The sequence below is a fragment of the Onychomys torridus genome, chromosome 10 (assembly GCF_903995425.1).
Source record: "Onychomys torridus chromosome 10, mOncTor1.1, whole genome shotgun sequence".
Lineage (NCBI taxonomy): Eukaryota > Metazoa > Chordata > Mammalia > Rodentia > Cricetidae > Onychomys > Onychomys torridus.
The window spans coordinates 73,524,204-73,668,382 of NC_050452.1; the positions used below are offsets into that span (position 1 = coordinate 73,524,204).

Consider the following 144,179-nt stretch of genomic DNA (forward strand, 5'->3'; position numbering starts at 1 on the left):
TCCTCAACATAAAAAATTAAAAAACAAAACAACAAACCCCAGCAAACCACTAGTAAACTGGTTCCTTCCCAATTACAGTCATAAACATCCCTGATGGTCAAGCCAGAAGGGAGACGGGTCTCCTTGTGTTCACTGGCCTTCAGCTCTTGCTCCAGCCTGTCCCAGCCTCCAGCAGGTACCACTCACTCTCTAGGAGAGCCACAGCTGGCCAGGACCAGACAGGGCCACTCTGTGTGGCAGTCCTAAGTCAGAGGACATTGGGAAACTTGTTTCCAGGGGTTCATTCCCTTTTCCCTTCTTTTCATGAAAGGGGCTTTTGGTTTGCTCAGCTTTTGTCTGGCGAGTTCAGCTAATAAAGGGGCCATTTTACTGCAATGAATTACTGACGAAAGCAGGCCGGGATCAGCAGGAGGGGCAGTCCTCTGGCTTTTCTTCAGGAAGGTAAATGGAAACCAGGGCTGGGCGCTGGAGTCAAGGGCACTTCAGAGTTCGCTGCCGTCAGCAACTTGAAGGGTCTGGTTATTGGTTAATGTGGAAACCAGGGGAGGTAGTTACAGAAAGCACCAAAGAGACTTACAATAGAAAGCTTCCCTACATGAAAAGCATGAACACGTGAGGGCCTGCTGGCTACAAGTCCGAAACAGTGACATCTTTCTACCTATTAAATTACGAAATCTCTATTACTAAAAATGGGGCCTCTGTAATGAGTTTAAGCTCACCTTTCTAAGCAGAGAGAGCAACGCTTGTGTCAAGCCAACCAAATGTTGGGGCAGTCACAAGAAAATCATATCCTCTAAGGCTTTGTAGGCTTCATTTCAACATGGAATACTTAAACACACTTTCGGGGCTGGAAGGGTAGGCAGAGCCCTTACCTAACATGCACGAAGTCTGGGTTCATCCCCAGCACTGAGTATACAGGGTGTGCTAGTGTACATGTGTAGTCTCAGTACTTAGGGTACAGGATGTTTCCAAGGTCATTCTTGGCTACGTGAGTTAGAAGGCAGCTCCAGCCAAGTAGACCTTGTCAGTGGCTGAGGGCTTAGCTCCATGGAGGACTGCTTACTAAGAGTGTACAGGCTCTGGGTTCTATTCCTAGATGGGAGAAAGCTCAAGGGACTTTGGAGAAAGACAAAATACTCTTAAGCCAAAACATGTCTGACTTGGTTTCTCTATGTCTAATGTGCATGACATGAACAGATTCGTGAGGACTTATGGGTTCACAGAGCACGTAGGCCCACTGTTTGCTCATGTTTTACTGAGACTCCACAGCCTAGTGCAATTCAAGTCTTTAGATGAATCAGCATTTTGCAGTTAGCCTCTTTCAGAACGTTGCTGTTTGCAAACAGTGCTATGGAATGTGGCATTTAAACCAATTGGCCGTGAACTCTTGAGCATTCAAGGGCATTATTAAGGGCTGATAAAGTTAGTAGAAACTGGGCAAGAGAAAGACATACTGTTTGAGGGCATCCAATGCCCATCAGTTCCAAGTGACTAGGCAGCAAGTGCCTGTGGGCAGAGAGGCCAGTGCCCAGCTCCGGGTGTAGTACTGAATACAGTCTATAGACCGGCTCTCCACTGAAAAGCAGGTGAGCCATGGCATCCTGCCACTTCTACCGTTTTCTATCAGCATGGAGAGCTGGGCAGTCCGCTCAGTCATTAAAGTGCTTGTTATGTAGCCATGAGGACCACAGTCCAGATCCACATCACCCACAGAAGCATGATGGCACACATGCACCTGTAAGTCTGGCACTGGGGGGTGGCTGGGAGGTTGGGCAGTGACAAGGGAGTTCACTGGCCAACTAACACAAGTTACATGTTCAGCATGAGGCCATGTCTCAAAAACTACTAAGCCTAGTGAGCTGGTTCATCCAGTAAAGGCACTTGCCATGTAGACCTGGTGGCCTGAGTTCTATCCTGAGACTCCACATAAAGATGGAAGGAAGAATAGATTCCATAAAGTTGGGTCTCTGACCTCCACGTGCATGCTGCAACAGATATGTCGCCCACCTCCCACCATGCACACATACACAGTAAAAAACAATTAAAAAAAAAAGATACTCCATGCCAACATGTGGCCTACACACACACACCAAAAACCTAGCATAAATGTGTCCTTCATTGTGATTAATGTTTTCAATACTTAAAAGCAAAATAAAACAGGGTCTCATCATGTAGCTGGACATGGCCTGGAACTTGGTATATTGACCTCACAGATGTCTGCCAGCCTCTGCCTCCCAGGTACCGGGATTAAAGACATGCATGGTCACGTCTGGCTATAGATGTAATGTTTATAACAGAGTGACTTAAAAGGGGCCAGCAGATAACAATGCTTGCTGCATAAGTGCTAAGAAGCTCAATCTCCAAAATTCAGAGTCGAAGGAAGCTCCCCCCCCCCCCCCCCCCGCTCTGAAAGCTGTCCACTACCTCCTTACATTCACCACTATAAGTGTGAACTCACACTCACACACATCATGGTAAAATTATCATTAGAAAAAAAGAGATAAGTTTTCTAGTTTGTGAAGCTAATATCCTAAGGCCCGCCTTGCTGATCTCACCATTAGGATTATGTGGCATCCTTTTCGAAATACCAAACCCAAAGAAAACAATACAACGAATGCTCCACCAACTTCAGACGCTTACTAAGCCAGAGAACAGTTGCAGGAGGGGATGCCGGGAGTGCAGGGCAGTGAGCACACACTTTCCAGAAGGTCCTCTTTAGCACATTCACTGTACTCTAGCTTTGCTCCTTCACAGAGGTCCTGTGCATCCTCCAGGGAGCAGCTGCAGTCCAGCATTAGCACTGTCTGCACATTCCCATTTCCTCCTACCTGGCTCCAGGGAAGCAGGGCCCATGTTCCCTGTCTCAGCTAAGCACAAGCAGGCACAGCAACACCAGGAAAGAACTGGAAGACAAATGGTTTGTACCACTGTCCTGTCTGATTTTTCCAAGCTTGGGCATTCATAAGATCCGTACTTCAAGTCTTTATGAAGAGAATGAAGAGCCAGGGTGCAGCCATTTCCTAACTCAGTGACAGCAGCGTCTGCCTTTTCTACCGGGGGCAGGCAGTGTTTTTCATAGGATTTCTAAGTTCTCCAATGTGCAGACACTTTCCCCTACTGGCCATACGTAAGAACGCCAGAATGCCATTTTGTGGAGGAAAACATCAGTGTGAGCCCTTCTTTTCCCAACTGTCAGACTCTTCCAAGTTCCCGGAAACAGTCAGGGAGAAGCCCAGTATCGCTGTTGAGAACCCAGCCTGACAGAAATGGACAGTGTGCCAAGCAGTTCTCTTCTCTTGCCAAGTGTAGTGACCGTATCTGTAATCCAGCACCAAGGGGGGCAGATGCAAGGCTGGAGGCAGGCCTAGGTAACCTAACCAGTTCCAGGTGAGCCAGGCTTCAGAGAGTGCTGGGAATGGAGTTCAGTGGATAGAGTGCTTACCTAGCATGCATGGAACCCTAGATTCAATCCTCAGTGCAGCATAAACTGGTGCACACTTGGATTCCAGCACTCAGGAGGTAGTTAAAGAGTTTGCGGCCAACTTGTGGTACCTGACACACTGTCTAAAAGGAAGGAGAGAGGAAGAAGGGGAGAATAAGAGACCCTTTCAAGAAAGGAAGGAAAGAAGGAAGGACATGAGGAAGAGGAGGGAAAAAGGCCACCCTTGTAGGTCTGTGAACTATCCAACTAATATCTACTAGGAGAAGAGGCTGCCTCCCACAGGCCGATTCAGACATCCCGTAACCTACAGTAAACTCTCCACACTCTCCTGGACAACACCCTTCCTCCTCCTCATTGGCAAACACAGGAAATACAGCTTGCCACTAAGCCACGAAAGCCAGGCCCAGGCATCTTCCAGCTCAATGAATCGCAAGGCCTTTCTTTCACACACCATCTCCACCAGCCACCCCCACCCCCACTGACATCACCCCGAAAAGATAGGTAACTGAATCTGTTTATATTCCAAAAGATGATACCAAAAGCTTGTGAATCACTACAACTTAGATAAACTTACTTTATTGTTATTAAATTTATTTTTAAAACACATTTTCTATTTATTGGCAACCCTATCATAGCGGCACAAAAGTGTACTATAAAATAGCCAAAACTCCAGCCCATGGGCATAAAGTGACGGTCAAGGGATGTATTATTTTATTTTTAGTATTTGCTCTTAAGAAAAAAATCAAAGAGCCTTGACCCTCCACAGGCGACCAAGACAGCAAGGTCTGGAGTGGGATTCTCAGAGGTACAGCACGACCAAATGTTCCAGGGAGCACTGGACTCACCTGCTTTAAATTAAAACAGTAAAGACGACATTATTCTAGCAAACCTAAATTTATGATTCTGGCCCCTTGTGTCTTCAGCGATCCAAGGTTGAGCAGTATTGCACCACTTAAGCAAGAATAAATCATGACGTCTCAAGAAAGGCTGTGTAGTAAGAAGAAAGTCAATTTAATCATTTACTTTAGCAGGCAAGCGATGTGTAAACATTCAGCCAGCAGCCGCATCCAACTTACAATTTAAAAAGAACTGAGATCAGTGATTATAATTTTTCCTTCCCTTTCCCCAGAAGAAGAAAAACAAAAATTAAAAAAAAGAAAAGAAAGAAAAGATTTGGAAATGAATGACTGAAAACATTACAGACAGTGAACATTCAGTTTTGTCTGCTCCTCAGCCTCTGTGCATCCCCGACGTGTTTTGTTGAAAGGGCATATCTACTCCTAAAATGCATTATCTGGTAGTAACTTGCACGTGACCATCGGCCATCCAGGAAGTTGTCCTTGCACGTGGGTGTGCCCGAGTTCACTTAGTCTAGATCCCATTTGCAAAGGGGACATTGACGTCTTGATTCAACGCCTCTCTGACTTCTAGTGGCAGCGTGTCAAACAGTTGGTCCTCCACCACAAGCCCGCTTTTCTTGAGCATGCGGCACTGGCCCAGCTGGGCTGGCAGACGGTCTAGGCAGTTCCCCTTCAGCTCCAGCTGAGTGAGCTGGGAGAGCTGACCGATTTTCTCGGGGAGGGAGGCGATACAGTTCTGCCCCAGGTTCAAAGTCCTCAGCTTCACGCATTTAAACAACTGTTTTGGCAGAGTGTCCACTTTGTTCCCTGTGATATGCAAGTGCTGCAGGTTCTGGAGCAAACCTATCTCTATAGGGATCATGGAAATGTTGTTATAGCTGACATCTAGGCATCTGAGTTTCTGTAAACTAAACACTGCCACCGGCAAGGACTCAAGCTTGTTGTTGGAGAAATAGAGAGACTCTAAGTTCTTGACGTGGGTAATGGAGGGCGGGATGGTCACAATCTTATTGTGCCACAATTTTAAGCAAGTCAGTCGCTTCAAATGTTGGAAGCTGATGATCTCCTCGATTGTGCGGATGTTGTTTGACTTTAGGTCCAGTTCCTGTAAATTAGAGAGGCTGAAAATAGCATGTGGGATTCTCTCCAGCTCACAGTTCTGCAGCTCCAGCTCGGCGACATTCATCATCTTCTTCAGGCTGTTCAGGACCAAGAGCTTGGTGCCGTCGTTGTGAATGACGAGCTTCGTGAGGTGTGGGGCCACATCCGTGATGTTCGAGGGGACTTTGGTCAGGTTGCTTTTCACGTGGAGGATCTTGAGGTGCCGTAACTCCCGCAGGGATTCAAGTCCAATCATCTTATTGTTTTCTGAGTTCAAATTGCCTATTAAATACAACTCCCGAAGGTTTTTGAGCAAATACACCCAGGCGGGAATTTCAGCCACATCAGTGAACTTCACGTGAAGGCATCTTAAGTGATCGCGCAGAAAGCTAAAAGCAGTCTGTTCGACCTTGGCGGGGCAGTGGCAGAGGTGGAGCTCCTGAAGGTTAGTCATCTGAGAGATCTTGGCGGGAATTTTTGCTTCTGGAATCAGTTCGAGTTTTAGCACATCCAGGTCTGTGAGGTCAAAGACAGCATCGGGCACCCCCGACAGCATGAACAGGTGCAGTTCCTGCTTGTCCTGGGCATTGCGGGACACATGCTGCCTGAGCTTCTCAAAAGTCCACTCGTGGTTCAAACTGATTTCCCTCAGTTTGTTTTCGCTGACCTCTGATAAGAACACACCAAACCGCTTGGAGTAGAGCTGGTCATATTGGTCGACCATGTGCAGAAGGAACGCAAAGTCGTTCTTGACGTCCGGGATGTCGCTGAAGCTGCTTTCTTCCCGGACTTTTTCAAAAGAATATTCCTTCAGAGGGATCCTGAATAGCCAGAAGAGAGTGTAGAGGCAGATGAAGCCGTAGACACAGATGATGGAGATATAGCTGATGAGAAGCTTCTTCAACATGTAGGCCATATTGTGTGTGCACTCGAACACCTCGTACCCCGTCAGGTGCTCTACTTTTGGCTTGCAGACATGCTCAAAGCTGATGGCGTTGACAAAGTTTGCAGTATAGCAGAGGATAAAAATGAACTTGGCGGTTTTGATAAGGGTTTGGACCACATAGAGTTTGTAGATCAAGTCACTGTCTTCTACATGGGCACGGAATTTCCTCACTTTCTCAAACAGGGCTTTGGCCTGTTCCCCGTCCTTCTTGTCCAGGATCGTCATGCTGGGAACTTCGATCACTGGTTTCTCTGCTGAGAACTTGAAGCCAGTTTTGTTGATCATGGGGGTGCTGGCGCTGGGGCTGCCCTCATCACTGCTGGTGGACACGTGCTTTGGTAGGGTCTGGGCACCTGTTATCCTCTGTTTGTTCTCCTCAGAGTCCTCGCAGGCCGTCTCAGACAATGCTTTAGTGGTCCAAGGAGACTCAAAACACTTCCCTAATATTGAAACAAAATGCTCAACCTTGGAGCACGTTTTAGGATATTTGAACCAAAAGTTGCTACTGACCATAAGGATGATGGTGTGTATAAGAGCAAGGTATGGAAAGTACTTGGAATACCAAGGAAGGGCCAGATGGTAACACATTTGATTGATAAATACATACTGCTGGAAATCCAAGTTGGTTTTCCGGCCCGTTGGGTCTCTCTTCTCCTTCTTGGCCTCCTGATTTGGAAAGGTGGACTCTGAGTGAGGATGGGTGGCTTGGAGAGGTATGTCAGGCGTCACAGCAGATGTGCCAAAGGAAATGTCACTTGTCGTCTGCCCGTTTTGGTCTTGAGGCGTGGCTGTTTCCATCTTCGGGACTTCGGTGGTGACATCAGCATTTCCGGGTGGTGTGTGTGCCTTTGAATTTGCAGGCGATGGCAACACTGGCAAACAGACCACCTGATCTTTGGTAAGTTGCATGGTCCCTGCGAAGATGGCTACCATCAGCATAACAACCGCCAGGTAATCCATAAACACGTCCCACCATGGCTTCAGGATCCGGTAAGTTGGCTGGATGTCATTCAGTGAAGCAACTTCTGCAAGGGTAAACATTCCTGAAAAACACGAAGAGAACAGAAGGCACCATTACAGAGTGGCAAGAGGGGACGTCTTCTCACCCAGACTTTATGTTTGCATCCAAGACAGCTGTAGCAGAAAATAAACTAAAGGAAGGAAGGACTGGGTTCTGGGTGAGGTGTGATGGAGGTCTACACAAAGCCTCTTGTTGGCCTAGGACCTGAGAAGTGGTGGCATTTATATATTGGACCGACAAGATTAGGACTCAAGGATTAAGATGGGGATTGAGGCCACAGCTGTTTGCAGAGATCTAAAATGCTTTGCTACCTTCCATCTCTACACAGCTGTGTGTTCCGGATGGAGACCTGCCACTTCTCAGAGGTGTGAGTCTCAAGACTGTTTCCCATCTGTGCATACAGGGGTGATAAGGGATGCAGTTAAACGGAATGAAAAGCTCTTAGCAAAGCTTGGACCACAAGTATTTGTTAGCAGTTTATGTTAGTGCCTACCGCCCTTGTAGACGGATTCCACTGACAGCCGAAATTAAGGGTCTAGAATTCAGGCAGAGTTCAGGTGGAGATACAGTTCACTTCATCAACTGCTTGCCTAGCGTGGCCTTGAACTCACAACCTTCCTGCCTCCAGCTCCTTTCTGAACCCTCGATGGCATGCATATGCCACCACGTGTGGTTTATGCTGTTAGGGATTGAACCCAGGGCTTTGTGAATGTCAGGCAAGCACTACACCACAGATCCTGTTTGCTTCTCTCCCCAGGTGAGGGGATTGTCAATGGTTCTAAGTGATACAGCTTTTATACAATTACGTCAACACAAACCAGAGAATGTGAAACACCTAAACCACTGAGCTACACTTATGCTCTGTGAAAAAATATACACCTAAACTTCAAGGATCGAGTCTGAAATGCATTCTAGTTTTCATTGCGCGCGCGCACACACACACACACATACACACACACACACACACACATACACACACACACACACACACACACACACACACACACACACACATACACACACACACAGGTGGGGTGGGGTGGTAACATGGGTGATGTCATGCCCATTTAGACCCCTTTTATTCTGAACTTCCTGCGACTATCTTGTGTGTGTTTGTTTTTACCGTTCACGACTTAGGAATCCAAGTAGGAAGAAGGGTTCCTGGAACCACAGTAAGCCAGAGTAAAAGGAAAACAGCTCATGCTTGGGTCTGGGGACGGAGTGAGGGATGAGTTCTGATGGCTGTGGTGGGTACTGTGTTCCCTGAAATATTGTGTGTTCCCCAAAATAAACATATCTGGGGGCAGAGAACCGACAGCCACTAGAACAAAGCCAAAAATGGTGGCTAGAAAATGTGTCAGAGCAAGCCATAACAGAAGTTGGGCGGTGATGGTACACACCTTTAATCCCAGCACTTGGGAGGCAGAGCCAGGTGGATCTCTGAGTTCAAGGCCACTTTAGAATCAGCTAAGCAGGGTGACCCACGCCTTTAATCCCAGAAACCCAACCTTTAATCCCAGGGAGTGGGGGCAGGAAGAGAAAAGTATATAAGGCGTGAGGACCAGGAATTAAAGAAAGAAAAAGGCATGTAGTTAGTTAAGCGTTTAACTGGAGAAGTATTCAGGCTTTGGAGCAGCACAGTTCAGCTGAAAGCCATTGGGATGAGGACTCAGAAGCTTCCAGTCTGAGGAAACAGGATCACCTGAGGAACTAGCAAGGTGAGATAGCTGTGGCTTGTTCTGTGTCTCTGATCTTCCAGCATTCACCCCAATAATTGGCCTCGGGTTTGATTTCATTAATAAGAACTTTTAAGATTCCTACTACAGATGGCCACTGTCCCAAGCGAGAACACTGGTTGGTGACTTGCCTTTTCCACCTCCATCACTGCCTTGACACCCCCCAGTTTCGCCCTCCACCCTGAGGCGGGTCCTTTAGTTAGACTTCTCTCCCACAGCTGGGTAGTTTCCAGTGAGTTACTTCCTCCCTCCAGGTTTCTCTTCCTGGAACTCTTCCTCCACAGTCTGTTCAGCTGCTGGGTTCCTGTCTTCTTGCCCTCTCTTGTTCACCCCGCGGTTGTGCCCCCACAAGCCGCGGTACCCCTGTCCAACATGCCCTCTCCACAGCTGGCTTGTCTGACTCCACATTACCATTCCATTGAGGGCAGGGACCGTGGCCATTTCCTTTCCTTGTTCTGTGTGCAGCACCTGACACAGCAGGTGCTCGGCCAATGAAATAACACGTGAGGTTTTAACCATCGTCTTCAAAGGACGACGATTCGGAGAACATCTGCTAACTGCACCTATGTAGTGTAGGGCAGGGGAACAGCTAGTAAACTGAATTGCCCCTGCAAAGCAACTTGTGACTGTGCAAGAATAAAAACTCCAGGACAGGCCTTAGCATGAAAGAAACAAACAGCCACGCGAGAAAAGCCGTGGGGTTCTAGGGTGCTCTTCCGCAGCTGTCAAGCAAGCCTTCAGGACTGTTTCAAGCGTCTCGTCCTAGGACCCGGCATCGATGCCAGGGGAGACAGGAGCCTGGCCTTTCTCAGTAGATGGAGAAAGCAGAAAGCAGGAGGAGGCAGTAGCAGGGAACACGCCAAGTGCTCACTTCACACCGGCTTCCTGCCTCTCTGGCAAGAGTGACAAGGCCAAATCAAGACCAGCATCAACCCCACGCTCAACATGACCTCCAGCAGTGTCTGCTCTGCCACCACCGGAGGGTCTGTGCCCAACATTTCCCCATCTTTCTGCTGAACTTACTCACTACTCCCAGCTGCAGCCGCAGCCTTGCCCTCCTCCCTGCTCCTAGCATGCTGACTGGTATCCGCCACGGTCCACCCTGACCCCCCCGAAAGAACGCAGGGCCACTTAGGAACAGTGACCGTAGCCAACCCTTGCCATCTTCCTTCTCCATCCCAAGCACTGTCTTATCAGTTACACAGGGTTTGGCCCCCTGCTTTTGTACTGAATTGGGGTTCTGGAAAAAAAAATCAACCTATGATGAGAAGTTTAGAGTTTTATGTTTTGTGGGCTGTGTCAGTGACTTTTCTAATGCTGTGACAGAAAACACCACGACCAAGGCACCTTGTAATAGAAAGCATTTAATAGAGGGCTTGCTTACAGTTTCAGAGTGTCAGTCCATGACAGTCATGGCCAGGAGCACGGTAGGAGGCAGGCAGGCAGGCACGGTGCTGGAGCAGTAGCTGAGAGCTCACCTCGGACCCACAAGCGTGCAGTGGAGGGATAGAGGGAGGGGTCTCACTGGCAAAGGCATGGGGCTTTTGACAACTCCAAGGCCACCCCCAGTGGCACACCTCCTCCCACAAGGCCACACTTCCTAATCCTTCTTCCCGAGCAGTCTGAGCACTCAAACATGAGCCTAGGAGTCATTCAAACCACACAGGCTTCGACATCACTCTGGGCTGCTCAAGTGTTTCGGCTTACTCTGGATAGAAGAAACAAGCTCACAGAGTTGAAGTCGTGGAAGTCTAAGGATCGATACTGGAGTGTAAGGCCAAAGCAATGTTCTTTCTACCAGACCATATGGCTTCTCATGTGTGCAAACGGCTTTTCCACACAAGCTCAGTCGTTCTCACAATAACCCATTGATTCAGGCATGATTACTGCCTAATACTACAGGAAAACACGAGGCGCAGAAAGCTTCAGTGACCTACCTCCCTGTGCTAATTAGATGAACGCAACAGAATCTTTCAACTCCAGATCTCCCTTTCTTTTGCCAGTGTCAACCCTTGTTAGCAATGGTTGACTGCTGTAGGGGGGACTCCTCACTGTTGCCCTTGGCTTTGGGGACAAAGAACACTGAAATGAGGTAATCACGGTGGCCACTAGGGTAATCTTTTTATGACCTTCACTCAGGATGCAAGGAACTCACTAGCCACGAGCCAGGTACCACGGGCCAGAGCTGGTAGAGAGGGGTACAGAAGACGCAAGGCCATGGTCCTCTTGAGGAACCTCCAGCTTAATTGGGGTGTGGTGGGGGTGATAAGAAATAATAAGGGGAGAAATTGCTCTGAATGGATTAATACAAAGCACAAGAGAGGCCCAGGACAAGGCAGGTTCAAGTACACATGCAGGACTTTGGAGCACTCCCCAAGGGGTGGCTTTTAAGGTAACAAAGAAAAGAGGGGAAGACATAGGGTGATGGGCTGCAGTAGAAGACACAGTAGAAAGGCCCAGAAGTCTCTCCACAGATGATCACTGAGTCCTGTTTATCACGCAGGACAGTGGACTTACAAATGCTTTAGTCTTCATGGGCTCCACACAAGGTAACACTCCACCAGAAACTTCATTCCCCATGTACTGATTGTTTACCATGTGCCAGATACAGGTTTGGGTGGATTAAACAGGGCAATCATGTTAAATTAACTTACACTCAAGCTGTATGTGGTGATACATGCCTTAACCCAAACACTCTGGAGGCTGAGGCAGGAGGATAGCAACTCTGAGCTAAGGTGAGTTATATATTAGTGAGAATTTGTCTCCCATATGCACACACAAAGGCAGGGGGAAAAAAAGTTGTCTGGAGAGATGGGTCTATGGTTAAGAGCACTGGCTGCTCTTTTGGAAGAACCAGGTTTGATTCCCAGCATCCTTATGGTGGCTCACTGTCATCTGTAACTCCAGTTCCAGGGGATCTAATGCTCTCTTTTGACCTGAGGGTCCTAGGCGCGCGCACACACACGCACACACACACACACACACACACACACACACAAGCAAAAAAAAATCGTACACATTAAAAAAAAAAAAAAAGAGGTCTTCATACTGGGAAAAATCCTAGGGGAAATATATAGATCAGGGATCTTACCTCAACAAAGGTTACAGAGAAGGATGTCATTAACGTAAAGCTAAGAGGTTGGTTAAGCCTTTATAATTTTAACTTTATCCAGTTCACAGTGCAATCCATCCTTCCTTCCTCCCTTCCTTCCTTCCTTCCTTCCTTCCCTCCCTTTCAGCAAGGGTTGTTAGACCAGTTCTCATACAGTCCAGATGGCCTTGAGCTCCTTACCCTCTTGCTCCCCCTCTTCCCCACCCCCATAAACGCTGGGATGACAGGTGTGCACCACCACGACCAACACACATTTCTAAGGGGCTTTGTTAGGGGAGCTTGGCTTACACTTCTCATCCTGTCCATCCATTTGTAAACCAGACACTCCAGACCCCATCTGCTGGCTTCCCCTCACGTTCCTCACTTTTGAGTGTGCTCCTAGGGTAAACACGGTTTCCTGAAGCTGGACTAGAAAAAAAAACGAGACCACACAACACCCTGCAGCTTTCCACAGTCCCAGAAACTCACAATGTTCCCTTCCAGGCATCTTTGAGACAGGAAGCCTCTCTGTTCACACGTCCAAGGATATCTGCTTGGATACCGACCCTTGGGTCTGCAGATCCTTATCTAGGTGTGGGAGACTGCTAGAAAGCAATGCCTGGGTTTTTCAGCCAGATGCTTGTCCTGCTGGCCCTGAAAAACTTTTCAAAGGCAGGCTAGAGAAAGGCAGGTGGGGATACAAATTCTACTCCATCCATAGGGAATTCAAGTTAAAAAGGCTCCTGGGTGGTGTGTTTGGAAACCTTAGACCCTGGGACCGAGTTCAATGCAGACCGCACACTGGCTGCTGTGACATCTGCACAGCCCTCAGCAGTGTCCTGTGGTCTCCCTCCAGGTGTAGGAGTTCCTCTCCTAGCAGGTAGTTCTTACATCTGCATGTCCCCAGGGCACAGCCCAGGCTGGTGGCAATAACGAACCACAGACATCCAACCGTAAGCCAGGAGCAGGCTCATTATTAGATACTGAACGCAAGCCCAACGCTGCCATCAAGAAAAGGTCACTAGTAATTACACCGAGATGAAACCTATCGGCGCTGACAGGCATTTTTCATCGTCCAAATGGACGACACATTATAGATCTCTGTAACAGGCTGTTCTGAAGTTAACTCATTGCAGCCAGCCACCTGCAGGCAGCTTGAGAAACAATGACAGCGGTCATGGCAGGTATGGCTTCAACAGGAGGAAAGACCGAGTCCTGGCTGCTAATAGAGTGATAAGCCCATGATCTCCGGGACAGAAGCCAATGGACTTAGCACATCAGAGGTGACACTACCCCAAAGGCCAGAAAGACACACTGCAGAAGGCAGCCTCCTGGAACTATGAATGAGGGGAGCCCCCGGGATAGCAGTACACGTCTCTCATTGTGTTCATATTTTACTGCAGTCAATAAAGCAGAATACTGTCAAAGTACTACTGTACACGCGCCTGGAAGATCTTAAGCACTCAGCAAAACTAACACAGACACTGTGTTAGTCTCTGCCACGCAGAAGAACACGTGTTATTTGAAGATTCCTATAAAACTTGGAACTAAGTTTTTTTTTCCTCGATGAACTAATATAAAGAGCAGTAGAACCCGGATGTTCTCCACTTGGCTTTGGCATCTATCTACCAAGTTTATTTAAATGTCACATAGGCAACATCAGCAGCGAGAATCCATCCAATCATCCATTTACTCATTTCCCTGCCCCATCCAAGAAATATATATATACTGTGCATTTAAGTGTAAATACCTGGAGATTCCTGGGGGGAACTTGGGGGGCAAATTCAGATCTCTCTCCCCCTACAGTGTGCAGCAGGGGAAGAAAACACACATTTGGTTGGATATAGACACTGTCACCATTTTTCAAAGAGCCACTAAGAGGAACGGCAGTGGCCGATGACCCGGACAGTGGCGCAGGCTTTCCTGTCCGCTCTGCTGCCTCTGCACAGGCCCCACACCACTTTTGTATCTACTTGTGTTGTTCTTTTCCTTAAAGAGAGCTCCCCACATCGCAGAAATTCCGATCCTAGGGGACTCTGGCCTTTTCCCTGGCTGCAAGGCAGTGTGAAGGGATAAAGAGTGAAGTGAGATGTGAAGAATGTAGAGTAGGCTGGCTCAGAGCACAGGGGAAGGCCTGTCGAGAGAGGGGGCATAGGACACCCAAGGAGCTGAAAGGTTTGGCTTGGCCTTTAAGAGTGAGCACTCGGTGAGACATGCTGGGGGACGGGGACTCTAAGACTTCATTGGATGTCATCAAACTAAGGACGGGGGAAACCACTGAAGGGTGGATTGAGGTGGAGGTGGTCTGTGTCTGTGAGATTGTTTTGGGCCTAGCGGACAGTAAGGGGAGGCGGCTATTGCATTACTTCAGGTGGAAGATACAAGTGGCACTTTAGACTTGAGCAGTAGGAGGTGGATGAGTCAAGTAGATGGCTTCTGAGAGGAGAGGGCTAAAGAGAGCAGAAAGGATCCGTGATGGACTGTCTGGGGAAGCGAGGGAGGATGAGGAGCAGCGCTCACCCAGATCGCTTCCCATCCTCATTTACTGCCCTACCCCTTGCACATTTACTCTGACCTACATGGTTTTATAGTAACTGAATTATTTTCAGGAGCCTTCAAATCTCTTCAGAAAGTGCGTAGGTTATACATCAGTTCAAAGAAATGTATGCCAAATGCATAGTCACGCAATTTACCACCACCACCCGGCTGGTTTGATTCTTTCGAAGGCAATGTAAAAAATGAGTTTACTTCCAGAAAATAGTCAACAGTGAAGAGGGGGTTGGAGGGGAGAAGAGAAGAGGGTAAGGGTATGAAGTCTGTGTAGCATCCTAAGGGGATGGCGTGACTGAGTCTAACTGCCCGCAGTCTGTAGCCGAGTGTGGTAGCTTGAATGTCACTGCCCCAGTAAGCTCATGGTGAGTGGCACTGTTAGATGTGGCCTTGTTGAAGGAGGTGTGGCCTCGCTGGAGGACATGTGTCACTGTGGGGGCGGGCTTTAAGGTCTCCTATGCTCAAACTATGCCTAGGCTAGTTCATTTCCCGTTACCTTCAGATCAAGATGGAGAAGTCTCAGCTCCTTCTTACTCACACACATACAAATAAATAGATGTAATTTTTAAAAAGAGGCGGGCAGTGAGGGTCATGAAAACTGAGAGGGAGGAAAATAAATCAACGAAGGAAAAAAATAGAAAAAAAAATCAAGAACACCAATAGATAAGAAGATTTTAAGAAAGATATAAAATAATCAAATAATGCAGCAATTACAGGTGGCAGACTCTTGAAAATCAATAATGACCTTGGATCTCTCTCATAATGGAACCCCTTCTGACACCTGGAAACATCTCTGTGACAACTCACTATCCCTCCAATGGCTAGCCCTTTAACACCTTATTTTAGAAACAATGGTAAATTGGTAAATTTGGCTGAATGATACTTTTGTCCTATTTCAAAGGGTTTTAATAAAACAAAGGTGTTTCATTCTTTTTGCTTCCGAAGCATCTGTCTACACAAGCAGCTCTCTTGAAATGACTCACCGTCTTTAAAAGTGAGACTTGAGGGCATTTCACCTCAGTCCCTTCACAGGTTAAGGCATGCTTGGAATGAGTGGCCACCTCCCTGTCCCCACAGTACAGACGCTAGTAGACCAATCTTAGAGAGGTGTGGTTGAGTTAGAACTCAAGCATTTCCCTCAGCTCTCACCTAGTAGTGGAGATTAATACCAAAGCCCCACCAGGCACATGTGTTTACAAAAACTAACCCTAGTGATGGGACAGCACAAAGTATACATGCCCATAGCGTCTGCTCAGCATGCGTGTTATAGAGAGGCTGCTTCCCAGAGGACTACTTAGAGGTTTCTGACGTGGATAATTCTGAACAGTTGCTTTCTGATAAATATAATATTTCCTTCTGAAAGAATAGTCCTCAAGAACATGTTTTAAAGAACGTTTTTGTATGATGATTTTATCGCATTTTAATTTACTGTTTTGTATATGCAGGTTGTGTGTGTGGGGGGGGGTGTGTGCCCACAAGCGCCACAGCTCCGATGTGGAAGTCAGAGACAATTTGTGGGAGTCTATTCTCCCCTCCACCATGAGGACCTGAAAGGTCCAACTCTGGTCTTCAGGCTCGGCAGGCATCAGGCACCCTTAGCCACTGAGCCTCTCATGGGCCCTTGACGACACCGTTTTAAAACTGTTTCATCTGTGCATGTCAATGGGGTCAGTGGATTTGTTTAAGCGTCAATTATGTTCACTGTAGAGGTCGTAACAAACTGTCCCCACTCCTTTTAGAGTAAACTCCCACAGAGGAAAGAACGGTGTTATTTATATTCTGGGATAGACTGAGGGAGGCGTCCACAATTAAACTCCACGAGAGAGCTTGAGGCCAGCCAGTTACACCATCTCAAAACAAATGACCACAGACCGGCACAAGTCGTCCCTTTGCATAACTTTATACACGACATATTAGAACTACGTGTTAATGTCCTACAGGACAACGGACCAATATTTGGGGTTGCCAATGCCAAGAAATATGTAAGGTTAGTTAGAGGCCCCTTCACTCTTTAGTCTCAAACATCACGTACTGGGTCCAGGACCTGGAGTTGTTATTATCTTGGTCATCACAGATTTCACAAAACCCTTCTGTCATTAAGCTATCAGCTCATAAACAGCCACATTTTCCTCTCTTTCTTTTCTTTTGTTTTCTTTTCTTTTGAGACAGGCTTTCTCTGTGTAACTCTAGCTGTCTTGGAACTCACTCTGTAGACCAGGTTGGATTCGAATTCAGAGATCTGCCTGTTTCTGCCTCTCAAGTGCTGGAATTAGCACATGCCTGACTAACATTCACATTTTCAGGAAATGTTTGTGTAGGACATGTGTTTGGCATTGGGCTTATATAGATATCAAGACAGACAGTCTCTGCCCTCCTACAGCTTAAAGATCTGCCCATGTTTACTTTATATATTCTGGACCACCACAGTCCAGTCCAGCACTGGTTAAAGGTTCTGAACCTATTTTGGGAAGCAGGTCATTCTGTTACAGCGGGACTGAACATACACCACTCAAGAGGTTAACTAAAATCACACAGCACACTGGCATCCCTTCCGAAAGGACAGACATGTGCAGTGAGGAACGAGCACTGATTCTTGGACTTAACGGTGGAATGACTGAGAAGACACCCGATGTAGACCTCTTGCCCTACACATACATATGCACAGACACACAAAGAGAATAGTTAATATTATCTTCTAGAAAATATTTTGATAAACACCAAAAGTGGCCAGGTGATGGTGGTGCATATCTTTAATCCCAGCACTTGGGAGGCAGAGACAGCTGGATCTCAGTGAGTTCCAGGACAGCCAGAGCTACAGAGAAGCCCTGTCTTGAAAAACCAAAACCAAACAAACAAAAAACAACAAACGTGGCTGGGGATATAGCTCAGTGGTAGCATAATTCCTCAGCGAGTACAAGGCCCTGAATTCAAAGCTCAGCACAGAAGCGCGCACACACACACACACACACACACACACACACACACACACACACACACACACACACAAAGTTGCACTGAATGTAGAAATACAGAAATGTGAGTGGTGGTGAGGCACCAATCTTCACCACAAACCCATGGGCTAGAAACAGGAGCTGAGATCTCGCTGAGGCTCTGGACTACGACCTGTATGCAGCAGCATCTGAAACCTACTGGGCAGGCCTAGATGGGTGTGAAACAAAACACAGAGACCCTCATTTCCCCCAGGTTTGACCTTTTAATCAAATCAGTTCTTCCTTCTTGTGATAAAGACCAGAAAACTGGGCTAAGGGTTTAGCTCAGTGGCACAGCACTTGCCCAGCATGCCCTAGGTCCTGGGTTTAATCCTTAGATTTGCAGATAATAAAATACAGACACCAAATTCCACTGTAAAACCATTCTCCCGTCTACTGTTCTGGTAAGAGGCACCTGCCACCACCACCGTGCACTTTGGCTGGGTGCATTGGTGCCATGTGAACATAACATTTCCCATCCAACATGGTGAAGCAGGGCCCATGGGATGTGAGAAGTTCAAGTTCAACTCCCTGGCTCCCTCTCTAAAGACAGGCCTACTTGATGTGACCTTCCTTTCCCCTGTTCAGCTGGCTGGAAATGAGGAGAGTGGGGCAACTTCAGAAACCATGTGTGAAGCCTGCTAGAATTATCTTCCCAGCCCCCAGCTACTCACATCTGCCCTGCCCTGAGGAGAGAAAAATAAGGTAAATGTACTCAAACCATTCTATGTGGAGTCTCTTACAGTCTAGCAACTCCTGTAATTAATAAAAAAAAAAATCTGTGACTATTAAAAAAAGTGATTCTTAAGATAAAGCATTTAGAAATGGATTTGGGCAGACCTGTATCCTTATCTACAAAGCAAGTATTTTCAGTAATATTACCAAAGGCCTTAGAGAGTGAAAGATTCAAAATAATCAATAACTGACAAATTATAAAAATAAACTAATATACTATAAAATCACACTAAAACAGCAAAATATGATAATAACTCTAACAAAGTTAATAAACTTGTGAGAGGAAAAATACACTGGATGGTTAAGAAGATGATTTAACCCAGGCTCGTGTGATAAAACCCTCACTAATGAGGGTTAGCCGAAAGAAAAGCGGTGTCTGGACCCATACTGACTTGTGGAAACCTGAGTCTCCTGGGGACCTAGAGGCAGGAGAGACAGGTCTCATCTCAGAACATCCAAGAGCAGAGTAGTCTGCTGTGGTTTCTCAGATCCCCAGAGTGAGGGGGGAAAGGTCTGGAAAGTGAAAGGATGTGGGGACATTTTCCAGGAGTTCGGTTTAGGACAACAACTGTCAGACTGAATTTAGGAGACAGCAAGCGTGTGAAAGGCTGGAGACAGGAGAATGACTAGCTTTACCTTTTCAGTATGGATGGCCTGGATTGGTTAACACACAAACTTAAGTAGAGATAAATTTGGGTGGGGCTAAGAACGTCAAAATGAAGTCCAGGGGTAGACCTAAGAGCATGCAAGATGGGTCTGCTCAAGGAGACAGAAGCCAAGGGCGGAATCCAGAATCACCAACACCCAGGGGCAGAGAGGAAGACAGGAGCCAGGAAGAGGTCAGCACAGGGACTTGCTCCAGGCAGAGTCCCAAGCTGCAGCCCATGTGTCACACAGCAGTCACGGAGAGGCTTGTGTAAAGGCTGCAGCTGCATCTGCAGGTGAGAGCCTGCGGAGGGCAAGCTGGGACCGACAGGTCTCTGCAATGAGGACACCTGCCTGGCTCGAGTGGGCCGGGTGGACCAGGCCCAAGCAGCAACTTGAATGTTTGATTCTTTCAACTTGCCTGGACCAAAAAAAAAACAAAACAAAAAACCCAAGGAGTGAGGGCAATCGGCAAAGGGTGCGCTTTGAGGCCAGGGAAGAAGCTGACAATGGCTGGGTGAGAATGGGCAGAAGCGTCAAATTATATACCACAGACACGCTCTGACTTAGGAAATACAACGTGTACACACACACACACACAGAGCCACGTGCACATGGCTTGTTCCATTTTTACACCTTCATGAAGGAATAAAGAGGAAAGAATTCCCATCCTGTGAAAGTTCTCTTTATAGCGTGTTTTCCCCTTCACTAGACTGACTGGTAAACATTAACTTTGTCAATCACCATTTTACCCAATTGTAAAACTTTAAAGGGTCCTTCTTTTCCCCAAGTCTGAAGAGGAGAGGGTGCATTGTAATTCTGTGTATAATAACACTCCTACCCCAACACACACACACACACACACACACACACACACACACACACACACACACACACCCACTGTGAGTGAACAGTTCTGTGGATATCTCATAATGCAAACAAGGTCAGAGTTTCCCACCAGCCCAAACTCCCTGGGAAGGCTAAACATCCAAAGAACTCAAGTAGATTTCACTGAAAGGAAGAAAGCATGAAAAGAAATAGTTATTCTTCCTAAGGAGAGTGTCAGTGACCTAGCTTAATTTACTCTGCATTTCTTTGGCCACAGTACTGGGGGTGGGGGGAAGGGTTGGGAAGGGAGGGGGAAGGTATGCAGGGCATCTTCACAGGGCAATCTTAGGTTTTTATGTCCACACCTCCTCTACCTAGAGAGGCTTAAATCAGAGCCAAGGTCGTCACTTAGAACTTGGTATACTTAAGACCTTCTTTTCAGTTCACGCTATAAAACATTCCCTAAATTAGTGTTTCTGCAAGGATGAACCACTAGGGCCCACACACATTCTCTGTTGCTCAGCGAACGGAAAAGAAAATGAGGAATTAGAGAAAATATTTCTACCTTTTGCTTTTAGTTACGGAGCCACTGGTTACACAAGCAGTCCTATACCGAGCTGCATCTAGTCACCTCTGCCTGGATGGCTCCTTTCTGTCCACAATGCTATGCCAGGAGCCAGTGCTGCTTAAATGACTCAGGTCGATAATTCACTGAAGTCACAATCACAGGCAGCAGAAAAAGCAGGCCTGGGCTGTACAGTCGGAGCCAGAGAAAGTAAGCCATAGATGTCTTCCCCCAAATGCTGTCCTCAACCCCCAGGAGCATCCTGCCCCATCAGATCTGTCTTAATTGCTTTTCATTCTGCTGTCGAAAAGCAGAAATCCAGCAGGCTCCTGCCACCCCGGGGTGGCATCATGGGAGTTTCTCTCACATATCCCTTTAAGCTCAAACAAGTACACCCAGTTTTTAAGGAAATGCCAAGAAGGAGCAGGTTGACGGTATTTTCCATTGGTTTAAAAATAAAGCATTCTACTCTTTAAAAAAAAAAAAGTGTCTCGGAATTATAGGAACAGGAAGCAGCCGCTGGACGCGGCAGCAGCCTTCATTTCCTGAGGGTCACAGCGAGGAACTCCCCATTAAGACAAATGCAATGCAGAGGTTAGCCCCTGCTGCCAGGCCTGCCCACTCCACACGCAGCTGCCAGAGCTGGTGGCCACAGCAGAGGGTAGTTAGTTACGTCAAAAATGACGACATGTTTCTATCCCACAGCTTCAGTGGCCAAGCATGACACTGGCCCTAGAACAGACCTCAGACCAGTCTTAAACAGTCTACAGTGCTGGCTCACTCTGGAGGCGTCAGGAGCCAGGGCGGCAGACAGTACCCCGAAGCACGGAAGAAATGAAGGAGTTGGATGGGTTCCAGGCTTCCTGCAGCCACCTGGTTATAGCTGAATTCCTCAGTCAGACTATGCCTCAGTTTTCCCATCTGTAAAGTGGCAACAAGGTCACCCACTTCATAGAGTAATGAAAAGTTAATGAGACAATGACCATGATACAACAGACCAGATAAACAAGCAATATATACTCTTAATATTACAGGGGCTTCCTAGTTCCAGTACTTCCACAAATAATATACCATTTCATTTGAGCCTTAAACTGACACACGGGATAGGAGGTAATTATGTTGCCTTATCAATGTCGTCATCACCACCACCACCACCACCACCACCACCACCACCACCACCACCACCATCTTCGTGTTCACTATGGTGGGAAAACCGTGTCCTGGCTTCTCAAGCCAGGGACTAGGGAAATGATTTGGTGATTAAAACTGCTTGCTGAGTTAGTAAAAGGATCTCTGTTCAAATTCCCCAGAACCCATGTAAAAAGTTGGTTCTGATGGCAACCATGCCTGGAATCCCAGTGGGATAAAGACAGGTGCTTCCTTGGGGCTTTAGAGCTGCTAACCTGGATGGAGATTCAATGAGAGACCCTAATTCAAGAAAATAAGGTAGAGAATGATAGCGCGCAGAGTACTCAGCGTTATCCTCTGGCTTCACTCACACACACACACACACACACACACACACACACACACATACACACACACACGCACACTTCAACTCACTTGAAGCACATCTGGCAGTATGTGGCTGCCAAGCATGAGGTGGAGAATGATGGAAGTCCCTTGTATTTCAGGTCTGTTGTCACTCTGGGCAAATCCCTTCACCTCTTGAGCAACGTGATTCACCCACTTGTCACCAGCACCGGGCTGGTGTCAGACAGAAATAGATGAGACCTGGTTCCAGCTCTTGAAGAACTCGCTCGGAGGCCAGGGTGGGGGATGGGAAGGAGTGACATATAAACCAATTAATTACAAAACAGTGGGCCCAGGACAGGAAATGACTAACTCCGTCTGGTGAACTTAGGGAAGAATTACTTTAATTTGTGAACTGGGAAAAGAGGGGAACCAGACTACAGATTCCATCTACATTTGTTTTAGGCTGAACCTCTGAAAAAAATCAGGCTTACAGAGGTGGTCCACATTCCACACACTCCGCATGATCCTTATTGCTCACCTGCTTGTAAACAAGGAATACACCCAACACAGACGCCACCAGTGATTTAAAAAAACCAATACCGCGAGAGTCTAAAAAAAAGAACAGTTTCAGAGTATTTCTCAGATATGCATTATGCTTTTAAGTTACAGACTGCTGTGGAAGCTGGACCAGGTCTACTCGAACACACCACAGTTATGGTAGAAACACCAGAACCCACATGGGTGACTTTACAAGTAACTAGCTGAGTGAATATGGGCACTTGGTCTCTCTGCTGCTGTTTCCACACTCATAACACTGTACGAGCCTCGGCTGTAACAATCACAGTAGTAATGGCCGCCTGCCTCAAAGGGTCGCTATGAGGATGAAACAGAGACGCACACAGATCATTTCTTGACACAGAGTAGGGATGACCTGAGCTGGCTGCTACTGTAAACTGCAGAAACGAAACAATGATAGTGTTAATTTTCTGACTGGGGCTGTAGGACAGTTGGGAGACTGTTAGTCTAGCATATACAATACCTGGTCTGGTTCTTGGCGCCAGAAAAAAACTGGTGTGGTGACCCAAGCCTGTAATGTCTCAGGAGGCAGAGATGACAGGACCAAGTGGTCAAGGCTATCTTCAACTATACCAAGGGTTCAAGACTACATGAGATCCTTTTTAAGAAGGAAACAAATGAAAAAATATAAAATTTAAAAATAATGGATTTTTTTTGCTTGCTATTCACAAATGTTCCCTGAAGGTTTAGAGTTTTAGATTTTGTCTAAACCTCCATATTTCATCTTTTAGAAACAGACAGATGGTTCATTTAGTTGATAATGACATCATGTCATATGCTTCATACAGGCCTACACAATTTTAAGGGATTTATCCCAACATGATAACTTACTTCCAGTTGCAGATAGGAAGTGCATGTGAATATAGGCTTAAGGTGATAGGATTTAAAAATTCTATTTTAGAAAATAATATACTTTTAAAGTGATTCTGCTGGAATTCTGAGTATTTTAGAATTACAAAAAAAGCAAAAACAAAGGGGGAAATGTTTTTACATTTTCACGGAAACTTTTCTCCACGGTTTCAGAGTATCTTTCAAATATGGTTTACCATCCTTCAAAATTAAAAGAACTCATTATACTACTGAGGTTGCAGGCAGTTCAGGAAAGTTATTTTCATTACATTTTTTTCATCTTTCTGTGTATGAGAGTTTTTCCTGCCTGCATGTGTAACATGCGTGTGCAATGCTGACAGGAGCCAGAAGAGGTCCTCCGAGTTACAGGCAGTTGTGAGCCATCATATGTGTGCTGGGATCCGAACCCTGGTCCTCTGCAAGAGCAGCCACTGAGTGTTCCGAACCACTGAGCCACCCCTCTTGACCCAATCATTTTCATTTTCCCTCATTGTACTCATAAAGAAATTCAGGGAATTATTTGGACTGTTGTCAAGATTTTGTCATTATTATATGGTAATGGTCAGATGAAAAGGTTGCATCCAGACCAAATTAAACTTCTATAAATCAAACTGGATGTTTCAATTGGCACCATGAGCTGCACTCAACACACCAAAAGAGTCTGTTTTTAATATTTAATATATTAAACATCACTCACCCATTGGCTTTAAGCCAAAATCAACACTTCCTCACTCTAGGGGCCTGTGGTTTTATCTTAGTCAATACTACATAGACCTCAAAAATCCATCAGTAAAACCTGCTGCTGAGAAAGGAGTTACCAGAACTTTAAAAGAATAAAGAGAGTTGTGTGTTGGGTGGGTGGGGCATTTATCATACTCTTACTGTATTTTAGAAAGAATATATTCTTTTTTTAATAGACAAAAAAAATTTTATTCTTTGTTTTGTTTTATTTTCTAGTCTGTCCTGGAATTCACTCTGTAGGGCCTCGAACTCACAGAGATCCACCTGCCTCTGCTTCCTGAGTGCTGGGGTGAAAGGAGTGTGCCACCACTGCCCAGCTTGGTTACTCTTCTTAACGCTTTATAAATATGTCCATGGGAAATGAAGCAAATTAATTCAAGCCATGATTTATCACAATTCCAGTATGTGCTGAGCGTAGTGGGGGGAGGATTTTGTAAGATCAACTCATTTAATTGGTTTAAATCCCCTTCATTCCTTCCTTATTTCCTTCCTTATTTCCTTCCTTATTTCCTTCCTTATTTCCTTCCTTCCTTCCTTCCTTCCTTCCTTCCTTCCTTCCTTCCTTCCTTCCTTCCTTCCTTCCTTCAAGACAGGGTTTCTCTGTGTAGCTTTGGTGCCTATCCTGGAAGATCTCACTCTGTACACCAGGTTGGCCTTGAACTCACACAGACCCGCCTGGCTCTGCCTCCCAAGTGCTGGGATTAAAGGCGTGTGCCACCACCGCCTGGCATGGTTTAAACCCTTTAGGCAAGTTATTTCCCCAATTTTTCATGCAAAGAATAATGAAGTATAGAAATATTAAGTTGTGGCTCCTCAGTCACGTGGTTGAGATCAAGTAAAATGTTAAACGATGTCTTCATTAAGTGAGGGCTAATGCCTTAGTCCAGAAAGCAAAATGAAATGAGAAAGAGAAAATGACAATTTTTGGCGGTGCTGGAAATTGGACCTGGGACCTTGCACACATTAGACTAGTAAGTGTTCTACGGTTAAACCACACCCCAGCACAATTGTGGATGAATAAATGATGCCAGAAGAGCTGGCATGAGTTCCAGAATGGCCCTAACCTACTTAGGTTCTAAAGACAGTCACATGCAAGGTGATATAACTGTATCACAGCCCAAATCCTAACCTGCTTTGCATATCTCATCCAGCCTGAGATAGCTGCGCTTGGCGTTGCACACCTGTAATCCCAGCACTCAGCAAGCGGATGCAGGAGGAGAGTGATTTCAAGAGCAACCTTGGCCACACAGGGAGAATCTATTTCAAAACCAAAACAAAACCATACTATAAAAGATGGACACCCCGGCACAAGCTTGTGATTTTAGAACTAGACGATCACTCACGAGTTCCTGGCCAGCCTGGGGTACATAGTCAGATTCTATATAAAAAAAAAATAAAAAACAAAAAAAACAAAAAAACCCCCAAAACAAAAAAAACAAAAAAACAATGAAACAACAGCAAAAACATAAGTAAACAAATTCATAAATGTTTAGTGGATAAACTTCTTAGAATACACGTCCTGTGTAAGGTCAAAAGGCCACGCTGGCTCACTTTTAATCACAGAGTGATAATGCAATTATGTATAGAGGATTAGGCTAGTGCTCAACATTGGAACAGTCCAATGCAAATTGTCTGTACTGAGCATGTCTCTGTTTAGCAAAACGGATGAAAATGATTCCTTCAGTCTTTCTATCATGTGCTTAATCATGTCGCCTGACAGTTTAGTGTACATGGTGCCCTTATTAGACATTGCAGGTAGTCTATTTTTGAGAGAGTTTTAAAAGCCAACAGATAACTAACAACCCTTGTAAGTCAGCTTCGGGTAACATGGGTCATTCAGGAGAAGCCATACTCAAAAGTCGATCCTGTCTCTCCAAAACTCTTACAGGATGAACCCACCCATGGCCCCAGCTCAGTTTCCAGCAGAAAAAGAGCCCTGTAGCATTCCTGTCCTTATTCCATACTGCTGCTGGGTCCAGGCAAGGTCACCTACCGTCTTCAAGTCTCAGATTCCTTATGTTCGGGAACTCAAGTCTGCTTCCATGGATCTGCAGGGTACCTTCAGGAGCTTGAACTGTGGAGTTTAGCCGCTACTTAAAAATCCAAACTTCACTGTGTCCTACCAGCAAAGTCTCCCCTCCCGCTCCAAGGCTAAGTTAACGGGGCCGCCTCTGAGTTTCCAGACCACGTTATCCACAGTTCACTAGTGTCAACACTAAGATACAACTGTTGTTCACCCAATGAACAGTGCCGTTTCAGAGAAGGGACTGTGTCTCACTCACCTCCGGGTATCTGTCATCTGTTTCTGGCTGCCTTGGACATAAGACACATGACAAATGGCTATGAAATAAATTCTCTGGATCACACTGTCATGAATTCATTTGGCGGGGCTGGAGAGATGGCTCCCAGGTTAAAAGTACTGGCTGCTCTTCCAGAGGTCCTGAGTTCAATTCCCAGCAACCACGTGGTGGCTCACAACCATCAGTAGTGAAATCTGGTGCCCTCTTCTGGTGTGCAGGCATACATCCAGAGAGAGCACTCGCATACAGTAAATAAATAAATAAATAAATAAATAAATCTTTAAAAAAGAATTCATTTGGCATTTCCCTTTGTTGGGGGTCCTACTACTATGTTCTAGAGATTTACCAACATTCTCATTCACAAAACATTTTCAATTAAAAAAAACAGGGGGCTCCTGTGGACATTAAATGTTAATCAAAATTCAGTACATTGAAGTACTAAGTTCAAACGAGTGACAGACAACAAGGTTTCCCCAGCGTGTAAGATCTCCAGGACTTCTGATGTGTACAACTACTTCCTGATTCACCCTGAAGAGCTGTTGGTCTCTTCTCAGCCCCTCTTTCCCTGGACAGGAGGGCAGGAATCCCACCATGCTCATTTAAGACAACTCAACTGTTCAGAAGGCGGAGTGAGTTCCTTGGGGGCAGAACCCGGGAAAACTAAAACACTTGGAGGGAGGGAAAAGAAAAAAAAAGTCAGAGAAGATTAGAAAAAAATGTTTTAACAAAGTGGTGTAATTTAAGAACGAGGTTACATCAGGCCCAGGCAAACGGGAAAGGAGTAAGGGACGTATGTATGTTTTTTGGCCTGAACATGTTTAGTTTGCAAGTTCTGAAACAAAGGCTTATGCAGTACTGGGCCGCTCTTTTGTATTTATTTTTCATGTTCACGGTCATCCCTGGCAAATAGGAACAGAAGTGGTCAAAAGGCTGTGGGCTCTCTGGCTGCCTTTGTGTTCTCAGTGACAAGTCACAATGGCCTACTTGCATGAATAAATGCTGACAGGTTTGTCTGGAGGGGCGTGGGTTACCCACTGGGTGTTTCTTGTAACACGACACCTGAATTCAGAGGAGCAGGGCTTCCCTCAGACCTGTTCCCTTGTCTGCTTGAGCCCCCACAGACTTGCACAAGAGAGTTGCTGGCAGGCTGGAATGCATGGACAGGAAAGGCAAACTGAATTCGGCTTGGAAGTCCTAGCCAGCAAGGCAGAACTGATGTGACTCAGCAGATTGGGGCTGTGACCCTTACCTGGTGAGGTTCTTACCCAGGGCCTGCTATGGATGCTTGTGCACGGACTGGTCTAAACCCAGAGCCCACCCGAGGAGAGCATGCAGCACAAGCCGGCACAGCACACAGACGGAATCAGCCCTTGGTCCTGGCTGGCAAGCAGCTCCCACAGGTTTGGCTGAGAGTACCAGAAGAAAAGCCAGCCGAGCAGACACCCAGCCAGTGGCTGCCTTGTTAAACTGTGGTCCTGAGACAGGGCTCACATGCAGAGAATGGTGAGGGGTGGGGGGGTGGTCTATGTGGTTCTGTTGGTTAAACACAGTCAACTTCCGAAGCAGACCTGTCAGAAATGCCAACAGTCGATGGCTGCCATACAATCTACTCTGCTTGTAGTTAGGATAAAATTCACCTCTGGGCTCTGTTGTGTTCACCTATGGATGCCTGGCAGGCATACCTGCCTAAGTGCCTTATGAAGAAGAATCATCAAATATGGATTAATTATTAGAAGGAGCGTGAAACATGGCAGTGGAAACAGCAGGGAAGGTGGTGGCTGTGACTGTATGCATGTTTGTGCTCCCTGCCATCTGTGAGCAACATGGCTCTTCTTTCCCTTGGAAACCTGAGGCAGCAGCTGCATTGAAAGGACCTTTAGTCACACTCCTGGTATCTCCCTGGAGGGAATGCCCAAGGAGTCCACATGGCCACTTCTCTGCCCCACCCTCCTCACTATCTCTTCCATCAACCTCTTGCATCTTGGGTGGGCCAGGCTACAGAGGCAACAAATTCTGGACTCCTAGCCTGCAGTGCGTAGGTGGCTTTCCCCTGCCAGCTTCCTGCTGAGGCAGGGAAAGGGTAGGTAAGTCCACACAGTCCAGGGATGAGCTCAAGAGGCTACTACAGAAAGTGTCATCGGCGGTTGAAATGGCGAGCTGCTAACAGCCAGCCTGACCCTAAATTTACCGTCTTCACTGGTCCTGAATGTGGGAGAGGAGTCCTAACATTTTATAGTGGGCAGTGAATGTTCAAGATAGATGTGCAAAACTATCATGAAATGGAAGCGAAAAAATTTGCTTGGTCTTTTTTTCGTTGTTTTATTGTTGTTATTGTTGTTGTTTGGTTTGGTTTGGTTTTTCAAGACAGGGTTTCTCTGTGTAGCTTTGCGCCTTTTCCTGGAACTCACTCTATAGACCAGGCTGACCTCAAACTCACAGAGATCCGCCTGCCTCTGCCTCCCAAGTGCTGGGATTAAAGGCGTTCGCCACCACTGGCCCGGCTACTTGGTCTTATTTGAGAGTGGATAAGTTAACCAAATCTCTATCAATTTCCTGGGAAGATAGTCCAAAGGCATCCAGAAATTTCTGAGCAAAAAAAAATTTGGCCTTAAAAATTTTATCCATCCATCCACCTTTCCATCTACTATCTAATGTGTATGAGTGTTTTGTCTGCATGTATGTCTGTGTACCATGTGCATGACTGTCACCTGCAGGAGAGGAGAGGCCATCCACTTGCCTGGAACTGGAGCTATAGACAGTTGTGAGCTGTCACGTGGGTGCTGAGAATTGAACCTAGATCCTCCAGAAAAGCAGCCAGTGCTCCTAATGGCTGCAACATCTCTCCAGCCCTGTAAGCAATGAATCTAACAACCCAATCATGTGACAGAGGAGGATTCGAGGTAGAAGCGCTATTTCCCGGAGTGGAGATAAACTACCATTTTCTTCAAATGAGTTATCTTAAAACTTCAATAAACAAAAAGGGCAGCTACAGGTAGAAGCCAAACTTCGAGCTGACCACCGTCATTGCAGTCCGCCACCACCATCTACCTTTAACCCCACAAGGTCCCTGTGAAATCAGTGTGAAGGGAGAACTCAGCGTTTAGCAGAGTGGTCCTGAGATGCAAACCCGGGTCTTCCGATAATAAAAGTGAGTGCTCTCCACTTAAGTCATGATTCTTAAGTGTGCACATCTGTCCCTACAGTTCTGCCATGCCAGGTGCCCAGACCTGGTCACTGAAGCAGTGACAGAGAGGAGCCAGGAAGCACGTCAGCAAGAACCAAATGAAATCACCTGGAGCCAGCATAAAGTCTAGATGATTCCTGGGTTAGGGGTGATTGAAAAATGCCTCTTAGCGCTATCCAAGCTTCCACTCCCAATTTCACTTCCTCTTCTCTGAGGTCAGTAGTCAGGGAACAAATACACTGTCTAAGGAAGAACCCCGGATCTGCCATTTATAAGCTGTGTAGCTTCAGTTAGGTTACTTACCAACTCTGTCCCTGTCTTTTCATGTCAATAAAGTAGACAATAGTGAGTGTAAAGATTTACTAAGTCCAGACGTGCACAAGAAGCTCGGTGCCAGTACATAAGCACCACATGACTTTGACAATGGCAACATACACTTAACTACAGTGTGGAAATATGGACTTGGGGCTACTAAATGTTATGATTTATTACCCCCAGGGTATCCAGTGTGTGCAGGGAAACATGCTGGCATGCTGGGCAGATGCAGCAGTGGGCTGGTGGGTGACCTACTCCATGTGGGCATGGTGGTGGGTAGACATTTACAACCCAGAGGCCGCATCTGCATGGAAATGGTTTATTATAATAGAGAGACAAAGAGAAGATAGGAAGAAGAGAGAAAGAGGGGGGGTCGAGGGGTGCACACCTCCTGGAAGTGGAGGGAGAGAGGGAGAAAGAGGTGGAGTTTCTCCTTAAGAAGAGGCTTCTAGTCAGGAGGCAGGGCAGCCCCAAGGGGTGGGATCAGAATATTAACACTAAGGACTTAGGCTAACTGTTCCCCTAGACAGCCGCAACAAAGCTCTAGAAAAAGTCCTTTTATTCTGCACCCCATGGACCACAACCTAGTCATTCCTTAGCAGCCATCGTAGCTTATCAAGGGAGCCAGCCATACTGCCAAGACCCACACCAGGACTGGAGAGATACGAAGACACAAAGAGAATGCCTGAGCTTGGGCTAAACTGGTTTGGGGCAACTCTGAGAATGAGTAGCAGCCAACAGTACACAGTTGTGGGATTCCAAGCTTAGAAATCAAGTACCCAAGCGATCGGCTCTGCACACTTTGTTAATAATATATAAGTTTCCTACCACCGACACTCTGTGGGCCGCTTCCACAGAATGCTCTTCCTTGGAAACCTGCAGCACACTTTGAATGCTTTTAATTACTGTAGAGAAAACTTGGGCCTCAACTCATTTATGAGAGCAGAGGAAGATTTCAGGCTATACAGCTGCCACCTCTCTCCTGTTCTGCCCCAGCATGGTACTCAAATGGTGAAGGTCTCTAATACACCAGCTAGGAGACAGAGACGCCTGTGACCATGATGGTTTGTACCAAAGTCTGTGTGGCCTTGGTGAGAGAATCAAGTCCAAGACACTGAGAGAAAGAAAATGGAGGCCCAAGTGCCAACAAGATCATATTGTATTCCTCCAAACAGGAACTCAATGACCCAATGAGCCACAGAATAAGCCTAAGACGACAGCCGCGATGTTTTGTTCTAAGCAAGGAGTATCGAATTCTTTTATAAACATTTTCTGGTGGTGGCTGGGCTTTCCAGGTGACCTTAAGCCATGTTTACTCTATCTATCTGGTAACCCAGCTTGGCACCAAGGAGTCCCTCCAGACCCACAGGGGCTTGGCATGAAAGAAAAGGGCGGGCTAAGTGCAAAGGGAAGCAGTGGGAACCAGGGGGTGGATGGGGCAGTGGCCAAAGCAGCTGGGGTCAGCAGTGACGCGGGCTAAGAAGTCATCCAGAGGCACTGGAAGGCTTCACATGGGACCTGAACTGGATCTTCCTTTATAGGAAACCATGGTCCAGTGATGAGGGCTGATGCAAGGCCCAGCGGCCAGTTAAGCGGCAAGAAGGAACTGAAACTGGCCTTCCTGGTTCCCCGGGTGGAGCTCTTTCCACTGAGCACACCTCCTCACATGCAAGGGGTGGGGGACGACACGACACGGACAGAGGTGGGGGAGACGGGGGACGGACACAGCCATCCAACACTGGGACCACCGTGTAACCAGAAGGCAGTCATAACATGCTGGCGATCACATTGTTTCCCTGTGCATGTGGTGTGTGTGTGTGTGTGTGTGTGTGTGTGTGTGTGTGTGTCTGTGTGTCTGTGTGTGTGTGTGTGTCGCGCACGCGCCTGCCTGACTTCCCCAACAGCCTAAGGACAGTTCCCCACCAGCACTGTGGTTTTGCTGGTGCAGAATCAGGACCTTCACAAAACATGAACATGAGGCTCCACAGAAGACATATATATAATATATAATCATTCACCTCATTCCTCTTCTTTGTCCAGACACCCACATAGAATTAGGCAAACAAAACAGGTGACCGTGTAGCACACATTTGCTTTTCTGATCCACCGAGTTCTACCCAATCCAAAAATAAACACACTTCTCCCAAGTGAAAGAAGGGGCAGAACAAAGGGTCCAAGTGTCGCTACCAGGTCCTCCTCTACGTCTGCCTGTCTGTTCCTCTTGCTGCCATTCCTGCACCCCAATCTCTAGACCAGCACCTCTGACCTTCTTTGATGTTCCCAGACCACTAAGAGCACGTCCACACCCTTCTTCACTTGTTTTTACCATTACTTGGTTTTTACTAAACTTAGCTTCTTCAGGGTCATGACATTCATGTCTGCTTCCCCAGGGTCTAGTACATTGTCTAGCACATAGAATAAATATGTAATGGTAAGGCATTATCACACATACACATTAGTTAGCTGGATTTAATTTAATAATTTAATTTTTTGGTTTTCCGAGACAGGGTTTCTCTGTGTAGCTTTGCGCTTTTCCTGGAACTCACTTGGCAGCCCAGGCTGGCCTGGAAATCACAAAGATCCACCTGCCTCTGCCTCCTGAGTGCTGAGACTAACCGCCCGACTGTTAGCTGGATTTAATTTAAAGACAGGGTCTTATATATCTCAGGCTTGCCTGGAACTCACTGTGTATCCAAGAATGACTCTGAACTTCTGATCCTCCTGCCTCCACTTCCTAAATGCCAGGATTACAGGGTGCACTACCACCCCAGGCTTACACGGAACTAGGGATTGAACCCAGGGCCTAGTGTATGCTGAGCAAACACTCCACCAACTGAACCACATCCTCAGCCCTTTCTTGTTGTCTTGGTTGAATTTCTACAGTGACACTGTAAGGTAGAAATTGGTTTCATTTTATGGAGTAAGAAACTCAGAGGGGTTTTGCAGGTCCCCCAGGCTATCAGTTCTGACACCAGATTTTTTACTGGATGGCGATATCATCGGCTGTCTCTAGCAGTGTACACAGAGGTAAGAGAGAGGGCACTGATACTCTGATACAGACATATAGAGACTTGCACCAGAAAAACAAGCATGAGGGACTTTCTGACACTGGTGGGCTTGCTGTTCTACAAGCAGAGCGCTGATGAGGACGGAGATGGAGTTTACATTCATTCTTTTCCCAGGGGCCTTTCAGCCCTAAAGCTCAGTAGAAATGTCTGGTAGAAACGAACTGAATCCAAACAGAGTTTATCTGGTTATAAGGTCATGAAACAAACTTTCTGGTTAGCTGCCAACACTGCATGGGACATCTTGAAAGAGCTGGACATGGGACACCCACAGCAGCTGCCAGACTAGACGGAACTTAGATGTGGCTGATTCCCCACGAGGGCCCACAGAAATGGCAAAGGGTTCAGCTGACAGAACAGGGCTAGTTTGCATCTTTGACCTTCCACAACCCTCCAGATTATCTGAACTTTTCAGCTTAGGAAAGTAGCTTTGGGGGAAGCTGCACCCCCAAGACCACCCAGCTCTAGGCCTCACCCAAGAGGCGCTCGCTGCCTGTTTAGACTAGGGTGTGTTGGTGCATGGGCACAGAAGTTGTTCAACAGCTCCCCCACAATTCTACGCAGCCACAAGTGAAGCCTCAGATGAACACACACACACACACACACACACACACACACACACACACACACAATATGCACGGGCGCGCATTCACCTGGCTGATTAAAAGTTAATCCGAGAAGTGCAGCTCTAAGCCCCTGACGCCTTATGTGTGTTAGGTTTAAGACACTTAAGCAAAGACCTCAGAAATGGAAGCCCCTAGAGATAAGTCACATGATGTGCTGCAGTCCGTTCTTCTGTCTGGGAGATGGTCCAGCTTCTACAGACATTTTCAACCACAGGAAGCTGGCTTCCTTAAAGGCTTTTAGGAGCTGTGTGCTTAGAACAGGTGGTCATGATGGCATAAAAAAAAAATCTTATCTCAGGATAGTTATTTATTGAAAGTAATTTATTTCATTTAAGGAATGATAAAGTGCCCCGGGGTCATTAATCTCTGTACACTATGTTCTGATGGGTTCCTGGAGCCAGAGACTGAATTTGATTGTCTTCTGCTGGACTCTGGGTTCGGGGTGCCCAGGTCTGAATACATTTACTGCCTGTGTACCCACAGCAAATGAGCTGCCAGATTCAGCTTCACTCTCGCCTCCTGGCCCACAGGAAGTGAGTCTGTTTTCTTTGCAGTTTGTGAGAACTGGGAAATATTTAGAATACTCCCAGAAGCTTTTAATGAATAAGGCTTAGCTCCCTCCTCTTTAGTGGGCATAATCCTACCCCCAGATTCATAGTCTTGCTTCCTCCCTCCCCACCCATCCCTCCAGAGTTCCCTATGCAGCCAATGAAGATTCCCCCTGCCTTTGACACCTGAGGGAATGCTGGGATTACAGGTGTGTACCACCAGTCTGATGCATATGGTACCGGAAATGGAACCTGAGGCTTCTTGTATGCTGGGCAAGCACACTACCCTAGACCCCCAATTCTCCTCCTTCGGCTATGCTTTCTTCCAGTGAACTACTTCAGATTTAGTATATGTTTGGAATGGTCTCACTTTCAGAGTGTCAGTGGATTCTGCTACAGTGACTGTTTTATACCAAGGCCACTTGCTGGCTCAGGTTAAAATTTTAAAGGTTTTTAGGAGCCCAGGATTTTCCCTGCCAGTATCAGTTGCCCATAGGCCCTGAACCAAGAATCGGAGTACAGCCACATTTGAGAGACATCTTGATGTTCCTCGGGGACAGCTACGGAAATTGGTGGGAAATCCTTTTGTTGTTGACCGTGCCAGGAGAGGCAGCCTGATCAGGACATGGTGGCAGGGCTTGTCCTCTGCTGCACCTGACAAACACTGGCTGCCTCGTCCCAGTCCCCACCTCTGCTGTTTGCACAGCCCGAGGACTGCCTGTGATTTGGGCTTGACAATACAACACCACAGAAACCCAGAGAGAGACAGCTAAGGCGGACAGAGGCAAACCAGGTGACTCTGAGCAAATCCCTTAACCCTGATTAGCACCCTCTTCTGAAAAACAAAACAAAAAACCCACAAAACAGAAGCAGCACATCTCCCTCAGAGCCTCTGTAGAAATGACATGGTACAGTAAAGTACCCAGCCCACCTTCTAGTTTACAGCAAGTATTCATTCAGTGGTGGTGGTAATCCCCATCATTAGCATGGTAGGCAATTTCCTGCTTGTGCAGGTCCTTCGGGGCTGGGAAATTTGATTCCCCTCTCCCTGGCCTGGGCATCCTCACACCTTGAGTCTCCTACCTTCTCTTTCGAAGCCCCAGGGTGTGTACTAATAAATGCGTCAAAAGTCCCCACCCTACATTCTAGATCCTGCTCAGTGACAAGCTCATGCATGGCCTTGGGACAGACAGGAAACAGGTGGCCAGACACACACCAGTGTGGATCTCTGCCCCCTCTCTATAAGGCGATGCATTACATGACATGATTTCTTTCTAAAACAAACAAAACCTCTTTAATATGTTTAGTGTGTGTGTGTGTGTGTGTGTGTGTGTGTGTGTGTGTGTGTGTGTGTATGCATGCATTTACAGGTGTGCAGGATACAGGTGCTGGTCAGGGGACAACTAGAGGGAGCTAATTCATCCCTTTCACCAGGAAGCTCCTAGAGACTGAACTCAGGTCCTAAAGCTTGGGCACAACTGCTCCTAACAGCTGAACCATCTCAGTAGCTCTAGACCGCAGGATTTCTCTGGTCTCTTTCTGACCCCATCTTCACGGCTATCTTGTATCTCCCAAGCCGTCCTCCCCGCCTTCCCCTCGCCTACAGGGGAGCTGTCTTCTACTAACTTATTCCCACATCTCAACAACTCTCTTAGGCCCTGAAAATTTACCATTTCTGTTAGAAATGGCCACTCATTTCTAACAGACCACTTGAGACATGGACTTGGGGCTAGGCAGAGCAGGTAGTCTGGAAATCTAAAACTCAGTCTTTTAATTTAGATCTAAATGCACCCCCCCACCCCAAGACCCATGTGTCCTGAGCTGTACTGATGGAGGGAGGCTGACCTTTAGGGGCTGAGCCTAGCGGAAGGAAATGAGGTCCCTCGAGGCACTCCCGTAAAGGAATTACGGAGGCTTCTGCTTTTGCTTCCTCTCTTTTGCTGTCACAGCAGAGGCAAACGGGCATCTCTGCGCATGTGCATGCATGTACATGTACATGTAAACTGCCACCGGTCCAACGCAACCAGGTCAAACAGCAGTCGTCGGCAACCTCTGAAGCCACTTTTCTCCAAAAGTTGACCATGTGGTGTCTTTCATCAGTCATACAAAGCTGACTAGCACTCATGCAAGGCCAGCCCTGTCAGAGCAAGGTATTTGTAAACTACAGTGAGATTACATTAGTAAGAACACGGTAGATAGTAATGTTTTCAACACGCAATTGGAGATCTAATGTCTACACTATGAAATATGTTTAATATACATCTGCCAATACATCATCTGGTGTTTCCCATGGGCAAGTGACATCCATAAAGCTGAGTGAGTGATAGTCTAGAGTACCAGACTTGAAGACATTCTGTCCTGAGCTTTACAAATTATACACAGACACATACTGCTTTAAAAGAAAAAAAAAAAAAGCACAATAAAGAGATTGCTAGAACCAGAAAGAATAAGGTGTGATTATTCACTTATGGAGTGCTCTTTCGAGATATCTAAAAATAATTTAGCTACAAAAGTTCAAGGTCTCACCAGCTTTTCCGAAGCCCAACTGCTACGTAAAACAAATTGTGTCATCTATAAATAGGAATTCGTAGATACACAAACTTTACAGTTAAAATTATAGAAGTAAAATCTGTTCACATAGAAAACTAGAAACTAAAATTAAGCTGAAAAGGAATGAGTAGGGACAATCTTGATGCACAATTCCATCACACCTACATTTATACCCTCTTCAGAGCCACTTGCCTTAAATGTAGGCAGATGCTGGGGGTGGGGATGGGTGTGGGTGAGGGGCTCAGGGCATCTAACAAATCATGGGAAGTCATTTGCTTACACGATCAGTTGAAGAAAATGACTCTGCCAGGTCTTAAAATAAGAAAAACAAATTGCACTTAAACACCAGCTCAGAGGTCACAGTACAGTCTATTAATATTAATATTAATCCTTCCTTTCTTTTGGCTGTAATATAAAAGCTCACTATGTCTTCTAAGCATATTGTTATACTTTTAAAATATATAATAATCATTTCTCAAACACAATCACTCTAGGATCAGTCAGTCATGTTATTTCTTAGTTACCCAGCACACCTCTGTGCCCAGGCAAGCACACAGACTCTGAAACTGTTTGCTCACTAAGAGCTGAGTGCATGGACGGGCAGGGGGTGGGGGCCACAGACAAGCTCAGATACTTTAATCTATAGGCACACCTGGGTGCCAGGGCTGACAACCTGTTGCTGGGAATACAATGTTTCCCTTTTCTGGCCTTGACAGGACCTCCCACACCATTTAAGTGAATAGCTTACCTCATCTATAAGATATATATACTGGTACCCAGAGGGAGGCAAGATGCAATCATTTGAGTGATTATTTAGATTGCTTTTATTTTACAGCTCACACACAAATTGTAAATATATAATACCATTAATTTTTATATAATTCCATTTACTTAATACTATGCTGGAAACACACAATAACATTATCTCCTTGATTTACTTTGTTCTCAATTTATTTTTAGCCAATTCCTTTTCTTGCTGTTGTTACTAACTGGTTTGGTTCCATTAAGACAGTGTCTTAATCTGTAGCCCAGGCTGTCCTAGGATTTACACAGTAGCCCAGGCTGGCACTGACCTCATGACACTCTTGCCTTAGTTTCTCGAGTGTGAGGATTATAGGTGTGAACCAGTCATCCTTGGCTCAGCCATGTCACAAGCAATGACTCTATTAATTTTTCTAAATCCAATAGGATATGGGTTTGTCTAAAGTTCCTAAAGAATTCAAAGTTAGCTCACCTGTCTAGAAATAATGCTTAGAGAAAGGGTGCGCTGAACTTCCTGTGTTCTGAAAGTTGACACTCAGGAGATAAACAAGAACTGAGCATCCCCTGTTCATCCTAGACGCCTTCCAAGCTTTTCCTCTCATCCCTCCTGCCTCTGCTGGTGCCAAGATTGCACTTGGCTCCCTCTGAGACAACAGAAAAGTGAATGATGACAAGGAGATAGGAGCTACAGCAGCAAATTATATAGTCTGGGTAGCCTAACCCAACAAACATCTGCCCCTCACAGTCGTAAAGGCCAAAGTCGGAGGTCAGGATGATGGGGGGTTGGACTGTGGTGAGGGGCTCTTCCTGGCTGTACCCCTCCCTGCATGGCAGTAAAGGGCAGGAGCTCTTTGGGCATCTGTCCCACCTGTGAGGGTGGAGCCCCTTCTCCTAATACCAGGGCATTGGGCTTTAGACTTCAACAAAGGCATTTTATGTAGGACATAAACAGGAACAGAAGCCCTCTGTTTCTAGAATGTATTATCCCAACAAGAGGTTGAGCTTATTCAGAAACTCGTCAACAACTCACAACACTAATTCTTTGCAAGTACCAAAGCAGAAGGATCCAAACTGTTAGTGACATTACTTCATAAATACACCTCCTGAATGGTTACTTTCTATCATCTCCCACTAAGTCTGCAACAACAAAGTCTTAAGTCCAAAGACCAAGAGCAGACCCAGGGCAACATTTCATATCAGATGTTACAGCATCTAAAATGGTAATGCATGAACTATTACAGCGCAGATGATGTGTTTGCTACTGCAGAGCATCCTCGAATCTACTCCAGGGAAAGACACGCTTCGAGGGACAGGGTGGCTCACCAACCCTGGGGACAGCATTTCCAGTGTCTTCCTTCTCTTTGTTAGCAGGTTGATACTTTGTTCCTAGGGGAATGTGCTAATTCCTCCCCCTTCTCCCCACTCAGTTCTGGCTCTGTCTTTTTTTCCCAGCTATCTAAGAAAACTAGGTCAAATCTGAAGCATAAAATTAGACATTTTCTGGAGTCAAAAGCTTTGTGTGTATTTGTACAAGTACCTGGATGTTACAACCACACTCTAGGCCACAGAAAGCCCTTCTGTTCCTTAAGTGAGTAAAAGCCCATGTGCCTTGGGACCTCAATAAAGGTTCCCTCTACCGAACTTCACCCCCAGATCCCCTTACCCTTTGACCACAGTCTCCGTCGATGGCCATCTTCCCACAGAGGCCTTTCCCAACTGGTCTCCACCCTAGTGCAATGTTTGAGACTCTTTCTATTTTGTCCATAGTATATGTTAGCATCTATGACAATGCCTAAGTCTCTAGGTAATTCATCTTTAAAAACAAAATGAGACAAAACAACAGAGTCTCTACATGGCCCTGGAACTTGCAATTTAGACCAGGCAGGCCTCCAGTGCAGTGATCCTCCTGCCTCTACCTTCCAAGTGGTAGGAGTAAAGGTACAGTGTGCCATCACACCCTGCTGGCCTGTGTGTAAAGAGATGGAGTACAGGCTGCCTGGCTTAACCAGTGAGAAGCACTCAGTGCTCTTAGCATCATGGCCTAGGACCACGTGACTAATTCTGGGCTGGAGATGATAAGCCAGGATGGTCAAGACCCGAACAAGAAGTTATTTTGTGCAAGGGTAATCTTGGCATACTTCTTAGATACAGGGAGATGCAGGCGAAGAGACCAAAGGTCAAAGGTCCACTGTAGGAGTGAGAACACAGGCCAGGGAAGACTAAGCAGAAGGGCAAACTATGTTCCAGGAACAGGGTTCTGCAAGCCGTGAGGACAGGCTAGAATGCCTGTCCAGAAATAGCTGATTCAGAGGATTTGATTAGCGGCAGGGTATTAGCTCAGCATTAGACACATTGCAAGAATAATGTTGGGTACTATGATAATTATAATCGATAGTACTGCTATTATGACTATTAACAAGAGATTTCTCCATCAGCTGTTTCCTGGCAAAGACTTCCAATTAACACATGAAAATAGAATGGTGAAAATACAAAATTCACCATCAGGCAAACAGTGCTGAGGTAATTGCAGAAGGCAGGCTTCATGGCTGGATGCTAAAAATCAGTCAGCAGGAGGAGGATGATGGAGAAGACACTAGCATAGACTCACAGTACTTCTCCACCACGTTATTGTGGAAGAAAACCAGCAATTGTATAGTGGGCTGGCAGACCCTACCGTGGGCACAGACAGACACTGTTATTTGCCATCCCCGGTGACAAGATGCACTACAGCTATCTATGGATCTTAACATGAGAGACAGAGAAGAGAATGTCATTTCTGTGGTCTCCTAGATAAAGATGCATGGCCTCAATCCCATCACAGGAAAACACGAGAATGCCAAGCTGATATGGTACAAAGTAACCTGCTGGCCAGGTTAAGGGCTCCATGTAATCTGCACAGAACAACAACAAAAAAAAAAATCGATGGAATTTGAGGTGAAAGGTCTCCCGATGGGTCAATACTGGCTACAAACACTACTTTCCATTTCCTCCACCGTGGGACACACATGACCTTAACCTGAGGAGCAGCCGGGTAAAGAGCCTCTGAGAATTCCATGTGTTGTTTGTGTGACTTCTCCTTAAGTCTAGAAATAGTGCAAAACTAAACATTAAAATAATGGATGCACCTGAGCCAGGCCTGGAGATTCTGAACAGAGATCCAGGAGATGAGGAGGCTGACTCAGACCTCCATTTGGCTTCTGGGATTCCAGGCCAAAGGATGTAAGGAAAAGATGAGAGTACAGAGCCTGGGGCTATAAATACCAAAGCCTTGGCTCTTCACAGAAAAAGAGAACTGTCCTGAGTTGAACGGTTGGCTCTAGGGTGGAGTTGATCCAGCTCTTGGTGACTCAGCTATAGAGTTAAGGGCATTCATCAACACAAGCCCTTGCAACACTGAAGGCCCCAGGCCTGGTGACGAGGGTGTGGCGAACCTCCTCCTACAATGTCCTTGGAGCATCTGGGGTGAAGGTAGTTGAGAAAGGGATCCAAGGAGATGGAGGAAAGGTCTCACTACATAGACAAGGCTGGCCTTAAATGCATAATTCTCCTGCTTCAGTTTCTTCCCTTGTGCTGTGAGCCACTACACCCAGCTTCTAAAGCCTCTTGATTAAAATAAACATTTATGAAAATATAATGTAGTTTTAGGTCTATAGGAAAGTTATGAGTATCACCAAGGATTACAATTTACCTCATAACCAGTTCCCCCTAGTATTAAGGTCTTAGATCATTGTGGCATGTTTGTCAAAATGCATTCAAGACTAACAGCCACGGCACACTAACATCCATGCTCTGAAGATATCCTGGGGGTAACTTTCTATTCAGGACCCATGCAAGGATCCTTACATTCACTAGTGCCTTCTCCTGAGCTTCCTCTTGAGTCCCACAGTTCTCAGATTTCCTTGTTGACGACCTTCACAGTTTTGAGGAGTCTGATGTTTTGTCTAGATTTGCGATTTGTCTAGAATTATGGGGTTGGGGGATAGAAAGATTATCCTACTTTCTGCTATGAATAAATGAGTAGTTTTGTTTACAATAAAAGTTGTGCCATTTATACTTATTAGTATTTGACCTGGTCAATCTTAAACATATTTCCCTTTTGCTAAGGAGGCTGCATACATGTCATTTTATGGGCTGTGAATACACCATGTTTCAAAATAAGAGCCACAAAGGACTAGGGATGGAGGTATTGGTACCGAGTGCTTGCCTAGCATGCACGAGGCCCTAGGTTGGGTCTTAACTCTGCTGAGTAAATAAAGCAGGCATGGTGGCACATGTCTGTAATCCTGAAACTCTGCAGACACCGACAGGGGATTAGATGTTCAGGGCTAATATTGGTTACATATTAGGTCCATGAGATACACAACAAAACAAGGGCCTGTCTGTATGTAAGCTGGCTCCATGGGTAAGGGAGCTTGCTATCAACCCTGCTAACCCGAGTGTGATCGCCAGAAAGAAGCCACATGATGGAGCTATCCTCTGACCTTACACTCATGTCATGGCATGTAGGTGTGTACACCCACCCCCATGTACGTGTACACACACACACACACACACACACACACACACACACACACACACACTGAACGGATGAAAAGGTTTAAAAACAAAACAAAGCCAAAGAAAACACTTTTACTCACTTATTGCTAAATGCTTTTGATGCTTTTTTTGTCTGCTTGATTGATGTCTTACCCTTACAAATGAAGGCTGAAGAAAGCAGGCATCCTCTTCATTGCTACTGTGGCTTAAGAGGCAATTAGTATATAAGGAGACATTTCCTGGGGAAGCTAGCTGACTAGGGCCACCTAACCCTCCTCCTGTGCTTCTGAGACTTGAAGGACAAAGAAAGCCAAGTGTGACCTCCTACCTGGAGGCAAGGTAGAGAAGACCACCAAGACTTCTGGGAGAAGGGTACTTCCTGCCCTAAGAGAGATGATCTGGCGCAGGAGTCCAGCAAGTGCTGTGGATGCCATGTTCTGTTGTTAGCTCATCCTTTCCCTCTTCTTGTCTCCCCCACTCCCCCCAGACAAGGTTTCTCTGTGTACACCTGGCTGTCCTAGAACTTGCTTTGTAGACCAGGCTGGCCTTGAAGTCATAGAGATCCGCCTGCCTCTGCCTCCCAAGTGCTGGGATTGAAGGCGTGTGCCACCTTGAGTTCTCTTGAGGAGGGATAATCCACGTCACCGAGGCAGAGCATCTCAACACACTAGGTTCCACTGTGAAGACCAAGTAAAACAGAATTCGTCTAAATGTCCCAGAAACACCTGGTTACACTTCAAGAAAACCCATGTAGCTGGGTGGTGGTGGCACACACCTTTGATCCCAGCACTCGGGAGGCAGAGGCAGGCAGATCTCTGAGTTCGAGGCCAGCCTGGTCTACAGAGTGAGTTCCAGGACAGGCAAGGCTACACAGAGAAACCCTGTCTCAGAAAAACGGGGAGCGGGGAGAGGGGGGAGGAAAGAAAGAAAACAAGAAACCCCATATAAAAGACACCACACAGACACAACGACTCTTTGAAGACGGTGGGGGTTCTGGAGAGATGAAGGTTTTCACACTCCAGGTCCTCTTGGGAGCACAATGAGTTCACCCCATTTAAGTGAACAGAGAAGTCCAGACAGCACAGACCAGTGACAGCAGAAGCAGGGTCCTCCGACACAGAAAAGCACTTGGCGCTGCTACTGACTGTCACCTTCCTGTCCTTCCCCAGGGGCCACGACACAGTGTCACCTTCCCAAAAGACAGTCTGCTGCCAGCCCCACTAGAACACACGGAGGCAATGACCAGTTTACTGAGTCCTAACAGAGGAGACCAGAGCTGGGGAGCAGAGGACTAGCTAGCGAGGTCCAGGTCCTCGGTTCAATTCCCCGCCCAACAGTAAGAGCAAAGGAAGGAAGAGGGGGCGTGCCAAGGCCTGAACTTTCTTGGTCATTCTTCAGAAGGAGGCGTAGCTCCCAGCTCTCACCACCAATACTGCACGCTCCTGTCTGTGTGCATCTCTAGACAGAATCAACGCTACGTACAGAGCTGGGCAGGAAGGCCCATGTGAGTGAATTTCAGAGGTAATCCCGACGGCCTTTTGTGTCTTCAGTCAAGATGCCCAGTGCCTGGTGTGAGTGAGGGAAGTCATGGGAAATGAAATAAAGGGAAGGGTTTATTTAGCCAGAGGTCAAAGAGCACAGAAACCCAAAGGGAGTTTGGTTTTATTTAGGAGGCAAGGAAGAGTACAGATTCACTCTGACATCAAAGACCTCTTTAGAAAGTGAAATCACTGGCTTCAGGAAAGCCACAGTGGTGACCAGACTGTCACCCCAACCATGGGGGAAGCCAAGCCGGGTCTTGAGTTCAAGGCCAGTAGAGGCTGAAGAGCAAGACACTGTCTCAAAACAGCAGGCAGGAGAATGAAGGAGGGCATGGGGCGGACGGAGAGGGTGGCAGCTAGAATTCTGCTGCCATCAGTGGGGCCGAGGCGGAAGCGGCAAGTGCTAGGTTTAAACAGAGCAGCCTAGGTAAGAACTGCGAGCTCCTTATGGAAACAAAGTCGGAGGCTGACGGACATCTGACAGAGAGCAACACCAGGATGTGAGGGCGCTATGCAGCCATTCATCCAAGGACTCTGCACGTCTCTGGGTCAGGCTGTGTGTGAGGGTTTCACCAGCTCCCCCAACTTGGGGAGTAATTATCATTCTGGTTCCTGAGAGCTGTTTGCAGGAGCTGCTCTATGTAGGACCAGAACTCACGCTTGTCAGACTCATGGCTCCCCTGTGTCAAGCATGAAAAAGCAGCAACAGCTCATCACTACAAGCTGTTCCCTAAATAAAGGCACCCCCCCTTCCTCGTGGCTGACCCCTACCCCTATTTCCACTAGTGTATAGCATCGTAGATTTGGCTTCTGACATTTGGATATGAATAAACACAGCACTTAAGAGTGCTAAGCAGGTGTTCAGTATTATTTTTAATTATTAAGTGGGAGTTTTCCTTCAATGACTAATATCAGGAAATAGAAAGGGCCCCACCTCACCCAGACTACATCTTCTGCAGCCCACCCGCAGGTGAACCTATTAAGACTTACTATAAGAACATTTCCTTTAAAGCAAGATTTAAAAAACAAATTGAAGCGAAGACTCTGTGTTCACACCTCTGGGATCTGGTAGAAATCCCTTCTGTAGTTTTAGGGGTAGGCTGTGGCCTGGCAGAAGTTCCTCCAACACCATGACCTACTTTCCCAGCAGCAAGAAAAGAAGAGAAGGTTAACACAGACACTCAGCTAGTGGCTTTGTCTCCCTGAAACCCACACCTGGAGAATATGAGCAATAATGACTAAACACGAAAAGGCTGAGGTCTCTACCCTCTGCTGGGCGGGGCATCTGTTCTGAGCTGGAAGCTAGCTAACAGGAGGTGGATAGTCAGGCTTTCACAAAGCACTTAGCTTTTCCAAAGTCCTTCTGTCTTCACTGACAGCCACATACTGCCAGCAGGACAGGAACTGAAGAATTATTTTACAAAGGAAGTAATTAAGGTCCCTAGAGACCTGCATCTTCGACATGATCACCATGCCAACCATACCACTTGGACTCCATGTAAGATGCTGTGGAGCTGCCATTAGTCCCCTCTGATTTCCTACATCCCTTCCAGCCAAACCCCACAGACAAAATTCACAGCAGAGGCCAGCACTCCAAGGCTTCTCTCTAGCAAAGACTTGGCCAAGGGGATTCTACAACTCCCGCTCAGCATCTCAGATGACCAAGAGCCCCCGGCCTCTTTCCCATCTTGACTGCTGTTTGGCTTTCTTTTCATTCTAAAAGCTGAACCCCTACTTTGATCGCACAACTTCTCCAATTTGAGTGTCACACTACCATCAGGAGCAGTTTCTGGAAGTGTGCTCTGGGGTGGCCCTTTACAAACTCCATCCAGTACTCTCTAAGGAAAGTCTAACCCTCATCACCCGCAGCCATAACCCAACCCACTTCTGTTTCAGCCTCCTCTGTCACGCTACACTTCTCCATGTGCCTTCAGGGCATCTACAGACAGAAGCCCAGGGCGTTTCTTAGGCTTCATCAGTAACTTGTGACATGCCTGGCCTACCTCCACCTTGCTCCTGTGGACTACTTTTCCAGACCTGGATCAAATGTCACTCTTTATACAAGAAGCATACACTGATTTCTGTATTGCAATCAATAGTTATTGGTCCATTAACTCGACCAACATTTATGAAGCTGCTGATACCAATATTCTGCCGAGAATACACAGACAGGGGATATTTTACTGAAATGAAAATTATCATATAGGGAAAAGTTTACATCACAGAAGATTCATTTGCCACGAATGTCTCCTGAGGACACGAAATGACCATGCATGTGTGCGTGCGTACGCACATGCACTTGCTCCTGTGGGTGTGCAGACATGTGTGCAGGTGTGTATGCATCTGTGGATAGAGTCCGGAGTCAAATGTCCCCCTTAATTACTCTCCACCTTATTTTTTGAGCTGGGGTCTCTCACTGAACATGGGGCTCATCCATTTGGCTAGGCTGGCTGGCAGTGAGCTGCAGGGATCCACTGGTTTCCACCCCCCCTCAACACTGGGATTACAGATGCACTGCCACTGCACCCAGCTTTTAAGTGGGTGCTGGGGGTCTGAACTCCAGTCCTCACGTTTCTGCAGTAGGCACTTTACTACAAATCTGTCCCACATGACGCATGGGGACTTTCAGAACTTTGAAGACATCTCAGTTAAACACCAGGCACAGATATACTTGTGATGCTGCTGCTGATTGTTGGTTGGATTAAGAAACACCTAATGGATTACTGAAGCACACTTCATGCCTGTCTGTGAGGAGATCTCAGACGCTCTAAGGGCTCTGAACTGACCCATGAATCAGCCCCTTGATGGATCCATGTGATGGCATTATTGGGAAGTGTGTAACGGCAGGGTGCTGTGGGATGTCTTTCTATACGTTGAGAATATGTGTTGCTCTGATTGGTTGATAAATGAAGCTATTTGACCAATGGCGAGGCAGAATAAGATGAGGCATTCGAACTGGAGAGAGAGGAGAAGAAAAGGAGAGTGAGAGAGACGCCAGCCCACCACCTAAGGAACAACGAGATGCCAGCAGACCCGTAACACCATGGTCACTTGGCAACATATAGATTAATAGAAATGGGTTGAGTTAAGTTATAAGAGCAAGAAATGGTGGAAACTAGTGGTTTTCTGTCTGTAACTTTCTCAGATGCCACCGTTATACCTCCCTAAAAGAACAGCTGTGGGGTACTTCCCACAGCCAGTGACCCCACAGCTTTACCAGGTGGGCCCCCCACATCAGGGAGGTATACATCTGGTGGGTCAACTTGTCAAAACACTAGTTGTCACCTGCTGTATACTCCCACAGCCCTTAGCAAATGAATATAAACAATAATCCACCATGAACTCAGGGAAGTCTCCTCCTCCGCTCCTTCATGTCTATGAGCCCTACACCGACCTCATACACAATGGGATACAACACACATCTGCCAACAGTCCCAGCCACTGCTCTGGATGAACCTGTCTCTCAACTGTGGGGTTTCGTCTCTGGTTCCAGTGTGGGCTGAAAAGCCCTGTGAAGTGGCTTATAACAACACACAGTGGTCCTGGATCCGGCTCCAATATGAGTAAGGCCCGTCTCTACCCTTCCTGGCAACCGCTCCTCCACAAAGGACTTGACTTTCCAACCCCTCCCAACAGGCTACCCCAATCACCCAGGCCCAGGGTGAACCGCTTCCTGAATAAGACTCAACAATAGTTCACAGAAAGGCTTAAGACAAGCAAGGCCAACGGCCCCTCAGAGTGGCCTTGCTGCCCTGCCACAGCTGATAAAACCAGCGGTCACTTCGCTCAGCCTTTCACTGGGAAGGAAAAAAAGCACAGCGATCTCAGGGTAGCTGCACTTCTGACTTCCCTCATGACCTTTCCCAGGATTCCCTGGGGCCTGGGGCCTGGACAGATGACTCAGCGCCTGCCTTCGAACTCTCCTTCTGTCTGTCACTGGCTTGCCTGCCCATCTGTCTGTATGTGCACACGTGAAGATCTGTACCCATAATCTGACAGAACTAGAATTTCCCAGGGGAACAACTTTCTGGGTGTGCCTGGGAGGCACTGTCCCCTGGGCTGGAATAAAAAGGAGAAAGTCAGCTGACCCCTCCTTTCCAGTACAGATATCATGCTTCAAGTTCCAGCCCCCACGATGGACGGCACCCCTCGATCTGTGAGCCCAAAGCACCCCTCCTTTATACTGCTTCTGTCAAGTGTGCTGTGGCAGCTGTCGACCCCCCCCATGTCGTCCCTTCCTCCCACCCACCCACATTGCCTCTCCCCTTCTGCCCACGGCTTCCCTCAACACCTCTCTTCATCTTACCGCTATAGTCTGGACCTGGGGTGTCTCCCAAAGGCTCATATATTAAGGCTGGGTCCCCTGCTTGGCACACAGATGTTGAAAACTTGTAACCGTGGGTCCTACTATTAAGCCTTCCAGTCTTTGATGCATGTACTTACTGAGAACATAGGGGACCCTTTCCCCTCTTCCCCCCCCCATCTCATTTCCAGCTGAGGCAAGTGGGCATCCCCCACTATTCACCCAAAGCAACGGGACCAAAACCTCCAAAACCATGAGCGGAAATAAACCTCCATTTAAGTTTTTTTATATTAGGTATTTTGTTGCGTTAACAAAAACTGGCATATTTGCTCATCTGGCAAGCTACATTTTTGTTGTTGTTATTCAATTCTTTCTTTAAAAACTTTACCCATCTTTAGCCCCAAATCCCTTGCATTTATATTTTCCCTTTAAAAAAAATGGAAATAATGGAGGATTTCTATACCTCACTTCATTCTACCAATGTCCCTTCTTCATTGATACCTAGTCTTCTCTTCCTGTGGACAACCGCCCTGCCCAATCTAAAGAAACTCATGCTAAGTCCCAGCCTTACTGCCAGACACACATCATTTCTCCAGCAACTGCCTCTCCTAAATCACCAACATCCCCCGCTCTCCCTACCAATCACTTCTCACCTGGCAAGCCCTCCTTTCACGACATTTCTTTCTTCAGGGTCAACATCAGGCCTCTGTTCCCTTCTTAGGAAAATTCCTCCAAAGAGAGGCTACACACGTTAACACTGCTGAGAACGTAGTCTACGCAGGACCGCACCGCCTCTAACACACAACCAGAACACCCCACTCCAGCTACCCAAGGTCCTTGCTAGTCTTCCAACATACTAGCCTCCTCCTCCCTAGAGGCCACGTGGAGGCTGTGCTATTCCCTGGGCCACGGCCACATAGCTGACGCCACTGCTCTCCAATACAGTTGGACACCCCCAGGCCTCTCCTCTTCCTGCATTTACTTCTCCCCACTGCAAGCTCTGCTGTGACATATCAGAAATACACTGATACCCATCTTGCCCTCCCTCACTGAGAGTTTAATTAGTGAAGTTTTAATGTCATTATTGCGGAAGGCATTTATTTCGTAGGATTTACGGATCTTCTTAGGGTCACAGGATACTTCAGGATTGTGATGAAACTGAGAACTGAAAAATATATAACCTGGGCCAGTGAGTCGGCTCAGTGGGTAGAAGCGCTCGTTGAATGAGCCAGGTGACCTGAGTTTGATCCACGGAACCCACATAAAAAAGCCAGATGTGGCAGCACACACCCAGCACTCTTACAGAGGTGGGAGATAGGAACATGCCTGGGAGCTTGAGGGTCAACTACCTGAAGTATGCAGCAGAACAGAACAGTAAGAGAGACTCTGCCTCAAAACAAGGCGAAGGTCAGACCACAGTCCTCAAAGTTGTCCTCTGACTTCCAGACACATTGTGGAATGAGTCTAACAACACACACACACACACACACACACACACACACACACACACACACACACGCATGCACACACTACACACATATACATACCACACCCACACAATTATATACATTTTTAAACACACACACACTTATAATTTACACCTGTTTATAATCTCCTTTCTGAAGGAGTCACAGCTGTAGTTGGGAAAGCTATGAAGCCTTTCAATCACATCACTCCAAGGTAGTGAATACCACCTGCATACAGTCCACACATGTGATGCAAACTTGCTGAAGGCCATATCCACTGCTGCACAGAACACTCTGGTCAAATGTGCCAGTTGTCTTCGATCCTTCTCATGCTACAGTCATCTGAACAGCTTGAATTCTTTTCTTCCCCGAGTCACCCAAGCAGCAGTATATTCAAAGAACTGTCTGGGTAACTTGAAGCATCCTTCCCCATGAAGTGTCTGGGGCAGAGGCAAACTGGAAGAAAAGTATCATATTCTGAAAATAACCTGTGCCACCCACTGGTTTTGCTGATATACTGCAAGGAGACCAGTCAACCTGCAAATCTTACCTAAGAAAATACTTAGAAGCCAGGCAGTGCTGCAGGCACAGTGACCACACTGCAGGTCACAGAGCATCCTGCAGGTCAGGGCAGCACTGACAACCTGGCTTCTTGGTACAGTAAAGCAATGTCACCTGCTGACTGGCATAGTCTGCAGTCATGCAGCAGTGTGGTTATGCAGTAATGCAACAATTTAAATGCTCGGCACACGGCAGAGCTACCGAAATCATAGAAACGGAAGGAAAGAGATAAAGACATTAGTAGTGGCTGGGATGGGATTTTAAATTTTACATTGCAAAACCTACCATAATGATCCTATAATTTAAATGTGCAGATAAACTTCAAATTCAAGAAACATAGACTTAACATCACATTAACACTAAAATGCTCAACTGCATACTCGCACCTTGTAAACTATTTGAGATCTGAGGTTATCTCCTGATCTTAAATCCCTACTCTCTCTCTCTCTCCCAGCTTGCTTTTTAGATAATCTGAAACAATATTCTGTTGGTGACTATGCTTTCATTTCTAAGCAGGTTAAACATCTACAACAAAAGCTAATGACTTAAATATACACAGAAAATAACAGGTGCCTTCAAACGTCATTTCTTTTAACACAGCAGATTATCAACCACTTATTTATATATCACAGATGCAAAGTATCTGATGTGCCGTAGAATGGTATAAGTATGTAATTCTCGTCCTCAAAAGCTTATGGTCTAGCCGTGAGAAGACACGCACACCTGTAACTCTAGGTGGGTAAATGGGAGCATGCATCCAGCACAGGGAATGCCATTTGAGTGTGGGGCAAAGGGAGAAAAGGATAAAGAATGTCAAGGATGTAAGGAGCAACAAAGGAAGGGGTCTGACTGGACTAGGGTCAGGGGTAGAGAGGGCTGGAGTTAGGAGGTTAGACTCTGTCACCCCATGGGATGACTTCAGATGGCCACTGAAGGTCTTCTGGAAATAGCAAACTGCACACTATATGTGAAAAGAACTAACCTGATGTTCTGCAGTCAGAACAGTCACACATAAACACACCGGGAGACTAAGAACCCACAAAAGGAGAAAGAAACAAGATAATGAACTCAGACTGGTGGGCACAGGAAAGAAGTGTACATACATTAGGGCACCTGGCCAGCTAGGCAAGAGCCGATGCTCCGCTTTCCGACTTACTAAGCCCTTCCTGGATGCACATAAGACATCAAGCCTGAAACCTTCACATACTCAGTGCAAGTTAGAGCCCTTCATGTCGTGGATGGGAGATCAAGTCTCCATCAAACAGTCAAAATACAGGAAGAAAATCAAACCTGGGTCTCTTCACATTTGACTGGTTTATGACAAACGTCTGACCTGCTGAGACTTACCCACAACCTAGCAGAGGGATTTATAGTGTATCAGTCTAACAAAGTACTTGGCATTGAACATTTTGCCTCTGAAGGGTCCTGGAAGTAACGCTGTGAGGTCAACTTTTCAATTTGAATTAGAGAATTTGACCCAAACTCGCTTTTCTATTTTCATTTTTATCCAATTCCATCCCTACAAACCCTACACCTAGCCATGCCAGGCTACAACATCCCCGTTCTTACACACCCTAACTAAACTCGCTCCTTAGTCTCGATCCACTTCTTCAATTGCAAAATGAAAATAAGAACACTCAACTCCTTTGCAGACATGAAAGTATTATGCAGGTATGGTGGTGCACGGAAGGCAGGGAGGAGGATCACCCACAAGTGTGAGGCTAGCCTGGTCTCAAGTTCCAGGTCATCCAGGGCTACATGATGTGACCTTAAAACAAACAGGGGCTAGAGAGATGGCTCAGCAGTGAAAAGCACTGACTGCTCTTCCAGAGGTCCTGGTTCAATCCTCAGCATCTACATGGCAGCTCACAACTGTCTATTACTTCTCTCCCCGGGGATCTAATACCCTTTCTGGTATTGGATTCTGTAGATAGTGCACACACAAGATGCACAGACATACACACAGGCAAAATTCAGAGAAACCAGCAGAGCAACAAAAAACATTCAAAACAGAAGCTTGCATACGGTAAATTAAAGGCGCAAAGATACACAGAGAAACCCTGTCTCGAAAAACCAAAAAAAAAGATCTAGAGCCTGGTGGTGGTGGCAAATGCCTTTAATCCCAGCACTCCAGGGACAAAGGCAGGTGGATCTCTATGAGTTTGAGGCCAGTCTGGTCTACAGATTGAGTTCCAGGACAGCCAGCGTGGTTACAAAGAGAAAACCAAACAACAAAACCAAACAAACCATCAAACATCTGTCCACACCACCTCTGGATTCTCTGGGAAATATACTGCTTGTTATTCAGCAGTTTTGTAGTTGGATTTTAATACTTGGAACCGTCTCATTTCAATGCAGGCTCTTGTGCATGTGTCTGCTCCTCCAGGAAGAGGCAACACCGCCTTATATTCGATCCCAATCCTGATGAGGCCAGCAGAGTAATGGACTCTAAGGACCAGATACAACTCACTGCCGAAGACAGTAAGGTCCATCATAACCAGCAGGTCTTTGACTTTAAAGTGAGTTTAATGCGATCAATCAACACCCACCATTAGATCAGCGACAGCTAATATACTAGAGTGCCACACTGGATGCCTCACCTGTGATTAAGAAAAAGGGAACGGCTAAGACAGCCTCACAGATTTAACAAGGATGTATTTACTGTCATTACGGTCCTCTCGGGTGATCGAAGCCACAGCCTACAGGAAGACCATCGTGACAGCCTCCTCCACGACCCCATGCTAGCAGAGCCTCCCCACTGCACACGCACAAAGTCCTCCTCCAGCAGGCCACTGGCCAGCTCTAATTCTTAGCAAATGTCTCCTTACATTCGGCACCAGCCAGTCTTCTCAGAATGTCTAATGATTAATCCAAGCTCTGCAGTTTATAAGCTTTACACCCCCAGGAAACTGATAATTGGAACCACAGATTTCTCAACTGTAAGCTGCAAAAGCCCCTTCGAACAAAGAGAAAAGGAAAAAATACACACACACACACACACACACACACACACACACACACACACACACACACCAAAATTACAGCAGGAGAAATGTTTCTGTTCTTGACTCTCCTTCAGCTGAAGTGGTCAGAGGGTTGTCGGTGGTTTTAGACAAGAGCACTCTAGAGAAGAAGCGGGTGAGTCTAGCAGGCAATGGAACTGAGATGCCAGGCAGGAAGCTGTGCTGGTGAACAGGGAGAAACCAGGCACACAGCTGTGCTTACCGACATTCCAATCGGCCAGAGCGCTGGAGGGCACGGAGCACCAGACTCACCCTCCCTCCAGGAGACCCAAGTTTCTGGTTCTTCGTGCTTTTAAACCAGGGGGCATAAAGAGCTAGCCATTTTCTCATTCTTTCAGCTTTATGTAAAATGAATTCATAAAACTCTCAGCAGGTTTAATAATCAAATATACTATAAGCAGTTTAAGCCCTTAATTATAAAATGAATTTAAAGCAGTCACACCCATCATTGGAACAAAGACAGCAACACACCAGAGTGCTTATTTGATGTCTCAATCACCCACAAGCCAGGAAGAAAAGAAGGAAATAGTCTCAGATACATCTCAGAACTATAAGATAGGAAAGAAACGGAGCACTATGGCTAAAAGACAGGGCTTGTGGTAATCAAGAGCCCAACCATTCAGGCCAGGCTTTTTCTTTCCTTTTTTTTTTTTTTTTTTTTTGTGGGGTGGGGGGAGGATTTCGAGACAGGGTTTCTCTGTGTAGTCTTGGCTGTTCTGGAATTCGCTCTGTAGACCAGGCTGGCCAAGAACTCACAGAGATCCACCTGCCTCTGCCTCCCAAGTGCTGGGATTAAAGGCGTGCGCCACCACCGCCAGGCTGCAAAACTTTTTCTTAATATTATTTGCTTATCAGTGGGTCTTACAGATAAAAAAAAAAAAATGAAGTTTTGGAGCTGGGGTAGCAGCACATATGGCAATTCCAGCACTTGGGAGAGAAGCAAAAGGACGATGGGGGAAGCAGGGTTGTTCAGGGCCAGCAACTATCATGTTCAAGACCCGCCTAGGCCTATGCCAAAGACAAAACAGCAACACCACTCCTCCCAAAAGGTACATTGGAGCAACTGTCAGGTACAGAGTGTCCATGACTCCATAGTGATCCAACCTCAGAGACCAGATGTGACACCTACAAGTCTTATCACTGCAGTATCAGAAAGCCAGTAAGTAGATTTTTAAAAAGATTTCATTTACTCGTGTGTGTGTGTGTGTGTGTGTGTGTGTGTGTGTGTGTGTGTGTGTAGTATGTGTGAGGATGTATACACTTTTATAGGCTAGCTGGAAGTTAGCAAGCTCCAGAAACCATCCCTCTCTGCCATCCTTTGAACTGGGTAACAGGCATGGATGACTAAGCAGTAAGCACTCCAGCCCTGCAAAGGTGGACTTTTAGGAGCTGCATTCATGGGCTGTGTCTTTAGGTGATGCTCCTCTTCTGTGGTAAGGGTACAGTGCTGGGTGATCAGTACTCACTGCCGGTGAGGAAAAGTCAGGGGACCCTTTACTACAAAACCCAGTAAGACAGTTGAACGCCTTTCACTTTTCATTTTTCATTGTAAGCATTTGCACAAATAATTGAGCTAGCGTATCTCGGCATTCCCAGCCAGTCCTGCTCACCTTCTAGAGGGGAAGACATGAGGCTTCCTTGGTGAGGAGTTCAAGGCAAGTCTCAGATGAAACAAGAGCCTGTTTGCTTTTAGATATTATTAGGATTCTCATGCCTGGGAATCAGTACTTAACACTAAGTTCTGCTTCTAACTAAATATGTCTATTTTATTTCTGAAGCATTCTTACAGAATAATTTATCCATCGACCAGGACATGCCGTAACTATCCAGTAAAAACCAAACATGTGCCACGACACCTATGTCATATGCTGGACCCAAGAGGAGCAATTGTTAAGAGCCTACACAGGAGGTATACATGACACTAGCCAGATCCATGTACAAATCACCCTGGAATGCAGAGTCCCTTCCCATAACACAGGGGGAAAGGAGTGGGGTAAGTATACAAGGATTACCAGACCACACGCAAACCTCTTGAAGACCAGGGTAAATGTTTACAAAGCTTTAACTATGTGCAAAGCAAAATTGAAGTATTCATACATAGAGTGCCTAGCAATCTTAGCAGGTAGATACTATAAAGACCCTTGTTTGACACAGGTCAACTTGACTGACATTGAGGTGACCAATATAAAAAACTGAAGCAACAAAGCCCGGGTCTAGCACTGGGAACTCTTCATCACCAAAAGAATTCTCACCCAGGTATGGTAGTACACACCTTTAAACCCAGCAGATGAGGCAGAAGCAGGCAGTTATCTTATAAATTGCTAAATAACAAAATTTCAATGGCTCAGTCACAATACCCGTATTTCAAGTATTCAGCAGTCAAACTTCAAGATCAGGGGCTACCATACTGGAGAGAGCTTGAGGCCAGCCTGGTCTATAGTGTGAATTCCAGGATGGCCCAGGGCCCAGGGCCAGGGCTGAAACCCTGTCTAAAATAAAATAGAAGAAGAGATGAAGTATGAGTGAGTGAAGAACACTTGGCTCCCTTTTACGGCATCTGTGAAGGCCAGGCAGTGAAATATTTTGTGGCTCTCACTTTCTAACCATGTGCACATTTAAACACTTGTGATCTAGTACACTCCTATATTTAAAAAAAAATCAAAGGGCATCTCCAAAACTGGCATATCTGAATCAAGTCCAAAGATTCCAACAAGATACCTGACCTACATAAAACTAGATGATAGCTTCATTTTCATATCCTCTTTGTCTGGAAGATAACCTTTCTTTTCTTTTTTCTCCAGACAGAGTTTCTCTGTGTAACAGCCCTGGCTGTCCTGGAACTCCCTCTGCCAATCCCCCTAAGTGAAGTGTCTGTGGATTACTGCAGAAGGCACTCCTCATGTTTTATCTACGAACAGGACCTTTTGCCTATAATCAAACTCAGCATCTTCAGTTCACACTACTGCACCCTTCACCACAGAGATGATACTGGCAGGAGGAGCCGAAGGGCAAAGACTCCAATCTTCACTGAGCTGTGAGGTGTTTTACTTTTATTAAAGGAGTGAAGTCAATGAAGGAGCAATAAATATATCCTCATCACTCCTGTTACAGGCTATAGCCACGCTATACCTCTCAATACATACACAGTTTCTGGGCTGGCAAGATGGCTAGTGGGTAAAGGCATTCCTGATGACCTGAGTTTGACCCTCAGAACCCACAAGCTGGAAGGAGAGACAACTCCTAGGTTGTCTTCTGGCTTACGCAAGCTTACTGTGGCATGCACATACACACAACAGACAAATTAATGAAATAGTTCCTCTGCTTCCGAATCAGGGGTCAACACTGACAGACTCCACACTGGAAGCAAACTGGCACTTCTTTTTCCCAGCTCTTCCTCGTTAATGATGGGCTTGGCTTTGTGTAAGTGAAATGTAGTCATTAAACAAATCGCCACAGAGGAACAGATGGTAAGTGCCCTGTAACGAGTGAGTGAGCCCCAAGTGAACAAAACCAAAGCGAAATTCTACTTGTCCCCCTAAGAAGCAGAATGCTTAACACTTAAGATGATCCTCTTGTGATTCCTGGTTTCCATGGTGATAAATAACATTTGCTGCTACGTGTGGTCTGGCTTACATCTATGAACAAGCATTTCCTGATGAATGGCAATTCCCACAAGATAGAACTGCCCAAATACTTTAGGCAGATGATGAGGAAAAAACATTCTACACAGAACAGATTAATAACTGGTTAGGTCACCAGGCAACAAGAGCTATGACAAAACTGACACTTTGGCCCTACAACTCATTTTAGCAACATAATCTCCTCTGGCTGGCAGTTTAGCATTTCTATAAGAACTACACTCAGTAAAACAATCAAGGTGTATTTGTCATGAAACGCACAAGGAGAACCTACGGATTTCTACATTAAGAACACTCAGCCTGGGAGTGGTAGCCACAACTTTAATCCAGGCAAGAAGGCAAAGTACAAGAGCTCTGAGTTCCAGGCCAGTCATGGCTACCTAGTGAGACCCTGTCTCAGAAAAACAAAACAAAACAGAATGAAGAAGAAGAGGAGTAGAAGGAGAAGAAGAGGAGGAGGAGGAGGAGGAGGGGGGAGGAGGAGGAGGAGGAGGGAGAGGAGGAGGAGGAGGAGGGAGAGGAGGGAAAGGAGGAGGAGGAAGAGGAGGAGGGAGAGGAGGAGGAGGAGGGAGAGGAGGAGGAGGGAGAGGAGGAGGAGGGAGAGGAGGAGGAGGAAGAGGAAGAGGAGGAGGAGGAGGAGAGGAGGAGGAGGAGGGAGAGGAGGGAAAGGAGGAGGAGGAAGGAGGAGGAGGAGGAGGAGGAGGAGAGAGGAGGAGGAGGAAGAGGAGGAGGAGGGAGGAGGAGGAAGAGGAGGAGGAGGAGAAGTGGAGGAGAAGGAAGAGGAGGGAAAGGAGGAGGAGGAAGAGGAGGGAGAGGAGGAGGAGGAAGAGGAGGGGAGGAGGAGGAAGGGGGAAGGAGGGAAAGTGGAGGAGGAGGAAGAGGAGGAGGAGGAGGAAGAAGTGGAAGATGAAGAAGAGGAGGTTCTAGAAGGAAAAGAAGACGATGGCTACTCAGGCTTTGTGAGCAAACGTAACAGAATTATACACCTCGAGATTTTGGAGGACTGTGCCAAAATTTTTATCAATTGCTTAAATCATGAGAACTTTAAACCATGTGTTATAGCAAGGGCATATTTCATATTTTAATTCTTCAGCTATAATTTTCAGCTTTTCAAGAAGCCTTATTTGTAAAATAGAGGAAAGCTGACCATTAGGTTCTGTGCCATAGCCTTCTTTCTGGGAAGACTAGTCGAGGTCCCTACCATAGATGGGCTCTCACAGGGAAGGAACTCACCCCACACTCACTCACTCCCCTCCCGAACCCCACACTGCAATCTCAGGTCCCAGTCCCAGTACTGGGTAGTAGCATATGATGGCAGCATTCCATGGATGCTGCTTCCAGAGGCTATTTGGAAGCTATCCACACTGTCAGCCCATCGTGGACACACACGGAGCCTAGTACATGCAGACCAGCGCTGGGAGGAAGCGACAGACTTTAAACCCAGCTTGACCTGCGCTTCTTCCATCTGGCTTTGCCAGCCAGCAGTTGGGTGTTCCATATCCAAGGCACTTGGTCATAAGATATCCAAGAAGCACATTTATAAGCATATATGAAAACAGCTCCCACTTCCACCCTCTTCCCATGAGGCAACGATGCAGAACCTGAGTGTGAACTCCCTCTCTGTGTGCAGTCTGCACAGTTCTGTGGAGCTGTGGCATTTGAAGAGAGCAGCAAGGAGTTTCCAATGAGGATGGGTTGAGACAGTATCTTCATGTTCCTTGAGCCTTGGCCTGTCCTCACTGCAAAAGCCTGTACACACTGTTTCTAAGAACATTTCAACACTGTTGCCTTTAGTGAGAACAAGACAACTGTTCACAGTCTGGACAGAGGAAGTAAATCTTTTGAATTGGTAGTCCAAAAATTGGTTTTTAAAAAATATTCTTATTCTTTTTGGGTCATGATTAATCTCATCTACAATTCCCAATATTCAACCCCAATTCAACTTGGCACAAATCTGTCCCCAAGCAAATGGAAAAGAGACAAATGTATTTAAATTACTTAAAAGTATTCCCAGAAGCTCTGCGTACAGCTTACTATTTACTATCTGCATGGCCCAGTACAGGAGGCTTAAGGTGCGAGGCATAAGCCTGGATGGATGTTCGGGGTCATCTAAAAGGCGGGAAAGGGACAAAATGGGACGAGATAACCAAAGCACAACCTTCTTCTACAGAATTCAGGGCATCAACTTTCATGGAAATGAAGTTGCATTAAGTAAAGGCAGCCCATAGGCAAGACAAACAGCCAAGTACAGATGTATATTGGACACATCTCTGACATTCCTTTATCCTCAGGGACACTGTCTTAGAGATGTGGGTATAGAAACAGACACTGGAAAAAGCAGGGCAAGTGACAAAGAGGGGATGAGGGTACTGTGGGCTGGGGCGTCTGCAGGTCATGACCCTAGGTCACGACCACAGGAATCCCAGCAAGAGTAAAGCGGCTACCATGCAGCATGCAGATCCCAGCACTGATGTCAAAAAAGCCGGCATGGTAGTGCTGGGGGAGCAGATGGAAAGGCAGACAGGAAGATGCTTGAAGCTTGTGGGCCAGTCAGTATGACCAAAACATGGGCTCCAGCTTCAGTGAGACCAGGTCTTAATCTTAAAAATAAAATGGAAAAGCCAACAGAGAGAGACATCCAGTATCAGCTCTGGCCTTCACACACACACACGCACACACACACACACGCACGCACGCACGCACGCACGCACGCACGCACGCACGCACACTGCCATATGAATGCACACACAGCAAACAACACACACAAATAAATACAAACTTTAAAACATAGTAAAGGGGTCAGGCCTACTTGGTTAGAGGCTGACAGAGATCTGTTAGTTCGAGGCCAGTCAAGGTTATACAATGAGACCTTGACCCCCAGAGAGAGAGAGAGAGAGACAGAGACAGAGAGACAGACAGACAGACAGACAGAGACAGAGAGAAGGCAGGCAGCAGGCAGGCAGGCACCAAAAGTAAAGAACATGTCACTAGCTCACTAGCTCACTGATGGCCAGTGTCGACCACACCCACACCCCCGTCATGGCAATTTTAGAACTCACATCTCAGCACTGGGCAGTGTGGCCTGGAAGGATCTGGAACTTCTCAAACAACAGCTGGCAGGTCAGTCTATGTATGCTCCTCTTCCAGATCATGAGCACAGGAGGGAAGTGCAAATCACCGAGCATGTTCTGAGTAAGCACTCATGGTTGGTACCACACTGGCAGGGGTCAGTGGAGAGCTGCTGTTTACACTGTGGCCCTTGTACACTTTCAGACATGTGGTGTCTCAATTTATAATGCCCAGATTTCAAATTCTGCCAGAGATTCCTGATGCTATGCAAGAGAGTTCAGTCATGCCCCCTAGTAATATTAGGTCAGCAGGAACCTATCAGTCCAATGCCAAAGAAGGCAAAAGTTCCAAGTGTTCATGGCAAAACCAAAGAGACAAAAAGCAGAGTATGAAATCAAACAGACCAAAACGATGGCAGAAAAAGTATTAAAAAACACTTCCTAGAATGTTCAATGGAATTTTACCACCGAAGAGAGACAAGGTTTTAAAGTACTTTTCAAAGTTGTGTTTATTTTATGTATATAGGTGGTTTGCCCACACTTAGTATCTATGCCTCGTATGTGTGGTTGGTGCTCTGGGATGTGAGAAGAGCACTGGATCCCCTGAGACTGGAGTCACAGACGCTGTGAGCTTTCACGCAGGCATGGGGAAACTGCCTCTGGATGAGCAGCCAGTGCTCTTAACAGCTAAGCCATCTCTCCAGTCCTGGTATTAAAATACATGTATCTATCATCTGTGCCAAGCCACAGGATGAGGGTTAATCCTGACTGTCACTTTGGTAGGATTCAGAGCTGCCTAGGAGACACCTCTGGATGTGTCTGTGAACGCGCTGGCTGGGGTTCCAGGCGGAATCCACTTTCTGACTGCAGACACATGTGACCGGCCAACTCAGGGTCCTGTCACCAAGTCTTCCACACCACATCCCCCCTCAAACCACAAGCCACGCCATTCCCTCTCCAAGTGGCTTTGGCAAGTAATTTGTACCAGCATCAGGAAGAGAAACTCACACACAGGTAAAAATGTTCAAAGACTGTCAACACTTTTGGACTGTGAATCAAGTTTAGGAATTTAGTTTAGTCACGTCAACTATTCTAAGATGATAGTTAAAGCCAGCTGGTAAATAAGCCTCTAAGTAGCAGAAACAAGGCTTTGCTGGGAAAAAAAAAAAACCCAAACTATTGTCATCAGAAATCTAAGAGTAATTATGCCCTCTGTAAATTAAACTAAATACAAACACTAATTCATAAGCTTTGTGTTCTGTTAAATTTTAAGCTTTAAATATATACATATACACATATACACATACACACATGCATGTACACACACACACATTCACACACACACACACACACACACACACACACACACACACACACAAGTATATACATAGAGAAAGTAGTATATGGCAGTATTCTCCTAGGTATTCAAATCACAAAAGTCCACCACGGTTGTGATACAGTGGCACATGCCAGTAACTGCAGCACTTGGGAGGCTGAGGCAGGAGGATCCAGAGTTCAAAGTCATCCTCATATACATAGCAAATCTGATGCCAGTGTGAGCTACTTAAAACAAAAAGAAAAAGAAAAAGAAAGAAAGAAAAAGAGAAAAGAAAATCTGAAACCTAAATGAAGACTGCTCTATACAGGCCCTTAGCAAGAAAAGTGTTTCTGTGTTTTCAATTAATGATTAATGAAGGTCCAGACAGCAGCCAAACCCCAGGTAATCATCTACTCACTTTCTTCAACAAAGCACGAAAGACAAACTCTGTTGCATGACATTACCCAGGAGCCTGTGACACTTAACCCTAGATGGACCTGAGATCATTTCACTTGGTAAACATCAGACATCTGCAAGAAAAGGTCAGAGATAGGCATCATACCAGATGCTTGGGGGTCCGTCCCTCCCAGTGGCTATGAACTTGCCTTCACTAGTGCCTTGCTGTAAACAGCTTACATAACTCTGAGACCTCCAGGCATGAACCTAACAGGATAGGAATCGGCTTCATCAGCCCTTCTATAATATATCACTAAGCCTTTCATTCCAGAAGCAGCTTTGGAAGTTCAGTTCAGTTGAAGTTGCATTTTATGCCTAAGGTGGAGGTCTAGAGTGTCCTATAGAAATTACTCAGTTTTAAATGATCCAAGAATAAAATGCTCCGAATACTACTTGTTTCCTTTAAAAATTACCAAGGTGAACATATGCTCCTGATCTGAATTGAGAGTGGTACCTTGGTTGTGGGCTGCCTCCAGTTCTGACATGGTCCATTTTGCTTACAATGAAGTCATGTAGTGAGGGAGGAATCTCATGGCCAAGGTTAGGACCAGACATGTGTGAACCGACCTGGATACTCAGGCTAAGTCCCTTGGGCATAAGGGTGAGGGCGTGTAATGACTCTCGCTACCTGAGTGACAGAATGCTTTTTTGTTTCTCTTCTAAATATACCTAAAGAGAAAACTTGTCAAAAACAAAGAAAACTGTTGTAAAATCTCTCATGGTTTAATGAAACCTGCTTCCTGACTTTGACAATTACCTGAGGCCAACAGACACTTTGGTGTCCATTAATTTTCAAGAAAGCCTCAAGGCATGCAGGTGCAATGAGATGCATCCTCCGGAGGAAGCCGACAAAGCAGTGACGGTGAAGAGCCAAGCTCTGAAGCCTACCACCGCGGCTCCTGCTTGTTCCTCTCTTCTCCTACCCCACAACTCCAATCAAAGACTGCATCTTCCACAGTGCCCAAGCCACAACGCCTGAAGGCATCCTCAAGTCCTTGTCAACACGTTACCAAGTCCTTATAACATCCCCCTGGAAACCTTTCATCATGGTTCTCTCCTACCCACTGCCTAGATCTAGATTTGAACTCCAAAGCGAGTTAGTTCCCTGTCACCCACCTCCACCCGCTCCCATCCAACCTCCACAGCGCCGCCACATGTTGTACACTGTTAGAGAAAAAGAAAACTCTAGTCCTGACTCAAAAACCTGTGCTGAGTCTAGGACTAAGTCCAGCTTTCCAAGGCATGGGCAAGACTGCCACCATGACTTCCGGGACAGCTACCTATCCTGGGGAGGGCCCTGCCACAGCCCCTGCATTTCTGGAAGCAGGCCATGGTGGCACCTACGAAGCCTCAAACAACCCAGCATCAGTATGAAGGCCAGTTTCCTTCGACAGCAACTCACTCCCCAATGCAAAGACTAAGCAGGGCATAGGGGACATGTGTACTGAGTCCAATGGCTCAACACACTGGAAGCCTAGAGGCTCAAATCTGTGGAGTATACCATGTGAGGTAAACGACTCAGGGTAATTAGACTCCATTTCTCTTCCAGGAATATGGCTCTCACATAGGAACAGCTTCTCTGTATTATAAATTAGTACCAATTAAATAGCCACGCAAAATGGCTTAGCACAGGCATAGTGCATGACCAGAAGGAGACAACTAGTTCCTAGTTACTACTACAGTGATGGAGATGGGTGATGACTCCAAGGACACAGTGTTTTCTAGACACCACAGGACTGGTACACATATGAATTCAGAGACTGTGGCAGCATGCACAGGGCCTGCACAGGTTCAAGCCAGACAGGGTCCCAGCACTGAGAAGGGCAAGTAGACATGGGGTCTCCCCCCATTGATAGCTGCTGGCAAAGGTAAAGTAACTTTTCTCCCGTGGAGTGTCAGCAGGTGTATCAACCACACTCCAGGGTTACAATGGAGTGGGCTCTGAAAGGTGAGATTATCAAACTGCTTCTACTCAACTCCTGGCCTGCCGATGGACAGCTCCCACACCCATGGTGGCCGTGTGGCGGCCTTTCCCTCTCCATCTTCCACGTTTGTTTTTTGGGTTTTGTTTTTTTGTTTGTTTTTTGGAGACAGGGCTTCTCTGTGTAGCCCTGGCTGTCCTGGAACTCGCCCTATAGACCAGGCTGGCCTACAGAGATCCGCCTGCCTCTGCCTCTGCCTCCCAAGGGCTAGGATTAAAGGTGTGCGTCGTTGCCACCACCTGGCTCCATCTTCCAATTCTTATAAACTGACTTTATCTCCTTTAAGAATCCCCAGAGGATTTCTTTATCTTGAGTTGTAATTGGAGATTCTAGGAGAATTTCAATTCAAGAAGAAAAAATAAATTTTAACTAAATTTGTCTCCCCGTGAATGGCTGCTTTGCCACCTCAGTCATTAGAGAAATATACATCAAACCCACAGTGAGGCACTAGTGCATACCTGCGGATGTGCCTCTATGGTCAAAAGCGTTGACAAGAATGAATGAAACCAGAAGCGTCGCACATTGCTAGTGGCAATGAAAATGGTCTCAGAGGTCCTCAAAATGGTCAACGACAAAGATCTGACCTATCAATCATACCCCTAGGACACACCATGAAAAGTGAAAACCACATTGCCTCCAAGCTTGTTCATAAGGTATTACAGGGACCAGCCAGAACAGGAGACACCCTGCGAACACCTGCTAACCAGTCACTATGGACAAAATGTGGTGTATCTAGTCTCAGTTTTACAAAACAAAACAACCCCAAGAGCTATCTCATGACAATTTGGATTACTGAACACTACTGAATACCGTATTTAAAAACAACACATATTTATACAGTGGAATGTTCTGCGGCAATGAAGGGACAATGTACTGAGCCAGGTAGGCATTGTCAACTGTAAGAGTGTCGTATTCAGGGAACAAAGCCAGGCACAGAAGACCTTCATGAATCCATGTACTGGCAATATCCATAATTGGCAAGCTGACAAAGATTGATATTTGCCAGTGGCCAGTGGATTGACAGGGGAGAATAATTTCTAGTGAACAGTCTCTTTTAAGTGACAAAATGTATAAAAAACATGGTAATGGTTGTGCAACTCCACAAACATACCGATACTGGATCATACACTTCCAATGGCCAATAGTCTGGTGTGAGAATTATCAATAAAGTGATTCATGTATATAAAAAGTAACCTTCTGTGACTGCTTGCTGTAGGCCCACAGGTTAAAACCATGGTTGTGTTTAGGTTGACAATGTGCCTTCAGCTCTGAGATCCACATCAGTCCCCGCTACACTTGACATGGCCACTCTCTCCCTTAACTGGCTTTGGCTGCTCTGCTGGGCTCGGAGTCCCCTCCTTCAGCAGGTGTTTCCTGGCTACTGTGGGAGAAGAGCTGCAGGGTTACTTAGGGAACCAGAAATAGCCCACGAGAGACATTCGCCGAGAACTGTGTGGTCTCAGTGATACCGGGAAGCGAAGCTTCATCATTTCTCTCACTAAGAGGGGGCTTTGTAAAATACAAGGACAGCCAAGGCTGCAGGGTAGAGAAGACACATAAAACAGAACATTTCCAGGAACACAAGGATCCGGCTGCTCTGAGTTCCGGCACCAAGTGTTCTCAAGCAGGGAATAAGGATTTGTTAAGAGACTCATTTAGTGATTTCGTGTGTGTATTTCTATGCATCTGTGTACATTTCTGTGCACCACGTGTGGTGGTCTGAAGAAGAATGGCCCTCATAGGCTCACATATTTGAATGCTTACTCACTAGGGAGTGGCACTATTTGAGAAGGATTAGGAGGTGTGGCTTTGCTGGAGGAAGTGTGTCTCTTGGGGTGGGCTTTGAGGTTTCAAAACCCCACACTAGTTCCAGTGTTGATCTCTCTGCCTAGAGATTAGGATGCAGACCTCAGCTACTGCTCCAACACCATGTCTGCCTGCATGCTGCCCATGCTCCCCACCATGAGGACAATGGACCAAACCTCTGAAGTAAGCCCCCAATCATTAAATGCTCTCTTTCATAAGAGTTGCCTAGGGCATGGTGTCTCTTCACAGCTATAGAACACTGACTGGAGTACCATGTTAAGCGCAGGTGTCCAAGGAGATCCTCTGGAATTGGAATTACAGAAGGCTGTGAGCTACCTGATGTGGGTGCCAGGAACCAAACCCTGGTCCTCTGCGATGGCAGTAAACACCCTGGGCTATCTCTCCAGCCAAGCAGAAAGTGCTCTTAACCCCTAAGCCATCTCTCCAGCCCCAGGAACAAGGACCTTCCAGACATACTCAAGAGTCTATGACTTCTCCACAGTCGCCCTTCAAATACATGGTTTCATTTCAACGGTAACTCCAAAGAATCTGGTCTAAATGCACACTGGGCCATGAAAACAAGTGGTTCTTTTCCCTTTGTTACAGACAGGGTATCATGTAGCCCAGGCTGACCTTGAACTCACTGTAGCTGCGGATGGCTTTGAACTTCTGATCCTCCGTCTCTAGCATGCTGGGATTACAGGCATGTGCCATCACAACTCATTTATGGGATGCCGGGGATGGACCTGGGCCTCACAGCTGCTAGGGAAACACTCTGCCAACTGAGCCACATCCCCAGCCCTGGCAGTTCTTATCAATATGGTCTCCAGATTTGTGTTTATGACAGCAAACATGCCAGGGCTCTTTGTCCTCAACGGCACGCACGCTATGGCGAGGCCTGACAATAACAGTAAAGTGCTGCTCACGTACGACACTTTCCCCAAGCAAGTAAACTGAGGCACAGTACAGACAATATGGAAAAGACACTCAGAAATACACCCAATCACACAGCCACCTTCAACGAAGTCCAAAGGAGAAGAAATTTCCAACACTCGATTTTAGCAGTTCGATGCTTCAGAAGAGGCAACGGCAGGAAAAAAGAGAATGTTTGAGCTGTTTTTAAAGCAGCGTGGGTACATTCTCTGACCTGCGGACTTCCGCCAACACTCTGATGCTGGTTACAGGCTGAAACCTGTAGTGTGCGTCTATACTCGTAAGAATAAAGACTAACAAATTATTACATTTCTGTTCCTAGTTCTAACAATAACTGAATTTTATATCTTGGATCAGTGTTTTGTTTTGCTTTTGAGAGACAAGGTTTTATTACGCAGCCCAAGCTGTCCTCAAATTCACCATTCCCCTGCGTGATGGGATTGCAAATGTGTGCCACCTCACCCGGCTTTATTGCTACCTTGGAATGAACATAACCACTGGATCACCATCCAGGAAGTCATCAGCCGTTCAACTCATCAGAACTGTCAAGTCAAGAACATTCACAGGCAGCGCTGTGGTCTGATGGGGTCAAGCAGTCCTCACGGAGGAAGCAGCCTTCCAGACTATAGTGTCTCACTCTGAATTTATGAAAACAAGCATTAGCCATAGTTCTATTATCAAGGGCAAAGGACTCACATGTACCAAGTGTGTACTGGAGATCAAGGAAACATTCTGTTTAAAAAAAAAAAAAACCAACCAGGGTGACTCTGCCTGGCAAAATTTGCCACATTAACATTTGCTTTAATTTTAGTGGTTTAAGTTGTTTGAGCTTCTTTTGGTTTTTCATATGTTTTCAAATACATTAAGATCTCATTTATTCTTTTTTATGACATTCACTTATTCTATGTGCATGTGCACGCATGGGCATGCCCACTTGCCTGTGACAACATGGGTGATGTAGGGGTAAGAGGTCATCTTACAGTTGGAGGGTCTCCCCTTTCCAACACACACACACACACACACACACACACACACACACACACACACACACACTCTGAGGGAAGTGGAACTCCTCAGGCTTCTCAGCAGGAACTTTTTAATCTGTCGAGCCCTTTTTGGGGGGGCAGGAGGCAGGGTCTTATTATGTAGCCCAGGCTGGCCTTGAACTCATTATCTTCCTCCTACCGCAGTCTCCCAAGGGCTGAAATACAGGTGTATGCCACATGCCCGGCTTCAAATATTTTAACCACTGCACAGGCTACGAGCACATATCCGTACACATTTAGTACAATAAACAAATTAAAGTCAACAGAAGAAGCTGGCTGAATATATCTATTTTTTTAAAACTCCTTTTAGAGGGAAGTTGTTCCTAGGCCATTATGATAAGTACCTACTACACAAAATTGGGGAAGGGTTTGGATCATGTTCATTCACTCCAAGAACAGCCGAGAACCTACTGTGTGCTCAACTTCAGAACACAACGTGGGCACAAGACAAACATAGTTAAGCTCTCATGGAGCTTGAAGTCTATTAGAAAGGATGAACAGAACACACGTAATATGGAGATATTGTCTAGTTTAGGAGTTAAGGAAGGTTTGTTGAACAAGAGGAAGACATTCAAGTTCAGACAAAAGGAAGATACAGGTGAAAGCTAGATGAGAAGCAGCAGAGGGAGGCACAAGCCTGTCACGTGGGAGGTACTGTAAGGTTTTGGATGAGTATGTGTGGAGGGAAGGGGGCGGGGCACCGGCTTTGGACTAGAGAAGCAGGCAGGGCCTTCCTCAGACAAGGCCTTAAGGACACTGTTTTCTTAAGAAACCTGAGAACAAAGAAAAGCACAGAGGGTCTCAGCAGGTGGCAGGCAGATTGGCTTCAGTGTGTAGAGAGCCCGGAGGTCAGAGGTCAGGGGCAGGGAGGCTGTAGACAAGGCAGCTGTGGGAGGACTTGAAGGTGGCTTTCAATGGAGTTAGCACACAGGGAACATCCAAGGGTATTTAAAATTTCCAGGACTGGGGAGACAGCTTCATCAGAGTGCTTCAGACTTGATCCCAGAGCAACATAAAAAGCTGGCCTTGGTTAGTCCCAGTGCCGGGGAGGCCGAGACAACAGATCCCTGGCATTCATTGGCCATCTGAAAGCCAGTGAAAGACCCTGTCTCAAAAACCAAGGTGGATTCCACTTGAAAAATAACACCTGAAAATTACCTCTGACCTCCATTCCCATGTATTATCCACATACAAGTGTACACACGTGTAGCATGAGTCTTAAATGGTCTTATTAATAAAATCAAACCCATAGCCAGGTATTGGGGTGAATGCTGGATGATCAGAGAAGCAGAACAAGCCACAGCTATCTCACCTCGCCAGTTCCTCAGCTGATCCTGTTTCCTCAGACTGGAAGCCTCTGTGTCCTCATCCGAATGGGTCTCAGCTGAACTGCTGCTCAAAAGCCTAAAAGTTTAACCAGCTAAAAGCTTCTAGTTTCTGGTCTTCATGCCTTATATATCTTTCTGCTTTCTGCCATCACTCCCTGGGATTAAAGGCTCACTTTCTGGGATTAAAGGCGTGAGTCACCATGCTTGGCTGTATCCTTGAACAGATCTCTGCCTCTGGAATGCTAGGATTAAAGGTGTGTGTTACCACTGCCTATCCTCTATGTTTAATATTGTGGCTGTTCTGTTCTCTGACCCCAGATAAATTTATTAGCGTGCACAATATTTTGAGGAACACAATACCACCACACATACACATGCCTGCGTGCCCTCCCCCAAAACAAACACACAGGGTATGCTCATACACTCAGTTAAAAAGAGGTTTGGGCAGGCTTAAGTAGACTGAAATTCATTGCAGGTAGGATGTAAATGAGAAAAAACTGTTAGGGAAGCATCTTCCATGGTGAAGAATTACAGATCCCTGTCAACCAAAGACCATCTGCACTCAAAGACTGCCTTGTACAAATTGTTTGGGGGGAGGGGAGGTGCTTTTGTTTTCCTTGCAATTTCATACCTCTGCAACTATTATGAAAGGGAGTTTTAAAAATCCAAAATACTACTGACTTGCATAATCGCACCCAGAGGCGGCAATATTCAAAACAAGTCTGTGTTCTTTCTGGAAAGTCCTGGTTCAAAGACAAAAAAACAGAGAACAGAAGACTCTTTTGATCCTCATTTATTGACATGTGGCTCCAACACAAACCTGGGCTTTCCTTCAGACCTTCCTTTGATGGGACAATGGGAAGGACTGAAGGCAGTTACTGGAAAAGGCTCTGTCCCCTACTTTATACCCTGAAAACAGAATAAATACCAAACAAGTTCAAGTAGCCGTGCACCTGGCAGACTTGAACACTGCCTAAAACCTCTCCATGCAAATTTACAGTTTTCTAAGAACAAACAACCCTGGGAAACTTTTCCCATGACCCACCCCCTCAACAACATTTTTAATATTTAAAAAATGCGCAAAATACAGAACAAAGCAATTTTAAAATCTCAAAGGGTCAGAGCCCACTGGGGTTAGTTTAAGAATTCATTATACTTGAAAGACACCAAGGCTTTCTTTATAAACACGACATCCTCACACCAAAGTGCAGAAAAACAAAGGCAGACACAGAAAATACCAGAGGAACGGAGATTCATGTCTGGCCTGGTCTGTAACAGGAAAAAAACTCTCAAATTTAGTCTTCGTGGGCTAAAAAGCAAGAAGAAAAGGGAAAAGCAGGGCCATTTCAATACCACGGAAGGGCGAGATGGGAGGGGAGGGCTCTAGCAATGTTCCGGGTGTTAAGATTACGAATTAGGCAAACGGGCGAGGGTTCGAGGCCATTCCCCCACCTACTTCCACACAGCTTAGCCATCCACAGCCCACTACACTGCCTGTCCACCCACCACCCACTACAATGCCTGTCCACCCACAGCCCACCACACTGCCTGGGTGTGCACCCACAGCCCACTGCACTGCCTGTCCATCCACAGCCCACTGCACCTCCTGAGCATCCTTAGCTCACTGCACCACCTGTCCATCCACAGCCCACTGCACAGCCTGATATCCACAGCCCACTGCACCACCTGTCCATCCACAGCCCACTGCACTGCCTGAGCACCCATAGCTCACTGCACCACCTGTCCATCCACAGCCCACTGCACTGCCTGAGCACCCACAGCCCACTGCACCACCTGTCCATCCACAGCCCACTGCACTGCCTGAGCATCCATAGCTCACTGCACCACCTGTCCATCCACAGCCCACTGCACTGCCTGAGCATCCACAGCCCACTGCACTGCCTGGGTGTGCACCCACAGCCCACTGCACCGCCTGTCCATCCACAGCCCACTGCACTGCCTGAGCATCCACAGTCCACTGCACTGCCTGGGTGTGCACCCACAGCCCACTGCACTGCCTGTCCATCCACAGCCCACTGCACTGCCTGAGCACCCACAGCCCACTGCACCACCTGTCCATCCACAGCCCACTGCACAGCCTGAGCACCCACAGCCCACTGCACCACCTGTCCATCCACAGCCCACTGCACTACCTATGCAATAACAACCCACTGCACTTCCTTGCACATGGTGAGCACAGAATGAGCATTAAGAGACATGGTCTACTTAACACTCTGTTGCATTCATGTAGTATGAACATAGTTCCCAAAGGTCTCCAGGTGAGCCACGTGAGGCCACCACTGCTGGTGCTCTAGTTTTACATTCAAGGAACAGACTGCAGAGAGATGTGCAGCTGCCACATGAAACAGTCAGGAAGCAATGCAGAGACCCGAATCCAGTCTATATCAGCTGAAGGGTGCCTGCGAAGGCATATTTCAATTGTCCCTTTATTTCCTATATTTTCATTAAATGAGGATTTATTATCTTACCATAACAAAGAACCAGATGAAAGTTTTTACTTCTAAACAGCCAACTTCTATAAAAAAAACAAATAGGAATAAGATCTCAAATATATCTATCACCCATGAAATCATAGGAAAAAACTGCTTACCCAGTGGCAGGCAAGGGCAGGACCGTTGGCTCAAAAGCTCAAGCCTGCACCGGAGGGTTTCCCCATGACAAGCAGCAAGGGCACAGAGACCAAGAAGAGGAGCAGAGATTACAGCTGAGCTGAAGCTCCGGAAGTCTCTCGGGAATCTCCTTTAGTTTCCAAGTCGATCTTCAGCAACAACTTGCTACAATGTACACATTTGTGTTTCTCCTTACACAGCTTCTAAAACTGAGTTCACCCCCACCGAGGGGTCACATACGTAAACGTAGGGGCTCACAAGAAATTTAGCATGAACAATGACAGAAAATTAATTCAAAATCAAAAATACGTCGAATCCAGGGTACTTCAAGCGGGCTGACTGTGCTGGAGCCTTGGCTCTGAACACACAACACACACACACACACTTTGTATGACGTTTGTAATTCCTGTGCTGTCACACTGTGTGATATCAGCAAACACTTCCTGGAAGACCTCCCCTCACAGACGATCATGTATGAACTGCAGAGTTCCTACTGTGCATACATGAAGTTGTCTGCCCTTAGAGAAACGATGGCTTAACCACAGAGAAACGTGTCTTCCCCAGTCCTCAGCGGGTCTCCTTTGTCCATCTTTGAATAGTACTCTGTTAGAATGTTTGGTTTTAAAAATTGCTATCTGAGCTGCAGGCTTTTGTTTCACCAAAAACTGTCACATGAAGCTTTGTTTGGGGTTAGGACAGAGTCTCCAACAGTTCTTGAAATGTCCTTAAGCACACTTAAATGTCCTTCTGCCTCTGGGCTACACAGCCACAAGGAGTGCACAGTAATCTCAAAATAGTAATAGATTCTGAAAAACAATCGAGGAGAGGGGTGTAGAATGAGAAACTTCAGAAGCACAAAGCCGTGAGGAAGGAGGAACTGGATGGAGCTTCACAAATGTGTAAAAAGTCACATGTCACTGTATCCCTCTTTTAAAGAGAAATAAGAAGAATCAGCCTGACTTTCTGATGGAGACACAGCTGGTGCCAGAGGGGTGCTTTCCTGGGCTGTTCCAGCTTGTGACAGCCAGTGGTCTATACATACTCCATGACATGGAGTCCCAGGTGGACACCCTTGATCCTGAAGTTTCGATTCTCTCTACTGTCCGGGCAGAATGGGCCCCTAGCAGCAATGCTCTGAAGCCCAGCTTTGGAGATCCATCCGATCCTTGTCAGAAGCTAGTGTTCCTGTCCATACTTCATCTGCCTTATCCCAGAAGATCATCTCTGGCAAATGAGGTTTCCCAAAGTAACTTCAAAATGGAAAATGAGGAATGTTGGAGGAATTTCAAAAAAAAATCTAAACAAACAAACAAACCACTGGGGGTAGGGAAAGGCAGACACTTCAATCCTGCACTCAGGAGGCAGAGGCAGGTGGATTCCTAAATTTGAGGCTAGCCTGGTCTACATAGTAAGACCCTGTCTCAAAAATAGAAGCCAAATAATTGGACTTGTCCAGAAAAGTAAAGAGCTCTGGGGACAGAGAATTCACAGAAGAAAAAGAGAGAAAGATGAAGTCAGGCAAGTCTATCTTGTTAATCATTTCACGAGGGAGCAGCTATGGCCAAATTTGTGTTAATCTTTTAAGTTTTACCATAAAAGGCTTAATCCATAATGTTACTGATTAAAGAGAAATTAGAGAGGGCAGAGGGTTTGACTTCGGCTACAAAAGTTTAATCTGCACATTTTCTGTACCTTGGAATGGTGAAGGGGACATCTTCCTGGAGTAGGACATCTGTAGGAGTACCTGCCCAACACTGTGCCCACATGGAAACTTCACCTATGAGCATCATTCAACTCAAACTCTTGGGCTCCATCCATAAAGTAAGAATAAAACTTGGGTGACTATACTTTGAAATTGTAAAATGTTCTGCTCTCCCAAATACACAAATTACCTACAAATTGACACTGAAAATGAAAAAGAATTTTAATCCAGAAAATATCTAAAATAGCTTATTTTATTACACTGGATGTAAATAAAGGCTTATAATGAGTACATTAAGCTTACAATTGTGAATATGATTTTGAGGATCCTGCCAAAGTCAAAGTCATTTTTGTCATTTTAAAAATTTCCCTCTGGTTCTCATAATGCACTATTTTAGTATCTGGAGACCACACTGGGCCTCTGTGGCAACACAGACCACAAGATCTCCTCCTTCAAAGAGTGAATGATTAGAGCAGGCAGGGGAGCCACAGTGAAATAATGGATGAAAAAGCAAGCAGAGACAGTGGCCCCAACCTTTCCCTAAGGGCGGTCATTAAAGCATTACACTTCACACACAAGAGCAAAGGTGGAACCTGTCCCAGGCAGCTGCTCTCTGCGGGTGAGAGCACAGCCTACAGATTGCCCTCCTCCTCTGCACTGAACACAACAACAGGTTATTTCTCTCCCTCTCCAGTCCTTAGCCCCAGCCTGGGTCTCACTGATTTTCACAGCTGCAAGCAGCAGGTTGAAGACAAGGGAGAAAGCAATGGGAGCAAGGTCCCACGGCCCCATGGGTAAAGCAGGGCAGAGAACCTGCACCCATGTTCCTCTGCCAATGCGACCCTCCGACTATCACATCGCTGTTCAAAAATGAGTACGAAGTCAAATTCGCTACTCACTCCCAGCTACTGAATAGTGTGATAGGATTTTATTATAAATAATAAAAACCTCATTCACATTTCAATATTCTCTTAAAGTACCCCAGGAACTCACTCACTTGTAAAATATCTACTCTGAAATTATTATAAAGAAAAATTGCTGCATTCTGTTCATAATCCCTTAAATAGCAATTATTCATACATGTGAGCCCAAGCAATAGCTGTGGCACATGCTTGTCTGTCATACATGAGGCCTGAGTCAATCTGGAATCCTTCAAAAGTAGTAACAATAACAATAGACAGTCACCATTTATCTGTTTGCATTAAGCGATGCTATTTTTCCTAAACCTTAGTTGGATCTGCTTTATATCAGAAACCCAAATAAATTCAGAAAATATAAGGAATAATAAATATCAGAACAACAGTAATCACAATTTTCTCAGACATTTCCTCTTCCTGATCTCTGGACAGCCTCACATCAGTCATTACTATGCCCACACCATTCACAAGTGATCCCCCCACACCTGACTCCCTCACCAGATTCATGCCAGCAAACCACCAGCTGCATGTTTATAAACAAAACCAAACAGCTGAAAGCTGTATTTGAAAAGCTATGCTTTCCCAGGAGGCGGTGACGCACGCCTTTAATCCCAGCACTCGGGAGGCAGAGGCAGGCGGATCTCTGTGAGTTCGAGGCCAGCCTGGGCTACAGAGCGAGATCCAGGACAGGCACCAAACTACACCGAGAAACCCTGTCTCGATGCGTCTCCCCCCCCACCCCCAGGCAGTGTTTTCAGGTAGCTTTGGAACATTCTCATTCAGCTCATTATTTTTCAAAAGAGGCACAAAGTAGTTCTGTACAAGGGGAAAAAAAATCTCAATTATGGAGAAAGAGAGAACCAGTGAAGTCAGTTAAGAAACCTTCTCCTGATGCCTTGGAGCAGACTGATTCCCAAGACATGCTTAAGGTCCTTCTTGCTGTACAGGCTGAGAAGGAGCAGGACAGATAAAACAAAAAGCAGCCAACTCCATCTTCTTCTTGCCCAGAAAGTGGAGGTGATGTGAGACTGTGTGCTCAAACTGTGTGCCCAAACTCCAAACAGGCTGGGTGCAAATTTAGAATGCAGGTGACTCTTCTCCCTTTGCTTCCTCGTGGTTACCTCTTCTCTTCAAGATGGAAAGAACTGGGGTCATTTTGATAATAAATGTAACAGCTGAGTATTTTTAAAGCTCAGAAAATACAGAAAGCTATATTTTTTAAAAAAGCAAAAATGATCCATAGGGCTAGAGAGAAGACTGAGCTCTTAAGAGAGCATATTGCTCTGGCCAAGGAACAGGGCTCAGTTCCCAGCACTCATTTGGGGAGGCTCACAATTACCTATGACTTCAGCTCCTAAGGATCCGACACCTCTGTCCTCCTGGGGCACCAGCACTCATATGCACGCGCACAAACACACACACACAATTAAAAGCAAGTCTTTCTAAAAATCATCTATAATTTTACCAGAGCAATGACTGACTACTCTTAATGTATTCATGGATATCCCTTCCAAACTCTATTCTGTGCATATCACATACGGATAATTATCTTTCCTTTTAAAATGCAGAAGTTGGTGGCCAGCAAGATGGTTCAGTGGCGGATCTCTGTGAGTTCGAGGCCAGCCTGGGCTACAGAGCGAGATCCAGGACAGGCACCAAACTACACCGAGAAACCCTGTCTTGAAAAAACAAAAAAAGGAAGAGAAAAAAGAAAAAAAAAGAAGAAGAATCAACGTTCACAACATGAGTATGGCCATGTCAAAGACCCTAAGGCCTCAAACTATGGGAACAAGCTCTTCCCTTAATCAGCCTCGGCGGAGTTGCAGGCCTTCCCCTGGTCCAACTATGGATGCTGACAGTGTGTGTAGAAAACATCAGCTACAGCCTCCTCCTCCAGCATGACTGCACCTTACAATGGCTCCCTACAGGGACCCTACTGTGATGAGCTAAGCGATCCTCCATCAGCTTATTTTATAAAACTGCTGAGCTTCCAGGGTGCTGGTATGTCTCCATCAGAATGCCCGGCCCACCGGATCCCAGCTTTTCTGTATAATGAGTCCATTATTTCCCTTGCTCCAGTCAGGTCAACCCTATAGCTGTGCAAGTCAATAATAATAATAATAATAATAATAATAATAATAATAATAAAATTGAGGTGGGGGGGTCAACCAAAAACTGTAAGGCCACCACTCAACACTTTCAAAAGAAAGTATGGCAATACGTGTTTGTAATCCCAGAGGCAGAGAGAACGAAGGGCTGGGAGTGAGCTGGAGGCCTGTCTGAACAATATAGTGAGAAACAACAAAACTGATAAACGAACAAACAAAAAACACATAAGGCCGAAAAGGGAAGCCAAAATCAAATGCAACGGCTAGAGAGCAATTGCAAACACTGTAAACAGTAACCCTTCACCACTGATCCCGCTAGATGTGAATGACTTGAATATACTTAAATATACACGGTACTGGTAAAGTAGGGAAAAAAAACCTGTCCACAAGAAACATACTAAATATAAAGACTTGGGTCAAAAAGAAAGAGATTAAGAAATGGACGATAGCCCTAGCTGGTTTGATCCCAGGCTAGGGATGGACCAGAGCCTCACGCATGCCACCCACGTGCTGAGCTGCATCCTGCTCCCTCTATCCTCTCTTCAAAGACAATGCAAGGGGGGAATTTAGTCTCTTGAGAGCATAATAATCCTACCTACAAAGGTGCCAATTACATGTAATATTCCCAATATAAACTGTCTGACCTGTTATACACCACGGACAGAACAGAGCACCACGCATTACAAGATGAATGATAATGATCATGAAATCTTGTCTCTGGAAGTAAGTATTAATAAACACCCTATTCTTATCCAAAGATAAATAAATATACATACAGACTCATATATAATTACTGTCACCAACTCCATTTTTTGGTGGAGCTGAGGGCTTAAGCTGCTAACCGTTTCCTACTAGAACAGTTATGAGACAGTTTACCGGGCTAAATGGAGTGTCAGTTCAAAGAGAGCTGTGTCTTGTTGGCTGTTCTGTTCCTATGGAGAGACACCATGACCGAAGCAACCCTTGTAAAAGAGTATTTAATTAGGGGCTTGCTGATAGTTTCAGATTATCATCATGGCAGGGAGCACAACAGCAGGCATGTTGCTGAAGAAGGAGCTGAGAGCTGCATTCTCATCCCTGAGACAGTCAGAGACAGAAAGAGAGAGAGGGAGGGAGGGACTGGGCCTACCATGGGCTTTTGAAACCTCCAAGTCCACCCCAGTGAACTACTTCTTCCAACAACACCATACCTCCTAATCCTTCTAATCCTATCAAAGGTTTCTACAACCTGGGGACCAAGCATTCAAATGACCCAATGGGGACCGTTCTTAGTCAAACCACGCAGAAAGTCAGATGGTGGTCTGTTCTTAAATGCGATGGCTAAGAAGGACATTTCCCCACTGAGGTATGCCACCCTAATCAACTCAGAAACAGATTCTAGGATGGCGACAACCAATGATCCCAAGCACACTCAAGGCATGCTCCCAAGTTATACATATATTCTCATACTTCATGCCAAACCAATATATAAACAACAACACTAGTATTAGACTTGTCTTTCTGAGGTTATAGAAATGACTGGAAACTTCCCATTGGGTGACCACGCTGGAATCTCTGATCCCCACTGCCCCGAGTTCACACTCAGGCTGCTTAGTTTATTTAGAGAAAGCATCTCCTTCCTGCTGTTTCTCAGGAAATGGGAGAACACATTTAGAGAAGACGATTTAAGTTCAAGATGAAATGGTTTTCATTTTTAGACTATGCCTCACTTTGAAGAATATTTAATTATGGGGAAAAAGTAAGAGTTTCAGACTCTAGATAACTGGAGTAGAGACAGAGTAGTATTCCCAGCCTTAAAAGAGTGAATTTTGGAAAAACATTTCACTGAGTCTGTTACACCCTGTTTCTTCCGGTGAAGAATTTTCCAGGCACTCGGTTGTCTAACAGCGGAACGTGGGGGAAGGAAGTGCCCAGGATTCTGGGATCTCTGACAGCCTAAAGATTAGAGGCTTAATTGTAAAGAGAGTGTCCTGTCACCTTTGTAGCTTGTTAAGTTATTACAGTAATCTCCACAGCCACTTACCTGACCTGGACTCACCCCCTAATGCCAGCCCCACCCCTGGGGTTAGCTCCATTCTTAAAAGGTGGCTGCACAGTGACCCACGTCACACAAAATGGGCACAGAACAGCCACAGCTTTACCTCCTGTCTGTCTCCTTTCCCGGCCGTGACCTCTCCCCAGCTGATGTCCAGGGCCACAAATTATCCCACAGCTGACCCTATCTTAAGCTGCCAACCCCCTAAGGACAGGGGCCTAAGAGCTACTGTGAGCAGGGGCTTGGTTTGCTCTGATCCATTAGTTTGTTTTCTAATGGTGTGCAAGTCTCCCCAGACTCCTGAGAGCTATAGGAGATGAGAAGACATAAAATCTAACTTCTTCCACCACCAGACAGGAAAACTGAAGCCTCACAAGGTGAGTGATTTCCCTACAGCGCTCAAATTCCTTAACATTCGGTCTTCAGCTCCCCATCTTCTTGGTCCACCTTAGGTTCTTCCACATCCATCAATAAACTCGACTCTCAGGCAAGGCCATGGTGTTCTGTTCAGAAGTTCACATGCTGTCATAACATGCTGTCATCAAGGAAAGCCAACCTCACAGAACTGACAGGAACTTAAAGAATGGGCAACGGGGGTGGGCAAGATGGCTCCGTGGGTAGAGGCAATTACCACTGAGTCTGAAGACCTCAACCGGACAGACACGTGAGGATGGGGAGAACCGGCTCCCTCAAGTTGTGCCCTGACCTCCACAAGTGCTCCACAACACATACATAATAAATAAATACAATAAAACAAATGCACAACTCTTGATCCTCCCTGACCCAGCGGCTCCTTTTCCTGAGGTAACTTCTGAATGTCTGTCTCAAGGCCCCTGGCAGCAGACTTCATCTGTTCCCTTGCTAATACTCTCCCAGCCACAGGAGTGGATTTCTTAGCTTCCTTCCCCACCCACCTGCACATTCACCTACATTCACATGGAGCCCTTGTCCTCTCTCCAGAGAATGGCTGTCCTGACTTCCTTCTAGGATAACCCCACCATATGCTACTGAGCATGACCCCAGTATACCTCAAACTTTTTCTGTAAATCATCCCCTCTCCTACCCTTAATCACATTTCTCAATCAATGAATCAACCATAAATGTTAACCACCCATGCTTTTAATCCCAGCTCTCAGGAGGCAGAGGCAAGCACATCTCTGTGAGTTAGACCTAGCCTGGCCTACAGAGTGAGTTCTAGGCCATCCAGAAATACATACTGAGCTCCTGCCTCAAAAAACCAAAAGGGGAGAAAAGTAGCAGTGATCATCATGTGCTTCACAAACAAGGATGGCCTTGTACACACACAATCAACCACCTGCTCTCTCGACCCTGCTTCTCATCTCCTATTTTCTTCACCTGAGTTAACTTTACAGGTAACTAACTGTTCTAACTACCAACTAAATACGTGACCAAATCTAGTCACCCCTGTTCTCTTCGCCAGTGACATTGCCGTGTCCCCTGATGACCCAGCAGCTAGCTAGCTGCTCCCTGTTCACAACCTGGCTGACCTGGCTGCTTACTGAGCTTCAGACACCATGTACGGACAGGATGGTAAGTAATTCTCTCACGGAGGTTACTGCAAGGATTATATGACTAAGTGCTCGCTCTTCACTAACTCTTTGATCCTTTGGCCATGCCTGGAGGATGTCAATTACGTCTGTGGCTATGCAGGTCTGTGCCAGCAGCCATGTGTACCTGGCCTGTCTTCACATTCTTCCCAGGCCCGCACTTCTCAAAGCCCGACGGACACCCCAGCTTCACATCAAACAGGCCCAGGGAGGTGATGCCTCTGTAGGAAAGACCACATGCTGCCAAGTCGGATAACCTGAGTGCAGGGGGGGGCCCCTGGCACACAGAAGATGGAAGAGAACTGAAACCTGCAAGCTGTCCCTTGACCTCCACATACACGCTGTGGAACACGAGACCCCTACCTCCCACCCACTCAATAAATACATGTAAAAAGGGGTTTTAAACAAACTCACTGTGCTCCCCAAACTTGTCCTTCTTTGGTTTTCTGTCCTCACTAATGACATCTCAGTGACAGTTTCCAATCAGAAAAACTCTTTGCTCTTCTCTTCCTTCCTCCTCTCCCATTTTCTGCCTAACCAGAAATCAATTCTTCCTCCTAAGTATTTCTCTGGTCCACCCTCTCCTTTCTGTTCCCATCACTTCGGCTGAAGACCACATTACCTCTGCTGCATCACCTTGGACCACTGCAGCACCCCGGACCTCTGCTTCGGTCCCACACCTTAAAAACATAAACTGAGCATTTCTCTAAGGTCTGAGATTCCCCAAGGCTGTTGGGATGAAGCCCACACTTCCAGAACAGCATGGAGGACCCTAGGTGTGAGCTGAACAAGCACCAGAGCAGAGCCTCTCTGCTCTCCTCAGCACGCCCGTCTCATTCCAGTCACTGCTGTGTCACACGGGGTCTGCATCTCTAACCTACGGCTGCTCCATCAGGACAGCTCTGTCCTGCTCAGCCTGGGAACTAATGGAGCACTGAACACGAAATTGCCTTTTAGGGATTCTCTTCCTCACAAACGGGAACGCACAAAATCAGTTTCTTTGTGTCCTGCCCCCTGTCATGGTGTCCTGTCCCCCGTCACTCATCACGGCGTCATGCTCCATCACCTGTCGCTGTGTCCTGTCCCCTGTCCCAGTGTCCTGTTCTCACCACCTGTTCTCTGTCACCTGTCATGGTGTCCTGTTCTTGTTACCTGTCATGGTGTCTTGCTCCATCACCTGTCACGGTGTCCTGTTCTCGTCACCTGTTCTCTGTCACCTGTCATGGTGTCCTGTTCTCTGTCACCTGTCACGGTGTCCTGCTCTGTCACCTGTCACAGTGTATTCTAGTCACATGTGTGTCTTAAACTCTTCAGTCTGGTCACTGGTGCACGTGTCTATCTTGTGAGCTAAATTGTAGATAGTGGTTTATGTGCCTGTTTTCTGAGTTCTGGTGCTTTTTGATTCTCTGTTTTATACTCCAAACTTAACACAATGTCAGGTACACAAGAGCTAAGAAGAAGGTAGAGAGGGAACTGAGATTCAATGGTTTGGAACTTGGCAAATACCTGTAGGATGATGAAGCAGTTTGGATGCCAATTATATTAGGATAATGAGCATGAGAGGGGGTTAGTAGGAAAGGTGGGTCTGACAGCTGATGAGGGTAGCAGAGAAGAATCTGAACACGAAATGGGAATACCGATATTGATGAAGTCCTCCATAAGTGCTAAGGGCCATTATAATCACTCAGCCAAATAGATAATATATCCTGTTTAAAGCACATTAGTGGGAGAAGAATTCTAACAGATAGACAGGCTTTATCTGTCTAAGCAGGTTCTGGAGTCAGAACATTCACTGTTATAATTTTATCATGCTTAATACAAGATTCATCATTGTCAGTAATTAAATAAAAATTGAAACTCTCTCTTATATTACCTTAACAAGTACAGACAAAGGGGTTGGGTGTAGCTCAGTTGGTAAAGCCCTGTGTTCAAACCCTAGCACAGCAGTAACTGGGCATGATGGCACACATTGTTAGCCCCACCTCTTGAGAAATGGAGGCATAAGGACCAGAAGTTCAGGGTCATCTTCAGATATATCAGGAGTTTGAGGCCAGCCTGGGCTACATGAGATCCTGTTTCAAAAGAAAAAATTTAAGGCCAGGAGTGGAGGCACAAACCTTTAACCCAGCACTTGGTAGGCAGAGGCAGGCAGATCTCTGAGTTTGAGGCCAGCCTGGGCTATATACTGAGTTCCAGGGCAGCCAGAGCTACATAGTAAGACCTTATCTCAAACAATCAAACAAACAACTAAACAAAAACTATGACCTATAATTCATATAACCCTAGAACAGAGGGGAAAGGACACCACCATCTTTGGCCTATAGTACCCTGTCACGCAATATTCAACAAGATCAAAAATATTTATTTAGTGATCTCAAATTTATATATATATATAATCCAGCTGGGCAGTGGTGGCACACGCCTTTAACCCCAGCACTCAGGAGGCAGACTCAGGTGGATCTCTGTGAGTTCAAGGCCAGCCTGGTCTACAGAGCAAGATCCAGGACAGGCACCAAAACTTTGTGGTGGTGGTGGTGGCAGTGGCGGCAGCGGCACATGCTTTTATTAATCCCAGCACTTGGGAGGCAGAAGCAGGTGGATCTCTGTGAGTTCAAGGCCAGCCTGGTCTACAAATCGAGTTCCAGAAAAGGCGCAAAACCACACAGAGAAACCCTGTCTCGAAAAACCAACAACAACAGCCAAAAAAAATCCAAGCAATGTACATTGTACTTTGTCCTGGAATGCAAAAGCTTACTTCCCAAATAAAATAATGTGGTATTCCACATGATACAAATTGGAGAAATGAGACCCTGTGAACTAGAACACACCAGAGCAGGGGAAACCTGGAGCAAACCAAGCTGAGAGGGTGCTGCTTTCCCAGTCATAAAGAGACATCTATAATTAACAGGCTTTCAAGGGTATGCACCAAGTATTACCACATCATACCTCATAAAACATTCAAAACCACCCAAGCTACACAAGCTCACGAACAGCACTGAAGAAGAAAGAGAACCCTCTAAAGGGAGACACACTGCCCTGCCATGAGGACCAGCGTGAAAGAAGGTCACCACCGCCAACAAGCAAGCAGGGACACAGAGAGGTAATGTTCCAAGGAAGCTGCCATCAAACTACACAATATTCCGTATCAGTAGATCCATCTAGAAAATGTACTGATGTGTGCAAAGAATTAAGACACCAGCTGTGGCTACAGCTTAATTGGTAGAGTGTTTGCCTAGCCTGCCCAAAGCCCTGGGGTTGGTCCCCGGCACTGCATGGGCCAGGCATGGTGGAACATGTCTATAATCCCAGCACACAGGAGGTGGGAACAGGAGAATAAAAAGTCCAAATTTATCGTTGGCTACAAGCTGGAGACCAGCTGTGGATACAGTAGAGCCTGCCATAAATAAAATAAACTAAAGACACACAAACAAAAGCCAGGATACTGCTTTAAAATAGTCTCAGGACTGGGTATAGTTCAGAGGGACGAGGCTTGCTGTCATGTGGAGAGTCCTTGGTTTAATCCCCAGTATCACAAAAAGCTAAAATAACAAACTTAAACCATGTGTGACCTTCTTAACTTACATTAATATGTCAATTACGCTAACAAGATTAAGTTATATAAAGGTACCTGTAACAATGAAACAGTGTATTGAAGGCCCAAGAACACACAAATAAGCCAAGTGAACAGAATCCCTGCTTCTACAATGGCCACGGCACCAGAGTGTGGAATGGATTCCATGATAAAGAATTTTGAGGGAAATTATTAAAACATGACCCTTTAGAATAAAAAGGGGTTTGTGATAAACTGGGCCAGGTGGCACCCATCTGTAACCCTAGCACTCCAGCAGGAAGATCAGAAGTTCAAGGACATACCCAGCTACATACCAAGTCTGAGGCTAGCCTAAGATAAGTTAGCCTCTGCCTCTGCCCTCCCACCATTTTGTTTTGTTTTTCCTGAGACAGGGTTTCTCTGTGTTTGGGCTGTCCTGGAACTTACTCTATGGACCAAGCTGGCCTCAAATTCAGAAAGATCTGCCTGCCTCTGCCTCTTGAGTGCTGGGATGAAAGGTATGTAACACTTACCACCGGGCTGAGACCGTGTGTGTGTGTGTGTGTGTGTGTGTGTGTGTGTGTGTGTGTGTGTAAAACAAAGGATTAATTTATAGAACATAACAGATACTCTAGAAATTCTTTCAAGGAAAGGGAAGATTCGGCAGAGGAAAAGGAGATACCAAAGACATGAAAAGATACTCAGGGCAGTTAATTAATGAAGAAATCTCAAAAATCTCACAAAAAGGCAAAATTAAACTATGAGGTGCAATTAAAGCCCATTAGTAACCACAGGAAATTTGTTAGTAAAATAAGTCATTATGGTTCCTAGATTTCATAGACATAAAATCATTTGTTTATTTATGATAGGGAAAAGTGGCCCTATCTGGAAAGACAGACAGTGCTAACGGGGAGGGAGAAGAGAAGGGAGGATGGCAGCGAGGAGAAAATGCTCAACAGACAGTCATGTATGAAAACCTTAAAAGAAAATTTTAAGACTCTGTGCAGTGTCAGATGCAGTGGCACATGCCTTTAATCCCAGCACTTAGGAAGCAGAGGTAGATAAATGTCTGAATCTCTGAGTCCAAAGCCAGCCTACTCTACATAGCAAATGAGACCATTTACCCAAAAAAAAAAAAAAGTCATTATGGGGCATTGATGGAGATAAAAACTTATTACGTGCACACAACTGTATCAAAAAACTCACCCGGCTGGACAGATGGCTCAGCATTTAAGAGCAGCACCCACAGGGTGGCTCACAGTCACCTGTAACTCCAGTTCCAGGGCATCCAATGCTCTCTACTGGCTTCCATGAGCACATGCACAAGTAGCTTACACTCAACCAGACAGACATACACATACATAAAAAAGTAGCGAGTCTTTAAAAGAATGAGGCCAATAACTCTGTACACCCTGGCTCCTTAGAGAAAATAGAAATACATCTGTGAAAGTCAAAACAATTTACAAAAACATCATCAGCGCCCTCACAGCTCTCTCCCAACTTAACCTTCACAGAAAAGGCAGGTCAGACTAGGCGAACCAGGATCACTGCTTTCTATAGGTCAGGGTAAGGATTAAGTGAGAGAGAGAGAGACAGAGAGACAGAGAGACAGAGACAGAAGGACAGAAGGAGGCAGGGAAGGAGATGTGTAAGACTAGGGCCTGCACAAATCTGGAATAGGCCAGGGTTTGTCTAAGTCACAATCTGAGCCTGCCTCTGTTTCTTTTCATAAACAGGGTCATTACCCAGCATGCATAGTACCAAGAGAACTACACAGCATCCACAAGTATCTGGAAAGTATATGAGACATTAAATAAATAGGGAACACACACACACACACACACACACACACACACACACCAAGGTCCTAGTATGTAATCTAGGCAAGCATCAAACTCTTATTCTCCTGGGTTCTAGCACTAAGAAATGTTTGTGGGTTTTTTTTTTCTTTTTTAACTATAAAATAAAGAACTTCGTGTACTAACCCTAGCAGACTTCACTGACCCACTAGACACTGACAGAATCTTCCTAAGAGCCTGAGAGACCAATCCAAAACAAATGTCCACATTTTCCCCACTGCAGAAGATACAAATAATGGGACCTTTTCCACATGCTTATCACACAGCATAAAGGTTAAGGGTGAGACTCTCTTGGTTTCTGGGAGACGAATACAAGTCTGGCATGGAGGCGGCAGCAGCTGAAAAGGCAGTGATGGTGTCTAAGTCCCGGCAAATGCAAAGGAAGGGATCTCACTGGAGGCTGGGGTAAAAAGAAATCCCATTTCCTATGACTGAGTAACTACAAAGACTTCAAAATTAGGAAACAAGATTAGACCCGTAGGAAACAAGATTAGACCCGAAGTCAGGACTTTGCACATCACCATTCTAATGTCCAACGAAGAGGAAAAAACTCACACCCAGGAATCCTTACAGTTTGAGGGGCAATGTACTATGGATGCTGGCCACCTCTTCACCATTTCCAGTCTGAAGCAGTTTTACTTCGGTCCTGAATTGGATTAAGGTCCTGGCGGGATCCCATACCCTGAATCCCTTGCCTCATACTCAGAAGTACAACTATGTCACAAACACAAACAGCTTGTGGTCACTCTTCCATGTCTAGTTGAGTAATATTAAGTAACTTTCTCGCCAGAGATGACAAAAATAAAACTGTAAATAAGTCAAGACCTCTGAAATCTATTAGCAAATCAAAAGCATCCTGGTTTGTTTTAAGAGTTGAGAACTCTTACAGTACAATTTCCGACAGAGACAATAATTTTTACTTTATAATCCGCATGAAGAAAGGTAATAGAGTTTGGAAACAACAAAAACCTTAGCTTGCATTGATCTCCACTGCAAATCTCCTCTTGATCACTAACTTCTCCTTGGCATTTAACATCAAAGCCAGTTGCCCTTCCTTCTCGGCCTCTGCTGCAGGAGTCAGAGCCACTTCTCAAGCAAGTCTTCCACACAAACAGAAACGGCAGTGCCTGGCACTTAAGGAAACCTCGGTGTATCAATTCATTTTCCCTTAAGAAAGAAACAGGGTTGGGGATTTAGCTCAGTGGTAGAGCGCTTGCCTAGCAAGCGCAAGGCCCTGGGTTCGATCCTCAGCTTCAAAAAAAAAAAAAAAATCATAAAGAAAGAAACAAAAACCTCACTTTTCCTCTCTTGCCCTTTCCCGTCTTCTCCCTGACATTCTGACGATGTATCGCAGAGTCTTTAGACTGCTAAAGATACCAGTAACTGAAAAGAAGGCAAGTTGTTCATATAGCATTTCCCAAAGAAAGTGGACCACAAATTCTAATTACTATCTTTCTAGATATAACATAAAAACCCAGTTAAGCAAAGCCTCAAATTTAAGGAATGCAAAGAAAATAAAATAAACTTATTTCCACATAGGAACTTTTCCTTTTTGAACAGACATTTTTTGTGTATCCCAGTTTGGCCTCAAACTCACTATGTAGCTTAGACAGTCTCTACTTCTCCAATGCTGGAATTATAGCTGTGCACTACCACATAAAAGCTACCCAAAGCTGGGAATCAACCCTAGGGCTTCTTGGACAGTATACAAGCACTCTGTCAACTAAGCAGTTCCTTCTAGGGACTATTTTTTTTTTTAAAAAATTCATGTCATTTTGGTTTTTTTTTTGTTGTTGTTTTTTTTGAGACAGGGTTTCTCTGTGTAGCTTTAGAGCCTGTCCTGGAACTCACTCTGTAGACCAGGCTGGCCTCGAACTCACAGAGATCAGCCTGCCTCTGCCCCACGAGTGCTGGGATTAAAGGTGTGCACCACCACCGCCCAGCTTAAAATTTCTTATCTTAATGTAAAGTTCAGTGAGTTTACCCTTGGTTTTCTATAATGGGAACTTCTCAGCGGATATGAGTGTATGTGGGAAATGTGTCATGCCAATGGGCTGCAGGAAGAAGCACACACCAGGTATGAACTGACTTACGTCCAAAGACGGGAAGAGGAGAGGGTTCTCTGTAATCCTGAAAGCTTGCAGAGTGCTGAGCTAACTCCTGGAAGGGGTGAACACTCACTGACACCTGAGATGAGACGCTGCAGATGAAAACACACCATGTGAACACGCTCATGTGAACAGAACCAGGCCTAGCAACAGACACAGAAGAGGCAATGCCTCAAGCTCTAAGCCCAGTCTAAACAGAGAAGAAGGAGAAAAGACGACAAACTGGGGGACATCTGACCCTGGGTGCGGGCTCCTTTTTTGGACTAACGAAGGCCCACCTGATTTAGCACCACTCTCTCTGAGGCACCAACTTCCCAGACTACCAAGAGTTGAGGGCCTTAAACCCAAGACCCTAAGACCCAGCATCGCCATTGACTAACACAGCCACTGAACCTTCGTTCTCTCGCCGAGAACCACTGCTTCACCTCATTGTTGCCAGAACCCACTGATTACACGTGAGATACAGAAAGGAGCCCTGCAAACAGTGAAGGATGCCAAGTTTAAACTAAGTTTAAACTCTACTGAGGGGGACTGAAAAGATGGCTCAGCGGTTAAGAGCACTGCTGTTCTTCCAAAGGACCCGGGTTCAATTCCCAGCAACCACGTGGTGACTCACAACTGTCTCTACTAAATCCAGTTCCAGGGGATCTGAGGTCTTCTGCTGACCTCCACAGGCACCTGGCACACACATACACGCATGAAATAAAATAAATCTAAAAACAAAAAACTCTACTAAGGTAGGAATACACACCCTGGCCAAACAGGGCCAGATTGGGAGGTTCAGAAACCCGTATCTTAAAGCAGAGTGACTGAGAGATGGCAAGCAAAGTCCTCAAGCAGTTAATAAACCTGAAGACAGTGCATATACCTGGATATAAAAGTATGAAAAATAATATAGCCATATGGATCCTTCAGAAATATTTTTTGTGAAATCATGTGTAGCTAAATGAGTGTTTGCTTAGCACATACAAGGTCCTGAGTCCACTCCTCAGCAGAACTTAAAAAAAAAAAAAAAAAAAAAGGAGAGAAAGAGAAGAGATGAGGACTTCTTGGGTGGTTTATTTTTATTCTTAAAGTGTATCTGGAAAAAGAAGAGACATAAGCCGGGCGGTGGTGGCATACGCCTTTAATCCCAGCACTCGGGAGGCAGAGGCAGGTGGATCTCTGTGAGTTCAAGGCCAGCCTGGGCTACAGAGTGAGTTCCAGGACAGCCAGGGCTCTCACACAGAGAAACCCTGTCTCGAAAAACCAAACCAAAGAGGCATAAATATAGATAATATACAATTCAATTCAAACCTAAGTCAAGGCATATTTATCTAGCAAGGAGGAAAATTAACTGCTCAGTCCATTAAAAAATATTTTGGCTACTGCTACTATATTGTACCAATTGCCGACATTTTTAAGGTGCTCAAAATATCTACATTTAAGGAGATTAATGTTCTGGAACTGGCTAGTGGCTCAGCATGTAAAGGCGCTTGCCACCAAGCCTGATGACCTGAGTTGATTCCTTGGACCCACACAGTGGAAAACAGAAACGACTCTCACAGATGTGTGCTATGCCGGATGTGAGCCCCCCACACACAAAATAAATAAAAACTATAAAAATGTCTAATGGGTGAATGTTCTGAAGAACCACTGAAACGAGGCAATATTATCATTGAAATAGTCTCCCAACTGTTGTCATAAAAAAAGAAGTTGGGCACAAACTTACTGGCCTTTCTGGGAGTTTTCTTTACAGCAAAATGAATTATGAAAAAATATATTTTGCTGTAACAATTTCAGCATTAGAATGATATAGTTAGGCTGGGTGTGAAATTGCAAGCCTTTGATTCCAGCATTTGGGAGGCAGAGGCAAGCTAATTTCTGGGCTCTGGGCCACTCGGTGCTACATGGTCTCCACTGAGTGGCATGGATTTAAACTCAGTAATCAGCCTGCCTCTTGAGAAAGCATGGTTGCCCAAAAAGATGAAGGGCTGAAGTGTGGACAGGAAAAGACCCTCCGTTGGGCAGAGTCTCACTTTCCTTGTGCCGTTTGCTCACACTGCAGCCTCCAAAAGTAAGAAGTTGAGACTGACTTCCACACTGCGCAAACCTTTAACATCCCATCCCATCAGTCTTCCCAGCCAAGGTGATTCCCCAGTGTCCCGCCTCAACACAGCCATCTCCTTCCCGTGAATAAATAAAGGCAGTCGACTAAGGCCAGGCTGTCTCCTCCAGGGAAGAACATCTTCAGAAATGAAGGTACAAAGTCTATAGCATAAACCCACCTGTTTCTGAGCATTTATTAACACCTGGATCCAAACAAGGCATGTTTAGGGAGTTATATCTACCTGGTGAGTTTGAGAAAAGGCAACCTCTAGTTTCGTTTGGTGACAACTGGAATTTAATAAATTAAAAATGTCTGGCTCATATTTATAAAGCACCATGTTTCCACACAGTGAAACCACAGCAGAGGTAACAAGCCAGACACCAGACTAAACACCTCAGAACTCGCTGCTGTCCTTCATTTGTGGTCCCTACTTTTCCGGTGTGTGTCTGAACTACCAATCCCCTCAATTTGTGAAGGGCCTGGCTCTACGGGCAACCCACCTCCTCAGCTTCCCAACCTAGCTGCCAAGCCTCTCTTACCCTAAGCCCAGAGCTCAGTAGCTTCCTCCTTCCTCCTCCACTTTTCCCCCTCACACCAACTTCAGCAACACCCAACAGTCCCAAGCTTCCCAGAACGGTATTTAGACAGCCTCGGGCCAGGGAGTGAGGGACAAAGAGCAGCTGCTCCGGGCAGCAGCTGGAGAGGGTGGAGAGGGTGGTGAGGGCAGCTGGGGACTCCAGGAGGCGGCCCAGACAGCCCCAGGGCAGCCCTGGGACCAGCCCAGCCCGGAGAGCGCCAATCTAGGGGATCTTCCAGAGGTCCCCCAACCGCACAGCCCAGAACCTTCCTGCCCTGTCCCATATACCTGGGCGGTGGCGACCAAGTGCTAGAGACTCCTGGAGGAGGACATAGTGTCAGGGACCGGCGATCAAGAAAGTCCCCGCCAGCAAAGACCCCTCGCCTTCCCGCCCCAGCCCGCACACCTGGACCAGGTGGCCACCCTGCTCCCTCAGGGCGCTCTCGAGGACTCGGCTGCGGGCGGGCTCCGGGGGCTGGAACCGCTGCGACGCGAGACTTCACTCCTCCATCCTGGGAGCCGGCAGCACGTTACAGTCAGCAGTGCACTTCCTGTTTCAAAAAGAGCGAGAGAGAGTGTGTTGGCCGAGGGGGGCGCGGAGCAGCCGCCGAGCAAGCGAGCGTGCGAGCATGCAGCGAGGGGCAGCGGTTTGCAGAACCGGCCATCTAGCCTGCGACTGCCCCGCGAGGGGTCCGCACCACCCGGCTGGCTTCCCCCGGGCCCGGCCTCCCCCTGCCGGCCGCGGCTCCAGTCCACCGTTCCAGTCCGCGCTGCAGGATGCACCTCCCTGCCGGCCGGCGGACTCCACGCTCCCGGCTCCCGGCTCCCGGCTCCCTCGGGGTGGGCAGCAGGCACTTGGCCTTCGCTTCCCTCCAGCCTCACCTCCCTACCCTGCCTCCTCCTCCCAAGAGAAGAATCACCTCCCCTCGGGGAAGGTGTAAAGACAAAACCGGAGCTTTGCCCGGGGAGAGGAGGCAGCAAGTATGCAAATCTGGGAAGTTCGGCGCTACATCCCAGCAGATCCACGCGCAGTAGGGAGCTAAGCTTCAGGATGGGAAATTACTTGTCTTGTGCTGACTCAAGAGAGAAGCGTGTGCACAGCTGCCGCAGCAGAGCTGTCACGAACTGGGGGTGGGGGGCACCCTGCAAATATGCTGAGTTCCTCCTGGGGTCTCCATTCAGATCAAGGGCATCCGTCAGTCCAGTTACCAGATACCACCCCCCACCCCCACCGCCACCATACCCCTAAACTTATCTTCTATGTGATCACGAATCACAGAAAAGTTCTGAGATCACGTTCATTTTGGACTTAATTTCCTTTTCTATTAGTTTTTAAATTTATTTATGGCGGGGGGGGGGGAGGAGAAGAGGTGGGCGGCGCATGCGTGCCACAATGCACGTGTGGCGGTCAGAGGGCAACTTTCAAGAGGCAGCTCTCTCCTTCCACCACGTGGGTCCTGGGGCTCTACCTTAGGTGACAGGCTTGGTGGCTTGTGTCTTTACAGGCTGGCCCTGACTTAAAGGAATGTCAGAGTAGTAAAACTAAGGTGCACGTGGAGGGGGTGGGGGTGGGGTCGCGGCGGGAAGTGACTTGGCAGTAGGCCACCAAGCAGGAGACCTATGGGCGGTGGAAGGATAGAACCAATTTCCATAATTGTGTGCCAGGGCACACAAGTGCCCACGTGCATAGAAATAAATAACTATAATTTTTTTTTTTAATTTGTAAAAATGTAAACAGGTGGTTCAAAATCTACCAGAGTCAAGGGTTTGCCAGTTTGGGAAGCTGGCCAGAGTTTGCAACCTGCTTGCCCCTGGAACCTCTCAAGCAGTGGGCACTTAACAGATGGTTGTGGCATCAGCCTGTTGGTCTCAGGAAGTTGGTCTTGTTTCCAAACCCAGAACAGAACAGAAACAATAAACTCTTGATTATTCTGTATAAAAAGCTAAACTCTGGCAGTAGGGAGAAACTGGTGCAAATTGAAGTCCTACTCAGTGCTCGACAGATCCCATCTTACTCCCTTCTAGGTCCTAAGATCTCCCAGCAGATCTGTAAAAACCTTGCTCCCATATTCCCAGAGGAGGAAACAGGGTCAAGAAGTTAAGTAACCAACCCGATGTCTCAGTTACAGAGTGGTCCACTGGAGAGTTGGATACAGGTTTTTGCTAAGTATAAAATCTGGGTCATTTCCTCTACACTCTAAATTCCTAACACAATAGTGCGTTCTAGGGGAAAAGTCAAGCCAAGACCATCTGGGATCCATCCCTTGTCTCTGAATGATGCTGTCACTGTGGGGTGTGCTGAGTTTTTCACCCACCTGATTTTGCAAGTACCTTGATAACTCAAGCAGGGGACATGGTCTGTGCTGGCTCTGTGAGCCTTTTCAGAGTTACCTGGTAGCAGAGGTTCAAGAGGTTCTAATGGCCACTAACATGCTAAAGTACAAAGTCTGTCCAGTGCAGAACCAAACTTGCTAATATTTGTCCCTTAAATTCCTTTTTGTCTAATGGGGCAGTTTTTAAAAAGCCAAATGCTGCCTTGCAAAACTGAATCCCTGCCTGAAATTTTTAGGAAAGTCTGTGTCCTGCTGTCCATTTCCTTCCGAGTTAGCACTTATTTCCGGCTCATCTGTCCACAGCATGTACTATCACTCTCCAGGCACAGGCTAAGAAATGAAACATCTCTTTTAAAGTGTCCTGGCAATAATGGCATTCCAGACACCTACTAAGAACACCAATTGTGCCAGGTGGTGGTGGTGCACACCTTTAATCCCAGCACTCAGGAGGCAGAGCCAGGTAGATCTCTGTGAGTTCGAGGCCAGCCTGGACTACAGAGTGAGTTCCAGGAAAGGCACAAAAGTCGCAGAGAAACCCTGTCTCGGAAAAAGAAAGAAAAAAAAGAACACAAATTGCATCTCTCTGGCCCCACCCTTCCCTTCACACACTACAAGAGCACAGACAGGCACTGTAGGGAACACAAATGAATTCAAACATGGCAGAGACTGGGCAGAGGGGCCACAGGAATCCCTCAAGCAGTCAGTCTATGGAGGGCTTATTATTGAAACTTTCCAAGCAGAATTCTTTCAGGCCCTGCTCTGCCCACCAGCTTCCCATTGCTGAAGCTGACACATCCCAGCTCTTCAATGCTTTTGACAAACTTAATGCTTCTTCCCAAAGGGCTACCCACCACTTCTCTGCCCCAACGTCCCCAGTGAGGGGGAAATTTGGAAGGCATTAGCTCAACATTTCCTGCAGCTTAAAACCTGTCAATAAGCATCAGCTAAGGTGAGATGGCACATTCCTTTACTCCAAGCATTTGGGAGGCAGAGGCTGGCAGATCTCTGTGTGTTCAAGGCCAGCCTGATGTACATAGTGAGTTCCAGGACACCCAGGAACCCTATTTCAAAAAAAAAAAAAAAAAAAATTAGCAGCAGCAGCTTCAAAGGATATAATTCCATTTTTCAAACATCTTTTGTTATCCCTGCCTTCACTCCAGTCACTGACTCTGAGAGTCCATACGATACGGTAATCTCTGAATCTCTGAAGAAAAACAACTTTTGTTGTTGCTGACAGGGTTTCCGCTATGTAGCCCTAGCTGGCCTGGAACTTGAAGATCTGCCTGCCTCAGTCTCCCAAGTGCTGGGATTAAAGGAGTTCACCACCACTCCTGAAGAAAAATATAATTCCAAGAAAAAGGCAAGGAGGGCCTAGAGAGATGGTTCATCAGGGAAGAGCACTGGATGTTCTTGCAGAGGACACAGGTTCAATTCCCAGCACTCACATGGAAGCTCTCAACCACCTGTAACTCCAGGGGCTCCACTGCCCTCTGCTGGCCTGCCTCAGGCATGAGGCATGAACATGATACAGGAAGATACATGTAGACAAAACACACATATAAAATAAAATTTAAAAATATTTTTTAACAATTCACACACACACACAGACACAGACACACACACCCTCAAAGGACGACTAGGTAGATATTTTGGTCAGTACAATGTTTACTGTTCCAGTCTCAGTACCATGTAAAAAGCTAGGCATGGTGATGTGAGGGTATAATCCCAGAGCTGGTGAGTTGTAGACAGGAAGATACTCAGGACTCCCAAGTCACCCTGCCTGGCAGAGTCAGGAAACCCCAAGTCCCTTGAAAAACCTTCTCAAAAAGCAAGGTGGATGGTTGCTCAAAAATGATGCCTAGTTGACCTCTGACCCCCACACATATGTACCTGCATGCAAACACACATACCTGCATGCCAAAGAGAAACAAACGGCAAAGAAACATGACCATATCACCTCACAGAGCCTTAATTTCTATGTGAGCTCACGAGATCACACCATCTTGCTTTTCAAAATCTCCCCTAGATCTGAGACATTCAGTCATTAAAGTAAGGAGTCAACAGTAAGCCACACTTCCCCTAGATCTGAGACAGTCATTAATGTAAGAAGTCAACAGTAAGGGCTGGGTGATAACACCATGATACACAGATCCCACCGAACACAACAGTCACCAACGTGCCGCTAAACCCTCCACATGCACCAGGCTTATGCACATGGTATCCCACACCCCAGGCCCAGCTGTCCTTCAGCTCTTTCTGTGATACAAACGGTGTTTCCTCTTCTACTGCCCAAAGGGGGAAAAAACTGAAATCACAGTGTGAGCAGAAGAGAAAAAGCATGCTTCTAGGTGAGTAGAAACTGAAAGTGGACATGTTCATAGCAGCACATTCCTGTAACCGCCCTGCATGTGAGAGGAAGGTCAAAATGAGAGTCACCAAGACACAGAAGCTTAAGGCCTTCTGTACACGTCTCAAAACAAAGAACCAACAACACAGCTGGGCGGTGGTGGCACACACCTTTAATCCCAGCACTCGGGAGGCAGAGGCAGCCGGATCTCTGTGAGTTCAAGGCCAGCCTGGTCTATAGAGTGAGATCCAGGACAGCCAGGGCTCTCACACAGAGAAACCCTGTCTCAGAAAAAAATAACAAAAAGCTGCAAAAAAAAGAACTAATAACACTGATTTTAGAAGAATTAAGGGAGAGGTGAGGTCTTTGAAAGCCTCTTCTCTCCCTCAGAACCATTACCCAGGGCATTGCAAAAGCCATGTTAAAGGCTGTAAATAAAGTTACCTTCTCTCCAAAGCAACACTGCCCACTCTTCATCTTAAGCGAAGCATCACTTTGAAGGTTGAACTGTTTCCCACAAGGTTTCTCCGTGTGGCTATCAGTATGAATGGCAGACTGATGTGGAGACGTGAGAAAGAAAACCAACAAGCTGTCTGGTTCCCAAAGAGATGCCCTCTGTACCCCCAGCCTTCATGGCAGATGTTGCCGCCTCAGCTCTCCCTTCAGGAGAACACGGGCAGCAGTACATTCTGGGAAGGTGGACCCTGGCACTGAGGCCAAGTCCTGCCCTTTCTAAAACCTGGCCTACAGCTTTCAAAGAAGCTGTTCTCGAGCCAACTGGCTGGTTCAACTGGCATGTCCCCCAAAGAGCTATTACCATCTTCACGGAGCCAGGACGAGTGTCCCTTCCCAGGCAAAGTGTAACACAGGGCTGCAAATCATCTTTTAAGAGCTGGGTATTCTCTGCTTCCAAACACAAGAGTCATGAATCTCCTCACTTCAAAGAAAATTAATATCCCACAGGCCTCACCATCCCAGACCAACCAACCCCACAGAAGTCTCCCAACAGCCTGGGCAGGAGGAGGTCAGCAGAAGCAGGGGACCACAGATGTTGATTTTCTTTTCTTTTTAACTTATTTGTGTGTGTGTGAGTGTTCGCCTGCAGGTGTGTGTGCACCACCTGCACACAGTATTGAATGGTTTCCTAAAGCAGAGGTAAATAAATGGGCTAACACTCATTTGGAGTCTGTTCTTCCTCCTTTAAAAGGGACAGAAATGAGTGCTTAAGCTTTGTCTGCAGCTGAGTACGATGTATCTTTTACTCAGGGGAAAAAACAAAAACACCTCACTTTTACAACATAATCTGTGGCTGGCTTGGAGGCACCCAGGAGGTAAAGCCAGAAGGACAGCTGTAAGTTCCACAGGCCTGGACCACAGGGCAAGACCTCATCTCAAAAAATAAACAAAACTGCAAAGAGATAAACCCTAACTTGTAATGCTTGTCTCAGCTACTCATCGTTTCCCCAAATTCTGGTAAATGTGAAAGCTTAAACCATTTATTTTACAACTGACAACTGATTTTAGGATGTCACAGGACCAGCAGATGCAAGTAAGGTTCAGTATGCTCATGGGCTACAGTCAAGCATCGTTTTATCTAATTAACAGGACATGTCCTGCATTGAACTGTGATGGACAAAATTATAATATATGCTGTGCGTGTCCTCTCTTATTCTTTAGTTCACAGGTCAACGTCTGTGATTTTTGAGGCTAACACCCAAGAAGGACAAAAGAGGACAAAAGTTAGACAGGGTGTGGTGGCTCATGCCATTGTAATCCCAGTAATCCCAGTGCTCGGGAGACAGAGACAAGAGGATCAGAAGTTCAAGATCATTCTCTACTACATATCAAGCCTGAGGCCAGTGTGGGCTGCATGAGACCCTGTTTCAAAAAAAAAAAAAAAAAAAAAAAAAACCAGCAGTAACAAAAAAGATGTCACACAAGTTTTGCTAAATCCAAATACCTTCAAACAAAATGTTCCCAGCAAAGACATCACAGGGAACAGCTCATCACAGTCAGCTCATCTGCTGACTGCTGACCACGCGTGCTGAGCATTTTTCTTCGGAAAGCATGTTTTAGCCACTCACCTTCTAGGCTGGGTATCTCAGCTTCCTTCTGTAAAGAAGTGTTTTTATTTTCTTGGTACATTCTCACTTCTAAAGTAATTTATTGAAACCCAAGCAACTTAAAAATGATTCGTCCTAACAAGCCCAATAGATACCAGGATTATTACTAAAGCAACAACACTCTTAAGATGACTTTTTAATATAAAGCAGCCAGTGCATGCCTTGATCTCAGCTCAGGAGACGGAGACAGGAGGGTCACACGTCCTGAAGGCTGGCGGCATGCACTGAAACAGATACTCGGCAATCCCCAGGACAAAATAAAAATAAGACTGGGTTTATGCACACACAAGTAGCTAACACAGCCAACCACACATTGAGGGGTGGGAGCAGCAAAATGCGAAGTCAACAGAGAATAAGGCGCACACAACACTATCCTGACAACGTCCATTCTTGGTCACCTACTCCAAAGACTACGGGAAGAAACACGGGCTGTGAAAAGCACATGGTACAGAGTTAAACATTTGTCTGCTTTCCATCCCTTTTACTTTCGATGAACAGCCGTGGTAAGTGGCATGAAATAAAAGTAAAAGTACCAGAGATTATAAACTTTTGAAAGCTGATGATCAAAGTTTGATTTATTTATTTGTTTGTTTGCTTATGGTTTTTTTCTTTTCTTTCTTTCTTTTTTTTTTTTGAGACAGGGCTTCTCTGTGTAGCTCTGGGATGTCCTGGAACTCACCATGTAGAGAAGACTGGCCTCAAACTTACAGAGATCTGCCTGCCTCCAGCTCCCAAGTACCAAGGTTAAAAACATATGCCACTACACCCATTGTAATGATCCATTTTTTAAAACACTCACTCTGGCTCAAAAATGTCAATCACGTCACATGTATTACATCATTTACAGCCTCCAACAGCCCTACAAAATTATCTTGATACAGTGTCCAGAAACAGAAAGAACTGCTGAGTTTGCCTCAAGTCACATTGCTAGCGAGTCCTAGAACTACACACCCTGGCTGGCCACAGTAGCTGCGTTTGATTTTGTTTTGTTTCTATCTTCTTGAAACAACGTCTCACTGGGTAACTCCAGCTGTCTGGAACTCACTATGTAGACCAGGCTACTGTTCAACTCATCCAACTCACAGATTCTCCTGCCTCTGCCTGCCTACCTCCAGTGTCGAGATAAAGGCCTGACCAGGGTGTCTACATTTTAACAAAGTACCAATAGGACACCCTGAGGGGCCTGCTTTCCCCAGACGAGGGAGTCCAGTGTCATGGTTACGAGTAGGGTGAAAGCCCCTGATTTTCCTTTCTGTAGCAACAATGGAAACACTGGTCACAAGGTGCTGCAAAGAAAGTACAGGGCAGAAATCCTGAGTCTGATAAAAGTTGCAGAATGAAGGAACACTGAAAAGAAAGTGATATTATTCGCAGCAAGATCGGCTGATTCCTCAGCCTGATAGAACCTTAGTTTTCCAGACTGTAGGATGCCAGGTTTGGAGGCAACTGGACTAGTTAACTACAGGGAGCTGGACCAACTATATACTGCACGTCCTCAGATCTTGGTAAAGCAGCTGGTAGGTACAATGTCCTAGGAAGTCAGGATCCCTGACCAACTGCAACTTCTGTGGCCCCAGGAACGACAGAGCAATGAGGCAGCCTACAGAGGCAGTGGAATCATTTACTAGACACAGAAAGAAAAGGGCCAGAAGGAATAGCATGTAATCTCTATTCAGAAGTAACTTAGAAATTATTCACACTGGTGTAATCAAATTAGCACATAACACTAATTTGGGAGGTGTGGGAGGGGCAAATGAGGACGAGTGATGGGTTTCATTAAATCAACAGGGACTGTAGAGAAAACACATTGACGCATGGTAGTGCTGCCTTGAATTTGCAAAGGAGGAGCTGAAGATCTTCATGCACAGTAACTGCTTAGCCCTAGCCCTGAGATGTCAAGACAGAGCGAATGGACAGGGAATAGTTTAAAGGGGCTGAGGCTGATCACCATCCAAGACAACCCTATTCACCGCCCATCCCCAGGAAAGTTCTAGACAAATGACATCCCTTTAGTGAAAAGGAGTTGCTTAGCAAAACCCTAGGACAAGAAGGACTCAGAGACCGAATGAAGATCAGATGAAGTCAATGGTGTGTGCGTAATCTGGCTGCGGTACAAACGTGGCTGGGACTGGAGGTCATGAGAACAGTTTCTGGATACATGTTGGGACAGATGAAGGGCAGCAGAGATGGGGGGTGGAGAGCTAAAACTTGGACTAACCTTGTATTTTTAAGCATAAATTATCATTTCTAGTTTCTTGAATACAGAAAAATAGCTTCTCCGTTGATAGAACTGTTTACATCCCAGCAAAAATTATACTTCAAAACTTAGCAGTTGAGGGGGTTGGAGCTGTTTGTGGTGTATCTGCCTAGCATGCATGAGGCCCTGGCTCTGGTCCCCAGGAGAGTATAAACTGGGCGTGGTAGTCACCCTTGGCTACATACAAGGTTCAAGGCCACACTGAGCTACAACCATGCCTCAAATGTTAGCAGTTGGTACAAAGTGCAACAAAGAAGATCGGCCCAGTTACAGAGACGCCTTTAGCCTCGGCACTTAGGCAACCGAGGCGGACCTCTGTGAGTCTGCAGCCAGCCTGGTCTAAGAACCAGCTTCTGGTCAAGCCAGGGCTACATAGTGAGACCCTGAGAAGAAAGAGGAAAGGAGGAAAGAGGGAGGGAAGAGGGCGAGGAGGAGGGAGGGGGTAAGAAAAGTCTCCAAATGGCCTGTGCTCAGTGGGTCACTGGAAATGTCCAAGTGAGCATCTTGGAGCTCCTAAGAAAATGAAGAATGAACTGATAACTAAGAACAGGAAAGCCCCCACCCCTGGGATATGGGCTCTAGCTATATCCCAGCAGGCTTGCCTGATATCAGCAAGCATACGTCTAGAAAATAAAAAGCCCTAAGTCAGTCACCCTCTGCATCTCGCCAAAGAAGGAAATCAGGAAGGAGCACCTTTGAGCTGCTGTTACTGACAATCACAGCAGCCTTTGAACGAGGAACATGATTTGTAAATTATCCTCATCACTAACCACACACATCTTCATGTTAGAGAAGCCATGCCAGTTTGCCATGGTCCACAATCAGCTAGTGACACAGGACTGAAACGTGGGCAGGACTCCAGAAGACAGAGGGCCAACAGTAAACCTCACATCTTCCACTTCCTTCCAATAAACAAAAAAGGAGAGAAATTTAACACAATGGTATAAAAAGCAGAACCCTGATAGATTCTAGATAGGAGTGGGAAAACAGATGTGAAAAACAGCTGTCCAGTGACAATGCTCTGAATTTACTACTTATTTACACTTACAGGGAATGAAAAATACACCATGGGCCTGGGAGGTGGCTCAGTTACTGAAATGCCTCTCTGGGGCTGGAGAGATGGTGCACAGGCACCTCTTCTATAGGACCTTGGTTCAAGTCCCAGTACCCACATGTCGGTTTATAATTGTCTGTAACTCCAGTTCCAAGGGATCTAATGCCCCCTCTTCTGATCTCTTTGGGCACCAGGCATGCACCAGTGATGCAGACAAACATGCAGAGAAAACACCCATACATGTAAAGTGCCTCTTGTGTAAGCGTGAGGACTAGAGTTTAGTTCCCCAGCATCCACACTGGGGGGGGGGGGGGGGCCAGGAATAGTCACACATCTGTAATCTGAGGGTGAGAGTGGGAGGGTGGCAGACACAACAGCTGGATCCCCAGAACTCAATGGCATAACCAGTCTAGTCTAGCTACTTATGAGCAACAAGTCTCACAGAGACTTACACACACACACACACACACAGACACACACACACACTTCCCAGGCCTTCCCCCAGACCTGCAGCCTCAGAATGACAGCAGGGATGCTGTGGAATCTTCACTCACTAGCTGCTCCAGCCATACTGACCACACACTACCACTTTCTCTCTCCTACTATAAAAGACGAGGGCGGACACCAGAGTGAATTAGTTCCAGCCTCAGTAACGTTGAGTGGACAGGAGCATGGTGCATGCCTGGAATCAGCACATAAGAGGCCGAAGTAGAAGGATCGTGAGTTCAAGGCTAGTCTGAACTACAGGAGACTCTGTCTCACAGAACTAAAAGGTGACTCAGCAGCTAAAAATCTTGCCACATAGACCTGAGGACGTGAGTTCGATCCCCAGAACTCATGGTAGAAGGAGAGGGCTGATTTCCCAAAGATGTCTTCTGACCACACACTGACAGTGGCTAGCATGTGCATTCATAAGTACGCATGCACCCATGATCTCCAATAATTAATACAATAATTAAAATTTTAAATTTATTTTTCTTAATTTACTTTTATTCTATGTGCATTGGTGTCTCGCCTGCATTGTGTGTCTGTGTGAGGGTGTCAGATCCCCTGGAACTGGAGTTACAGACAGTTGGGGTCTGCCATGTGGGTGCTGGGAATTGAACCTGAGTCCTCTGGAAGAACAGCCAGTGCTCTTAATGGCTAAGCACCTCTCCAGCCCCAGGTAACGGTTAAAAAAAAAAAAAAAAGTAAAATAAAGAACTGACTTTTGTTCAAAAGCCCAATGCCCCAGTAGGACATGCTGGCCCTCAGTCTCTGCCCCACACCTCTTCCGGCCTCTGCCACAGAACCAGGTTACAGGCTTTCCAATGGCCTTCCGTTCTCTGACCAAGCCTGTCACCATCTCCTTTACCGGTCAGCTCCTGCTCAAGTGACTTCCAGTCTCTCCAGTCAAAATCAGTCTCTCCTCCCTTGGAGAAACTGCCCCAAGCTGCAGCTCATGGAGAACACAGCACGGACTGCCGTGTGCTGAGCTATACACGATGCTCACATGCTGGCTGTCCTCTTGCAGCAGGGGCATGCTTGACTTTCATGCTGTGAATGACAGGCTGGAGTTGAAAGCTTCATCGAGTTAAGAGTCTAGCATAATGCTGACACATCACTTGGACGCACTGAACCTCAGTTTTAGACTCTCTGATATGGGGCAGTAACAGCGCTGACCTTCGTGACTGAGGGAGAAAACGTGGAAAGTCTGGACAAAATGCATTACGGTGGTGACTGCTGTCGTTAGTAATCCCACTGACTTCCTTCCCTGCCAGAGTGCACTGCACACACAGTGACACCCGAAAAGTGTATCTTGTCTCAAAATAAAAAGGAAGGGGCGGAGGAAGAAGATGGCTTTCCAAGGCATCAGCATCAGGGACTTCTGAAACCCCTTTCTCCTCACTCAGTTTCGTTCTGCTCTGAAGGGCACTTCATAATATTTCTATTGAGAAACCGTCCCCTGCTTTCCTTGGAGGGGAAAAAAAAAAAATCAATGTCCCAAGTTTTAAGGAACAAGCTCCATCAGCTCCCTCCCACTCTGGCTTTTCACTCTCATCTACAGTAACTGCCTGCAGCCAGTGCTGCTGCCCAGAGAATCGCCTGCTTCACCCGTAAAACAAATAGCACTTTGTGGGGAAACTGGAGGCCAGCCCAAAGGAGGGGGAGAGAAACCAAGAAAAAAGAGTTGAGGCCAGAAATGGAGTCAACGCCCACACTCCGGTCCACACTAACACAGGTAAGGAGGGACTGAAACACGTTCAGATCAGCGTATTACCCACCCACCTCCGCACTACGTGGGGGAAAAAAACGAATTCCAAGGCTCACAAAGGCTGCGCTGGGCACCTCAGGGTCCAACACATGTGGCTTTTGTTGTGAATAAAATACTGTTAAGTACAGAAGCGCCGAACCCTTGCCACGCCAGCCACACCGCTGTGGGGAGTTCCCACCCCCACTCAGGGGAAGGAAGCTCAAGTTTTGAGAAAGCCAAGGTCACACAAGGCCGGAGAAGAGGCGGCGAGCTCAGAACTCCAGTTCTCTGGGCTCCAAAGCCCAGGTCTTTGCCCCAGCTCACATCGACTGTAAAGGGCAATTTTAAAATACTCTTGGAAGCTCACCAAATGCACCCTTGTGAAGGACAGGTAAAACAAGGCAGGTTTTGTGTTCTTGAAAATAATTCAGTGCCGGGGATGAGGGTTGTCACAGCAACAAGGCTCTCACTGCAGCCTTATATGATCAGGGACAGGGTTCCAGGACGGCTGGAACTGAACTCTCTGGTCTACTCTAATTCATTTGTTTGCTGGTCTGGGAAGAAGAACGAGGAGAGGCATATGGTGTTCTTCTTTTCAATCAAACTCTGATGCTGCTTTCAGGACTGAGGTGATACAGAAAGTCCAAGAAATGTCTACAGCAAATTCAAAAGCAAAGCATGGCAACCCACACCTGTAATCCCAGTACTCAGGAGGCTGAGGCAGCAGAATCACTGTGAGCTCGAGGTTCGAGGACAGCTGGGCTACACAACAGCCTAAGGAGAGTGAGAGCCTACCAAAATAATAATAATAATAATAATAATAATAATAATAATAATAATAAACAATGACAAAATAATAATAAAATGAACAATGACAAAATAATATAAATAACAATAATAAAATAAACAATGATATAATAATAATAATAATAATAATAATAAGAAGAAGAAGAAGAAGAACAACAACAACAACAACAACAACAACAATGACTAAATAAAGCCAGCCTGCTCGGGTTCAAATCACAGCTCTGCCACTTAACTATAATCCAAACTGTGTGACCTTGAATGACTTGGCTGTTCATGGTGACTGGGCGGAGCAGCCTGACTGAACTGCCGACCTTGGTTTCCTCTGCTACAAAACAGGGCTGGTGTGCAGAATATGAGTTTGTACATGTACGAAGTGCTCCATGCCACAGCGGGCACCAGAAGAACCGCATAGCGTTTCCTCTTGGAACTTCCAGGTTAGGCACTGGGGGGTGGGTCCTTTTTCACTTTTCACAATTCCACTTTATAAGGAGCTTAAAGGGGGGTTCTTGTACAGCTTTTTAGCCCACACTGTCCCAAACCACTGCCAAGGTCAGTTACAAACTTCCCCTCCTAAGAGTGAAGAATGTTCCCATTCTCCTGAAACCACAAATTGCTTTCCTGATGAGAGGGGAAAAAAATACCCACCCCAAATCCTACTGCACTAACCCTGTGCTGAAGCGCTTGTTAATTAATGCAGCCGTTCTAAAGCCATCAGAACACTGGAAAGGTAAAGCTCAGTTGGCTGGAGCGCCTGCCTAGAAAATGCACAAGATCCAATCCCAGCACCACACAAACAGGATATGGTAGCACACACCTGTAACTACAGCCCTTGGGAGGTAGAGGCAGAAGGATCCTAAGTCTCAAAGTTCAAGGTTAGGGCTGGAGAGACGGCTCGGTGGTTATGAGTACTTGCTGCTCTTCCAGTGGACCAAGGGTTAAGTCCCAGCACCCACATGGCAGCTCACACCCACCTGTTGTTCCAGTTCCAAGAGAGCCAATACCCCCTTGCCCTCTTCTGACCTCATAGGGCATCAGGCATGCATGTGGTATGCAGATGTATATGCATGCAAAACACTTATAAAATAAAAACCTTTTCCAATAGGTTTTTTAAAGAAATTCAAGGTTACCCTCAGCTACATTGTGATTTTAGGGCCAGTCAGAGTTACATGAGAATGTCAAAAAAAAAAAAAAAAAAAAGAGTTAAAGTTATTCCACTTGGGAAGTATAGATTCAACTCACATTTCAGTATTACAGCTAAGGTTTAGGAATACAGCCTGCTGATGGATACAGGGTTCTCTTCCCAGAAAACAGTGAAGTTCCAGAACAGTACATTAGTCACTGGGGATGACTGAGATTTAAGAAAAAGAAAAAAAGTTCCCTGAGAAATCCTTCCACTAACTAGGATTCTGAACTTGGCTAGGAACAGAGATCTCCCAAAATACTTCCGCCCTTTTTTCTTCCAGAGGGTGTGTGTACAGCTAAGTATAATTCAACCACATTAGGATTCCCAGAACAGATAAAATTAAAGACAGGAGCACCAAGCCAGTCACAATACAGGTCTGAGGATGTGTCTGTCTTGCACAGAGGCACCCAGTGAGCAGGAAGGGCTGGGCTGGGCTGTTCTCTCCTTTAAATTCACAACTAGTATCTAGGGATTTCCCCCTGGACCTTCAGGCCAGCCCCAGCAAAAGGACACACACACACCCAAATGTCGGGACAGAAACTCACATGAACAAGTTTTGTTCAACTGTCCATGTGTGCATGCACTTGAGTTCCAGCCTGTGCATGAATGGTGGGAGGTGAAGCCAAGGGATGATACCAAGTCAGCTGGGTTTTTTAAGTCAGCCAGGTGTGCTGGTGAAAGCCTGTACTCCAGGATTCTGGAGGCAGAAGGACTGCTCCAATTTCAAGGCCATCCTGGTCTACACAGGGTTAGCCACGTCTATGAAGTGATACCCTGCCCTTGGAAACTAAAGAAAAGAGTATCGTGCTCTAATTCCAATCCTATGCCTCCAGTTCATCTATCCACTACTAAGACTTCTACACCCAGACTCTCTCCAGACCACATCACTATTTTTGTTTAGTCTGCAGGAAGTTCTTATTTCAAATGTTGAATTAGCTAACCTTTTACAATCAGATTTCACAAAAGAATCCAGATTTTGTCTTCCAGTGAAAAAATCAGAAATTTGGCTCATTTTCAAACGGGGCAAACAGCTGTAAACAGACCCTCTTTTTCGAGGCCTCTTCCTTCCTCTGCTCAGCCTTCCCCACCTCCCTCCAGATCATCCCCTCCCTACCACAAAGCATCACCAGAAGATGCTCCTCCAGGCACTCCTTGGTATTTGCCTGAGACACCTCTTGCTCCACCCTCCCACACAGACCACAGTGTCTCTTTCTCATGCAAAAATTACCAATGCAATTATGAGGCTCCTGCTTGGCATATAATCTACCCAGACAAAAATCATAAGGAAAGTAATTTAGAACTAAGCAAAGGAAAATTGTTTTGTAACAGAAAAACAGTTTAAACGAATTAAGCTAAAAGGGCCAGTGATATGGCTCAGTGGGTTAAAGGCTTGCTGAAAAAGCCTGACAGCGTGAGATTGATCCCACAATAAAGTGGAAGGAGAGAACTGACTCCACAAGGCTGTCCTCTGACCTCCATATGCACCTGAGTTTGTGCATGCAATTTTTAAAAAATAACTTACGCCAGGCGGTAGTGGCGTACACCTTTAAAACCAGCACTGGTGATCAGAGGCAGGAGGATCCCTGTGAGTTCTAGGACAGAGTGAGTTCCAGGACAGCCAGGGCTACCCAGAGAAATCCTGTCTCAAAAACAAACACGAAAAGGAGAAAAGAAAAAAAAAAAAAAGTTTAAAGAGGAAATGTGTGTGTGTGTCTGTCTGTCTGTATGTATGTATGTATGTATATGTCTGTGTATGTCTCTGTGTGTCTATGTCTGAAAAGGGCACATATTTCTGCAAGATATATAACCATCCACTTTCCAATTGGATCTCATCACTGGCTAAATGTGAGTCTGAAAACTAAAACTGTTGAGATAGGAAATGTAATGGTATGAATTCACTCCACTCAAACTATATCTGAACACAGTGAATGCAAATAACCCGGACATGACACAGGTCTGTGAGCCCAGCAACTGAGAGGCAGACACAGGAGGATCAGGGTTCAAGGCCAGCCTCAACAAATACATAAGTAAATGATTTTAAAAAGGAAAAAAAAAAGAAAACAAACAACAAAAATCCAGGAGGTGGGAATAATGGCTCCTTAGGTAAAAGACCTGCCACACAAGCCTGTTGGTCTGGGTCAGACACACAGGCCCACACATACAATAACAAACTGTGCGACCACAACACAGTAAGACCCAAGCAACAGACTGTAAGTATAAGATAGCTGTATAGATATATATTTATTATTTTTTGCTTTGGGGATGTAGTAAATTATGTTTTAATACACCTGCTTGTTAAAGCATTTATTCAACAAAGACATGCCCCCTTGGCAAACAGCCGCATGCATTGTTCTGTAATATAGTTCTTACAGTGGTTATTGTGAGGGTAGGCCTAATGAGGAACATGTTTAATATGTCCTAGTGTCGCATCCCACCATGAATAAAGAGAAAAAAATGGCTAGAGAAAACACCAGAACAATTAAGTGGTTTAAAACTACCCGCTGGGGGCTGGGGGAGAGGGCTCCATTGATAAAGAGCCTACTGAGCAAGCATGAGGACATACTGGACCCCCAGCTCACATAGAAGCCAGGTGTGACAGCGCCCATCTGCTATCCCAGTACAGAGAGAGGAGTATGAAGACAGGTTCACCCCTGAAGTTCAACAGCCAGCCAGTCTAGCAAACCTGTAAACTCGCGTCTCAAAACATAAGGTGGAAGGTGAGGAAGGCAGCTGACAGGGACCTCTAGCCCCCACAAGCACACCTTACACATACACACATACACACACACATACACACACACACACTTATTCTCTGAATTCTAGGACAAGCACTCACCCATATGAAAATAACCATGGGGGAGGGTGGGGATTTAGCTCAGTGGTAGAGCGCTTGCCTAGCAAGCTCAAGTTCTGTCCTCAGCTTGAAAAAAAAGGAAGGAAGGAAGGAAATGACCATGGGATGAAAAGAGTGGTACATGACCCACAGGAGCCAGCCACACTGCTCAAATGAATTGGACACACAGCATGGGCCATTACAACCTCCCTTTCACAGAAATATTACCGGGTTTATAAGATGAATACAGAGTTTCAGAAGAGCATTGAGAATGTAGCCTGCAGAGTGTATGAGAACAGTGACAAAAGTGAACCTGACTTCAGTCTCCACTCCCCCAGACATGGGGTGGTGTGCCCCCCCCAAAACTTATTACCTCACCTGTCACATGGGAGTCAGCCTGCTGTGAACTTAAGATTGGAATTAAATAAGAACCCGTACACATTTCAGGGCACAGAGCTGGACAATTCATCAAGGCTGAATAAATAGCATTGGTGATCATTAAAGATTCTAGGAACTGGAAATATATCTTGGTGGAAGAGTTCTTGCCTAGTGTGTGCAAGGCCCTGGGTTTGATTCCCATCACAAAAACAAAAACAAACAAAAACACACCTTCAGCATTCAATAAGGTGTCCAATTACTCCATGGTCTACTAAATGGGAAAAAGCTACATCTGAGAACAAACTGATTTCTAATACATTTGTTTGTTTGTTATTTGTTGTGTGTTGGGTGGGGGCAGCATGTGCGTCACAGCATATATAGAGGTCATGAAGAACCTGGATACAATATTCTCCTTCCACCAGGTCTGACAGCAAGCAGGTCCTCTTCCTGCTGAGCCGTCTCACCAGCCCTAAACTGAGTTCTAAGAGCGAGACTCCCACTGCAACTATCATGAAGACAGAGCTTGAAATGTTCACCAACTCTCTAAAATTTCATTGTGGGGCTGGAGAGATGGCTCAGAGGTTAAGAGCACTGACTGCTCTTCCAGAGGTCCTGAGTTCAATTCCCAGCAACCACATGGTGGCTCACAACCATCTGTAATGAGATCTGGTGCCCTCTTCTGACCTGCAGTCATCCATGCTGTATACTAAATAAATAAATCTTAAAAAATAAAAAAAAAAAATTCATTGTGAACAGTCAGTGAAGAGAATGTTTACTGACGGAATTATTTTAGTTGTTATTTTGGACTGACCTGAGTGAGGGCTTCATGAATGCTGGGCAAGAACTTTACCACTGAGCTACATCCCATAGCTGCTGACAGCTTGATCATACCACCTGACGACTCTGTCTTGTCCCCACAGTGAGGGAAAAAGCAGGTTTCCAGCAGCCAACAGCCTCTGGAGAGAAGGGTGACCCACCACCCTTTCTTCTCTTGACCCTGCGAGGCTCAGATCCAGCAGTGAGTTTCTGGGTTGTGGGGAGTGGAGACAGACTGCTCTGGCACTGTTCCTAACCGTGGTGGTCTGAATAGGAATAGCCCATAGGCTCATACATTTGAATGCTTAGTCACCAGGGAGTGGAACTGTTTGAAAGGATTAGAAGGATTAGGAGGTGTGGCCTTGTGGGAGCCCATGCCAGGCCCAGGGTCTGCTTCTTTCTCTCTCTGCAGATCAGGATGCAGCCCTCAGCTACTCCAGCACCTCACCTGCCTGCATGCCCCATGAGGATCATGGACTAAACCTCTGAAACTGTAATCAATCCCCCATTAAACACTTTCTGTTATGAGCTGTCTTGGTCACACTGTCTCTTCACAGCAACAGGAGAGTGCCTGAGATACAACTAGTGCCGGCAAGCCTGAGTGTGGAGTCTCTAGGGAAAGACTCACTGGAAACACAATCACCACATTTCTGAGAGTAGCAGCCATCAGGGCAGGGTGTACATTCTGAAAACTGCGTAATTCTCAGACCTTTGATTTCATGTCAGTAAGCGTTCAGAAGACCATTGGGACACTGCCAGATTAAAACCTGACCAAAGGTCAAGTACGGGTGGAGAGCTCGAGGCAGGAGTATCTTGGGTTTGAGGCCAGCCTGTACTGATATACACAGTAAGACCCTGATCAAAAGAAGAAGAAAAAAGCAGGATGCATCTCAGTTGGTAGAGAGCGCTTGCCCGAGTTTGATCTCCAGCACCGAATAGAAGTGAGTATAGTTGTAATCCCAATACTTGGAAAGCGGAAATGGGAAGACCACGGGTTCAGGGTCATCCTTTGGCTACGTGGTGACTTGGAGGCCAGCATGAGCTGCATGACGTGTACTAAAAATAAATAAATAAATGGAAAACAAACAGCAATGGGACGTCAAGAAACAAATCCCACTATAATCCTTTCACCAAGGAGAAAAAAAAATACTAGCAACAAGGCAATGGCACAGGAAAGACAACCCGAGAAATAAAAACATCACCTAAAACAAAGCCCTCCCGGGACCGAACACACTTAGCAGTAAAACTAAAACGAGAAGCTTCCTGCAGCCTGACTATCTCACTTTGCCACAGGCTGGGCAAACCGCAGTCTCACTATAGAAACAGCTGAAGAAGGATCCACAAGGCGCTGTCTGGCCCAAGACTTCTGTCTCACAGCAGGCACTAAGAGCCAAGCTGAGAAGACGCGCTGTCCTGCTCCTCACCACGGAAGGAATCCAATGCTTCCTGCACGCTCTTTTCATCTTGTAAGAACCCAGATGGGCTCGCCAGGCACACCTTTCTAACGGCCAGACCTTTCTAAAGTGTCTTCAGCTGATCGCTGCATGGCTCTGTGAGATGGTGGCTCTCAGCCCTGGCTACACACCACAGCTACTGGGGGCAAGGAGGGTTTTCATCTGAAAGACCTCCATGAAATAACAACATTAAAAACTGAAAGTAGTCAACTCTACCTCCAGAGAGTCGGACTCGCCAGACATGGTGAAGGGATGTGGACAAGTCTTTTGTATGTGTGTATGTCTGTGTCCTGTGTATACATGTGTGTGCACACGCATGTGCAGCCTAGAAGTCAACCTATGTGTCATTCCTTAAGCATCATTCCTATAAAAAAATCTTTTATTATTATTAGTGTGTGTGTGGTGTGTGTGTGCAGTGTGGGGGATGCATGGATATGGGGATTAAAGAACAATTTGTGCAGCGGGTTTTCCTCTCCTACCTACCACAGGGGTTTCGGGGGTCAAACTCTGGTCACCAGGCATGCACAGCAAGTTCCATGACCAACTGAGCCGTCTCTCCAGATCCTGGTACATATTTAAAAGAATAATATGCAGGTTGGGGATTTAGCTCAGTGGTAGAGCACTTGCCTAGCAAGCACAAGGCCCTGGGTTCGATCCTCAGCTCAAAAAAGAAAAAGAAAAATACTCTCCGGGCTGACTCTGACTCAGGTTAAGGGGAAATGAAACCATATTTCTTAACATTTGATCTGAATTCATGTCCTTTTTGTTTGTTTGTTTTTGAGACAGGGTTTCTCTGTGTAACAGCCCTGGCTGTCCTGGAACTCGCTCTGTAGACCAGGCTGGCCTTGAACTCTGAATTCATGTCTTCATTATGAAGCTTGAAGGTAAACCTCTCCATTCACCCTTTCAGGGGACGAATGGTGTTTGAGAGGCTCTCAGGTACATGGTACTGAGGAAAAAAAAATCAGCAGGACAGGAGATGGAGACGCCCTCCTGTGACAGACTTCCTAGAGCTTGGTGACAAAGAGGCAAACAGCTGAAATGCCACCAGTCAGACTCACTGGAGTGCAGCGGTCACTTCTTCCTACACGCTTACACTAGTGGTTTCCCCGGCTAAGACAGCACCCCTCAACTAAGTCTTTGCAGACTGCCAATGTTAAATATTTTTGTCAGAAAAACAGCTGTGCAAGAGGCCTGTCCCCCATGGGGCTTCTGCTCCAACAGGAACTCCCAGTCTTTCTGAGAATCACCCCTTTGTGTTTAAGGCAGAGTGGCCATGACCCTGAAGAAAGCATCATGGGAACAAAATTCAAACTTTATTTTCTGGGCTGGCCTTGGTGGTGCACACTAGTACTTCTATCACTTAGAAGTTGGAGGCAAGAGGATGAGGAGTTCAAAGTCAACCTCCAAAACAGAGTTTGAGGCCAGCTTGTGCTATGCAGACACTGTCTCAAAGGTTTATTTAAAAAAATAATAATCAAAGACGACAGTGTTTTCTCAAAAACTCTTTCCTAAAAGTGGCATTCCTTGTTCTCTTTGCCTGGAAGGACAGTGCTGTGCAGCTCTTTCCAGATTTCTTCCTGGCTTTCCAAAAATAAAAAATAAACCACCATCCTACCATAGCTTCTTCGTTTCCCCAGAAACACCCATTTGCGACCAAAAATCACCTACAAGCATTCTGACGACTCACACAGCCTTGTATGGTTTCCCCGGAGCAAATCCCTTCTGGTTAGAGATTTCATAAACCAGAAGAGCTTTGTGTCGCCTGTAAAGCTAGAAATGCCACCGTGCGCTCCCTCTTTTGGTTCAATTATATAAATAAGACCCGAGGGACCTCAACTGTTTACACACCTCCAGGCAGGGGAGAGAACTCTTTCCTCTGAGCCTTTGTATCCTGATGCCTGTACCTGCGTGTGCAAGCTTCAATCAAACCACGATCCCATGGCTCGATATTCTCATCCATAACATCCAAAGGTTGACCCATTCCAATTCCCTCCTTCCTTTCCTGCAGGGAATGGAGTCTAGGGTCTCAAACATGCCAACCAAGTGTTCCGCCACTGAGTCACAGCCCCAGTGAGGCAGGACAGTGTCAAAGGGGTTTCACTACCGTGTATCATATGTTCACTAAACACCCCTTCTTACAGGATTATCCCCGATCTCCAGAAGGTATACACAGGTTACCCTTGTGGACCAGAACAGAAGCAAGACTCAGCTACTTATACCATTTGGATAGATACGAGCAGAGTTAGGGGCAGAACACACTGGACATGCATAATGAAAGGGCTACATATATGGGCCATTATACTTGGGATTTTGCTCCTTTAATAATATGGGATGGCTACCACCCAATTTAGGGGCTGGGGATTTAGTTTGGTTGGTAGAGTGCTTGTCTAGCATGCACAAAGCCCTGGGTTCAATTCCCAGCACTGCATTCACCTAGCATAGTGGCGCAGGCCTGTCTGTAATGCTAGCGCCGGGAAACCAGGACAGTCAGGAGTTCAAGGTCATCCTCCGGCTACATCATGAGTTGAAATTTGAGACAGACCAGTCTGGGTGGGATACTTGAATCTATCTCCATTAATCAACGAGTCAATCAATAGAGCTAAAATATCTGAAGAACCTGACACGAAGTTCCCAGAACTTCTGGCCTGTTTTCTTTAAAGCACATCTAGGAATAATTAATTCCTAATAGTCTCACAAAATCATCCCAGCACACCTGAAAGCGTGGTGACAGAAGTCTGATTCCAAACCCCAGGTCTCTTCTTCCACGGTGTGAAGCTGTCGGCCAGTGCTCTGGGCACACCAGCAAAGAGAAAACAACACAGAGCTTGAGTGGGAACCAAGTTCACACTACCTACCTCCTCACAAGTTCAAAAGCAACTCTGATCTGGCCAGCTTCCAATGTGTAAAAAAACATCAGCACCTCTCTTCCAGATGTCTACACAGAATGAAAGGAATCCCAGAGGAGGAAGTTGGCATCTCAGACACTTGTGACACTCCAGCAACAGCAAAATGGCACCACAGGTCCAAACGCCGAGTTACCCGGCCTCTGGAACAACCCTCCATCCTTGCCCCACTCAGCAGCACCCCAAATCCGAGAGCCCCACTACAACCAGCATCTCGCTGCCTATTTTGACCCTGACAGGATGACAAGAAGGAACCAAAATTCAAAAAGCTTGATAAGGTTAAGAGAAAGTTTGACTCAACCTCTCAAGAGGAGGTGGAAAAAAGGCTACCCCGTGCATACAAACAACAGCTCCAGCATCAAATCCCTGCAGAGTTCTGACGGCCTGTGTATGCCAAGTCTGTGGTAGGTGCTGCTTAACAATAAAGTAGAAAGGCAGCAGTTAGCAAGGCAACACTTTAAGCACAGTAGGTCTCTGGGAGGCCACGATCCTATATAGTTCCTTGCTGGCCACTCCTATCTCAATTACCATATGGAATTCCAGGCTCCTCAGGAGCAAGGCTGACGAGACATGAAGGGTCCACACTGGAGAGACTACATGGCAAAAAATTAATTAGGGGAAAGGAGACCTTTTTCTGTCCTGAGAACAGAACAGTTCCAGAGCAAGGCAGCCAGTGAAACTGCTGGAACAAAATAACCAGACAGACAGTCCAAAGACTGTCTTCATGTGGGGAGGACCCTGTTCCTTAGGACATTTAAACTAGCTACTCATGGAGGATAAGAATTTGTGAACAGAGTCAGATTGGGCCTCTCTAAAATGCCAGTTCTGTGACACTCCACTTACCTAATATTATCCAGGCCACAAGCCACCAATGATCCTCAAAATTATCTGTCTCCCGATCAGCAGTTGTGCAGACCCGAAATGCTGCAGACCTACTCAGAGCCGCTCTCCTAAGGTTATTATCCTTCACACATCAAGAATTACCTCCCTGGCCAGGCGTGGTGGAGCACGCCTTTAATCCCTGCACTCGGGAAGCAGAAGCAGGCAGATCTCTGAGTTCAAGGCCAGCCTAGTCTACAGAGTGAGTTCAAAACAAAAAAACAAACAAAAGAACCACCTTCCTCTATTCAGAAATGTAACTTCACTTCTGGGAAGACCCCCCCCCCCACACACACACACACACTCCCGCTCACTGCAGAAGGGAAGCAGTGTCAACTACTTTGTGTCTGTAAATGTGCACATGCCTACAGGAACTTGGGTAGAAGCCGGAGGTCTACATACTTTATTCCTCTCCACTTTAGACTTCAAGATAGGGTCTCCCATAGAAACTGGGGCCCACATCTCAGCTTGGCTGGCCTGTGAGCCCCAGGACTCTTCCAGTCTCCCCTTCCCCAACACTGGGGCTACACACAGCTCTCATGAAGGTGCTGGGATTCTGAACTTGCTTCCTTGGGCTTGTGCAGCAAGCCAGCCCTTTACCCACTCCACTTCCCCCTAGGCCCAGCTTAGGCACTGCTGACGCCAGCACAAGCTCATCCTTTGGGCTGGGAGCGTTGCCCTGTGCTTTCAAGGCTTGTCTGTTGTTTTACATTATTTATTTAGGGGGAAGGGTATGCATCCAACATCAACTTGTGGAGGTCAGTCTCTCAGCTCACCGTGTGGATTCCAGGGATTAAATGCCCTTCCCTGCTGAGCTACCTCCAGGGCTCTGAAGGCTGTTTAAATGGCATCACTAACGAACAGACGCCAGTAGCTCCTGCCCCAGGGCTAAGATAAGCACACATTCTCCACATGTTGCCAACTGCCTGCTGGGAGGACCTCAGGTTGATTTACTCATTGGTAGCTGACTTTCCCACTAACCAGGTTAGGATTTTTATTTACTTCTCAAAGCCTCCACTGAACTGTGTGCCCCATACCTTCCTTTGAGACAACCACACCCCTAACTACTGTCAGGAGCCCACTCTGGTCCCTGCTTCTGCCTTCTCTCTCTCTCTCTCTCTCTCTCTCTCTCTCTCTCCTCTCTCTCTCTCTCTCTCTCTCACACACACACACACACACACACACACACACACACACACACACACAGTCACCCTGAACTATTGGACTTCTGCATGTTTATCTGCTCTCATGAGCACAGCAATCCTCTCCAGGTTCCCACGGCATCCGCTCTGCTCCCTGCTCACTGCCTGTACTCAATACTATCTGGTGTTTCTCAGGCCAAAGACCAGTAGAAAGGTGAGAGCCTTTCATATTACCACTTCAAGAACCTATGTGGCAGTGTGTGGCAGGTCACACTAGTGATCCTAGCACCAGGAGAAAGGATAAAGTGGACAGTCTTGAGTTCCAGGCCAACCTGGGCCACAGTGAGACCCTCCCCATATCAAAAAAACAAAACAAAATAAAAAGAACATAGATGATCATAAATACAAAGATCCATCAAAACTTTAGCCTTACGGTCTGAGCCAATTTATCTACAACTCACCCACAATACCAGGAAAGTCCAATTTCCAAATCAGAGAGCTTCCAAAACAATTTAACTATTTAGACAAGTCAAACACATATGGATTGCTGAAAACTTCAAAAAATAAAATAAAAATAAAAACCTCAGAAAAACTTCATACACTATACAACTTATGGGGGGGGGGGCATTGTTGACCAAGGTTTTTCAAGCTGTAGGGGAAAAAAGCAGGCAAAGAAAACGGTGGCCATGGCTCAATACTCTTGCATCAGGAGTGGTGCTGAGCTGGGGGAGGGGACGCTGGGTCACCTGAGGACAGCTCACTCTGACCTCTTAATCTGTTAGGCTTCAATCAACGAAGTTTACACACCTTCAATAAAAACTAGAGGAATCTAAGATAGTGTGCTGGTGTGGACAGAGCTGGGAACTCTGCATTTTGGAATCCTGTCCAGCAGCACTGTGGGTTACTTCCTTTCATAGAGAGGGCGACCTAAGTAAGGAGCAGAAGTCAACACTTGCAAGTTTCCCGCCTCATTTCAATCTTCAATTCTTTTTCATGACGAGATGTTGGATTTTAACTTCAGTTGACGTCAGGAAAACTCTGCCCCTGACCTAACTGATAATATATAGTCTCAGTGTTCATGAGATATTAAAACAGATGGTATCTGAAGACATCGGTGCTTACAATGCAGCGTGACTCCCCCAGTTCTGTAAGACCCCGCTGTCCCAGCAGCTTTGGGGACGAAGGTCTGAGCCATGTTCTCCTTGGCATACGGACGGGCCCTTGGTTGTTCATTAAGTAAACAGCCCTCACCCGCACTGCAGACGGGAATTCCCTGCTTATCCAGGCCTCTTCCTACGCTCCAGCACCGCGAGTGTACTAGGTGCTCAGTAAACACTGCCTGGGTGGGATTTTATTATTTAAACTGCCAAGGAAAGTTTCCAGAAGTCATCTACATCTCTTCCAAAACCACGTCTTCACAGCTGTCTTGCCCAATACAAAAATAAAAACTGAAAAGAAAAAGAAAAAAAACTTTCCAAGTCAAGGAGAAGAAAATCTTGGGAGGAAACGCCAATCGAACAGGAGCCGCAAGAGTCTCAGGCTGGGGCTCCAGTTGGGCGCCCAACACTCGGTCTCTTTGCCTCCCCCTTCCCGCTTCCATGTCTTCGCTTGCTTTTTCCTCCCAGCAATCCTACTTGCTCACTTTCAGCCACAACAAACCCCAGCTGAGTGGGAACCACTGAGGCCCTAGGATACCCCACCCCTCTCCAGAGGGGACCTACCTCTCCTCCCCTCGACCCGAAGCAGCTCTCCTTCACTGCGGATGGCTTAAAAAAGAAAAGGAAAAAAAAAAATCAAAGAACAACAACAACAACAACAAAAATCTCACGTCCTTATCTGCTAGGGATACCCCACATGAAGGGGGACAGGAAGAGGGAGACCCCCATCGACACTCCAGTAACTGGAGGCGACAGTCCTCTGGGCAAGCACCCCCGTTTTCCTCTTTTCCAAGCCCCTAAGCCAGAATCAAACAGAAGTCCGGCTCCCAGGAGCCCACGCTTCCAAACAAGCTAGAAGCGGATTATACCGGTACCCAACCCGGAGATGGCCCGCGGCGCGCTGGGTGCACCTGCGGCCCCAGTGCCCTCCCCCCGGGCGCGGGAGGCGGGGCGCAGGGCCTCCCCTCCCCGCCCCAGCCCCCGGGCTCCCAGCTCGGCCCACCCGGAGCGGGACGGAGGCGGATGGGGAAGCGTTTCTGGAGAAGTTCAAGGGCTCCTCTAGCCGGCACCCGGCCAACCAGGCCAGACACCAAACACCCACCTCCGGGAAGACTCGGAGCCGCCGCGATGGGCAATCTCCGCCCCTACGATCGCGCGCACGGAGGCCGAGGCGGGAGCGCGGCAGCCGGCACCCGGCCCGCGCAGGGCCCGAAGCGGAACAATGTTCCGGCGCTGGGTGGGGGCCTTGTCGCGCTGCCCGCCCCGGGGTCCCGATACCCCCGCGGGTCCCCGATCGCGGCCCCGGAGGCAGCCTGGGCTCCACCGCGGCACCGGGCGTGGAGAGACAGGACGCCTGCGCACCCGGGGGCCGCTCCACCTGCGCCCTCCCGGCCCGGGTGGACCGACGCGCACCCACCTTCGCGGGCAGCCCGGGCCGCGCGCGCCGGAGCTTAGGCGGAGGCGGGAGGCGGCGGCATCACCTGCGGCGGGCGGCGGCTGCACCGGGACGCGCCCCGGAGGCGCGCGGCGCCCTGGACCCTGAGCCCGCGGCCCCGCCCGCGGCTGCCACCTCGAAGCGCGGCGGAGGAGCCGGGGCACCCCGGGCGGCGGCAGCAGCGGCGGCGGGAGCAGCAGCACATGACTCTGTAACGAGGGGAATTAGACAAAGCGTAACATGGACTCCGGGCCCGTGCAGGCGCCGCAGCTCTGGGACCAACCGCAGCCAGCGAGCGCCGCGACTGGCCGGGTCGCAGCCAATGGGGCGGGCCCGGGCCTCCATGTGATTGCCTGCGCTGTGCCCGCGCGCCCCGCCGCGCCCGCCTAGGGGTCCGGCCGGCTGGTCGGAGGTGCTGCGTGGTGGGGAGGTGGCCCGGATCCCCGACTAGCTGCTAGCGCTCAGCAGGTGCACGGGGCGGAGAAGGATAGCCGCGGAACGTCGCCGAAGGCGCAGTGCTTATCTTCCCCCAACGCGCACCTGGGCAGGGCATGGTGCCAGGCTGTCCTGTTCCTCTGTAGGAAAGGGCTGGGCCGGGAAGCTTCATCGGTCCTGGAATTTCAGGAGGCTAAAAACTGATCGTGGAGATTGGGAGAATGGGGGGGGGGGGGGCATTAAAAAGTCATCCAGTGCCTTCCAACTCGAAGGAGAGAGCAATTACCTGGATTTCGGGCACTTGGTACTGAATGTCTGCGCGAACAGATGCTCGGCTTCAGCAAGCTGCCTCTGCTATTAAAGCCTTTTCTTGCAGATTTTGTTTTCAGCTGAATCTGGACTTCCCTCACCCCATTCCTTTTCACCAAAAACCTCGTGCCTACGAAATAGGCACTTGGGAAATTGTTCTAAAAAGTTTACCAGCTTGATCGCTTTCCCGTGTGTTTTTGCTGTTGGTGCGGTCGAAGTTTTCTTAGTCCGTTTTTTCTCCGTGGAAAGGCAGGGGCCAAGACACCAAGTCAGGAGGATTAATTATTTTTGTTCAATCAAAGAAAGCAAATGCCCCCTCCCCATACTCCAGTATCTCCTTTCATCCGAAACCACGTGTTTCTAGAATTGTGGGAAGTCGTGCCCATAAACATCCCATCAAGATCCATTTAACATCTCACGCTCTTAACGAGCCAGCGCCACACAAGGCACCTAGGAAGGGTGGAGTCCTATAGAGATGGGGCACTAAACAGATGGCTTTCTGGGCTTCAGAACGAAGACAGTGGCTTCTTAGATGGTGAGCCACTACAAATAAACAGCCTGGACAAGGAGGGAGTTAGCGAGAGGACCCACGCCCAACCGCTGAGCAGCCCTAGGCGGTTCAAGATGGAGCCTCTGCTTTCTCTTTCCTTCCGGGACCCTCGGGAGTGCAGCCTCTCCTGTTCCCCACACCCTGCCAAGGAGGAAGTGCGTGGGCAGCCAGTGTGTGGCAGGTGATCTAATTACAGTCCTGGGTTTGCTGATCTAGGAGGTTAGAGCCGTTTTCATCCTCCTGACAGACAGTGATGTGATGGCTTGATGGAAATTATCCCCCTGTTACCAGCTTAGAAAGTTACGCCCGTTTGCGGAGACAACCCTATACTCCACTTACTTTCCTACCTTCCCTTTGTTTTAAGCTGATTCTTGATTTTTTTTTTTTTAAAGATGGTTTTATTATTGGTATAAATTAAAAGCTAGGTGGGCATGGCGGCTTGGGCCCATAATCTCAGCATTTGAGTCGGGAGGACACAGAGCTCAAAGTATGAGGCCAGCATGGGTTGCATGAGGTCCTGTTTCAGAAACCACTCTAACCCTAGCCCTCTCCCCGAAAAGATTGATATAAATTGAGAAAGTGATGTTCAGACAGCAGTCTATAGCACATACCACAGAGAGAACACATTGAACAAATTCTAATGAAATACAATTTGGAAATTTTGTTTTGTTTTTGAGACAACTCAATAGCATAGGCTGACCTGAACTTGCTGTGTATCTGGAACTCCTGATTTCACCTCCAGAGTGCTGGGGTTACAGAAGAGTGAGTCACATGCCCAGCCTTGTGTAGTCTGTGTGCATTTCCTACAAGGGAGAGCAGGTGCCCATGGAGACCAGAGGTGTTGAATCTGCCTGGAGCCAGAGTTATAGGCAGTTGTGAGCTGTCTGATATGGGTGCTGGGAATCCAACTCTGGTCATCTGCAAAAGTGACCACTGAGCCATCTTCTCAGCCCCTCAATGTGGATGTTGGGATGGGGGGGTGTTGTTTGAAGACAGGGTCTTACTATGTATCTATCCCTGGCTGTCCTGGAAATTGCTATGTAGACTAGGCTGGCCTTAAATTCACAGAGCTGTGGCCTGCCTCTGCCTCCAAAGTCCTGGGATTAAAGGTAATGTGAAAAGTGCGGGTATTATTTTTGAAATCACGCTTCCACATCTAGGAACTTTTGCTTTTAGTACATGTAAAAATTGTGTCAAGAATATTTACATGTGGCATCTTACTGTGGGATGATCCTTCTGTATGCTATGACTGTGTGTTGCTCTCACTGGTTGATAATAAAGCTGTTTGGCCTATGGCAAGGCAGGATAAGGTTAGGTGGTACATTCAAACTGAGGACTGAGATGAAGAAGGATGGAGTCTAGGGAGGCTTGAGTCAGCCACCTAAAAAGCAAGATGCCAGAGGACAGGTAAAGCCATAGCCATGTGGCAATACATAGATTAATAAAAACATGTTAATTTTTTGCATATATTTTTTTTATTTTTTAATTACACTTATGATATTCATTAATTACACTCATGATAGTAATTACACTTGTGGTATTCATTGATTACATTCACAGTATTCATTCAATAATTATATTTATGAAGAAATGGGTTAATTTAAATGTAGGAGCTAGTTAGTAATACGCCTGAGCTATAGGCCAAGCATTCTGTAATTAATACAAGCGTTTGTGTGTTTATTTGGGAATAGGTGGTCAGAACAGAAACTCTACCTTTGTTTACAGTGTCTGAAGACATAGCTTAATTGATAGAGTGTTTATCTAGCATGCAGCAAGTTTGGGATTTGATCTCAAGCTCCAAATACACATCAGGTATGGTGGCACATGTCTGTAATCCTAGCCATTTTGGACATGGAAGATGGAGAATCAGAAGTTGAAGGTCAGCCTTGACTACGTAACAAATTTGAGCAAGCCTAAGATACTCAAAACATTGTCTCAAGAAAAAGAAGAGTGAAGAATCAATACACAAAATAAAGTTAAATAAAAAAATGAAAAATAACTTTGGTAGTCCAGAATATACTAATAAAATGGAAAACCCTATTTGAACCCCACTCCTTCTCCCCAAGGAAAATAACTGGGATGAGAGGGGCAAAAGATGAAAATTGAGCAGGGCATGGTGGCGCACGCCTTTAATCACAGCACTTGGGAGGCCAGGTCAGGTGGATCTCTCTAAGTGTGAGGCCAGCCTGGTCTAAACAGTGAATCCTCGGGCCTATGTAGAGAGACCCTGTCTCAAAAAGAAAAAAAATTAGCTGGGCATGGTGGTGCACACCGCTTTAATCCCAGCACTCAGGAGGCAGAGGCAGGTGGATGTCTGTGAGTTCAAGGCCAACCTGGTCTACAAAGTGAGTTCCAGGACAGCCAGCCATGGCTGTTACAAAGAGAAACCCTGTCTCAAAAACCAAACACACACACACACACACACACACACACACACACACACACACACACACACACGAGAAAGAGAGAGAGAGAGAGAGAGATTATAAAAGATAAAAATTAATTTTAAATTAGAGTCAAAATTAAGAGAAGGGTACGAGGCTACTCCAGACCTGCCTATGGGGGTGACAGGAAACAGTCATGTTTCTAGAAGTTCAACAACAGATGCATAGAGCTCTTACTATCTGTTGCTTATTAAGTTGAGAGCGATCACCTGTGCCTGTGCATGGCACGTCTGTATCAGAATAGCCACAGTGGCCAATGCCGCCACAGGCCTTCCCACCCCACAGGCACTGCCCTGCATGCTGCTGCTTACCTTTAGCCTGCATAGCACACTGGGAGGCAGTATCATCATCTTTTTTTTTTTTTTTTGCTGTGGGAAAATAAAAGACTAAAAATTATACAACGAGGGAACAGTCACATCTCCAAGGTGACTGAAATGCTTTTTTATGTTTGTATTTATTTATTGGGGGGGGCTAGGGAGCACCCATTCCACAAGCACTATCATGCTCAAAACTTGTAGGAGCCAGTCTCTCTCCTGGGGGGGGGGGGGAGGCTCAGGGATGGAACTCACAGGTCCAGACTTAGCAGCAAGCACCTTTATCCACTGAGCCATCTCACTCACCCCAGGCTGTCTTTTAAGTGGCTTCATTTGCCCTGAAAAGTCCAGTTAATCACAAAACTGTCCAAAAAAAGCCTACTATTTGATGTACCTCTCCTTTCCCCAAGTGTCTGAATTATAAAGTTAATTTGCACTTACCTGTGCTGGAGCATGCTTGAAGGCTCTTGATAATACTAGATGAGTGAGCAATCGACCTTCTTACTCGAGAAGGCACATCAGGCTCCTTGGAGGGGCTTTGACGTTATTTTTCCATCATCAAGTAAAAAACTAACATATGATAGCCATAGACATCCCAATAATCTATAGGCATATCTATTTAAATTAGTCTCAAATGTGCTGGAATAATCTGTAAAATGAAAAAGAGCCCTGGGGAAAGGGGCTAAATCTGGCGACACCTGCATATCCACAGATAAGTAATGAAGGATATGGTAGATATGCTGAAAGATTTATGACAGTGAGAAAACGTATGGGAAGGGCTTAGCCAGGTGCCGAGAACATAGCACTATCTAGTATAAACATTTCCACATAGCAAAAGTGTGACGTAATGGGTCGTGGTCCTCTCACAGCATTGCTGATGTTTAGATCCCCACAGTGACCGACGAATACTACAACCACACGGTGTGAGCTCAGCCCTGCAAACGGCAAAGCAGCGCCTGCCCATTTGGAGTTTTGGGGCCAGGGTCTCATGTAGCCCATGCTGACCTTCGAATTCTGCACGCGCACCCCTCCCCCATGCTGGGATCACCGGTGGATGCCACCGCTCCTGGCTTATCTTCATTCAGTCTTTCTTGCCTTCTTCGAGCTAGCTCTCTCTTCTTTTCTTTAAATATATTTAAGCCATCTCACTTTAGGACTTAAATAAATAAGCCCTTAGCTCTGGGAGCAGGAGGCAAATTGCTTCCTTTACAGCTGAGGAAATTTCAGTGATGGAGGCCAGAGGAGTTGTGAGCAGGTCAGAAAGGAAATGGACCTGGGTGGACCGTATTGGGTAACTTCCTATGATGTAACACATGGCCAGACTGCTATAGTTAGAAAGAGTGTGTTGAAATTGAAGCCAGAAAAACTAAGACACATGTCTTAACCCGAGAGAATAAGAAGTGTGTCTGTGCCTTCCCAGATGGATTCTGAGATTGGCAGATTCCAGCAGGCCTGTCTGGGAGAACAGGCATCTCTTCATTGGTAGCCCCAAAGTAAATGTACCATTTCAGTAACTTAAGGGAAAAACAACAAACAAGAAAACAGATAGACATGAAACGTTTCATCACCTGCCGATCTGTACCTGCATGCTCAATCTTCCTGCCTGCTCCTGCCCTGGCTAAAACATGGTCATGGCAATACTGTAGTGGACAGGGGCAAATTGAGAGGTGACATCAGCCGTCAGTTGAGATGGATGTGACCAAGGGCAAGAGAGGAGGGGATTTCAGTCAGAACAGGCATATTTCCCCATCAGAGTAAGGTATAAAACTCCTCTTGATTGCCACCTCTACCCAGTTCTCGTTTCACATTTGCATATAAACACCCCAAGAGAATTCTCTGTACTCAATGTTACAAATGCCTCTCGGGTTTTTTTTTTTTTTTTTGTTGTTTTTTGTTCTAACACTCCATTGATTCTTGGTGTTTGTTTGTTTTGAAACAGGGTCTCCCGTATCCCAGGCCAGCCTTGAACTCAGATCTTGGCATCTTGACTGATGTCCTTCTGCCTGTACCTCCCAAGTGCTGAGATCACAGGTGCACAACACCATGCATGGTTATGTGGTTCTGGGGGTGAAAGCCAGGGCCACTGGAATGTTAGAAAAACATCCTACCCATTGAGCTACACCTCCAGCCCCTGACTCGGGGTTTTTACTAAAACATCTTGTCACGGTAGCTGATGATGTCAACCTCATCAAATATAGTGAGCAATCCTTGGTACTAAATTGGCCTCTCAGAACCACTGAATGCTGTCACCTGCTTTAGAATACTACCTTCTCCACCGACCAGGGCGCCCCCATTCACTCCTTTCAATGTCTATATTCAGCACGTGGTTTGGAACTCCTCCCCTGGCCAATGACTCCATTTGTGTCTCCAGTACTGAGCCCTCTCTCCTAAGCTCCAACCTGTGTTCTGCCTTGCTAGCTTTCCCACAGAGACACCTGAGAGCTAGTGCAAACTTGAGTGACCAGAACCTCACGTTTGGTTTCCCTTTGGAGCCCGCCCTTCCTCAGAGCTTCCCTCCCCCCTATTCCCCACCTCGCCTCCCCAATGTGGTAAGGTGCCCTTGGTGCTGCTCAGACTAAGTGCTCTGAAGTCATTCTCGACTTTCTCACCATCTAAACCATCAGGAAGTCTGTTAGTTCTTCCCTCCCTCCGGAGCTGAGGACCGAACCCAGAGCCTTGCACTTGCTAGGCAAGCGCTCTACCCCTGAGCTAAATCCTCAACCCCAGTCTGTTAGTTCTTGTCACGGCTTGACTATGAAACCTTCTGAACAGGCTCATGCAATGAGGACTTAGTCTACAGTTGGTGGCATTCTTGCCTGGGAGGCTTGTGGAAACTCTCCCAGATGGGACATGGTTGGAGGAAGTAGCTCACTGGGGGACACGCACTTGTGGGAATGTCTGGCTTCCTTACTGTCCGTCTGTCTGTCCTCCTTCCAGCACCCATGAAGTAGGCAGCTGTGTTCTGCTATCCCATGATGCTCCGTTTCATCTCAAGCCTACAGCAACAGACCAGTGAGACCATGGCAGTCATGCCTGTCACCCTGAGCCAGAACAAATTGTCTTTCAAACAACCCTCAGGTACTTGTCACAGCAACAACACCCCACCACCACCACCACCACCCTACACACAAACACTCCTCTACCTTCTAAATACAGCCTGATGCTGTGGAGTAACAGGTTGTCAACAACGCGCTGAATAATGATGGTAGTTCCCTAAGACTACATAACCTGGTTACCTTGTAAGCATTTTAGTTTGTACAAACATGGCTTTGTAAAATGTTTGCCCCACTGCCGAGAGGTGCTTCCTCTGACCACGTTGACCTGGTGGACCATCCTTTGTTGTGTAACAGTTTGCTTCTAGATTGAGGTGCTCCATCCTACTGTAAAGCCTCTTAAACCAGAAAGTAAGCCCTCAAAAATAGCTCCCGGAAGTCCCTGAAACTCACCAGGGTCAGTCGGTCCCTCCTTCCAGAGCAAGCAATGAAGACAGCTGACCGTCACTCTCAGACAAGCCAAGCTGCCTGGAAGAAGTTTAGACCAACTGAGTTACCTGGAAAGGACACTCTCCAACCTGTTGAGCTGTGCAGTGTGCTCCAAGTTCCCAGCTGTGTGAGCTGCCACCCGTGCTGGGGTGGGCTGTGGTGATGCAGCTGTCTTTGACTCATTTCTACTCTGACAAGTAACCTCTCACCACATTGCTATAAAGAACCCAGTAAAACTCATTGGCTCACCAATGTGGACTTTGCTGGTGTCCATACTGTGGTCTGTTGTTAGCCCCCTGTCTGAGGTGAGTAGACATTTGTCCATGTCTCCTAGGGATATTGTCACACAGCATCTGGCTCTCAGACCTTTGGACTCAGACTAATAACCCTGGATTCACCTGGGTCTTGTCCAGCTTGATGATATTGAATGGAGCTTTTCAGCCTTCATAATTGCATGAGTCAATTCCCATAATAAACCCTCTCATGTCCGAATCTGTATATTTATATCGTCTACCTGAATCTATTTGCCCATCTATTATCTAACATCCCCTAATCTCTCCATCTATCTGTATCCTATTGTGTCTATCTGGAGGACCCTAATATAGAGAGTTAAGGACATCAGTCTAAACCACTCATGCATGAGAAAGGGCCTGGTAAGTTCCTTTTTCTGGGAGTCTATAACAGCCTATAATGACTACCTGTGCGATACTATGAAATAGGTTATTGCGTCTTTGACCCTCTGTCCTGTCATACAGCTCCTAAAACTTTTGGAATCTTGTATATTGTTGTTATTGTTGCCTTAACCCCTTCTGTGCTGGTGTGAGCTGATGACTGGTAGTTCTTATGTGGCTTTTCCAATGGGGGCTGGTCACTGGGAAGACCAAGTTAGAATCAGAGTTGGAACTCTGACCGTCACTTCCGCTGACCTCTGTGGAGTGAACTGATCAGTAGTGATCACTGATGTATCTCAAATGTGTGTGAGTGAAGTCTCAAGGCACGCCCAAAGAAACATTCAGTGAGCTCCCAGCTCAAGGCCACATGCCTAGAGAGGTCTAGAAATTCGGATCCTGCCCTCCCCTACTTTGCCCCATGAATCTCTTTATCTCTGTGCCATGTGCTTTTCTCCACAATAAACCACTAAACACATTTCCCTGAGAGTCATGAAGTCCCAGCAAATTAAACTTAGTAAGGGGATGGCAGGGGCCCCAGCTTGTGTCTGCTCAGTTGGAAGCATGGGCCACAACCTGCGACTTGCTACTAGTGACAGACTTGGGACTCCACCCTCAACCTGTGGGATCCTGTGATAGATACTTCAGGTGGATACTGATGGGAGTGAGTTGAATAAGATGATGACCAGCTGGGACCCACTGCAGAATCAATGGCTTATGTGCTGGGGGCTGGGAGATTCCCACACCTGAGACATCACAGGACTCTTGTGTTGATTGTTGCTGAGCGAGAGAGTAGAGGAACAAAGTCTGAGCTCTGTGTGCCCCTATGTTGGCCCCTGAAAGGTGGTGTTCAGCACACTCATTTTAGCTCCTCTCTCCCCTCCCCCAACTCCCACTCCTGAGACAGGAATTCACAGAGCTCTGGCTGGCCTCAAAGTCCCTACATAGCCAAGGATGACTTATCATTCTGATATTCCTGCCTCTTCCCTCCCAAGTGCTGGTGTGTGCACCCCCACATCTGGGGTGTTTGGGGGCTTGAACCCAGGACTTGCTGTATGCTAGGCTAGCAGCTAGCCCTCTACTAAACAAGCTACACCCCCATCCCTGGGTGCTTCTGTTGTTGTTGTTAACTGCTTAATCTCATTAAAAGTCTAAACACAAAATTGTTTGCCCTTTTTCATTATGAGCACTAGACATGAGTGGCAACTCAAAAAATTACTCTTCTGACCCCATCTACTTTTGATTAATTAGAGTCACATGCATCAGTAATGCATACTTCATACACTCCAGCAGAAAAGCTCTCTCTCTTCCAGACACAGATTTAAAAACGAGTGCTGTTGTTCACACATGTCCCCTGTACTTTTCAGCATTATGAAAATCCTTTCTTTTGAGCAGGAGGACCAGGCGGCCCTTCATCCTTCTTGTGACAAGTGCTTCCACCTTCTGCACGATCATCGAATGTTCAGAATAGCATGGCTCCTGAAGACAAAGACAAATCCTACTGACGGGATGTGTTTGGATGCCAACACAGTTCCGTGGCTGGGGGGAGGGGGGGGGGAGGCTGTTTATTCAAGCCTCCCTCATAGCTCCCTCTTTCCCCAGACCATGCCCACACCAAGAGCGGATCCACATGGTCTGAATATCACAGGCTGCAGTCAACAACTTCAGGCCATCCGATGAAGGCATGGCAGAGCTCCAGCCAAGGGCGGAAATACCCTCATGGCAGGAGTGGCCAGAGGACTTTGGAATGATCGGCAGGCTGAGCATGAGCAACAACTGAGCTTCAGTGACCTGCCCAGAAGGACCTGGATGATACTTAGCTGAGGTCCAGAGAACAAGTGCGCATGCCTAGCTGCTGTGCCTCTCCCAGGGCAGCAGTACTGCTTGTGACTTGGATCCCAGGTCACTCAGCTCTGACCGGAGTGGACTCCAGCGTTCGGTGGATGGGGCTCTGCCATGTTTCTCGACACAGTGTCTTACCCTCAGTTAGACATTGGAACCTTTTTCTCCTGTTTTTGTTTTGTTGGTGTTGTCAGGTGTGGTTTAGGGGTGTCAGTCTGACATGATCAATGAACAAAAATCTGAGATGGCAGTTGCCCCTTCCATAGGCTTCCTGATCAATGCTGGCTGTTCAATTCTAAGATGAAGAATGGGGAATGTGCAGGTGTGACATGCTTGAAGCTGCCAAAGGCAGCCAGGAATTCCCAGCCCCTGGCTCTTCCCTCCTAGCTCTCCCTTGGCACCTGGGGCTGGAACTGACTTTTCTAACTCCCTCACCTACATCTTCAGCTTCTCCTAGGTTCACAATGAACCCCTGTGTGGCATAAGTGTGAGGTGTGGGGGCTGCCATCCAAAAAAGAAACTACTGCACCAAAGAGGAAAGACTGGTTGCAGAGGCGTGCCAGCCAGCCATGGTGTTCTGTAGCTGCTACTGGGTAATGTCTGAAAATTCTCCTCTTCTACACAAAGCCAAATGGGGCTGATTAAGCTCCTCTGGTGTAATTTTTAAAAAGAAAAGACAAGTTAAAAATAGCCTAAGAACAAGAGCTAGAAGCTTAGAGCTGTTAGGAAGAGCTAAGGATGAGGTCTGGGGCAGCTTCATAATCACCATTCACAGACCTGCTGGGGCAGGACAAAGAGCCCTCCAAGGACAGAGTATGCTTCCAGGGTCACACTGAGACACTGTTGTATTTTCTCTTTCTTCCCTCCCTCCCTCTCTCCCTCCCTTCCCCCTTCTCTCCCTCCCCTTTTTCTTTTTCTTTTCTTTTTCTTTCCTTTTTGAGATGGGTTCTCATGTTGCCCAAGTTGGCCTTAAACTCAGTATGTAGCAAAAGATGACCTGGGACTTCTGATGTTCTTATCTCTCCCATCGGTGCTGAGGCCACAGGTGTGTGCCCCCATGAGTGCTGAGACCACAGGTGTGTGTCCCCATGAGTGCTGAGGAGTGAAGTCACAGGTGTGTGCCCCCATGAGTGCTGAGGTCACAGGTGTGTTTCCCCATGAGAGCAGAGGTCACAGGTGTGTGTCCCCATGAGTGCTGAGGTCACAGGTGTAAGCCCCCATGAGTGCTGAGACCACAGGTGTGTGTCCCCATGAGTGCTGAGATCACAGGTGTGTTTCCCCATGAGAGCAGAGGTCACAGGTGTGTGTCCCCATGAGTGCTGAGGTCACAGGTGTGCTTCCCCATGAGTGCTGAGGTCACAGATGTGTGTCCCCATGAGTGCTGAGGTCACATGTGTGTTTCCCCATGAGAGCTGAGGTCACAGGTGTAAGCCCCAATGAGTGCTGAGGAGTGAAGTCACAGGTGTGTGTCCCCATGAGTGCTGAGATCACAGGTGTGCATTTTCTACAGTGATGATGTTCAAACCCAGGACTTCGTGCATGTTAGCTGGCATGCCACCAGCTGAGTCAGATCCCCAGCCTTTGTGGGTATGGTGCCCTTGGACGAGTGGACTCAGATTTGTGCATGTCCAGTCTTATGATCCAGTTCTCCTCTACCAACCACACCAGTCCCCTGGGTCTAGGGTTTTCCTCTTGCACCATAGTAATAACAGAGCTGTTGTCCAGATTTTGGAAGTCTCCAGTGATAACCTCTGTGACTCAAGGTCTAGCCTCAGCCTTGCTTAGCAGAGGTCAAGAAATGTTATCCCAGCAGGCCATGAATAAGGTAGACACAGATTAAGACAGAGTCAGCCACTTGACAGATGTGGGGACACATGTGCCAGTGTGGGGACTCAGCTAGAACATGGGAGTCTTTGAAGCCCTAGGGGACACTGGTTGCATAGAGAAGGTCTCAGTTGGGGGAGCTGGCTCCTGAGTCTAAGGAGGCAAAGAGCAGGAACTGCATTGACTTTGGGACTGGGGTCAAGCATGTTTCCCTTATGCCTCTGGCTTGTGCCATGGGCCCAGGAACACATTTCCTTTAACAGCTTGCAGAGTAACTCATTTTAGTAGTCATAATCTCATGGGTTCAACTCCTAGACTTATGTGGGAATATTAGAAACCATTTTTTTTTCCCCAGACAGGGTTTCTCTGTAGCTTTGGAGCCTGTCCTGGAACTTGTTCTATAGACCAGTCTGTTCTTGAACTCACAGAGATCTACCTGCTTCTGCCTCCCGAGTACTGGCATGAACTGGCTAGAAACCATTTTTTTTAAAAGTATTTATTTATTCTTATTTTGTGTGCGTTGGTGTTTTGCTTGCATGTATGTCTGGGTGAGGGTGTCGGGTCCCCTGGAACTGGAGTTACAGACAGTTGTGAGCTGCCATGTGGGTGCTGGGAATTGAACCCAGGTCCTCTGGAAGAGCATTCAGTGCTCTTAATTGCTGAGCCATCTCTCCAGCCCCTAAAAACCATTTTTAAGTGCTTATAATTTACCATAAACCTTGCCAGGATTTTATCCATACTATGTATGTATATTTGGGATGTTTTAAAAGTCATATTAGGATTGGAGATTTAGCTCAGTGGTAGAGCGCTTGCCTAGCAAGCACAAAGCCCTGGGTTCGATCCTCAGCTCCAAAAAAAAAAAAGTCATATTAATTTTAAGTTTTCATCCAAGTCTTTACTGTACATTGAGCATGTTCTCATCCATCCCTGTTCCCCTGCTGTTCCCCCCACCCTGTCCTCTGTCCCTTCTCCCTCTAGACAGTCATAACTTTCCAGAGTGTTCAGAAGAATTTTCTTTTTTTTAATGTGAGCCTGGGTGGTTCAGTCCTAGCACTCAAGAGGCAGAGGCTGTTCTCAGACTCACAGTGATCTGCCTGCTTGCTGGGAAAACTCAAGTCTTCTAGAACAGCAAGCGCCTTTAACTGCTGAGCCGCGTCTCCAGCCTGGACTCATTCCTTCTTGGTTTTTGTTTGTTTTAATTCCATTGTGTATAAAGGGCACATTTTCTTTAGCCATCCCTCTGCTGTTAGTACCTACACTGGTTCTAGATCTTAGTGTGACAGTACAAGTTAGTGTGCAAATATATCTATGTGTGTTTAGTCAAGTGTTTGTGTTTTGATTTTTTCTTTTCTTTATTCTTTTCTTTTCTTTTTTTTTTTTTTTGAGACTGAGTTTCTCTGTGTAGTTTTTGGTGCCCATCCTGGATCTCACTCTGTAGCCCAGGCTGGCCTCTTTAACTCCACCTGGGTCTGCCTCCCAAGTGCTAGGATTAAAGGCGTGTGCCATTGCCACCAGGCTTGTTTTGATTTTGAGAAAGGATTTTGCTATGTAGCTTCAGGCTGGCTTCCAACTCTAAGCAATCCTCCTGCTTCTACTTCCAGAGTACAGGGGTTACAGGTAAGTACCACCATCCCGACTTACCTGCATTATCTTATTTACTCACTGGCAGTTCTAAGTTCAAGTCCAGAGCCTATCACTTGTTATCTGTGTCAGGCAGACTGCCCTCTCCAAGTTAAATCATAATTAGCTCTAGCTGCTAGAACAGAATGCCATAAACAAGATGGCTCTGACAACAGACACTGGCTTTCTGGACGTGTTGGAGGCAAAGTCCAAGATGAAGGTGCTGAAGCCTTGGTGTCTTGTGACATCTTTACCCTTAGATTGCTTATGTCTGCTTTTTTTCCCCATGTCCTCACATGGCCTTTGGGGCAAGAGGAGTTCTCTGGTGTCTCTTCTTAGGATACTAGTCCAACTTCATAAGGTTCCACCCTGATGGCCTCATTTAACCTCAAATATTTCCTTAGAGATTCCTCCTCTAAACACAACCATGCTGGGGATTGGGGCTTCGGTCTCTGAATCGGAGGTGGGGCACAAACCTTTAGTCGACACCCCGTGGTTTCTCCAGCAGTAAAATGTGAATGCCTCCGGCATTTGTATTAGATAGCGGAGAGAACTGAACAGGAGAACATGTGGGAAGCGTTCAGTGGCCCACCCAGCTCAGAACACTGTCCAGTTGATTGCTTATGCCAGGGTGGAGTTGTTGCCATTAACCTACCTTTAAACACGCAGCCTGGACTGTCAGTGGCATCATTAGCAAGAGACTATCGTATCCCAGTGTAAGTTTTGTGGGATCTACAACCTGGCTTTGTACCATTATGTCTCATGGCTTCCTAAGGCCTAGTTTATATAATGTGTCACATAATATGGGGATCAAACTCAGGCTCATGCATGCTAAGCAAGCCGGCTATTGACCAAACTACATCCTTACACAATGTATCAATGATAAGATCCAGGAGTCATTTGAACTCTATGAATGGAACAGTGTCTTTTCTTCATTTCCTAACAGTCAAACACACTGGCATATAGATCTCAAAATGGTTTCATGTTAACTGTTACACGTTCAGGTTCAGGAGCTGCAGCTTTTTATTTTTCTGTAATGCTATGGAGCCAGCCCAGGACATACACTAGTCAACGGCTCTGTCAGTGAATTGACACTACACATCCTGATTCTCTGGGGTCTAGCATAGCAACTGTCATATCAATGACAACCAGAAGTAAGTACTCAGTTCAACGATCTTCAATGATCTGCAGGGAAATTGAAGTTGCTGGAACAGCTATGCCATCACTGCTCCTCTGGGTGCCCCGTCCTGACCACGAAGGCAAACCACAAAGGTGGCGGCACACTTTGTATGCATATATGAATCAAGGTAGTTTGTTTTGTTTTTAAACAGGGTCTCCTGTATCCTGGGCTGGCCCTAGACTCACTACACAGTTAGGAATAGCTTTGGTTTTCTGAGTTTTCTGTTCCTAACCCCTAAGTGCTAGGATTAGTGATATGCACCAACTCACCTAATTTTTTTGAACATTTATTGATATAAATATCAATATAAATCAAATAAAAAATTGCATGTGTGTGCTGCAGTATGTATGTGTGTGCTGCAGTGTGCATGTGTGTGCATGTGTGCACATGTGTGCACATGTGTGTGCTGCAGTGTGCATGTGGAAAAGAGAACAACTTGTGGGGGTTGGTGCTTTCTTTCCACCATGTGGGCCTGGGGCTTGAACTTGGATCGTCAGGTTTGGCAGCAAGCTCCTTTAACCACTTGGCTCTCTCTCCAGGACCACACCTAGCTTTACATGGTGCTGGGCTAGGTTTTTAAACTCAGGGCCTGTGCCCTCTAGGCAAGTCTACGTTCAACCTACACCCCTGGTCCTGGAGCTCCTGTTCTTGAGAAACAAATGTGTAGAAAGGAAGCATTCTGAGAAAAGGTTTAAAGTAACAGCAACCATTGCAAACCAGGTAGGATGATGCAATACAGAAGTGTGAACACCTTCAGAGGAATGCAATCCGAGGGACCTGTACTCACGTCACAATCACTCAGGGTGTTCAATAAACATGACAGGATAGTATCCCGGACTTGGGGTCACACTGTGTACAGGGGCTGGGCATCTACAAACAGGACAAGAAGTTTGGGTGATTCTGACCCTCGTGAAGGGTTGTGAGCCAGTATTTATGAGCCCTCCTGGCAGCCACAGAAGTCATCATAGAGTCGTCTAAAGTCAGAGAGGAAGGGAGGAGACACTTCCAGCAAGCAAGGGTGGAGTGGAGTAAGCGAGGAATCCAGAAAGGTGTGTTTACGACTACGGAGATGCTGTTCAGCCTGGAGTGAAATGTCCAGAGTGGGGAACAGTGCTTCATCACAGGAGCTCTAAGCTCTGCAAGTGAAGGCACTAAAAGAAACGGCGTCAACCGTCCTATGCTTTGCACATGCCGCTTGAAGGAGGCGGAGGGCAAACTGCTCCTGTACTATGACTTCGGGAACATTACTTGCTCTTACTCAACGTCAGTTTGAGGTGAGACTGAATGGTTGAATGGGATGTTTGACAGGTCAGTGCTGGTACAGGGGTGGGAGTTGGTGGACAGCACTCTTTCATAGCCCATCAGGCAGCTTGTGACATCTGGCCCATGATGCTGTCGGCAGATTTTTATTGTTTATTTCCTGTCTCGCCTTCTTGTTGCTGGGTCTCTCGCAGCGCTAGCAGGCTTCCCGGGCGTCTGTGTAGCCAGCCTTCTCGTGGAGCGCCCCCTAGTGTCAAATGCTACAACGATTTCCTCTAAATCTAAATGTGAGCCTGAAGATTCTGATTTACAAAGAAACCGGGTTTGGAGTGCTATTTAAAATTTATTTATATAAACTATGTAAATAAACAATATAAAAACAACATTTTGAGATAGGGTATCATGCAATCCAGACTAACTTTGAACTCACCATGTATCAAAGATGACCTTGCACTTCGGATCATCTTGCCTCTACCAAGTGTTCAAATTAGAGGCTTAAGCCACTGTGTCTGGTTTTGGGGATACTGGGAATGCAACCCAGCGCTTCACACATGTACTTTACCAAATGAGCTACTGGTCATCCAGCCTCTACCTCCCAAGAACTGGGATTATAGTTGCATGCCACCACATCCAATGTTAAGAAGCAGTGGGGATTGGACTCCAGGCTTCAAGCACGCTAGGCAAGCACTCTTATGGACTGAGCTACATCCTCTGGCACCAAATGACTTTTGTTGTTGTTGTTGCTGCTGCTTTTCCTTTTTTGTTTTTGTAGGTCTCACCGTCTCTGCTGGCTTGGAACTATGTAGACCAGGCTAGCCTTGATCTCACAGTTTAGCTTTAGCAGCCCTGGAACTCACAGAGATTCTCCTAGCTCTGTCTCCTAGGTTCCAGGATTAGAGGCACACACCACCACTCCCGGAAAGATCTGCATGTTTGCTGTTGCTCACGTGTTTTTTAGTGCAGAAATCTTCGTGAAATGGTTAACCTGTCTAGACGCTGGTTTCCCCACCTTGAAGGGAAAGGCCTCCTTGGTCACAGCTATTGTTTGTGACGGTTAGTTTTCACTGTCAGCTTGAGTAGATTCAGAATTGCCATGGAAACAGACCTCTGGATGCATCTGATTTTGTTTCCAGAGAGCTTTAACTGAGGAGGAAGACCCTTCCTGACCATGGGAAGCCAGGACAGTAAAGATGAGAGGAACACCAGCATTCACGTCTCCCTGCTTCCTGACTCTAGATGCGATGTGACCAGCTGACTCACACTCCCGCTGTCCTGTCCCCTACTGTCACGACTGTGCTCTTCACCATGAACCAAAGGAAACCCCCTCTTTCCTACCTTAGTGTCGTCAGGTACTTTGCAACAGCAATGAAGAAAGTGACTATGACATTATGAGATTCAACATTTAAAGAAGGATATGTTAAAACATTCTCAAAGGCTGCAAGGTGCTACAGAAATGTGAGGTTCTAAAATAACGACTCTGCTCCGGTGTCGTAGAGTTACCCTGTTCTGATTAATGTGGGGGAAAGCACAGCCTTTAACAGACGTGTGTTATTCTGTCTTTAAACAGATGTGGAGGCCTAGATCGATGTTATTGTGGACATCAAAAATAGAAATATATAGAAGATGCAGTGCAAACTCAATAGGTATGGGTGCTTGCTGTGCAAGCATAAGGCCTTGAGTTCAAATCCCCAGAACCCATGTGAAAAGCTGGGTGTGGCAGCACATGTGCTTGTAACCCAATCTGCCAAGGGTGGAAATGGAAGGGTCACTGAGCTCCATAGCTGCTAGTCTAGCATAGCTGAGAGAGGGGCTCTGTCTGGAGGAAATGGGGGAGGAATACTCCTCAGACACGAGAATGTATACTTGTGCACACACCCACTCATGTGTACACACACCACATCTCACACACACACACACACACACACACACACACACACACACACACACACCCTTTAAAACCGATCCTAACTTGTAGTCTAGTTAAAACAGTCTAAGCCACTGTCAAGCAAGAAGCCGCTGGTGATTGAATGAGGCTTGTTTGCGTCAACTACCCAGCTGTGTCTTCCGTCTCTGGTCAAGGTTTGCATGAAAAACAGAGAAAGATGCCTCATGGGAGTTAGCTCTCTTGTCCAAAACATTGAAAGAGCAGGCAGGCGAGAAGCCTTCTGCGTCTCTGGGGTTCCTCATGTCCTTGTTCTCTCCTAGATTTTGAAAAACCAGTTCCCCACCTCTGCTGACAAGAAGGAAGGGCTCAGGTTTCTGGACACTGCAGACAGAGGCTCTGGACACTGCGTCCCTTCTTCCTAGCCTTGTCTCCCTGGCTACGGTGATGCTCCTGCAAAGAAACAGGTGCAGCGTCTGAAGTGATGAGCTGCGCTGGCTCACTCCTCCCACATTTCTCTTGTTTTAAAGATTAAGATTCCTGGCACCCATTTATTTAGCACAATGTGCACTTAGAATCTTGGGGACCAGACAGTGGTGTTTCATGACTGCACAGTGGTCCAGTTCATGGAACATGGACGCAGAAAAGCGACCAAGCTTTGCTTATGTGCCTCATAGTGTCTTTCTATGTTATCCTACAGAAGTCTCTCGGAACAGGTTGCTCTTGGTGTCGTTTCCCACTATACCATCAATAGCCCCAAAGAGTTCAAATTCCTGTATGATTTACGGGAAATCCTCAAAGATTGTGATTTTTTTGTTTGTTTCTTTTTGAGACAGGGTATCTTGTATCCCAAGCTGGCCCGGAACCTACTGCGTAGTGAGTGATGGTGTGCCTGTGGTGCTTAGAACTGAACGTGAGGCTCTGTGCATGCTGGGCAAACATCCAGAAGCTAACACCTCCAGCCCATGGACCACTGTCAATAGAACAAGTATAATGTATGTTTTTCAAAATCGATGTATATGTTTACTGAGTTAGGGTCTCATTCAGACACTTGCTGATTGCAAATCTGTGGTCTCCCACCCTGTCATCCTCCTACGTGCTGGGATTACAGCCAGGTGCCACCATGACGGGCTCTCATAGAGCACTGTTTTTTCTCTTGACACAGAGTTCAGTAGCCTAGGTTAGCCTTGAATTTGCTGTGTAGCTGACGATGACCTTGAATCCCAAGTCCTGTTGCTTCTACTTCTTGAGTGTTAGATTATGTATATACATCCCTACACTCAACGTGTGAACTCCTGAGGATGGAAATAGGTGTAGTGGTGCACACCTGTAATCCCAGCACTAGGGAGGCAGAGGTAGGCCGATCATAGGAGCATGTCTCACAAAACAAACAAGCTGGAGAGATGGCTCAGAGGTTAAGAGCACTGGCTGCTCTTCCAGAGGTCCTGAGTTCAATTCCCAGCAACCACATGGTGGCTCATAACCATCTGTAGTGAGATCTGGAACCCCTTCTGGTGTGCAGGCATACATGCAGGCAGAACACTGTATACATGATAAACAAATAAATCTTAAAAGGTAGTTTGGTTTATGCAAAGGCTTTGGAAATAGAACAGATTATTTAGGAGAGCCTGCTGGGTCCAGGTCACACCCTGTAAATAACCATGCCATTGGTTACAGGAATGATATGTGCAGTATGTCTCTTGTCCAGTAAGCAAAGCCAGAGGGGAGAGATTTGGGCTGTATCTTTACTTACTCCATTACTTACTCTACTATGCACAAAGTGGCTTTGATCTTCTTCAGCCCAAGACACAGGGTACAGACTCGACCAGCTTATATGTTCACTTGTAGCCCTGCAGTATCTACTTTCATACCCCAGGAATATGACGGCACCTTGTGGGTTCAAAAGAGAAGGGATATTTCCATAATGTGCTAACCTTGTGGTGTTCCTTCTTCATGAATGGATGAAGTTTTCTACTCCAGAATAAAGGCGCTCAAACATTAATGTGCACAGACAGAACCACTGAAGCTCTGTTTCTCCAACAGAGCTTCTCAGTGTATCATCATGGAGACCAAGCCTTAAACATCAGGTCTTAAAGAGGATAGTAAAGATACAAACTACAGCAGTCATTAATTGTTCCCTGCCCAATAGAATAATACAAATTGTGAATCATTCAGACTTGGCCCCTTATGACTAGAAAATCCATAGGAAAGATGGTTGTGTGTAGTTCTGCTCTAATGCCAACTCCTCTCTTCAGTTGCTAGGGCCAACCTCTGAGCCCTAGTGTATTTAAGGGGAAAGTGAGACGAAGTGGCTAAAAGGGTCTGCTAGTGTTTGGCATTCCCTGGCCTGGGCAAGCATCCAGCTGGACCTTTCTCCGCTGATCTCAGAGATGAAATGGAGATGCGGCTCCCAGGCTCTCCTCCAGCATCTCCCTCAAGTGCATGGTCCCCTGGCCACTGGCCCGACTCCTTCTGTAGCTTATCTATAAGGATGGCATGCCCTCTGTCGGGAGCGCTGAAGAGCAGAGCTTGAGGGCAAAATCCCTTTGAGGAGGCTCCAGGTCAACCCACAACACTCTGTTGCGGCATCTGTGTCGGGATGTCTGTGTTCCCCTGACCTGCTCACTGTGACATCAACTTACCTCCCCAGCTGTAACCCCTCAGCTGTTGCCCTTCATCTGGAGGCATCAGCACATAGCATTCCAAACCTCACATAACAATGGCTCCAGAAGGTCTGCTCTAGGCTGGCTATCTCTTCAGGCCCATGGGCACCTGGGGAAACCATGCACCATCACCCAACAAATCTGCCTCTTATGGTCTGTGTGTCCCCGCTCCCCTTGCAAACCCTCTAGCCTTCGTTATAGGCCAGAAGTGAATAATCAGCTGAGGTCTCAAAATCCGTCCATTGCTTCCTCTACAAGTCTTGCACAACTGAGCTGACCACTCACTCGAGAACTTGCTAACTCAGTGTGTCCTCAACCATGGCACAGTGACAAATATGTGTTCCGAGACTAGCCTTGATGTGTGTCTTCCATCAACACTTATTATTCTAAAAGGCAATCTCCATAAAGCCTGAGGCCATGCATTTCAACACTTGTGACCACATCTGTTAGTCCAGTACGTGGGACTCTGAAGACTTTTCTGTAGCTCAGCTGGTAGAGTGCCTGCCTAACGTGTGTGAAGCCCTAACACCAATCCACAGCACCACATAGGGAGAAGACATGGGTGTGTGGTGCATCTAAGACATCATGCTACAGGTATTTATGCATCTGTATTTATTGCTGTTTGTTCCACTATAGCCAAGATATGGAAGTAGCTTAGATTCACAGTTACAGATGAATGGATAAAGAAAATGTAGTATACATGCACAATGGAGCTTTTCAGTTTTTGGTTTTGAGTCAGGGTCTCAAGTAGCCCAGGCTGTCCTCAAATCCTCTCTATGTAGCTGAGGATGGCCTTGAACTTCTGGTCTTTCTGTCTCCACCTCTGCCATGTTGGAAGTTCAGGAACCCAGCACCATGCCAGCTTATGTGGTGCTGGAGACGAAACCCAGAACTTTGTTCATGCTCTCCCAAATGAGCTACGCCAGTCCCTTTAACAGCGTTTATTCAACAGCAAGAATTAATATATCACTTTTAGGAAAAGAAATAGAACCAGAGATTGTTGTGTTAAACAACACAAGCTAGATCCAGAAATACAAATAGATGAAAATAATTTTTTTCTCATATGAAGAAAAATTATATATCTACACATACATGGCATAAAAGGGGGGGGGCCTTTGAGGGGAGGGAGAGGCCAGAGAAGGAGGGGGAGAGAAACAAAAGAGGTTAGTGGGGAGCTGGGGAGCAAAGTACAATAACACAAATGAATGGAAATGTAATGAAACCTTTCTGTCCTCAGAAACAGGATTTCTCTGTGTAGCCCTGGCTGTCCTGGAAGTTTTTGTGTGCTACCTAAAAACCTTAATTATGCGGAACATGGAGGTGCATGCCTTTAATTCCAGTACCCAGGAGGCAGATCTCTGTGAGTTTGAGACCGATCTAGTCTGCATAGTGAGTTCCAGGCCAGCCTGGGCTACATAGTGAGACCTCAAGCAAACAACTGAAAACTCCAACCCAAAAACTAATGCGTTAAGACAAGGAAAAGGGGAAGTGTGTGCTTACGGCTGTGGGTGGAGCTTCAGCCTGCTAGCCTGGAATGGACAAGGGCCTGGGTTTGATCCCCACAGATCCCACACTGAGAGGAAACACAAGAGGTGCATTCACAGGAATTCCTACCTCAAGTCCTACAGAGTACAAGCTAACTTTTCCTGCACGGAATTGCTTTATTTCCAGGAGGGGTAAGCCAGTATTCTGTATTTCCTACCACCACCACCCCAACTCCTGTGTAGTGTAACATGCCAAACACAGGGAAGGCGTCAGCTATGTGTTTTGGTACAAAAAGTTAGCCTCCCAAGTTAGCAACGTGAAACAGCAAACATTACATCGGAGTTTCTGTACGTCAGAACCCTCAAGTGACTTTGCTGGGGGGTGATCTTTTCTAGACTTGGTAAAGCTGAAGTGACAAGCCTGTGTGGATTCAAGGTGGAAAGCGTGACAATTTGGTGCACACTCTGTATACTGTGAGATGATTGCCGCACCTAATTAACCCACTATCACCCCCATCACTGTTGTGTGTGTGTACTTGTGTGCATGCATGCGTGCGTGCATGTATGTGTGTGCGTGTGCGCATTTGTGAAATATACTATGGGACTAAGGACATAGCTCAATGGTAGAACGCTTGCCTAGCATGTGTGAGGCCCTGAGTGTGAAACCCAGCACTAAACATCATCTACTGCTAAGCAAATTTCCCATAAATAATAGCAGTAATGACTAGAGTCTCCATGCTACGCCTGAGAGCCTCAGAACTTACTTATCATAGAGATGATAGTTTGTTTCACTTGGTCAAATTCTCCTGTTTCTCACACCTGTGGTCTCTGGCAGCTACCATTCTATTACATGAGTTTCACTTCTAAAGTACTTCTTATTTGAGACTGAGTGATGGAATTCTAGGTGTGCACCACAATGTCTGACTTATGCTCTCCTGATGATCAAACAGACTTTATGTGTGCTAGACAAGCATCCTACCAAATAAACTGTACCTGCCCACCCTTTTCTTTCAGATTATTGAGGTGTCTCAGGAATGTTTTCCATGGAAGTATCAGTTTATGTTGTCTATCTAGGCATGTCTGTCTCAGACTATCCTAGACATCAGATAACACATGTTCTGGGCCTGAAGCTGGAACCTGAAGGCTTCACTAAGGCTAGAAGATATTCTTCCATATTCACTGTAGGTTCTTCTTGGCTACTGTGGTGGTTTGAAAGAAATTGGCTCCTAAAGGGAGTGGCACTATTAGAAGGTGTGGCCTTGTTGGAGGAAGTGTGTCACTCTGGAGGCAGGCTTTGAGTTCTCTTATATGCTCAAGCCACACCCAGTGAGTCAGACTACTTCCTGTTACCTGTGAGTTAAGATGTAAGAACTCTCAGCTCCTTCTCTAGCACCATGTCTGCCTGCATGCTGCCTTGCTTCCCGCCATGATGATAATGGACTGAACCTCTGAACTATAGGTGAGCCACTACAATGAAATGTTTTCCTTTATAAAAGTTGCCATGGTCACAGTGTCTCTTCCCAGCAAGAGAAACCCTAACTAAGACAGCTACTGATCCCAAACCTTAGGTTCTTGCCCATATCGGTGGCTGCCCATGTTCTAGTGATGTGGGCTTGACTTGGTGGTGGAATCTGCAATGCTTTATGTCAGCCAGCCTTAGGAGTCACACAATGGCATCCACACTCTGTTGGTCACACAGACCAACCACAACATGATGTAGCGAAGTGCTATGTGGGGCGGCAAATCCTAGTGGCTGTGCAGTCAAAGGTTAATTTTCTTCTTTGACCACCTAAGGTCAGAGGTCATACATCAATCAGAAACATACACAAAACATTTGAGTACTTTCTCGTCGGAACCGCCAGCCTGCAGTTAATGACACAGAGACATATTATTAATTAGGAAAGCTTGGCCTTTAGTTTAGCCTCTTTCCAACTAGCTCTTATAACTTAAATTAACCTGTTTCTGGTAATCTACATCCTACCACCCGGCTTTTACCCTCTCCCACTCGGTGTGTCCAATTTGTCACATGTCTCACTGGTGTCCCTTCTCCCTGGAGTCCTCTCTCTGCCTAGAAGTCCCGTGAAGTCTCTCCTGCCTAGCCATTCATTCCAGTCTTTATTAAACCAATCAGGGGTGCCTCAGGAAGAGCTTGGTGAGTAAAGGAACTTGCTTACAAACCGGATGACTTGAGCCAATCCCTCAGATCCACGTGGTGGGGGGAGAACACTGGATGACTTGAGTCAATCCCTCAGATCCACATGGTGGGGGGAGAACACCGGATGACTTGAGTCAATCCCTCAGATCCACGTGGTGGGGGGAGAACACCGGATGACTTGAGTCAATCCCTCAGATCCACGTGGTGGGGGGAGAACACCGGATGACTTGAGTCAATCCCTCAGATCCACGTGGTGGGGGGAGAACACCGGATGACTTGAGTCAATCCCTTAGATCCACGTGGTGGGAGGAGAACACCGGATGACTTGAGTCAATCCCTCAGATCCACATGGTGGGAGGAGAACACCGGATGACTTGAGTCAATCCCTCAGATCCACATGGTGGGAGGAGAACACCGGATGACTTGAGTCAATCCCTCAGATCCACATGGTGGGGGGAGAACACCGGATGACTTGAGTCAATCCCTCAGATCCACGTGGTGGGAGGAGAACACCGGATGACTTGAGTCAATCCCTCAGATCCACGTGGTGGGGGGAGAACACCGGATGACTTGAGTCAATCCCTCAGATCCACATGGTGGGGGAGAACACCGGATATTTCTGTAAGTTGTCCTCTGACCTCTACTTCAGCGGCCATGGACAGGTCCCTCTCTTAAAGTCTAGACTAATGCTCCTCGCCATTAAAGGGATGGTGACCATCTGAAAATACATTCCTTAAAAAAGGATTAATTACTTCATTTTATGTGTATGAATGTTGTTTATACATGTATGTATATATACCACATGTATGCCTGGTACTCACAAAACCTAGAAGAGAGATCAGATCTCCCAGAACAAGAGAATACAGGCAGTTAAAAGCTGACATATAGGCGCTGGGAATCAAACCTGGGTCCTCTGCAAAGCAGCACCTCTCAAGGTACTGATTTTAATATTAAAAAAGAATTGTGGAGAGTTGAGGAGGTAGCTCAGTTGGTAGAGTGCTTGGCTAGCATGTAGGATCTCCAAGAATTGCATAAACTGGGCATGGGAGTGCATAGCAGTGATCCCACATGGGCGTGCATGCGTGTGTGTGTGTGTGTGTGTGTGTGTGTGTGTGTGTGTGTGTGTGTGTGTGCAGGGTGTGTGGGGGGTAAGGGCAGGAGGGGCAGAAGTTCAAGGTCATCCTCAGCTTTACAGGAAGTGTGAAGCTAGCCTAGATTACATGTAACTTGACTCAAGCTCAACCCCTCCCCACCAAAAAAGTCTGGGGAGATGTCTCAGTGGGTGAAGCTCTTGCCATGAGGGCCTGAAGACTAGGGTTCAGAGCCTCAAGGTCACAAGAACCCACGGAAACATCTGGGTTGTCCTGGCAAGGGAATAGGGAAGGGATGTCTGAGTCAAGCTTGTTAGCTACACTAGCCAGAACGGTGACTCCGGAATGAGCTAGGGATCCCACTTTAATATTTACAGCCAAAGCAATGAAGGGAGATGCCTGTGTCAACCCCGGGCCTCCACAAGCTTACACACCTGCACACACGTGCATGGACCCACACACATGCAAACGTGCACATACACATGCACACACCACACAAGTCCATCCACAGAGCAAGTAAAACAAAATGTTTTCTGTAGTTGAATCTCCATCTCAATTAGGAGTTCTGTACACATCTGCTGATTGGGGAACATAGGGGCTGCTGAGGGAGATGACCATTTGGCTTCTGCCAGCTCTCAAATCTTACGAATTCTTTAAGTCTAAGGCAATTTTCAAGTTGGAGCTCTACTGTAACCAACCATCTCCACACAATTAAAACCAGCTCTGGTTCACTGCTCCAATTCCCAAACACCAGGAGGCATTTCCATTTCACATGTATATAACAACTCCACTCACTTAACTTCTCCAGGAAGGGATTTTTGAAGCTCTGAGTGTTATCTTTCCCTGTTGTAGAAATGAGGTCTGCAGGACCTGTGTGCCATCCTTTAAAGGTTTTGCATTCAGAAGTGTGGGCCATGTCTGTGTATAAAGGGGAAATGAGAAATTGGGGACAACACGGAACATTGCCAGAGGAGGGGTGTTCACAGGCTCTTTGAAGACTCAACCATTTATTATCATATATTGGATTTTATTATTAAGCTCTGGAATGTTAACATTAGGAATATGAAATGGGGGCTGGCAAGATGGCTCAGTGGGTAAAGGCACTTGCACCAAGTCTGACAATCTGAGTTTGATTCCCAAGGCCCACACAGTGGAAAGAGAGAACCAATTCCGCACTCTCATGTGAGCACATGCACAATACAAATAAATAAAATATAAAGCTTTTTAGAAAGCTATTTAAAGAGTGTGAAATGGGGGGATGGCTCAGTGGATACAGAGGATGGGAGTTCAGATGCCTGGGACCCACATGAATGCTGGGTAGGCATGGCGGCTTGCCGACGATCCTAGACCTTGGGAAGCAGACAGGACTCTCAAGGCAAGCTGGTTAGTTAGACAAGCTGAATCGGCAAGTTCTGGGTTCAGTGAATAGAGCACAGAGCGATTAAGAAAGAGCCTGAAACAACCTACACCCATGTACTCTCACCACACACACATAAACACACAAACAATCGAAAGAGTAGGAAATAAAATACATTGACTTGTGAGTAGAGGGAGTTTATGGCTCTCCCCTCCCCCACCTCTGAGATGGATCTACAAAGAGGGTTATTTCTATGGACTGATCAAGAGAGGACATTCATGGACTGCAATTCATGTGGATTTTTAAACTATTATTTTATGTGTTTGGGTGTTTTTCCTACATGTATGTGCACCACCCACGTGTGTGGTACCCACAGAGACCAGAAGAGGGTTCTGGATCCCCCGGGACTAGAGTTACTGATGGTTGTGAGCCAACATGTGGGTACTGGATATGAAATCCAGGTCATCTGGAAGAATAGCCAGTGTCTTAATCAATTAGCTTAAACATTTTCCCAGTCCCAATAATTCTTCTTTCATTCTCTCCCTCTCTCTCCCTCCCCCTCCCTTTTTACTCCCTTCTTCTCCCCCACCCCCCACCCCATAATGCTGGTGATTAAACCTAGGCCCTTGTGC

General features: G+C 46.5%; 1 protein-coding gene across 4 annotated transcripts; it reads right to left on the reverse strand.

Moving 5' to 3' along the window:
- Positions 1-4,566: 4,566 nt before the first annotated feature.
- Lrrc8d (leucine rich repeat containing 8 VRAC subunit D) lies at positions 4,567-117,275 on the reverse strand. 4 transcript variants are annotated; one of them, XM_036201270.1, is made up of 4 exons: positions 116,970-117,275; positions 116,117-116,161; positions 90,057-90,201; positions 4,567-7,392 (listed from the first exon to the last, which is right to left on the reverse strand). In XM_036201270.1, exon 4 carries the CDS (start codon positions 7,388-7,390, stop codon positions 4,814-4,816), a length of 2,577 nt encoding a protein of 858 aa, XP_036057163.1. In that variant the 5' UTR covers positions 7,391-7,392; positions 90,057-90,201; positions 116,117-116,161; positions 116,970-117,275; the 3' UTR covers positions 4,567-4,813. The 4 variants fall into 4 exon arrangements, with proteins under 4 accessions (XP_036057163.1, XP_036057164.1, XP_036057165.1 ...); XM_036201271.1 differs by having other exon boundaries at positions 116,655-117,275; XM_036201272.1 differs by lacking the exon at positions 116,117-116,161.
- Positions 117,276-144,179: the final 26,904 nt, after the last annotated feature.

Excerpts from the sequence above, each read along its gene's own strand:
- Lrrc8d (XM_036201272.1), bottom strand. The coding sequence starts at position 7,390 with ATGTTTACCCTTGCAGAAGTTGCTTCACTGAATGACATCCAGCCAACT.